Raw genomic sequence first — 112,343 nt, forward strand, 5'->3', positions numbered from 1 at the left:
TCGACCGATCTCGATTATAATTTACCTCGTAATTATATCACTCACTCCAATTATAAAAGTATGTCTAGAGTGCCTGATTGATCATAAATAATGGCGTAGAATCTTATTCGATTAAGTCATATGAAACTGTTATACGATGGAAAAAATTGTCAATATAAATCATGTTCACACACACACACACACACACACACAAAAACATTAATCGCATGAATAAATGGTAGAGAAAAAAAAACACGCAGATAAGGTTCAACATGAAAAGCTAAAAGGAACGTGGGATGACAGCCAATAAAATTATCGCCGGTTTCTTAACGAGCGTTAATGGCATATGATTTCTTAATTACTTTGATGGCGGTTACGGGTGTACCGGCAAGTAAAATACGCTCGACGGAATGCATAAGAACGTAATCTTGCATTTGCACATTCAAATGCTGAATATTTACTAGGTGCGCAACTAAGTTTCCGGGTTTTTTGGATCAGTGAAGAATGGAAAATTTCAAGAGAAATACAAAAAATCGTTTATTCAAAGTATCGTCCCTCGCTAGCTACACATTTTTGCCATCTCTCTGGCAATACATGAATACCGCGACGATAAAACGACGCGTCTTTGGACCGAAACCATTCATCCAACCAATTTCGCACTTCTTCGAAATTGGTCAAGTGTTGCCCAGCCAAGCCATGCGCCATCGACCGGAGCAAGTGATAATCGGAAGGGGCCAGGTCTGGCGAATACGGCGGGGGCGGTAGCAGATCCCATATCAGCGTTTTGATGGTGTCCTGGACGATGAAAGTGCGATGGCACAGAGCGTTGTCGTGCTGCAATACCACTCGTTCGTGTCTCGTGTCCCATTCTGGCCGTTTTTCGAGCAATGCATGGTCCAAATTGATCAGTTGTTGTCGGTAGCGATGCCCATTGACAGTTTCGCAGCCGGTTTCAGCAGCTCATAGTACACGATTCCTTTCTGGTCCCACCAAACGCAGAGCATCGTCTTCTTTCCGAAGCGATTTGGCCGTGCCGTCGATGTTGATGCTTCGCCAGGTGAAAGCCACGATTTTTTGCGTTTGGGATTCTCGAAATATAACCACTTCTCATCGCCAGTAACAATTCGATGCAGGAAACTCTTTCTTTCATGCCGCGAAAGCAAAATTTCGGAAGTGGCTCTTCGATTTTCCATCTGTCTCTCAGTCAACTCACGCGGCACCCATTTTCCTTCCTTTTGAATTGTTCCCATGGCATGTAAACGTTTGGAAATACCTTGGCGAGTCGTGTTTAATGCCTCCGCAAGTTGATCTTGTGTTTGCGTATCATCTTCATCCAAAAACGCTCGCAGATCGGCGTCCTCAATTGTTTTTGGTCTTCCGGAGCGCTCCTTGTCCTCAGTGTCGAAATCGCCACTTCTGGAGCGTTTAAACCAATCTTCACAGGTAGTTTTCGATGGTGCATGTTCGCCGTAGGCCTCCTCAAGCAAACGACGTGTTTCAGCTGCACTTTTTTTCAAGTTAAAGCCGAAAGGCAAAGCTTCCCGCAAATGCTGTTTATTTGGCACAAAACTCGACATCTTCGTTGTTAGAAAATATACTTTTGCGTTGCGATATGTGTTGCTGTTACAACTGGTTATTGTTAACAGATGTCCAAGCTATAAAAAAAAACACAACTTCAGAGACATGTATGTCGACTACATGTGTGTCGTTAGCGTCATCCATGTGTGAAACCCGGAAACTTAGTTGCGCACCTAGTATAACAACAATGCAGCCTTTTTATTTAACTTCTCCGCTCGACGTACCAAGTACCAACACATGAGGCGACATTTTAACCAAGTCTGCCTTCCCCCTCGATTTTGAGCGAACGAGATGTGTCTCGATATCGCGGCACTGGTACTTCATCATTCCGACAGCACGTAAATATTAACAAATTTACGTCCATACGGAGCCGTGCGAGTTCCGTTGCTGTGCACGCGCACGCGTGCGCGCCACGTGCGCGTGCCCTGCAACCCTTATGAGACAACTGATACGTTGGGCGGAGTTCTGCGCCCGGTTCCTTTCGACCTTTGTGATTCTGCACCGTGCAAGTCTACCACCTGGAACTACAGAAGTTCCGCGGGCCTCTCGTTACTCGAGCCGTTGAGTAACGTTTGTCTTCGAGGGAAAAAGTTTATAACCCGGAGAAATATGACATTTCATATTTTCCTGACGAGAGAGAAAGAGAAAGAGACGGCGGCACTTTGTGATGAGAATTTATTACTCGTCCATCCATTATTTATTATTTATTACTTGTTCATTATACATTCAGATTGTTAATTATAATTATCGAGATAGATCCGTGTATATGCGGCCGTGAAACTATTTTCTCATCGCCCGACACACACAATTGCATTTTTCGTTTAATTCTCAAGCAGCCTGTTCGTACAATTCTCGGATGTAAATGTGTGCGAACAAAGTTTATAAAAGCGTCTTTCAATCTAACCCGCGTAATTCAGGATATTCCGTTTCAAGATAGCACACTCGAACAAGCAACTCCACTTCGTCAACAATGATTCTCAACGCGCACGCGGAATGTCGACGGTGGTGGAAGGAGAGGACGAAATAATAGAATTAGATCGACCAGACTAGGAGACCTCCTCGACGCTCGTCTCGCTATAATACGAGCTAAGTTCCGTCACGAAGACCTTAATATCCGCCACTTCCGCCGCCTCCCACTCGTTCGTTTGTTTATTCAATATCGTCGGCCGTCTTACGGCCGTCGAGCCCCGTCTCTCTTCCTGACCTTTACGAGAGGTAATATAATTCTCTTCTACGGCGCTACGCGTGTGCGCTAATTGATTTATGAAGTAACCGATGCAGTTTGCATGCGAGAGTGGCGCGGAAAACGCCGAAAAGGTGGAAAGGTTGCGTGGCGTCGCAGGACGGGAGGATACCTCAAAGTTTGCGCTTCCTGTGCGGATCGCGATTTGTGCAAAATTTCGCAGCTGGCCAAATTCAGACGTCCTCGCGGTTTTAGGGTATTTGTCCGGCAATCGGCGTGTCTTCCGCCGGGAGACTCGCGACGGGATTTTAATCTCGGTCACGATCGTTAATTGCTATCGTAATTAACAAGCGACTGCTTTCAGCTGTCCTCAGTACGGGTAAAAGAAAATGTCGCGCACACGAAAACTCGTATGTCATCGACGTAACACGAGTCACCTCGAGTCACGAGAGTCGTATTGTCTGGCGACGGACGATTCGCTCGGAGTAGCGCGAGCAAGAAATTCGATGTGGGTTAAATGCTAATTGCTCCAAGTCGGACAACTCCAGTCGAGCGGCGAATCCCTCGGGTGGCACGATCTGCGGCCACGATAAAGCGAACTACACGAAGTCCGCGCGTTCTTATCCACACTTACATTGGGAAGGTTAGGAGGAGCGTGTGTACATGGCGGCGCTATGGATTTCTCGGGCGCTTTCGGCTTTCGTGTGGTGATTGCGTGTTGCCGCTTGCGTTGATCGTTCGCCTGGGAAAGGATTTTCTACAATGCTGAAAATAAAAGTCATCGATATTACGAAGTTAGCGCGACCGTCCGATCGATAGCTCGCAATAGCAGCAAATCACTCGTGTTTCATGGAAATCGGAAATTGACGTCGCTCAAGAAGAAGAAGAAGAAGAAGAAAAAGGCGGAAAGGTCTCACGTCCAAACGTGTTATTATTGTCATGAATATTTATCGTGTTATTAACATATACGCGATGTATGTGGACAAAAATGATAACGTCTGATAAGACAAAAAAGGGCATAAATTTTGTATCTCTTATGATAATATTGTGATCTGCGTCCTGTTGCTTGAATTTGCACGCAACGTTTTTTCTCTCTCTCTCTCTCTCTCTCTCTTTTTTTTCTTCCGGTAGCAATTGCGCATAGGGTCAGCGTATATAATATTATCTAACATGACGTACCGCGCGAAGTAACACATCTCAGCATGCATAACAAACTGCCAGCCGTGGATATACAATGATACAGTTATAAATATCGAGAGCCTCTCGCCTACTTGTGATAATAACAACTTAAATCTATGAAAATAATCGGTCGATAATTTATCTATTTATCATCGATACAAAAATAGATCGGAATGCTCGTATCTGAGAGAAAATGAAGCTCGCGCGTGCAATAAAGGATAAATATACCCGTGCGTCAATACCTGTGCTAAATCTGAACGTCATTAATAGCTCTCGCATAATGGGATAATATGCCGCACTAGGAGTGTTCAATGACGAGACTCGTTGGACCAGATCTGCCAGTTTTATCGAAATCTGCCGCGTGTCGACGATTAGAAAGTGCCCTGGATCGATCATACAGCTTCTGTATCTACTCTCCCGAGTATAAACAAATGACGTCGCGATCCAGCCGAGCGGCAGCGAATTCAGCGATTCCTGCGGTGCGCTTAATTATTACATCTCAATTCGATACGTACGAATATATGTGAGTTTATCTTGTGTTTCTTGCCGAGAATCCACATATTTGGGTGAGTGCAAAAGTTCGTGCGGAGTTTCAATAGATGGAGTTATAAGCGTCGTAAAGTGTTGTCATTAATACTTCCATCTACATATTATATAACATTGGAGAGGTGACGTCTTCAGCTGTTATTAAAAAAAAAATCATTTGTTTTCATACAAACTGCTTCGAGAAATATCACTTTAAAAATGAGTATCGATAAGGTGCATTTACGGCATGTTATGCTTTATGAGTTTCGGAAGGGAATAAACGTTGCCGCAGCCGTAAAAAACATTCAGGATGTTTATCAGGATGAAGCACCAGCTAAACGAACTGTGGAAAAATGGTTTGCTAAATTTCGGCGCGGAGAATTTAACCTTGAAGACGAGCCACGCTCTGGTCGACCTTCTGACATTGATGACGATGTTTTGCGTACTTTAGTGCTCAATAATCCGCGAATTTCAACAGAAGAAGTTGCTACAGCACTAAACGTTGACCGATCAACCGCTTTGCATGGTGACGCAATGCCAAAGGCCAGTTTGCACCCGATGAAGGTGATGCTCTCTGTTTGGTGGGATTGCAAGGGCATAATCTATTTCGAGCTTCTCCCCGCTGGCGAAACGATTGATTCGGACAAGTACTGTCGCCAATTAACCAATCTGAATCGAGAAATAAAAGAGAAACGTCCGATTTTGTCAAATCGCAAGGGAGTCGTCTTTCATCACGACAACGCCACACGTTTCGAAAAAGACGCTGCGCAAACTGAAGAGCTTGAAATGAGATGTCTTAACGCATCCACCGTATTCTCCTGATATCGCACCATCTGACTATCACTTGTTCCGGTCATTGCAAAATTATTTAAATGGAAAAAACTTTGACTCTTTGGAGGTCTTAAAAAACGGCGTCTCTTCGTTCTTCGAATCTAAACCGCGCAGTTTTTATGATCGAGGCATCCGTATGCTGCCAGAACGTTGGGAAAAGATTATAGAAAACGATGGAGAATATATCATTGATTGAATAAAGATTTTTGTTTGCCTAATCACTGTGTGACTTTTGCTCACAAACTCCGCACGAACTTTTGCACTCACCCAATACATTTACATTTTCTCTGTCGGCACATATCAAGCACGGACAAATTGAAGCAAGAAATCGATCCTCGCGACTGCGATGAGTCGAATCAGACGTCGATGACGCCTCGTCTTCTTCTGGGTAGCCGAAAGCAAATAAACATCCACTCGACGTAATCTTTTCGAAAACTCGCCGGGTCGAGTGCAGGCGCCAGCGAGAACTCGAGGGAGCTTTATCGAGCATTGTGTCCATTATACGTTTTTGTCTGCTCATCCTCTCTCTTTCACCACGAGGCTTCCCGAGGAGTCCCGCGAGACTCCTCTCGCATTGTCATACCGAGCTGGCCTCCATCTCTTTCTCTCCCCTTCTTTCTTTTCTTTATATATAAGTATAAGTTTACGTTTGGAAACCACGTTTGGAGCCCACTGGCCCACAAGGCCCCACGGGTATTCATCCGGGGCGTACCTTTTTCTGCCGCACAGTCTCGCACAGACGAACAGATCTAGTCGCGCGTGACGAGTGACGGATCTCGAAACGGGAAGACTGGAAAATTGTCTCGGAGAAGCGAAGCCGTCTTTATTTAACATTTCTTGACTCCTGCATGAGCTTAAGATAGTTTCATTAAACTGAGCTTCACTCGCTATAACGTCTCGCTTTTGCTCAAATATCATTTTTCTTTTCTGTCGAGAAGGAGGGAGAAAGATGTTGGAAGAGAAATATACAGAAAACATTAGGAGAAAGAAAAGAAGTGCTTTTTTTCTTTTTTTTTCTTTTCTAATTAGAAAAGATCTCATGACAAAATCGCATGACACACGCGGTTGTTTCCGCTTCGAAGCGAGATGTTTTCTCCAAGACGTCAAGTAGAGGCCCATGAGATGATGCAGGATACAACCTGTGCCTTCGCTTTGAGCAAGATAGGAGTACAGTTATCCATAAAAGTAGAGCATGCGTACGCTGGCTTTAGAGCGGCAGGTGGCTGTCGCTGAACAAAGAGAGAAGGAGCAGAAAGACCGTCGGTACACCGTCATTCGTCGGGACAGCGCGCGAGAGAGCACCCGTTCACTGAGAAACAACTGAATAATTGAGATCAACGTGTCCGTAGATTACATAAAAATGCGGCGATTCAAGGAAGATATACACGATGAATTCACTCACGTTATAATCAGCGATCGCTCCTTCTCGCGCGGTCGCAAGAAGCGCGCTTCGATCCGACTGTCACTTTTTGTTTCTCTTTTTCCCTTCTGTTTTCCTTTTCCGATCCAACGATCCGCTCCGGAATGGAATTATTCACGGTCGCAAGAAGATTCTTCGGAAGTGGACGAAGGATGTCGGGGACAGGGGCGTGCATACAAGCGATATATATACCACAAGGCGATATTTTAAATTGAATTAATTAGTTATTATTTATATTTTATACAATAGTAATCATAATTAAGGTATTTTAGTTCTCGTAATATTCTATATCCGTACAAGGGTACTGGGTAAAATCGTTAAATCGGGGTCTGCCGTGTATACATCCTATATGTATATAGACGATTTTCTAGGCCTCTCTCTTGTGTTTTATCTGTCTCTCGTCCTCGTATCTCTCTTTACATTCTTATCACAATATCGTATTTTACACAGATTCACTTACACGCTAGAGGGCCCCAGTGCAATATGTACAGGCGTTCGGGGATCGATCTCTTTAGCTTACTCGACGAATTCGATCGATCTCCGGTGACTTGCACCGAGACTAGTAACACTAGTAAATTCTACGGACACTTTTTACGCTTTTTGCCGTTTCTCGTTCTCTCTCTCTCTCTCTCTCTCTCTCTCTCTCTCTCTCTCTCTCTCTCTCTCTCTCTCTCTCTCTCTTTCTCTCTCTCTCTCTCGCTCACGCACAAACACAACGTACACAGACACACACACGCACACACATGCACACGCACGCGCGCACACACACACACACACACACACACACACACACACACACACACACACACACACACACACACACACACACACACACACACACATACACACACACATGTACACGCACATACACGCTCTTCCTTTCGGTTGCGTTAAGTTCACATTCGTCCTCGCGCGCGGTGTTGTCATAGTCTGCGTATTCGATGAAAGCGTGGTAAAGGTGGGACGCGCCGCGTCGCACGTTGCTTTGCACATTTGTATCTCATCAATGCTGTCGGACCGACGTGTCGCAGAAGTTAATGCCATTTATCTATCTGTTGGAAACTGCAAGCAACATCGAACCCTCTCATCGAGAAACATACAAATTTGCCTCTCGACGATATTTCGTTTCTTTTCTTGTTCTCTGTAGCATGAGCAATTACTGTAGCGTCGTCAAACATAATTAATGAAAATTAACAGCTGAGTTTCCGGCGCAAAGAGCTCTCTCTCTCTCTCTCTCTCTCTCTCTCTCTTTCCTCCGTGTGTGTGCGACGGCAACTTGACTGGGGGGACTCATTGACAGTCTCGATAATAACAATCGAAGACGCGCGCCGCGCCACGTCGACCATGCTCAATTGTTTTACGCTGTTTTTCGCATCCTCGGCTTTACACGAAATTTAGGAACTGAGGGGTGTTTCGTCTTAAATTATACACGCACACGCCTTCTTATTGCACCGAATCAAAACGCAAGAACCCTTCCGAGAAGGCCGTCCCGTGCCTCCTAGTTCTCCACACAGCGCGGTTTGCGGTTAAATCTAACGGCACTTATTATTATACACGGGGGAACACGAGTCGCCGTCGCCGTCATCGTCGACGCGTCCCTCGCGTGCGCGTCCCGACGATGATGACAACGACGACGACACGGAGCGTCACGACGTAGGAATTCTCAGCGTCGCAGCGACATCGATCCCCGGAACGTAGCGCCTACCTTCCAGCTCGGCTTCCTTTTTCCGCCGCGAGGCTCTACGCGAACTCTCACGTGACGTAATGATCGCGTACTCGAGCGCTCAACGGCAAGCGCGGCCGACACGCGCGAGCGGAAGGGCAGTTTCTTTTTTTTTAGCTAAAGCTAGTTTTGTACTGTCCTCTTTGTGTGTGCACCACGGGGTGTGATCAGCCCGTCAGCAGCCTGATTCGCCGCGCGAGTTCCCGCGCCGCGGACTCTGCGCGCGCGCTGCTGAATTCTTCGTCTTCGGCGATTCCTGCGGAATCAGGGAGGAAAGCGGCGGAATCGCGGGTGCATTGCGTGAGATCTCGCATACTATCTCGATCGTTTCTCGACTTCACCGATTCACTCGAGAGAGGCTATCCGGAAAGCCGTACGTCTCCGATATCGCGGATATCCTCCTTGTTTCGTTTGAGATTTGTTTCGCGGCCGCGGTAGAAACTTCAAAGCAAAGTCGTAGCGTCGCGAGTCCTTGCGCGATTGGAGGATTCTCCAGCAATAATTGCGTATGTTCCAGAAACGTTCCAGAGAGGTACTCCGAAACGGGAAAATCATTCAGATCGGGATGTGCGCGAGAACACGAGGCCTGCCGGCTTCGGCGTACGTGTGCCGAACGGTAACGTCAATCAGAGCGGAGGAAAAGGCGGAATCAGGAAGGAAAGGGAGCCTGCGGGACTACGCGTTCTCATGAGACGACGACCATTGTTGCACCGACGAGACAGTGGATCTGGGTCAGCGGTGGGGCCCGCCGACCCTCCCAGTTTCCCGCGGTCGCAAGCCGCAGCCGCTGTTTTTTGCGGTTTGGCGTCGTCTCTTGGAAAGCTAGATATTGCGCGACGCAAGATGGCAAGGGTGACCCAATATGGCCGACGAAGAATAGCAAAAGAAGAAACAGCGTAAAACAGTCCACCGCGCTTCGTTCAGCCGCGACTTGACCAGCTTGTAGCGTGACGTTGGATTGCAGCAGCGGCGGGGAAAAAAGATAACCGCTATTTAGAAAAGATCACGAATTCTGTTGCCATTCAGCAGGAGGTTGCCTTTCCGCAGCAGCGGCACACAAATGGGCTTCTATTAAATTTATTTTATTAATTTATCGGGATTTCTTTGTCTATAGAGTTTGTACGTTATATATATATATATAATAATATATATAATATATATAATATATATATATATATATATATATTAGCGACAAGCTATATCCCTCGCAAAATTTCTATTTAACAAAATTACGCTTTTGGTATTTCGAGCGCGAAGGTCTATAAATAAATAAATATTTTTGAAACTATTTTCTTGACACAAAAATTTTCGACTCGTTATAAGATAAAATATACATCGAAAGTGATGGCAATTAAAGAGGGGCTGCGTATTGCAATACGTGGACAAGCGATCGGTGTCGAAATCCAAGCGTGTCTTCTCTTTGTGTTCCCGAAGTTCTTAATGAACTCAGGCCTCGGCAGCGTCCCGCGCGTCGCCCCGGTCGAGATAATGATTTTTTTCTTCAGCGGAGTTCGTCCCTCGAGCTGTCGTTCCTCCGTTCATCTCTCGCGTGCTCCTCTCCTCTTCGGAGGAGGCCCCCGGCCGGTTGCCTCATCCGGGAAGGAGGGACCGGTGATTACAGCGAGCCACCGTGATTGCCGAGATCGTTTGACTCACGAAAATGTCATTAGGATTTCATTACTTCCAACCGCCTTGAGGAACGACTGCTCAACGAGTTTATGCAACGTTGTTTCCCCCCTTCCCCTCCCCCGTCTTCAGCCCGCCCGTCTGCCGTTCCGCGCAACTTCGCCGATCCTGTCGTCCCTCTCTGTCTATCACGCGAGATCCAGCCCGCGCACGAAGTAGGTCGGCTGCACTCGCGGCTGTTGGGTAACTGTCACAAAGAATCGACCGGCCTGACGTCATCAGCAATTGACATTTGCGAGGAGATGGAAATTGGTTTTTAGAGATGCACGATCGTGCCGAACTGGCCTGCTTCAGAAAGGTGACGAAAATATCGCTCGATCGAGCCGCACTGGAAAGGATCCCGACCTGGTCTCATTGTTCGCCCAGGGTTTGTTAAGTTTGTTCGGGGGGCAGCATTTACGGGGCGCACAGACGGTACCGGATGTAGGCCAATGGTCTCAAACTTGATCCGCGCTCCCTTCGCGTTATTTTCAGGTTGCGACTTTCTACATTCCTCCGACGGTCGGGGATTTTTGCCGGCACGCCGCGTCGCACGCCGGCGCTCTCGTCGATTCTCGCCGACTCGTTGCAAGCTTGGGAGAAGAAGTAGTTTTGGGAGTTGTGCGAGTTGTTGTTCAAACATTTCGTCTCGTCCAGATGTAGGACAGAAAATAATTTTTTATTTGTCACACTAGTAAATACTTTATTCGTCAACACCGATGTAGAACCGAGAGAGAATCCGTGGTTCGATTTGAGATCAACCGGGCGAGGAAGTTAACATGGAACTATTCCGAAAGACTTTCTCGAGCGGGAGAATTTTGCGTTTGCTGTGAAACTCCCGCGGCTCAAACTCAATGTCTGCAAGTGATACGAGTTGGTTGGACGCTCAAAGGGGATGCGCCCTCGGCACAAATCCATGCGCTTGTGCTCTTTCCTGCCTGCGGCCGAATTAGCTGCCGGGAAAACCAAGAGACGTCGATGTTCGCCGATTAACCGTCGATCAAGCAGAAACAATTGGTCTCGTGTCTCATGATTGCGGAAGATCGTTATCGCTTTTTTTGGTCGTGTGACAACGAGCCAATTTGAGCGGGGATTTGTGAGAGTCCGATAGGAGTACACGAGTCAACTCGCGGTCAGTTGGACGTGGCCGTTGGACGAAAACTCGCGTTCTCAAGTTGGAGTCGTATATAAATAGTTCCATGATAGCTCCCCAGGAATCCTTTGTCATCGGATCTGATCGATCCGTTCTAAAGATAGTTGCGAACTGAAGGTGACAGCGACAATGTAGATCAGAAGTCTCAAACTTGATACTCGAAGACTTTAGAGAGCGCAGCTCCCGAATAATACCAAAATTGGCCAGATCACAAACGCTGAAACGTGGAACCCCGAAGTGAACATTGCGGCTGATCGCGGGATGTTATTTCTTTTTGTTCTCTCTTCTTACAACGGTGAATCCCTCCGCGGTGGGTTTGAGGCTTCTGATGTACAGACACGACCGATTAACACCTAATAATGACGATCGGATTACTTTTGGTAACACGTAATTGCGATGGCAACGTCACACACGATTCGGTATTTTCCTCTGGAAAATAATTATATTGCGTAATGTGTTACGTTTGATTAACAATTAACCCGGGCGAGCAGCCCCGGTACACAATTCCACGCTTGACGAACGGCGGACAACAACATTTTCACAATGAAAATAATTACTCGGAGGCAATCTTTGCTTATAATTAACCGTTGTAATCAAATTAGACCCGATGCACGCGATCGCGACAGTCGACACGAACGCGCATGGACGAGCCGTTTTATTCCCTCGCGAAAGAAGATTCCTCACGATTCTTACCTCTGCGACAACGATTACTTGCCAAACACGAAAAGCGTTACAGTCGTGACATACGTCACTCAATCATACGCGTAGCTTTACAGATACCCTCCAATTCGTACAAATCGAACTTCAAGATCACCAACGTACGACCAGATCGTCGTCATCGTCATCGTCATCATCATCATCATCATCATCATCATCATCATCATCGTCGTCGTCGTCGTCGTCGTCGTCGTCGTCGTCGTCGTCGTCGTAAGAATGCGCGTCGCGAACAATCACAGGTCGGCTTTCGGCAATTTTACGTCGTGACCGCGATTTACCTGACATCACTATCGTTTCTCTCTTTTTACAACACGTATTACTTCACCATGCGGCATGACGGCGTTGTCACATTCTCTTCTTCCAACCGACGTCGATTCGCAGGACGGAAGTAGGAAACACGGCCGGGCTCGAACACGTCCCGCGGCACAACGAAGCGACGCGCACCAAACCATGCATGTTATGTCACTTGTCGGTGAGAGAACAGTCACTCGACGAGAGAGCGTATCGTTTATGTGACTCCTACTTCTTTTTTTTCGGCGGCGCTCCCGTCGACGTCCAGTCAACGTTGGCTGCGTTGCACTCGAGCGTCGGTCCTCCTCGTCAGCTTTGAGCTTAGCTTCATCGGCAACGCCGATGTCGTTGCCGATCCAGGATCGGCACTCGTGGCGCTGCATCTCGTCGTTAGTATTATTATCATTAATATTTCGCTAAGAGACGCGTGTTACGACGTCGCACTGTTCGTACTAATTCTCACTTCGACGGACGGCCCGCACGGAAACCGGCACGCGGGTTTCTCGTTAGACGATTACAAACAATATTAACATTGAATTTTTCCTCGCGAGAGGCGCTACACGTATTCACACTTTGGGGTAGGAGCGCTGGTATGTCCACGCGGTGCCACGAAGAGGTGCTTCACTTGAACTCAGTTCGATGGACATCTTCGTTAAACTGCTGGCCATACCCTGCAAAATGCACACAAACGTCCGGTTCAGTTCGGCGAGCGTCGTCGACGACGAGACCGCGGGATTTGGCGGGACTCTGTTCTTTCCTTTTTCGGTGGATTGCGCGAATCAATCGTACGCCGTCGAAAACGGCGAATTTACTCGCCCGCGCGTTCTGCGTGGGTATATTTTACGCGCTTGCGTCACGTCGTTCATATATTCTTACGTCGATTCTCGCGGTTATTACATTGTTAAAGAGATACGCGGCAACTTTGAAGCCGTCCGCTTCCCCCCCCCCCCTCCAACCCGGAATCACAGAGCGATGAGAGTATTGCGGCGAAGCGAGTGAGATGAATTTGTCGCGTCATGTTGCTTCTCGCACGGAATACACGAGGAACACGTCTCAAAGGCTCACGTGACTGGTAGTACCAGTTTACGCCGAGGCGCGCCGATTGACGCGCGGCTCACTTTGGCTTGAAATTGAAAATGTCTGCGATTATAAGCACGGGAATATTCGATTTTCCCCCGATCAACGCTCTGTCCAAGTTACGACTCGCGCTGAAGACCACGCTCGACCACGTGAACGTGAGAAAAAAAAAATAAACAAAAAGAAAACAAACGCCGCTCTGTGCATGTGTGTAAACGACTCGAAGAAGCCGCCCTCGTCGAGGAATCCGCTCTCTACCGCGCGCAACTCGCACCCGAGACACACTTTACATAAAAGGGTTTTTACAAGAAGAAGAAAAACAAAAATTTGCCTTCAACTCATAAGTTCCGCGACGCGATCTATCTCTCCGCGTCCCCCTCGCTCCCTCCAGCTGCCGAAGCCGGTCCGCTCAGAGTCAACACTTACGTGAGTAGTCCGGGATTAGGGTCCGCCTGGTACCAGGAATACTGCGGCATGTAACCCGCGTGATGCGGCGGCGGTGGCGGTGGTGGTGGATGATGTCCAGGCGTATGCGGATGATGATGGGTGTGGGGTGGCGCGTGAGGATGCGGATGGTGCTTCATCTCGCCCGGCCAGGAGGGTGCCGGTGGGCTTTCGTTGTGCTGAGGCGACATCTCACTTCCGGGGCTCGAGCTGCCAGGGGTGTGACCGCCGCCCCCGCCGCCCATGCCGCCGAGATAACCCGTCGTTGGGCTGCCCGACACGGAACTTCCGCCCCCTGAAACACAACGCGAACCGAGAACCGTTTCAGAGTGCTCCGGATCTCGGCGAGTGCGCCGCGCGCTATCGCCGCCGCCGCCGCCGCCGCCGCCGTCGCCGCCGCCGCCGCCGCCGTCGCATTCAGCCGCGCGCGTTACTGCACATGCAGCTGCGTGCGCCTGAATGGGACCGGCGTCGTAAATTGCATTAATCGCGCGGGGGAACTCTCCGCGCGCGCGCGCGCGCGGCATTGTGCGCTAATGCATCTGGTGGCCGCCTCTGGACGGGAAAGAGTTTCCAGGACGATCGCGCGTTCGATTCGACTCGCGGCGTCGACGGCGCGGCGGCGAGGCGGAGCAGTCGTGTTGAGGTCTGCTCGCGAAGAGAACGGAGTGCGCATATCCACTTCCATCTCCGGCTCTACGTCAGGCTTCCGTGATGTACTGCCGTTTGGCAGGGTTCTGATTTTTATCTCTTTGCCGAAACTCGGTATTACCTTGACGCTATTCTCCTTCGAGCGCAGTGCATTCTCCTTTCGTGCATTATGAAGAATACGTTTGCTTTCATTGTCATCCTCGCGGACGTGCGAGTGAGCCGTTAGAGAAACGTCGACGGTGGACGAATGTGAATCAATGTGATTTTAATATTATTGATCTCAATATGACTTTTGTAATTATTATTATTGATTTCAATATTATTCTTATAATTATCGATGTTAATGTTATTGTTAGAAAGTGCGCACGAAGGTATACCGTGAAAACACTCGCCCCGAAGTGTAACGGACTCGCGTGGACGTGATGATAAATTTGGTCGCGCCGCGCCGGATGGCATTCTCAAGCGAGAGAAATTTCTCAAGAAGCTAATTATGTCGGCTGTGTCTTTCACGGCTGTGCCTTTCCGAAGAAATAACTCGCGAGGCAGATTGTAGATTGTAGATTAGCGCTGGCCGCAGGAAGAGTTCGAGAAAGAGAGCAGCATTGAGCGCGCGAGCGGTGCCGTCGTTAGCGACAGCCGACACGGGCGATATCCGCGAGATGGGAAATGCGGCCCGCGAAAATTGCGTCGGATTATTAGTATTGTAATTACGGAGGGAAACGACGCTCCGACGGAGATTGCGACGGTGATGCGGTAAGTGATGGAGCAGCCCCGTCAACCGCGCCATCATCACGCGCGTTCGCCGGTGACATTCAATTAACGTCCGTAGACACTCGCTCGATTAAAAATGCGCGTCCGATCGAGCGCAGGAAAATAGATCGGTCGATCTTGGGAACGATCCGATCGATCGTCCGTAAGCCTCGAACACGCGGCTTGCGGAGGCAAGCCTTAAGTAGTCGGAGGATTGAGAGAAGACTTCCCATCTTAATTATTTCGTAACGTCGCAACGATTTGACTCGTCGGTATGTTGGAGTGACGGACTTACCTCCTTGCATGAGACTTCCGGGTTGTCCTGGCTGAGGGGATGGTCCTCCAGGTAGAGCGGTGCCACCTGCTAGAAGACTGCCGTGCTGCCCGCCGCCGCCACCACCGCCCTGCTGCGCCGCTTTCATCATCTTCTTATATTTACTCCTTCTGTTTTGAAACCAGATCTTCACCTGCAACGAGAAAGCACACGACATTTGAGATGTGTATTCGTGGACATGGACAGTCAAAATAATTGCGTCACGAATACCCGACACGTGCTTGACACAGTTCGGCTTAATCTCGCGAATCGCGAGCCATCGCTTCTCTCATCTTACTGAGATGATGAGAGTGTGGTGAATTTTTCAAAGATATTGGGTGGATAAGGAAGGATAGAGAAGGGCTCTTTGGCAACGAAAACACACTATAAATAAATGTATAAAAGGAGAAGAGGTAGGAACAGAGAGAGAGGGCGAAGGGACAGAACTTGTTATAAAATGTTGAATATTTATTAATGCGTATTAATATTCATTATATTTGTATTTTCATGGGTATTCAAGATTGCTCGCCGTATTATTTTCTTAAGGCCTTCATAATATATGCATTTACGCGACGGTAATTAATTTCTAAACCTGCGCACGACTTCAAAGATTTTAATATTTATATGCCGAAAGATTAATAAATCATAAGAGTGTTATAAAACGTTTTTCTAATTAGCATATTTTTTTTACATAAAGCACCTCGCTCATCATATTTTCAATATTATGATGTTTGATCACACGTGTGGAATCACAAGGTTTCCAGCGCAAATTATATATTACTATATATGTCATGTAACAATCACACACACACACACACACACACACACATACACACGTATACACACATCTATATTTATCGTATTGATTCGTATCCTTTCCTTAAATAATCGAACCGGACTATTTCAAATTATTATGATGTAAAACAAGAGAGAGAGAGAGAGAGAGAGAGAGAGAGAGAGAGAGAGAGAGAGAGCCTTCGCCGAGATACGACAACCGCTTATCGATCCAGTCGCGGATGGAAATATGCTTCGCAACTGCGATGCGCAAGCACGCTTCAATCTAATCTGATGCCTCGCATCATCGCTCCGTACTGTCGGGTTAGACTCGGCGGCAAAGATGAAAAAAAAAGGAAAAGAAAAAAGAACGCACGTCGTTTCGTAATCGCAGTTTTTTTTGCCTCTTCTGCGCGATGCATAGAACCGCAGCGGCGGCGGCGGCGGCGGCGGCAGCTTCGTAGTCCTGCGGCGCGGATACCGGTGCGCGTGCGCGACCGCTAGGATTGCACATGCGGTGTTTTTTGTCTCTCCATGTATCGCACACATGCACCGCATGCACGTGACGCGCTGCTCAATCTTACGTAACCTTGCCTCGCGGAGCTAGGTGTATACGCATATAGGAATTACGCGAGGTATATTCGCGTTTCGCACGGCAGCCCGAACCGAAGCCATATGTTTGTGGACGTGCACGTAGCCGAAGTCGTTTTATGAAACAAATCCCACCCGTGCGTGCGACGCGCCTTTCCATTCGGGTCGGGTCTCTCTCTACCCTTCGATGGAGCAGCCCCGATGCTTTTCTTTTGCTCGGTGACAAGCGTCGAACATTTCGTATCGTTCAATCTCGCCTGCGAATTCATCACACGCGCGATGAAGTTCGTCATCGCTAAGAACGTCGGGGAGCACATTGACAGACGTGTTTCGATAGATCGGTCCGATTTGGAGAGGAAAAAATTTCCTTGGATCGCGGAGAGGTTCGATCCGTTATTTTCAGTATCTCCGCGTATACGCGCTCTCAGCTCCGACATATTCATGATTTTCATGATTCTCCAGTTGCGATGCAAAGAAAGTTTCGGCTGTGCCGGATGACTCGGCCGAAAACAGAGAGAAATACTTTTTATCGATAGGACACGGCGCTTAATGACTTTTTAACGAGCTTACGAATTATAGACAAGCCGGACCTGTACTCGATCAGGCCTGATCGGACATCGCCACGTCGGTCAAGCGCGTTGCGAATGAGACGCGGGATGACGATAGTGAATACCCGCCTTTATTCACCAGGTATGAGGAATATTTTTTCATAATTAAAGATTACCTTGCTTTCACGGTAACTCTCGGGCCCGTCGGACAATACATCCGCGTACAGTGTGAGAATGTAAATTATAACATAAATCATATACCGCTTTGTGTGTGCAACGTACGCGGTTGCCTATTAATTATCGAGTGGACAACAAAGAGATTCTACGCCGCGGAAATCAGCACGGATAAAAAGGAATGATTAAATATTCCCTTTTCTTCATTATTCGCGTTTAATTAATATGATATTTAACCGATCAATCTTTGCGCGTGTGTGTGCATCGGTATAACTGGTCAAACTGCTGAAGGCAGTTTTCCTTAGAAAACTTGAGTGAACGCTGTGTAAGCGCGTTTTTTGAAATTAGGTGAACCTGTTACTTTGCTTTTCACAAACTCGTTTCTATATGATGCTGCGTCGCTTTTTCTCCCTGCGTTTCCGACCATCTCCCTCCCCTCCCCGATCTCCTCCGACATCCCCCCTCTCAGCCGAAGGAATCGGCTTCGTTAATTAAAGTAACTGTCTAGTTGTTTTCTTTTTTTTTTGACTGACGTCTCTCCGGGGCTTGTATGGCAAATGAGAAATAAAAAAAGAAACGTTTAACTGTGATAAGCGACGCGTGCGTGGTATTTGAGACTTCAATCAATATCGACACAGGCTCCGCTTCTCGTCCGTTTTCCTAGAACGCAGAACATTGGCATTGCTGTGTCCAGAGCTGATTAAAAATCCGTGCGGGCTAATCGGTAGGTACAGCACGACGCTTTTGCATTATACATAAGCGCGAGGAAATCAGAAATAAACTACAGTTCCAGTTTTGCCCGAACACGCGTCGTCACGCTCGGCAGTGGCCTCTTCATTAAAAACACGGCACGAGCTACCGAAAGAAATATAACGCAGCCGCGACATTGTTTCACGAATGAACGCTTCTGACTGCAACACAGACGCACACATACGTACGATATACAAGGTGTCCAGAATCTACGAATCTCTGCTCTAAACAAGGTATCTCCGGGATCAGTGCTTCCGAGAAGTGTTTCGGGTGTACCCGCGAGTGTATTATCGAGTATATTCCCTCCGACTGAGACGCTCTGAAATGGACTTTAACAAATTCGCGAGATCCGCGAAGATCAGCTCAGCCGGTCGGAAATAATATCGAAGACTGGACACTCGCGGCGAGCGTCTCAGTCTCCCCCTCCGATACGCTCGAGGAGAATTTCTTTCCACTTGAAGCCCCTCGAGAGAGACAGACAGAGAGAGAGAGAGAGAGAGAGAGAGAGAGAGAGAGAGAGATCTGCCGTTAGGATTCGAGACACCCTGTACGCGAGCGCTACATATCATTCCGAAAAATATGCCGCGGCAAGAGGCATCAGCATGGACTCCCTCCAGGCCTCTGGCCTGCGCGAGCGTGCGTCCAGCGTGCCGGCACAAATAAATCTCTTTCTAATTGCTCGCTGAAAAAGCCGGCCGCGGTTGCGTCGAGTAAGAGATGGCGCCCGACAAAGGCCAGCAGCGCTAAAACCCGGCCTCGACGTGCTTTATTTCGCTCGGCCGGCCGGCCGGTCGGTCGGTCGGCGAACAGGGCGAGAGCGGGCCGCGCTTGCCCCGGCACGACGGTTTGTTTATTGATATTTACAGCCGGCGTTGACAGCGCACGACGCGCATCGACGCGGTAAGGGATGCGCGTCTTCGTCCGCGAGGATAATGCCGAGGGTTGCTCCTTTCCGAGCTGCGCCGACTGCTCTCACGCGAGCGCGGCACGTTTGGCGCAGAGCTTTAATTAATCTCTTTTTTCCAGTCGTGTCGCGCGAACGCGTTCAACACACTCGTGCAAACTCGGTTCTTGTTGTGCTGTTGCTTGCCCATTCGAATCATGGCTGATGGTCGTGTTTTACTCACCGTGCCTGAAAATAACGTGTATATCTGCCTATTCCTCTTCGTCAAGTATTCCGCGACCTCCCGCGACATTTCTTTTTCAAAAGTATACGATATAACGGTGCGCTCCTTTTTCTTCGTCGTTAGAGAAAGATCTCATCGCTGAGGCTCGTTTCGGTTCGGAGATGAATGGGGTTTTAAATTCGGCGAAAGTTAATATTCGATAGATCGAGACAGATGCGAGAGGTCGTTATCGAGTAAATATCGCGACTCTATTGGTGTCGGCGTCACGTGATCACGGGGATAATATCAAGCGCGTAACCTAACCATCACGCAGTCCTTAACGCGAGAGTAAACAGATCGAGTCGTGTCGCGCGCGGTTCTCCGATTTGGCCGAAATGTCGACCGAAATGCGCGTGAGACGCGTTGTATTATCGTCACGTTATGCTGATATTACTTTCGTACGCGCAGCCGCCCCGCTAGGACCATCCTGAGCAGCGGCGACACTGCCAACTTTTCTCTTGTCTCGGACAAGACGTTTTCCAACCTTGCAGGAGGTAAGCATCGTTCTTTAGTCTCATTGTTTCAGCAGAAAAATATACTGTCTCGTGTCTATGTATTCTCGACGCGTTGACGTTTATCGACGTTTATGTAGCTAATGAGAAAACTTGCTTTCTGCGTTTCAGATCGACGAAGCCGCGGCGGCGGATGCGGTGCCTCGGAGCAATTTCGGCCGGGCGGATGCTGCTGCACCGAAGGATTCGGTTCGGGCCGAGCAGAGTCGGCTCGAAGGTACGTTTCTATTGATTTCTCGTACTCTTGCATTGAGCTTACTCGTGCGATCGGTAATTCGGACGTAGTCGTCGGAGAAAAATCGCCGAGTCGTAACGATCGCGAAAAGTTAGGTTAGGTTAGGTTCGAGTGATTTTCCCGCGGAGCCATCGACCAGCGCTCGTATCTAATCGACGATGTTATATTTTTTGTTTGAACAGATGTAGCAGAACGTGGCCGATCCTGAGTTCCCGGTATTTCGGTGAGTCGAGAACAAGGGTTTTAGGTGATGGCTTCTATTAGTCGTTCTTTAAGAAGTCAATGCGATTTACTTACAGCTTGTAGATTTTTGCATACGCATCGAGAGAAAAAGAAATGGTCAATATATTAATAATAAAGAGAAAAAGAAATGGTCAATATATTAATAATATATCAATATATATTAATAATCAATCAGTATTGCTATAAATTACGGTCGTTTTTGACGTCAGAGATATTTTTTGTTGTAACGAAAAAACCGCAGCAGTAATACATGCGCACAAGCTGATTATCGAGGTAACTATAGTAGCGGTTATTAGATGGTTTTCCTGACTATAAGCAGTTTGCTATATAATTATCGTTATAAATACCAACTACTTTCCTCTCAGTGCGGGGTTTTACACATATATTTTGTACTATCCGCTATGCTCGAAACAATTATGCGATCGCTTCGTTAAGTAGTCGTCTTATTTAAATATCGATTAATTTGAATATTTATGTCTAATTCAAGATAGATAGACAGAATATGTAAGGAGATTATTCTTTCAATGCGATCCCCTCATTACTTCGAGCAGTTGCAAACGGCGCATCAGAATTGCGCCACCACACGCGGAATCCGCGATTACTTGCTCGCGGTAAATTTTTTCCGCGGTCGCGTCGCCGTCCTAAATTTTTGCTAAATGTTCCCTGTGTAACAAACTACAATTCGGTCGAAATGAAAATTGGAATTAAAAGTTAGAGTTGAAGAATATTAGAGAGTTCTTGTGAAACTAGTACTTTGTTTACCGGCGGGCTCCCATAAACGTCCGCGAAACGAGATGACTTTTTTTTCTCTCCCAATGTTGTCGAGAAGGTCGTGATGCCCGACTCGCGCGCTTTTTTTCGCCGTGTTTGTTTCGCGCTTCGCCACTCGCGATTGATATTCCCGAAATACTAGAATTTACCACCGCTAGCCGTTCGCTAAATCGTTAAGCGCCGTCAAAATAATCGCGGTCGCGAGTGCAGCGCGGTGAAGCGATATGAGTGAAGAGCGACCGACGTGGGACGACGGCTGAACTGACCGAGGAGGCTGGACGGATGTGAAGCGATGGACCTCATCGGAGTGGACCTGGACGGGGTTGGACGTCGTTGGATATCATCGCGAAGTGGTGAGTGCACAATTTCAACGCTCACGAAGCGTCATATTACGTAGTGCATGTAACGTTTAGATACGCAAATCGCATTGATCGCTGGGGAGAAAAGTCACCTTGCGACAACTGAATATATCCTGACGATGCGACGTCACATAAGAAATATCATATATTCGTGCTCATTCGCGCTCATTTGCGGAATATCTGTTCTTTCGAAATAATAATGTTTCAATCTCCCCGTTATCACACTGCTGCGTAATAGAATCGTTGTCACATTAGGATATATTGCGTTTTATTCATAGGAGTCCCTTATTCCGCTTGATAAGAGAAAGTTTTGAAATGCGCGTGTGAAAACGCGCTGTAGTAGCTTCGCGAAGCGAAATGTGGTCCGAGATAATAATGATTGTTCGCGGTGGGTACGACGACAGGCTCGGTCGTCGGTGATTTATTACTCCTTGCGCGCTACTCATTACTCCGTTATTAACATTCCTCCTATCAAACCTTTCCCACAATTTGCGTACCGTTGCGGAGCGTGCGGCACCGCGTGGAAATTTAAAAATCGTACATTCCGACAAAATCTTGTGCCAGATATAATATTGCCCCAGAAACGTGAAATACCAATTGATTGAATTAATTCAGCTGTTGACACGCCACACATTTGAAGAAGTGACGGTATCTGCCGGAACAATTAACCCAATTCACCGGAATTTATTCACTCGATAATAATTACGATGACTAAAATCCGAGACGGAAGACTGAGTTCGCAAATCGAAGACAATGTGACCCCGTGACGTCGATCGAGATAACTTTATCCACACCTACCGTGCTACGATTTCCGCGCTTCGGCGGCAACAATGAACCCAATGACGCGCATTGCGCGAAACTCGCTGATCGATGCTATCACGCACGATACGAAGAGCTCTCTTCGTATCGTGCGAGGGAACTCTCCCGCGCAGGAGAAGAAAGCACGGCGGCCGCTGAAAATAATGGAAGGAATGAATCAAATTACATTCCGAGTGAGTCATAGAATCGTCGCGTCGGTCGGCCGCGAGGCACCAATCAAAATCGCTTTACTCCAGCAACATCGCGCGAGCGAGCGAGGCGTCGAGCGAAACCCTCTCGCGGCTTCGCGCCGCGCGAGTCGGTAAAAGAAGCACACCGAACGAACGACCGAATGAACGAACGAACGAACGAACGAACGAACGAACGAACGAACGAACGAACGAGCGAGCGAGCGAGCGAACGAACGAACGAACGAACGAACGAACGAACGAGCAAGCCGAGGGATACGAGTGCACCCTGACGCCGACGGGCACCGGCAGGCACGGTGGCAAGCTGTCGTTATCTCTCGAGCGGACTTAGATGCGCGTGTTACGTAGCTCTCTGCGCGTCGAATGGCCGTCGGGCGCGGGGCGCCCGAGCGGGCAAAAATTGCGCCGGAGCAGCCGGTGGTCGCCTCACCTCGCTTCGCCTCGTGAGGGCAAAAAGAGGAAGTAAGGACGCCGTTGCTGCCGCGCCGCGCCGCGCTGATGTTGCCGCGACCAGCAACGGCTTCCGACGTCGCCGCGGGCGAGGAACTCGGTAACAGTCCGCGCGCTGTCGATATCGCTGATGCATACTCAATGAGCGACGGATCGTCACCCAGGGGCGAAGGGAGCGGCCGGGGAAAGGACGCTGGCTGTCGGGCAAGGGACTAGAAGAGAGAGAGAGAGAGAGAGAGAGAGAGAGAGAGGACGAGGTTGGCGCGCGCGAAGTCTCTCGCAATCGAGAAGAGACGGGAGAGAGATTTTTCAACGAAAGCGTGCAGCGCGAATCGAAGGCGACGCTGTTTAATATGCATGAGTGTGGCATCTAGGAATAATCTCTGTATAAATGGAAACGCTCCCACCAATTCGATCCGCGTCGGGACTGCATCCTCGGGATCGCGATGCAGCCCGATGATTTCCAGTCGCTACTCCTGCCGCACGGGGGCCAGGGCGAGGGGAGAAGCGGGCTGCGGAAGGATGAGTCGTTAGAAGCCGCGGCCTTCTTTTTGGATGGCTGAAGCCGCGGATGTGACGTCAGGCCCTCTTCTCTCAGGGGTCATCACTGGGAAATGTCCCAGCGGCCACTTTGAGAATTCGTCTCGGCGTCTCGGTCGCCGCTCGCGAATTTGCCTCGAATTACCGTTACCGCGCGAGTGACATATCGAGCGTGCGTTCGGCAGTCCCGCGCGAAATTGAATGTTATAGCGCGCCGGTGTATCGCGCACGCACAGTATCGAGTTATTCCGCGCGGCGGGTCGACCCCCCGCATCACGCAGCCGCGCGGCTCCCCTCGGCACGTTCTGAATGATCCAATCTGTGCGTACAATAAATAATCACGCGTATCGATGCGGCGCGTACCTGCGGCCCGACGAAAGCCCTGACAAACTAATCCAACGTCGTCGGCGCGCGCCGGCTGGGGATTTTCGCCGGGGCGCGTTCTTCATCGCGGAGGACGACATCGAAGAGCACCGTGCGGTGTAAGTTACCCCCGCAGTCCCTCCCTCCGTGTTTTACATGGCCCGTATAAAAAATAATTCCTTTGGTCGTCGACGCTAGAAAAAAGAGTGCAGCCTACTTGAACTACTAAAACGAACAAGTCTTGATGGACTTATTCGCGTCGAGAACGTCGGAAGATTCTCGCGAATAAACAATTAACCGTCACTTTCGTCCGAAAACGAGTAACTTCGCCCAACTGCCGGCGCGTCGTATCCTGTTGAATCGAAAATCACACGTAGACGCGATCGGCTAATATACGTTGCGTATTTGGAGAAGAACCGCGTCGGGCACATGGCGGTTATCATAAGCGCCTACGTTTCCAACTATCAGCTGGGTGAAGAGAATACCGGGGGGAGGGAGGGGGGGGGGGCAGAGGTCAGGGAGAATATAATAACAGCCGTGTAAATGCGTCACTAGGGCCCCGTTCGTTCGCATAATGCTATAATGCCTCTTTTTTTTCATTTCGCTCGCCCGCTCACTCCCACAATGCAACGTCGGTCCCTCCGCCGTCCTGCGCCCCTCGTCCCCATCCCAGAGCCCCTCGCTGCTTCGGCGGTTCCCACTTCCTGCCTGGCATCGGTGATGCGCAGTGCCACCTTAACAACAACGAAATTCCCCAACGTAGCAACGGTCCTCTTTGCTTTTGTTTCGCGCGTGCGTTCACGGTTGTTCCTTTTATTTTACTGCTAACGTGTGACTGCTAACGTAGCGGGAAAAGGTTACGTCGAGAGACCGCGGTGACGATACAAAAGGAATTGATAGATGTTATCAGGCCGCATTAGCACGATTCGTCGATTCGCGTGTTCAGCTAAAAGTTATGGCTATCCTCAATACTTCAATCCCTCTTCAAGTTCTCGCGCGTACGGCGGATTACATCCTCATAATCCGAAGGGCGATCTTGATCTTCCATCATTCTTCATGCCGCGCGCTCACACGCCATCAGGAGGTGCATTAATCAAGTAACAAGTTGCCGGCTTATATCTTTCAACAAAATGTAATGAAAAAGATAAGCAGCTATCTTGCTACCTGACTTGCCGGCTGCCTCCGCCGCGCCGGCTCTCCACGTCGACACGCGAGTCTTGCTATTTTTCTCGCGCGGTAATACTAGTTCGAAGGATACCGCGCGCGCTCTGTGTGTCGTGCACAATGTTGCCCGGGACCGTTTGTGTGTCGTTTTGCTGGCCGCTCTCGCCGCCGCCGCCACCGCCGGCACAAAGCCGCGCGTGCTGGCTTTGTCCGGTGAAATCTTAATCGGAAGCGCGATCATCACGATATCGTTATTACACGCTCCGCTCCGTTCCGTTCCGTTCCGCGCAACGCGAGGCGAGGCGACGCGACGATCGGCGTGAGGTCGAACGCGGCGGCAGTATCGAGCAGACGGAAAGTGCTTGAAATCGAAACGCAATTTCGTAGTGGGCTCACGTGCCACGCACAACGGTGACACCGTGACGAGCGGAATGCGCGTCGCACACGGAGCGGTACACCGTCACACTGTGTTCCTTTGTAGCGTCGCCATTTGTTATTTTGTACATATTCATAACGGCGTTACATCACACCGGCGCGTACCGATGCATTCTCTCGCCCGATGCTTTTTTCTTCCTCCCCGGCATTTTTTCCTCCTTTCCGTTTCCACGTGCACGGATACCAATCAGCGGTTGTCATCCATCAATGTCCGTCGGCGGTGCGCGCGGATTTATCAGGTCTCCGAGAATACACGCGCGCGCGCGCGCGCGCGGAAACAGCAGCGCCGTCGCGCGTCGAGTCAAGCGCGATCGAGCTGCCGATTTCGAGCCGCGAATTTTCCCGAATCCGTCTTCCTTCCTTCCGCAGGAAAATACCTTGGAGGATATCGCGAATCCGCGCAGGTGTAATCACCGAGCGGGCACGAGCCGATCGGACTGGATTTTCCTGAAGATCGTATCGAGCCAATTAGAGCGTTCCACGTCTCATAATTTTTCCCGAACAAAGAGACGTCAAGCTCGCAAACGGAAATATCGCAGCGGCGGTGATTCTTCAACCGTCTCGGCTAACCTTTCTTCACAAAAGCGCATGTTCCGAGGAGGCGAGCGCTGCCTCCGATTAATTTTCCATAATTAGTAATATTTCGTCTGAACGGAAGTGGCTTGGTGGGTGGGTGCTTCCCCTGCCCTCTCCCCTCTCCCCTCCCCCGCCGTTCTGGCGAGGAAACGTGGGCTTCCTTAGCTTCTTCCTGCGCGGCGCGTATCGTCGATAAATCGTCCTTGTCACTCGCGCGCGGTTTTAGTCGACGCAATTCCGCAGGATGTCCAAGGAGCGTCGGGTTCCTCGCGCGACGCGCCCTGGAAATCTCGATTACGTTCGAGTCGCGCGTCCTTCTGAATCCGCGCGCGAGAATCCGCGGAGAGAGGGGCATTACGCAGGATCAGCGGCGCAACCTGCGGTCCTGCGGCGTTACGTGAGAAATCTTCGGACACCGTTATTGTATATCGCGCCGGCTGTCGTTTGCAAGACACAAAGACCCTATTCATCCGCATGCAATTGCATACGTAGGAACCGATCCCGACTTCCACCATGCCGCGCATCGCTTCGCGCTATCCTCTCCGCCGTTGAATACCACCACCACCTCCTCCTCCTCCTCCTCCCCCTCCTTCACCTTCTCCTCCTCCTGCTGCTTGCTCACTCAACCTCGTTACCGCGTTACATCGCGACGGCGAGGAAGAGCTCGCGGGTGCTGAAAGCAAGACGTGTCTCCCGACAAAACCCCGGAGTCTTTCCATCAGGACGCGCGAACGGACGCTAAAAAGCCGCGCGCGGAAACGCGCGACGTTCGCCTTCGTGCTTGCCCGCCGCGACGCGACGCGAGACCGTCGATCGATCGATCGATCGATCGATCGATCGATCGTAGGAATCACGAGCTGCTCGTGCGAGCGCGAGCGATCGTTTATTCAACGCTCCCACATCGGTAGCGTTTACTTAATGCTTCTATTGTGCCAAGGAGAGATTAATGGCACGGCGGGGAATATTTTTACGACCCGAGCTGTTAGTTTTATGGAGGTTATTAATATTAATCAGCGTCCGTTTGTTTCTCGCGCTAATCGGCGCGCAGCGATTCGTAAGTGGCTCGAGGATCAAAAATCACTCTCGCTCGTGACAGTTGCCAGATTTTCAGCTTCGCCGTGCTCGCTCGGGGTAATTGACGAACGCAGCTGCGTTCGTCTCGTTGTGAGAATCGCGCGACGTGCGTTAGAACATAATCGCACACATACACACACACACACACACATACACAGACGTGTGGAGAGGAGCAGAACCCTTATTATCGAAAATTTGTGAAAGATGTCGTATACGATATTTCATCAATGTATACGATATTTCATCAATGGGTCAATTTAATTGGCTGAAAACCGTGATATCTAGTGACATTCATGAAATATCGTATATGCCATATTTTTCAAGAATACGGACCCAGGAAGGATGAGCGAAAACGAAATTGGCGCACGCAGTGCGCGGAGATTTCAACGGGCGACCTCAAAAGGCACCGCGGCGTAGGATCGAGCCGACGAGCAGCGAGCGCGCAGGAGCGGCGGAGCATTTGGGGAAGCGCGGCGGCTGAGACCGCGGACGGGTGGTCCGCTTCGCAATTTTCACGAAGCTCGCCGCGGAGCTTGACGGACAATTCCCATGTCCGTGTTCTCGCGAGTTTCCAACGCGAGCCGGAATAAGTCCTCGTTTGTAGGTGGGTACCTTCGTCACGGTGAGCGGTTCGCAGCATGATTTACCGGACAATCGTGGTGGACGCGCTCGAGGACGATGAGCGGAGACAGGACAAAAGAGAGAGAAAGAACGAATCGGGAGGAGGGAGCGAAGCGGGAGAGACAGAGAGGCAAAGAGAGAGAGAGAGAGAGAGAGAGAGGGGGGACATGGAGAGGAGAGAGAGGGAGGGAGGGGGGGAGAGAGAGAGAGAGAGAGCGGGTGAGACAGACAGAGGCGAAGGAGAGGAATGGGGAGAGAAAGAGAGGGAGAGAGGGAGAGAAGGGACCTTCTTCTTGGTAGCGGCCGCGAAGGAAGAGAACGAGAGACCATCGTGTACATAGAGACGCGAGAGGGACGAGGAGAGAGAATGTCGTGCTGTGCTCATCGAGGTGTAGATCCTCGTCCCCTGGGTCGTTCCTACAGCGTGGTCAGCGTCCCACTAAGCCACGGTCACGTTTACGTTGTCGCTTCAACCGCGTCTAAACCGTTGTCGTATGTGGAAATGTTAATCTTACTCGATCTTACGCGATCATCGGGATTTGCGCCGTTCTTCCGGCGAGCGACCGGTTTCTCCCCGGCGTCGTGTGTGCGATGAATTGCGCCGATAAAATATTCGCAGACGCACCACCGACTATTGCTCATCTCTCGTGCGCGACTACCGCATTAACGGCTTCATCAAAGTCAAACTATCGCGCGCGTCTTTGTCCGCCGCGATCGGTCGCAGCGCGCCGAGGGATTTCTCCAAATCCGCCGCAAAATCGACGCAAGAATGTCTCTCTCGGTCTCTCGCACAGAGCTCGACGACGAGCTGGCGTTCATCCGACGCGGGATTACGAATATCTCGATTCCTCTTTCTTTCATATTTACATGACAACTGTGCCATTACGCGGAAAGTCCCATTCCGTTCACGTTCGCGCGTTTCAGTAAAACTTGGCACTCGACTTGCTCCTTCCATTAAAGCAACAATGAGACGACTTTCGACGACGGAGCGGGACAATGCGTGTATCTCGATCTATCTCTCTTTCTTTTTCTGCTTCTCTCTCCCTCAGTACTCTCAACTAGAGTAGCTCTTGCGCGAAATACCTACAGTATCCTTGAACACGTAGTCCTCGTCGCGGCGATAAAATCATTGCGCCGCGCCAAGAGTTTCGCTTCGGCGAATGCCTCACGCCTCGGATCGCACCTGGCGCGAGCGTTAGCAGGTTGCCGGAGCGGCTGCGGAGTCGATCGGTATAACGAAACATCGCGGTGGAATTAACATACACCGACCGCTACATACTTCAATCGCGAGAGCGAGATCATAGAACGAGAGACGATAAGCCGCGCGAGCAGAATTTCTCTGCCCGTCAGGGCCGAATTTGGTTCAGCCGCAGCCGGAAATACTTCCTTTCCTTCGGCCAGAACTCGTCTGGGCTCGTTCACCCGCGAGGAAAGATTGTTGATCGAGCGAATGTGACTGGAGGGTGGACGGAGAACGTGTTTTGCTCGAAAGAAAGCAAATTCCCGTTTTTTCTTTTGTTTCTTACGAACCACACTCGCTTCTAAGAGGCAAAAAATCAGCTGCTCTCAGCGGAAACGTGTTTCCTTCTGCGCGCATCCCGATCCCTAAATACCAAATACTTCTAATTCAAAGAGCATTACGAATCGATAGGCCGCAACTGTGCCCCGCCGGGGCGATATCAAGCGGCGGAAACGTCGAGAGCCCCGACACCAAAAGAATCCCGGGATCCCAAGCGCGCGCGCGCGACACTTTCCGTCAACGCAATTTAATAGTGTCACCGTCGCACGCCTCCCTATCTCTGCCCTCCATCTAATCTCCGTAGCGGTCACTACACGCGCATCCACTTCCCCGTCTTTGTCGCTAATGCGATCGCTCGGCTGGCGAGGCGAGAGAGCTTCGTCGCTACCTCCGCGACCGGCCGAAGAGGAAACGCGAGAGCCGACCTGGTCGATATCTCAATCTCACCTCCTTTTTTTTTCGTGCGTGGCTCGAGCGTGCTCGCGCACACCTCGCCGGTCCCCGCGCGTGTACTTTACGGGTTAGGCAGGGTCGTTCGCCAGCGAGCGAGCGAGCTGTACAAGGCACGCGGTGTATGCCGCCGCCGCCGCCCGGCGGCTCGCCGATTTCCGTAAAAGTCTAGAAACGCTCTCTCGCGCGGCCCGGCGCGGCGCGGCGGAGCGCGAAGGCAGCTTCTGGTCGCCTAAAGTGGACTTTAGCGCTTCCACGAAAGCGAGAACGCGGAGAGACGCGCGCGCGCGCGCACGTCTCTCCGCGTGATCTACGGGCGGGTTGTGCGCTTAAGGCGAATCTTTTACATCTTAATCCGTGCACGTGTGTGCATGGACCGAGAGAGAGAGAGAGAGAGAGAGAGAGAGAGAGAGAGAGAGAGAGAGCGCGCAGGAGAGCGACCTACCGCGAGGTTACACGCGCGGACGAACGAACAGGTGTGAGATGCGCCGCGAGGAAACGGTGGAACTAATGTTACCGCGAAACGTTTAACATGTGCATATGCATTCGGACTCATTCATTATCCATTGTGCGCCGGTCGCCTAAGTAGCGCTCCCCTGTAGATTCCCGGCAGATTCAGCGGCAGTGTTCCTGAAGAAATGCGAAAGATACACAGGTGTCCTGCGGAGCGAGCGGTATCGGCGATCTCGCGGATCGCGGCGCGCGCGACAACTGTTGGCGAAATTCTCGGCGGACACTTTCAGCGCGATCCATCGTCCGTGGAGCAACACGACGGAGACGGAAAAGACCGCGACTCGCACGCCGTTGCACGGCGTTGCCAGTCGCGGATATGCGAAGGGGGGAAGGAGCCGGCGGGGGGGGGGGAGGAGAGCCGATCGAGAAACCTAACCGGAATTGGAGACGGCTGCGCGCGAGTCAATAGCGAGAATCACTAATTAACGGACTTCGCACCTCCGTTTGCGCTTCGGGAAAAATTACGCGCGAAATTGTGTCACCGCAAACAGCCGGACGCGCGCGGAATCGCCGCGCCGCGCCGCGCCGGCTCGCGCGAAGCGCCTTTCGAATAATCGCTCATTGAGAGATGAGATGCGCGCGCGTGGAGAATTCCGCGGCGATAAATCCGCGACGCGAGCGGATGCGCGGCGCGCTCAAAGACCGCTGGATCACGCCTGGGGAGAAGAAGAGAAAAAGAGGGGAGAGAGATCCGTCCGTCCGTCCATCCATCCGACCGTCCGTCCGTCGCCGGCTCAGCGTTCTCTCGCAAGCCGGAAAAGCGAGTCGCCATCGAGCGCGGAGATTTATCTACAATCGCGCGGACCGTCGAACTGAACACGACGGCACTTCCGACGCGGCCGCGTATGCAAATGCGCCGGTGCGCAAAAAACAGCTCTCGGCGGCGGCAGCCGAGCGGCGTGTTTACGGCCGGTACATTACGACGAAACGGCCGGGAGAACTCAGTGAGCGAGTGACATCGCGCCGTGCTACCGCGCTGCCGCAGGATGATGAAGTAGATTCCCTCCTGGCGAGGATGTGCATTATATCACGCGTATACGACCGCCGCGGGTGCGCATCGATGCGCCTGCACGCGCGCACCGATGCGGCGCGGCGCGGCGCGGCGCGGCGCGGCGCAGCGCGGCGCAGCGCGGCGCGGTGTGACGCACTTGCGAGATAAAGGCTTATCTCGCCGGCGCACGCTGCGTGGATGCAACGTTTGCGTCAGCGTGGGACCCGCCATCTCGGCCGGGAAATCCCGGCGATCATTAGCATAGGAGCCGCCACGTGGAGGAGGAGCGTTTCCATTCGCGATCGCGGAAGATCACGTTATACTAACCCGGTTTGTTGTCCCTCTCGCCCCGTCGGATGGCCTGTTCAATGGCAGCGATCGGCCGGAAGTCGAGACCGCGGCGTGTGTGCGTGTCGGCTCGGGATTTACATGTTTAAAGCGCCGCTGCCGGAGTGATACACACGCGGAAGGATTTGCGTTCCGTAGAAACCGCTGGAAACGCGCGAAATAAATGAAAGCGACCGGGCGAACGAGTGATTTGAACGGAGTCGAGAGGCAGAGAATTCGGCTGGCGCGCGCGCGCGCAATATCGCGCATTACGGCGTAAAGTTTGCGATTGTGCGACGACGAGGGGGAAAAATCGATTTATTCAGCGTGGCTCTGCGGTTTACGCGGGGAAGGTCTTACGGGTTATAGATGATGAAACGGTACATTGTGTTGGACGCGCGTACACGTACCGCTGCGCTCTCTCGCCAGGTACATCCTCGGTAACGGCTGGAACACTCGCGCGCGCGCGCGCGTTCGACACAGCTTTCAGCGCGGCGTCCTTTCTTATATAAACTCATCTCGTGCGCGTTTTTAGCCTTAACGCTTTGACAGACGTGGTAGCGAGCGGATCGAGACAGGCGGCCGGGAGAAACGCGCGCCGCAACACATCGCAATCGCGCACGCAGTTCCGCGTTCGCATGCTTCCTCTCCCTCCCCTCTCCCTTTCTCTCTCTCTCTCTCTCTTCCTCTCTCAGGGAACTCTTGAATTAAAATGCAAAAAGGGAGAAAATTCCCGACGGCGTGTTCATCGTTTTTCTCCGAGGCTCGCGCGCGGTGCTGGCACGTCGAACCCCAGTGTTTTGCGTTTGATCGACAATTCGCTATTCAGAATTATTCGGTTCTGCTCGTGAGGCGATTTAAAAAAAAAAAATCCGCTCGTGTGGCGTCGAGCATCTCACGGGACAAAACCCGTAACGTTATCCGCTAGCGTGCGCGAATTCCCATCAGCCCGCCGCGCATACGCACACGCACACGTGCGCGTACGCGCGTGCGTGCGCGTGTGTGTGTGTGTGTATGCGCGCGCGTGTACACACACCTGCATATAACCGCGCGAGAAGCAGGACCCGTAAGCCGCAGCCGCATTATCCGGAGTACTCTTCGGCGCATAGCGGGCACATGCAATTTTCGAGCGGGTTCCTGCCAGCTGGATGTTGGAGAAAGAAAGAGGCACCGAGACGAGCAGTAGGAGATGCGCAAGGAAGAAGCGGCGGGGCGACGGAGAGGGGGAGGTGTAATTTTACCCCGGTTGCCGGTAATTTCACGCTTTTACTCGGGCAGGTTAGCAAGGCGCAGTTCGTTCTCGTGGAAAATGTCGTACCCGTTCGCGAGTGCTCTCCTCTCCTCTCCTCTCCGCGCCGTCCTCGCTTTAAAGGCCTGCTAGCTCACGAAAACGCAGACGGTACGGCAGATAGTTACGGGACATGAGTTCCTCGCTCGCGGGATTTTATCGCCCCAGAAATCTTCCGGTGTGTGTACATACGCGTGCGTGCGTGCGTGCTGCGTGCCGTACGTGCGTGCGTGCGTATGTGTGAGAGCGAGCGCGCGGGCGGACGAACTTATCGTCGGTCTAGATTCGCGACTGTTCATTTATTAGCGCGCGTTTGTGATTTATCGTGAACACGAGCTCCCAAGGATTAAGCGGTCCGATCCTTAACGCCCGGTGAGGGATGCGAACGCTAAACGGAGGTTATCGCGGCTGTCGTAATTATGGTAGACTGTGAACTTGCGGAAGCTTGCGTTATGTACCCTCCGCGTTGAAGGCGGTTAACAGCGTGCTTGGCCCGCGCGGTATCAGCTCGCTTTGTTTATATTATAAAACACAAGGCAAGGCGCGCGCGCGCGCGCGCGCTCGGAAGAACGGCGACGAGTTCGCGCTTGATTTTTAGACTCGTCAGCGCGCGCGCGCGCGCGCGCGAAGTCGTCGATGTCGGCTCGATCTGAAAATCCAGGGTATCTCGGTCGACGCAAGAGGCACGTACGTATCCCGGCACTCGCACTCGCTAATATAATTCGCATACTCATTGCGGATTATTACACGAGATCATTATACGAGAATCGCTGTAATCATCTCATTCCGAATTCCGCCCTTTCTCCCCGGTTAAGGATTCCCTCTGCGTATAATAGCAGCGCGAAGATGATTAAAACTGGTTTCGTTATTTATGCATACATAAATTCCGCGCCTCGCGCGCACGAAAGAGGAAGCATACTAAAATCGCGCACGCTGATTTGTATCATTTGCTCATGCGCGACGCATACTATCATCGCCCGGGACGACACGGCGGCTACGTGTCCCTCGAAATCGCTGTTCACGCGTGATCGCCAGAGGATGCTCTCCCGCCTCCTCGGTCCAAGGATAGCGAGGGGAGAGAGAGAGAGAGAGAGAGAGAGAGAGAGAGAGAGAGAGAGAGAGAGAGAGAGAGAGAGAGAGAGAGACGTCGATGCCTGGACGCGGCATCCGACGCGCGACGTTCACGTTCTTGCCGCGCCGCGCTCTCGATGTGATTTGCACACTCGCCGAGTGAAGATATCGGGCTGCTCCATTAAAACAAAGCGTCTCTAATGCACAATACACACGCGGTAGCGCGGGCGGACGTGCCTCTTACGCGCGAGAGGAGGATTCCGCGGAGTCGACGCCTCGGCTGTTCACTCCTCAGAGGGCCGATATGAAGGAGCGATCGTTGATAAGCGCATGGATGCGTCCCGAAGAGTAGGCGTAATAAATTGTTTGCTGATTCTATTGAGCCTACGCGATGGCAACAATGGAAGAAGCGAGACGGGGGGGGGAGAGAGAGAGAGAGAGAGAGAGAGGGGGGGGGAGAGGTTGATCAGAGAATGAATAATCACCGGACGAGAGGCGCCGGGGACGGGCCGTCGCTGTCTTCTTTCGACTAACCTACGGAGTGAATCTGAATTCTCGTTTCCCTCGGCGAATGCTGGGCGTACACGTTTTTTAAGCCCTTCTTCTCGTCTAGTTCACGTGGTGCTTCGCACCACGGCGAGGTTGCGCGATCGAACGGGGATAGCCCCGAGCGGTTTTTGCGAGCTTTCAAATGGAATGCGATGGTGCAACGCGAGCGCATGACGTCCCTCGTCGAGCATGGGTCCGGTGGAAATGGAGAATTGGCGTTTTCGCGAATCGGGATTAGATACAAATCCTGCGGAACACGTGTCGGAGGGTTAATTTGTCCCGCGCGGCACGGCCGCGGCCGGCCGAAGTACTTTCACCGATCGGCACGTCTCAATCTTATTTCGTACAACTTGGCTCTACGCGAATACGTCGATAACGCGCCGCAGTAATGACGGTTACGTGTCCCGTGACTAATTTCCAGCAATCAGCTGCATCAGCGTCCAACGGCGGCGCTGGATAGTCGGAGAAAAACTGCATTTCTTTTTTTATACCGCCGGGAAACAGGATGCGAGGCAGTGTGTTCGGATTTCAACATGTCGAATCTTTTTACTCCGTGTCCGCGTGTCGATTATGTTGATACGGAACGGCCGAGCAGCAGTTTCCTCGATTTATTTTTTGCGTCGCGTCTGTTTCTTACCTCTGCGGTTGATCTTTGACAGCGCGCCGATACTGCGCCGATAATCCGCATACATATTGCTATCGGCGGATATGTCGATAACTCGTATCGCGCCTGTCTTTTTCCAGCTCGCCGATATTTTCTATATTGCAGCTTAGCGATCACCATTCGGCCAACCTGACCTGCTGCTCACCGACTTTCGCGTGTATCGTCAGCGAAATTAACTTATAGCTATAATTAAATTATAGCTTCGCGTATTTTCTCCCCGTCTCTATGCCCCCCTCTCTCTCTCTCTCTCTCTCCTTTTTCTCCGCCACTTGATAGTTTGTTTGCAACGCCCGTTCTATCTCGCTCGCTAAGCGTTATATTTATCTGTTAAGTACGCACGCTACCTGTGCTCTGACACGCATATATCAATCTCGTTACAAGGTAAGGTGTTGGGATCATTAGCTACGTCACATGACTGGTCTCGCGCGAGAACAGCGCGCGCGGATTAATAGTATTCAAGCTAATTCTACTCAAACGGGGAACCCTGGTAGTCGGTCGAGACGAGAAACCGTTTTTTCCCTCCGCGAAGGCCAATTAACCTCCGCGACAGTATTGTGTCTTCCGATGCCCGCGAGTGTGTTCCTGGCCTGCTCGTCGTTAGCCGTCACGTTCTCTGCCCTGTGCCGATGATTCATTAGCGAGTCGTCCTCATCAAAAGAGCCGAAGCGACGTCCGTATTCGGCCGGCTCCAGGTTTCCAGGAGTTATGCACCGGCGAGATGGCGTATCTCCGGCATCCCGCGCGTTCTGCGCCTCTCATGTGGGACCATTGTGTCTCGTGTTTTCGCGGCAAGGTGAGATAGTTGCGCAACTTTCAGAAAGGAAGGAGACGAAGATGATATCGCGAGCATCGCGGCTCCGAGCTCAAGTATGACTAAGGTACCCACGCGTCCCGCTTTTACGCGCCATGCCCCACCGCCCACTGCTAATGCTTCAAATATAGCACTTTTAACTCGCAACTCGCCGGCTTACAGCCGGCTGGATATTCAGATGAGCTCGTCTCTCTCCCGGACGTCGCGTCGTTCTCCTCTCACGGATAGGCTAAATGTATAGAAAAGGGTACACACCTCATCGATTTTCTTCATTTTGAAATATGTTATAAAGGACGAAATTCCGAGTGACTTTTCCTAGTACGATTATACGGGGGTCGCTTATAGTTTCTGAGATATTTGACTTTAAAGTTTTATAATTGTACGTTGAAGTATATTTGAAGTAGAGGTAAATATATAGAAAGGGGTACACCTCACCGGTTATTTTCATTTTGAAATATGTTATAAAGGATGAAATTGACTGAGTGACTTCCTGGTACAACTATATGGGGGGGGGGGTGTTTATAGTTTCCGAGATATTTGATTTTAAAGTTTTGGATTTTTTATTTTTTTTTATTATCCTGGAATTAAATGCCAGATATCATAAACTGACGTTATTTACGTTAGTATAATCCAAACATAGTGTATACATAGAAATATAGGAAACAGTACATATAAGCGGGAGAGGGGCTCCGCCTCTCCCCCGCACTCCCTCCCCAAAAAAATCCTAATCTAACGTAACTTATTGCATCTTTATGTATTGTTGGGCGATGTTGAAGAGATCTCCTTAAAAGCCGCAACACCTAATTACATGCAGATATTATAATAAGTTAAGTTGAGCCGGATGATAGATCTTAAGAGAACTTTTTTCAACAATGTCCAAAGGCGGAGCCCTCTCCCGCTTATATGTACTGTTTCCTACATTTAAAGTGAATGAAAACTGCTTCGAATGTCTACTTCAAATATACTTCAACGTACAATGATAAAACTTTAAAGTCAAATATCTCAGAAACTATATATGCGACCCCCAGATAATTGTACGTATTAGGAAAAGTCACTCAGAATTTCACCCTTTATAACATATTTCAAAATAAAAATAATCGGTGAGAAGTACTCTTTTCTATACATTTATCACGGATAGAACACGCTTTAGGCGCCGGGGAGTCCCCGCGACATATATGTCGCAATGTGGTGCGCAGGTAGAAAAGCTGAAGATTTTCAAGCCGAGTGTAACACTCCGCGCCCGTCCCGTCGTCGAGTCGCACGCAAGCCGATTTTTCGGCGAACGCGATACACCGTCACCTCGATTTATGGATGTCCCATACAAGTGTCGCGCGTAAATCATCGGCGAGCGAACGACGCGGTGGCGTGCGAGGAAAAGTGGGACGCGTCGCGCGCGCGCGGACGTGAGCCTTCGACGACCGGCGAGAGTCGATTTACAATCGGAGTGACATTTCGCTTGTATAAAAGTCCGATTGTTCCGAGATGCCCGGCCGAGACTCGGCTTCGTAGTGTCCGATTTATTTAATAACTCTTCCGCGACCGGGCCGTCATTAGCCGAGCACGGTAGTTTGAATGACTCAACAGGCGATTTATTTTATCCTTATTTGCCCGACTGGAATATTCACCGGCGCGTTCACGTGTCTGAAATGAGCAGAATTGCACATCCACGTTTGCGTAAAGATACCACCTAGGATTCGGTATGCGCCGCTTCGCCGCGGAACAATTAACGACGACGGAACGGGAGGAACGAGTCGTTCTCCCTTCGAGTGTCTTACTTATCTTGAGGAGCTCACATTTTCGATTCTCATTCCTTAGGATTGGCGCATTACCTGCAACAGAAAGGGAAACGCCATTTTTAGTTATCGCGCGCATTGCGTTGCCGGATATTTATAGAGTTCTCGCGTTCTGTCTGTACTATTTTCATGAAAACCATTCAGCACAAACTGCGAGTCTATTTCACTTAATCACACAGAAGCGCAACAAAGCGCAGGCGATGGCAATCGGCCGTGGTTACGGCTTAATCGGAAAATTCATTCGCTTAAAACGCCGCAACGTAACGCGTGAGCACGGTTTAATTAGCAGTTCTTTTCGCGAGGGCGCCAGGGTGCTTATTAGACGCGTTCCTAAAGGCACGATTCTCGCACAGCAGACAATACGCTGACCTTAGGAAACTCGACGTTGTTTTCCCGGCGCCTTTCAGGCGCACGCTTATTAATCTCGATCGGTGAGTCAGCCTCTGAGAGAACTTTCATCGAGGCGTGGGCCTTCCTAGGAGATCCTACCGAGTGCTTTATCCTTTAGCCATGCAATATTTCGCTAGAGAGCTCGCGACGAAGAATCATCGAGGCCTTACATGGCAACGTCATGGCAGCGCGTGTGTCTTCAGCCGCGGTGTTCAGCACCCCGTCGGCGTTACGTAATTCATTATTATGCAACTGCAACGAATTCCAAAAAAGAAAAAAGCCAGCCGTATTTTGTTACCCGGTTATCCTTTAATTGAAGATTCATCGCGTTGACGTACTCTCTAAATCGCCTGCGGTGAGAAGTTTCACTCGGCAAGTAGAGCAACCACTCGAATTTCGTGCTCTCGTGCGGAAATCACTTCTTCCCGAATCGCCTAGTGACTATTTTTTGTTCGAAACCAGAGTGCGAATCCGAGGAGATCGATCGGAGTCCAAATCCAGCCGGCGCGAGCGCCGCGCGAGAAAGCGATTTGCTCGATCGATGGAACATCCGAGGAAGAACCAAATCCGAGTATCTTCGCGCGCGCGCGCGAATCCTTTTTCATCAGACGGTGATTAATCAGAGGATCAATTAGAAGGCAGGCGCGCGGTGACACGAGCGCCGCGTCGCAGACGCGCGCGCGCGGCACGTCGCGGACTCGTCGTCGGCGGGGAACAGCCGTTCACAAGATGGTGGTTGGGAAACGGTTAATAGGACAAATTACGCTAATAAAAGGTAACAACGTCGGCCGTTTTCACGGTAGAATAACAATGCAGGCCTCGCAGGTCCATTTGAATATTTCCCTAATGCCGGCCGGTGAGCCGGCGCGGCGCGACGGACATGCGCGCGCTTTTTCGTACGCATCAATGCCCGCAAGTCCGTTCGTCGTCTGTCGTCGTCCGGAAGGGTAGGTCTCTCCGAAACTGTTTCGAAGCGCAGTTAGCCTGCCGAGGGAGCCGGCCGATCGGCCGGCCGGCGTGTCGGCATTAAATTCGTTCTGCCATCCTGATCAGCCATTCATCTACGCTGCCACCGCTCCTCGAGCGAGTCCGCAGAATTTATCACTCCTCCTTGATGCATTTTTACAGGTAGCCTTGTTTTTACGGCTACCTGTTTCCGCTACATCTCCTCCCTCGCCCCTCGCCCCTCGCCGCTCTGTCGAACGGCGAACAGCGAAGAACAGCTTCGGCGTTTTCCTTTTCCTTTTCGCAAGAAACTACGCGATTAAGATGCGACGGCCGCGACACGCGAACGAGCGAGTGTTGTTCCTCCTGCTTCACGCGCAGCGTTTCATCTTGACCTGAGCAGCCGTGAGCCGGAGAGCGATCGAAGAGCGATCGATCGGCGACACGCGAGGAGGAGACTGTCGAAAGGATTCACCAAATGCGCTGCTGCGTTAAAAGCGCGCTTAATTTCGCCGTGACGCGGGAGTATCGGCTACCGGACGCCCGGGGCGTGGAGCGATGACGCGGTGGGAAAAAGAGGACACGACCAATGGAGCTGTACGCTCGCGTCGGGGACCAGCGGTCGATAGGCTATGGCTTTCATGCTTTTTAACAGTCGACTGCCGGCGGTGGATTGGGCGGCAGAAGTAGCCTGTGAATCGCGAAACGGCTCCGAACTAGGGATGCCGATTTTTTTCTTTCAAACAGGTCGATTTAAAGATCGATTCGAATCACGAAGAAGAGAATCGATCTTTAAAAAATCGGTTTGCATTAAAGAATCGATTACAGGAAAATCGATTTGAATCGGTATGCGTGTAAAGTGAACCACTCGTTGAAGTATACTATCCGTCAGATTTCTGCACTCTAAAGTAGACCTCGTGTAATTCATATAAAGTTTAATATGAATTAACGAAATTAAACAGACGGTACTCTTTTGGTTGTGTTGTGTGTGTGTGTGTGTGTGTGTGTGTGTGTGTGTGTGTGTGTGTGTGTGTGTGTGTGTGTGTGTGTGTGTGTGGCCACAATAAGATAGAAAAAGATCTTTAAATCTTTATGCTAAGGATTTAATTAGTTTGATTAAACATCAATCAAAGGTTTTTAAACGTTATTAAATAAGAAATCACGTTTATTATATGCATATATATATATATATATATATATATGTATACAATGTATACTATTATATGGAGTGGCTGTGATTGGTTCGCGCGTTCCGCTGAAAATTTTCGCCCATGAGACATCGGCCCAAAGGCAACGTAATGTGCATCGTGCAGCCATTAAGCGAGTCCAAATATTATAACTAAAAAGAATTAAAAAAAAAAACTATATTACTAGTAGAAACTGAAAAAATCGTGTTGACGATTTTCAGAATTTACAGATCGATCTTTGCATCGATTCAGTTACAGACAATCGATTTGAAATCGATCTTTTAGGCTCCGATTAATCGATCTTCGATTAAATCGATTTAAAATCGGCATCCCTAGTTCGACCGCATTTTACTCGCCGGCTGTCTCGACGTTCGCGCGACTAAACGCTCTCTGCGATGTGCACGCTCAGTGTTTCGCAATACGGTGCTCTCTCTCTCTCTCTCTCTCTCTCTCTCTCTCTCTCTCTCTCTCTCTCTCTCTCTCTTTCTCTCTGAACCCTTAACGTCATGCCAACGACACTTTCTATGACGATGCACGCGAGCGTGACGCGCTGCCGGCGAACGCGTTACGAATTCCTACCGCGCGGTTCCTAATAGAAATCTTAATAGCGAATTGTGCAACGTAACTCTGCGACTGCTTGAAATCGTGCCGGCGCTAACGCAACGCGACGAAGCGCGAGACGAGACGCGCCGAGTCGGTGGAGATTACCCCTCGGTCGGGCCGAAATGAATTTTGGAATGTCAGTGGAATGATAAAGCACTCCTCGCGCGCGCGCGCGCGGGAGTTAAGCACTTGAGAGCTAAGAACGATCCGACGCGCGAATCTGAATGACAATGCGCCCCTAAATGCGTAATTCTCGTGTGCGTACGGCGAACGCGCGTCTCGCAGATCGTTAATTCCGCGGGGTGGGCGCGGCGGCAACAGCGGATGCGAACGCGAGCGGCTGGTTTCCAGGTTGCGCGTTTCGCGAGTTGCTCGCTCGCGATTAACGTTCTGAAGGCTGCCTGTTATGACGATCAGGTGTTCGCGTTTCCCCTTTCCCGGTAGCAATTATACGCGTGTGTGTGTATATATATATATATATATATATATATATGTATGAATTATCGCTCGTCGGCCTGTACAGATAGTTCGGATAAACACGCGGCTCGCCCGAGGCGCGTTGTCGTTTTTTCGCAGAAATCGCTAATTTACCGGAGAATTTACCGAAGAACAACCGCGCGGCTATACTCGCAGTCGATGGTCCGGCCCAACGACTGGAAACCGAAATTAATTTTCGCACGCGCCGGAAGTATCTCAGTGCGCCCTCTCCCTCCTCGCACGTTTCAAGCGTTTACACAATTACGCGCATGAGTTTCGCAAAGTGCCAGAAACACGCATAGCCAGAGACCACAGGCGAATCTCGCCGCCATCCCGGCGACATCCCGCGCGCGATCTCGCCGACGAAATACCGAAGAAGAAGCTCATTCCGTCGGCGTGAATACGACGCGCGCGCGCAGCGCGAGCGCTCGCTCGCTCGCTCGCTCGCTCGCTCGCGGCTTAAATACGCAATTTCCAAGCTTGCGGTCGTTAATTCCGTACTGCGGATGCGAGAGAGCGCGAGGGAGCGAGGCTCGTTTCAGGCTACTTTTCACGAGCCGCGCCCGCTCGCTCGTCGTCTCCGCGGCTATGCCTCCGCTACTATAACGGCGATCAGGTGTCTTCCACCTCCGGTACTTAGGAGCGACAACGGCCACGGAGCGCCAAGCCGTTGCGGGAACGAGGCAGCCTGAGAGAGAGAGAGAGAGAGAGAGGGGGAGAGAGAGAGAGAGAGAGAGAGAGAGGGAGAGAGAGAGAGAGACCGCGAGAGCAGCGCGCGGAGTGCACCCGCGAAGAGCGCGAGAGAAGCGGGCGGACGAGGGGAACGAGACGCGGGGGAGGGGGGGCAGGAGGGGGGGAGAAGCAAAACCATAAAGTTGCTCCCGTAACTTTGCGGCCCCGGCAACGGGCAGTAAAGGCCGGCCTGGATTTCTATGCTGCGGCTGAAAACGAGCGCGCTTACGCGCCCGCGGAACGTAAAATCGCGGCGCGGTGCGGCGCGGCGCGCATCGCGTCGGCCGTAAAATGCGGCCGCCGCGGTAGCGCGCGGCCTCTCTTCCCGCGATCTCTCTCGCCGGCTGTGTTTCCTTTTGCTTCTCACCTCTCTCGTCTTGTTTCGGCGCGCGGAGCGCCTATTATATCGCCCGCGTCTCCCGCTCCTCCGCGGAGGACCTCGCTCCGCGCGGGAAGAGCCGCGCGCGCGCGCGCGCGCGACGCTTGAGGAAACGCTCGTTAACGGACAGAGAAGCGCGTTTGTGCGGCACACGTGGACCTTGGCGTTATCGCCATGGAGGCCGCTTCTCCCAGATTTACGTGCACTTTCGTTTCCGTTATTATTACGCGGAGTGTAACGCGTCGGATAATGTGCGGTTTACCGGTTGATCGATCGATCAAAAGGTAGCGTGAGAAGGGGAGAGAGAGAGAGAGAGAAAGAAGTAGCCACCACATGTTTCTTAAAATCATCACATGAGTCATTAATTATGTCGAGCTTGACTCGATCGGTATCGGTAATAAACAAAATGTTATGCTTATCAGCGCAGCGATCTGCGCGAGGAGGAGGAGAAGGGGGAGGGGGAGAATGGCTGGTCGCCGAACGATTCCGGTCTTTAATCACCCTTTTCTATTGACGCGTTGCGGCGCGGCGCGGCCGCGGCTGCATAAGTGCGCGTAGCACGAGGCGGAAATTACATGCTTGTCATCGACACCGTGAAACGCTCGGGAAACAATGTCGGGAGCCGTGGTAAATCTGTCTTACGACACTTCTGGAAAGTATCGTAAGCGAGCACATAAGAGCCGGGCGGCACATAGGGGCCTCGCGATCGCACGCGTGACCGTGCGCGCACACGGCGAGTTCTTTCGCTCGATCCTTTCCTTCTGCTTCTCTCCCGCCTTACCTTCTTCTTGTCACTTCGTTAGCCCTCCTGTTTCCTCTGCCGCCGCGCGCCTTCTGCCCGCACGAGGCGCATTTCGCCGAGGCGAGGAGCCCGCTGTCGCGGCGTATCGATTACACGTAAATGGCTGGCTACGGGCAATCGTCGCGCGCGATCCGCGACTCTCTCTCTCTCTCTCTCTCTCTTCCACTCTTCGGTAGTCTAAATCCGCTCGATCTTGAATCGTTGCAACGTCTTCCGCAGGCTGCAGGATCCCCGAAATTACTGGGCCGCCGAATCACACGCTGCCCCCGCTGCAGCGCGAGTCTCACGAGAGCGCGCAGGACACGTCTCGCTCTTTGCCTTTATTTGATTTCCTTCTTTCTTCCTCCCGTCGACACATACGCGCGCGCGCGCGCGCGCGGGTAATCTTGTGACGTGATAAACGGCAAGATAGGAACCGGCCTAGAAAGAGAGGTCCTTCGGGACTCGCGAACCCGTTTCTGCTCGGCCCGGCGTGCGCAGCCTACGATATCAATGGACACAGCGAGCCGGGCTGCGTATGCGGGCCGCACGCGGCCGGCAGATACGATTTTAATCGACAGGGAACGTAACAAGCCGGCCTCATTAGGCCGGCTGCCCTTACGACTTTGATAATTATACGCGCGGCCAACCGGTCGACGCGCGTATATATATATATATATATATATATATATATATATCGCACCAGATCTGCCATAGCGTGGACGATACGGAAGAGAAACATTTTTCCGCGACGCTGAAAGCGACGCCGAGTGCGTGCGAGTGCGCTACGCGTCGTACACGTCGCGCTCGTCAACGTGGGAATTTCGCGGTCGTTAACGCGCGATCGTTAACCAACGGGGATTTTTAATGCAGAAGGGCGCGCAGTTGCACACACAGTGGCACGGCAACTCGCGCGCGCGCGGTTAGTCGGCACGGAGAGTCGTTTAGAGCGGATCTCGGCCATTATACGATCTGCAAACATCGGCAGCTTGTTAATTCCTGATTTATGAACTGCGAGGAGTCCCCGGGGCGATATTCATCGTGCGTTTTAGCCTTTGGCCTGTAACGCGTATTTGCGCATCTCGCAATTATCGCCTTGATGCGCGGAGGCGGAGGGGGGGGGGTGGGGGGAGGGGGGATGGCAGCTTGGTGGGGCTGACGCGACGAATGAACGAGTCGAGCGCGTTTCGGTGTCTTCCGCTTTCGCAGCAGCGAATTCGGCTGGCAAGGACCGGAAATTATCGCCGAGGGCAGAAAATTGTCGGACGGGTGTAACAAGTGGTTGCTTTTACATTACGTGTCTCGTCCGCGATGGCGTCTGGTCCGCGCAGATTCGCGCGGCGATCGATCATTTTTCGCCTCTTTCTCTCTCTCTCTCTCTCTCTCTCTCTCTCTCTCCCTCCCTCTCTGTCTCGTCTCGTCGCAAAGGGAAGATGAGAAAATTTGTAAATATCGTACCACGGGCGATAACATAAATCCCCGACATAATTTCCTCCGCCGGCCGGTAATCCAATCATAAATATTCCACGCGATGAGGCCCAACGAGTTTGTTGAGAGCGAGTGGCAAGAGGAAGAGAAGCAGTTTGTGTGCGAGCGTTGATGCCCGTGTCTCACCGCGGAGGCCAAGACGGCCAGTCGGGGAAAACAGCTCGCAGGATCACAGCGGAATCCTAGCGGGTGATGGTCCAGCGGCTCTGGCCACTTATCCGTGCGCGACAAACTTGCCATGTCGAACTACAATAAATAACGTCACTTCGAAGCCGAGCGCGCGTCGGAGGATTAAACGCGTTTGGCCCACTGCGGGTTCCGCTACGGCGATGACTCGAGAACGGCGTTGCGCTACGCGGCCTCGACATGAAAGTAAGATAGCGATCCGACAACTTTAATTAACTTTGACATTGCCGTGGCTGTAATTACGGGCGTCATTAAAAGCGTCGCCGGCCATTGTAATTGAGTTAAGAAAAGCGATTTGTACGGGGAAAAGTCCCTCGGCTCGCTCCTCGCGGTCCGACTTGCCAAGACTTTTGCTCGCCCGCTCGCGGCCTCCTCCGTATCCTCCGGCAAGTAACGGGTCTTAAAGTTGCTGCATGCAGTCGCCGAAAACGCAGGAGCTGCGTTGCGATCTCCTGCGCGATGATGAACCGCGCGCGTGACGTCATTCTCGCGGCCGCTCCGCACGTGCTTCTACGCGCGCTTCGTCCGCGCTATCCGAATCGGCCCCTCTCCTCCTCCTGTTCCTTTTATCGGGCGCTTTTTATTTATGCGCACTTGCCGCCCATCGCAGATGCACTCTCGCGCGCGGTGCACGCTGCCGAGAATCGTGCGCGTCCACCGGTACACGTAGGAAACGCGCATCCTTCAATGCAACGGCGCATCTTGATTTGCCCGCGCCAGCTCGTCCCCTCGCGCCGCCCTCGGAGCACCTTTAGCGTTACCCCGACAATCTGCCTCCGATCTCGCGGGGTCAAGAGGATTATTTTATGAATATGCATAGAGCGCTACTCATACATATACATGCGCGAGTAATTCATAATGGTCCACTCCCCCTCCCGACGTCCGACGTGTCCGCATTAATATCTAGTTTATTCTCGCGTTTCGCCCGGGCGTCTCCGCGAGGCGGAGGAGTGAAAGAGAGAGAGAGAGAGAGGGGGGGGGGGGAGGCAGAGTTTTAAGTGGCTTGTCGACACTATGACAGAAACACGGTTACCGCGGGACCGATGTTACGTCGTTTTCGGTGTAACGTCGCTTATGAATAGTTATCGCGCGCGGAACGAAGACGGATCAAAAACCGGCCGCGCGGATGTGTGCGGCTATAACGCGACGTCCCCAGTGCATAAGACGTGCGATATAATAGCGCTGTTATTTTATTAGATTGCCGATAGAGCTCAGGTTTCCTAGCACCTTCCTTCGGATTGCATGTTTGCGGCGGGAGATCACGTTCATCGGCCGGTATCGCTCCTCTGTCGTGACGCGGGCGTGAGCGAAGCGAGAGAACACGTCTCGTCAAGGAAGCGTGAGTGCGTTCGTAACGATGCTTTTTGCGAATGATTTTTCGACAACAGCAGCGCAACAACTGCACCGGCAAGATGTACTTCTGTGTGCGCGATCGTTAGCGCGCGCAAACGTAGCTAATTGCGCGCGGGGGAAGAAGCGAATCCTACGAATCCGCGAGCGAGTCTCACCTGGCCGAGCGATTGATTTATTGGACGGAGAGCAATTGTGCGTTTACCTGGGAGAGGTGCAATGCATTCGCGCTGAATCACTCGCGAGCGATGCGAGCTATCTACCGTATCATTTACAGCCGCGGGCTACGTGAGAGACTGACGTAGAAAGTGGAGTAACGCAGCCCGGGCGCATGCACGCGCAATATTCGAAGCGTCGAGAAACGAGCGCTTATAACAAAATGTCGCAATTCGCCCGCGATTTTCGAAAGACGCGCTCAGAGAGAACCAGTTTCGCGTCTGTCAACTTCAAACGCGTCTCTAATCGTCCCCAACATTTCTCCATCTCTCTCTCTCTCTCTCTCTCTCTCTCTCTCTCTCTCTCTCTCTCTCTCTCTCTCTCTCTCTCCCTCTCCCTCTCTCTCTCTCTCTCTACCTCTCTCTCTCTCTCTTCCTGACGTTGACCATGACACGAATGGTGAGATTCAGTCGACTACAGTTCCGAGCCGACGTACGTCCAATTAAATCGAGGCGCGAGTCTCTCGGCTCTTAGGCAATTCGATATTAATTCCGACGGGTAACTACGCCATCGTCCACAAAGTATCCATTTCCCAACGAGGCCCTGCCTTCCTGCAGAGCAAACCTCCTGTAATTTCTCTCCCTCCGCCCCCGCGTCCCTTTCGCTCTCTCCCTTCTCTCTCTCTCTCTCTCTCTCTCTCTCTCTCTCTCTCTCTCTCTCTCTCTCTCTCTCTCTCTCTCTCTCGCGCGCGCGCGCTCAGGCTTGGCGGATCAGTCTCGCTGCGATCACTATCCCGCAATTTCTCGGATGCCAAGTCGGTAATCTCAGTGTTCGGCCGCTCGCGCGCATTCCGCCGGTGCGTTTCGGGCCCGGAAAGATCGGTACGAACGGTAGCGCGCGCTGAACCTCTTCCCTAGCGAGGGGATGTCGGACGTCGTTCTCATTGTCGTCGTCGTCGTCGTCGTCGTCGTTGTCGTTGTCGTTGTTGTTCATTACGAGACGAGAGGGACTCGCGTTTTCCGCATCGCACATACGCGGGCCCCCCTTAAGCGCAAGCCGCGCGCGCGCGGACGAGCGGACGCGTATCAGCGCACCGCGAAAACGAGTTCCATATCCATTCGTCGGGATAAAATAAATAAATAGCGTTGCGGCGCGATGCGAGCCCCCTTCTCTCTTCCGCCCCTCCCCCCCTCTCTCTTTCTCTCTGTCCCTCTCTCTCTCTCTCTCTCTCTCGCTCACTCGCTCGCTCACTCGCTCGCTCGCTCGCTCGCTCGTTCTCTGTAGCTTTCCTCCTGTACGCCGCACGCATACCGGGTGTTCACATCCGTGAAAACAGGCTTCGTAAATATGCACGTTTTATGCATCAATACCGTGGCCGTGCTCCTTCCCCGCCCGTTCCCCTTTTTTGCTCTCGCCTCGTCCTGCTCTCCCACTCTTGTATGCGTCCGCCCGGCGCGATGCGGCGCGGAGCGGACGGACGGACGGAGCGGTGCGGTGCGGTGCGTTGCGGCTTGGTCCGGTACGCTGCGGTACGCTACGGCCAGAGGGTGGAGCTGCGGGGCCATGTATAATTCACGAGACGTGTGTAATTCTTAACGATAATAGAATCAATAGTCGGTAGTTCGACTTGATGCAAATGGCGGCGGGAGGTTTCTTGTCGCGCTTTTGGACTGCCCTTCCGCCGGGACAAACGCGCCGGTGACGCCGATAATATCGATTTTTTGGGCGATTAATCGGTGATTGTCCAAGTGTGATTGTGCTTCACGCGGCGCATCATCGGAGCGCTCTGCTTTGTTTTTCTGAAAGCCAGTCTATTGAGATACGCGATCTTAGATGTTCTCTCGACGATACCTCGGAAGCGAGCTACGCTGCGAAATTGGCAGCGTGTCGTTTTTCACGAATCCACCTGGCATCGATCGTCGGAGTAAGCGTGTTTTCGTAGCAGCGCTTGAAGCGCGTCGTGAAGAAGAGACATATCATCAATCTGAATATTATTGCGATCACACGCGCGTAATCCGACGTAAAAAGCGCGGGATAAAAATAAACGTAACGATGTTGATTTAATGTGCGTTAAGTGTGTTAATTTAACAGACTGAGTCCGTAACTATTCCGCGCCGCGTCGGAATAGCGCTAGCAAGTCGGAGAACAGCCGTACACCCACGAGCAGCGACGTACTTTATATGCACGTCATGCTCCGCTTGCCACGTATTTAGATCGAGCTTATGTTTAAAATAACGTGTTATGCGCTGACGAAATGTACATGCGACACGTGCGCGCGCGCGCGCGTGTGTGTGTGTGTGTATATATACATATACACGTGCGCACAGCGTCGCATCCGTTAGCATTTTCGCTAAACGCGTTAGGACATCGTAAGCGCGTCGCATTTTATGCTATCTGAGCTGCAGTTATTCGGCCATAATTGGTGCCACGTACTTCCCTATTTGATCCGAGCGATCGTTACCCGCAGCACAAACCGGCGTCGTTTCGTGCGTGCAAGCCGCGTGGCCGGACACGCAACTGGCATTTTCACGGGAATTCGCAAGGACGAAAAGTGCGGGCATCAGCCGGCACCGTCGGTGGAAAGCCGACACAACTATAGCCGCGCACATCCGCCGCCACGGGCGTCTCATTCTCTCCTGATTCGCGCGGAATTTTCTGCAATGCCCACCGTGTTTCCATCGGCGAATCGCTAGATTTACCTGGCGACGATAAACTCGACGATAAACTGCGTTCCAGGCGAAAAGGCGGTATTTCATAACCGCCGTAAGAATATCGGGACGAAAGATACGCGGAGAAAGCGAATGCCCTTCTATGGCACACCGTGTATATGTATGAAACTATAAACGTAGCGCAGAGATCCGATAGGAATTTCGCGCAAGTAACGTTTTTCTCGTTGAGCCTTTAAAAGCCGTCTGTCGCAATTTAAATTCCTTCCTTTATTTCGCCGGGAAAACGACGAAGACGAGGGAGATGAAACTTTGGGACGTCAGCTGGATCACTACGAGAGCCGGGCTCGAGAGTGCGAAGTTTCATTCTCTCTCGCAGGGAGGAGGAGAGAGAGAGAGAGAGAGGAAATAATTTTCAGCGCGTCCTTGAGGGAGGGGGCATTTGTCCTCCCACCCGCCGACGGGCCCTTAATGGGTTTTTAGTCGGGGCCGTAAAACGCATTAAAACTCGTACCGATGACGAAGGAGGAGGTCCCTCCTTGCCAAAAATCAGGCTGTGCATCAAGACTCCCCTTGGTAAATTCGCAGCACAGTGGTACTTAACGCACTTGACTCGCCTGACGGAGGAGAATCACGAACTTTCTCGCCGTATTAATTGCTTCTCCGTCGATATATTGCTCCTCCGAAAATGGGATTTTTATATACGACAAAAGCTATTTGCATCTCGTAGAGTACAGTCTGCATGCATCTTCCAGTTGCAGTGCCCAACAGCGATTGAATAAATGCAACTTAATATATTTAATATATTTTGTGCAAAGCGTTTACATCGGGTGAATCGGTGGGTTTGCCTAATGACGATAAAATCGACAAATATATAAATTGGTGTATTTATATATCTATAATATATATATATATATATATTCTTTTTTATATATTATACATACATATATGCAAAAATCTATAAATTGAATAGATAAAATGAAAATCTTACGTAATAAATAAATTCGCCACGGAGTGTTTTCGGAATAAAAGAATATTCTTTGTGATCTTGGCTTCATTCTGTTTTTTCAGCAACGGAGAAATTAATCAACGGCGAATAACAGCGAAAGGACAAGAGGTTTTGACATCGAGCGCCATGTATTGATTCATGTAGTCAATCGAGAAGTCAATAGGTAATTCCCGGTATAATTTCACTGCTCGTAATTTATCGTGTAACCGATAAAATCGCCTCAAAGCTTGCAAACTGCTAATTGCGCAGTGGACGGTGAAAAATATGACGTGCCATGATTATGCTAAATTGATCGAATCGCTGCACTTGAAGATACAAGATTAATTAGCAGTTCAAACGAACTTGGTACTGCTGATGGGATATATGCTCGGAATGTTGATTTCGAGATCGAGATTACCACTTTTCAAAGGCTCAAGAGGCTCAAGAAGTGACAAGTTGCGAGGGGAATCGAACGTAAAGTGACAATAACTTTCGACACAGTCAAAGGGCCTCTTGACACAGCAGCGATTAGACATATTTATATCCAAAGCGCGAAAAATTGCGAGCAGAGCTGTTATATAACGCCGCGGCACAGCCGTGTAAAAACAGCACGAATTGAGAAACACTGGCAGGACCATTGTGGGCGTACCTCGGCAACATCCCATATACCTATAGACATTATATACTGCTATTCGCTTTTCGTGCTTAGGTGCAGTCCTGCGAGCCTCGCCGGTACCAAAAACTGCCGCTGTAAGGCGATACTAATTTTCTATTAGGACGTAAATGTGGCAAAAACCGCTATTATTAGGCAATAAAAATCGGAATACCGTCGTCGTTTTCCCAAAACCGTCACGCCTGTATCACACTTCGTAAACTCGACGAATTCACGATGTACGATGATCCCGTCGTCTCGCTACCTCGCTATACCTCGACACGTTATCGCATGACACTCGCCGAGTGGAATCTCTCCGTACGGTTAGCCGCCGCGAGAAAATTATCTCTCCGTGTAATATCGCTGTAAAATATGTATGTTAAATATGCCTGCGCTTTTTATCATCGATATATATATATATATATATATCCTTGGTCCGTAAACATCCGCGCGTTGCCTCTCCGCGAGAAAGTGACAGATCGGGTTCCGTCGAATCGACGAGCTCCCGGAAGGAGCGGCTTACACGCTGATAACGGGGGATCGCTCCCAGAAGGGGCGCGGGCAAAAAGTTAATCCAGAAAACTGGTACCGGTGTCGGCGTTGCCTATTCCGTAGCGCTGAAGCAGGCTGAAGCAGCTACAAAGTCTCGGCTTGTACTATTGAGTCGTTAACGTGCGGTGTTATTTCAAGCGTTATTGGCAGCTCGCGTAATTAAGCGAGCGTCCGTTAACGGCTCGTTGAGAGCAGCTTGAGACTCTTTGAATTGCCCCTCGATATCCGTTGCCTCTCGCTCCCTCTCTTTTTCTTCGATTGAGACGCGATAACATTTATTTTCCAACGATGTATGAAACGAATCGCGGACCGAGTCGTCCCCGGGTACTCGTTATTAGCTCGTCGCAGTCGAATCGCCTCGCGGCCGATGAAATTATAAGACCAGCCGCTGCTGGAGAAACCTGGTCCGTAACTCGATCCTTCAACTGCGACGGGGCTTACTTGACGGGGCAGGCAACACCGCGACGGACTCTGAAATTCATATTGCGCCATAAAATTCGCGATCTTTTACAATTTTACGAAAATATCTGTTGAGGGAAACAGCAGAGTGGTCGACGCGTGGCCGACGCGAGGCGACACCTCGCTTTCTAATGACACGATTGCCACAGATCGCAGATTGATAAACTTCCCCGTTTTCTTCCCACTTTCCCACGAAAAAAATTTGTACAACTTGATCGGCGTGACATGCACGTCCACGCGAGGAGGAGAGCTAAGCTGCTTTTACTCCTGGCGCGGTAAAAGTTTGTACCCGGCGTGCGCGCGGCGGAAGAAGGAACAACGCGCGAGCCGCAGCGAAGTAGAAAAGGAAGGAAGGCGTGTGCCCGCGGAGAACGTAGGCGGGCCGCCGCAAAGTGTTTCGCCTCTGGAGGACCAGAGAGTGGCTTTCACCGACGAAAGAGGAGCACGGGAGATGCATCGGTCGTTCCCTCATAATTTCCCGCAACGTTATCAGATCGTTCGTTCTCGTCGCTCGCGACGTCGCGGGCGGGCGAATTTCGCGCGAGGCCGAATTTCGCGTGATTTCGCCGAAGTCGGAAGTCGCGCGCCGGCCGCTTCACCCGGCCGTTTGTCTAATTTTTCCGCGCGACGGAAAATACGCGCGGAGACTTTCAGTCGGCGGATCGACTCAACGATCGACTCCAGCTTGACTCGGTGAATCGTCTCGCCGATGACGAGATTATTCCCGATGTATGGCTGGGCGTACCGCGGCGCGGGGGATTATTGTTATTAGAGCGCGGGTAAATAAAAGCGTAACTCCACTCCCGTCGCGTGCCGATCGAAATCGGTCTTTTAAATGGAAACGCGCCGTAGCGGCGGCACGAGCCGTAGCGCGTTAGCCGCGTCAGACGTTACCGCGACGCCGAATCGATACTCTTCCGTCACTACTGCCATGCTTTATTCACAGCGGACTTAACAAAAGATACACCTAGCGGTAAGATAATGCGAGAGTACGCTGATACCCCCTGCACGGCGACCAAAATAGAGCGCATCCGAGCGGAGTCATTCTCGGCTCGGCGAGACTGGATGATCGTGACGGACGCTAGAAACGGAAAAAAAAGGAAAAAGAGGAGAAAAGGAAGAGAAAAAGACACCGCGCGCGGGGACGATAACGAAACCTGTCAGAACCTTCATTTTTTTCCCCCGCATAATTTTCCAGCACGCTCTACCGCGTACCGTAAGCAGCATTCGCGGCGCGGCACTTGAAACTTGAAATTCCTGTTCCAACGTTGTGTGATTTAACGGCATTTAGCCGCGCGCCACTTTTTCGACCCTGTGCCGAGATTCTGCCGCTCCAGCTCTGATTTTTAATTACAACCCGCGTTCTCTCTAACGCGCCGTCGACGTATTTATATTTATCCCGCGCTGTTGTTCCAATTGTCCGCTCTGTCCGGCAACCGGCGATGGGGACACGCGGCGGGGTCTTTCGCAGACGACAATTTTACGCCCTGCACACGTTGACTCGTATCATTACCATTACTGTTGTTATCGCATTTTAACGAGCATTTTGCCGGGAACGTGATTATAATTCGTGCTGATACCGGTTTGGCGGTCCAGTAGAAAAAGCCGCTGGCGCGAATTACATAAAAGTCGGCGATAGCATGGCTCGGAGCGCGAATGTGAGAATGAGGCGGGAGGAGAGCAAGAGAGAAGAAGAAGAAGAAGGAGAGAGAGAGAGAGAGAGAGAGAGAGAGAGAGGAAAGCTGCAGCTGAAACGTGTAAATTGCATCGCGGATCGGCCGATGCTGATCTATCGCGGTTCCGTAGAACGCCGATTAGAGCACGTACGGGCCGATTGAGCGGCACTGATCCAATCGATTCGCCTGTATAAATCAGCAGCATGCCGTGTTGGGTGCTCCGACACACATTAGGCCAGTAGTTTGTTTCCTTCGCGCGCGCGCGCGCGCGCGCGCGCCGACCGCCGCATATTTTCACCGTCTGCCTTTGTTCGTGCCAATGCAGCGCGATTTCACCAAAGTAGATTAGCCCCGTCGTAATTCCTCTGATAACTCAATTGCGCTCACCACGTGGTGTACGTGCGCACGCGCGCGCGCGCGTATAAATCCAGCGTGTATTATATAGCCCGGCGATGGACTCACGGGCTCCCACGCGCGTGATTGTTAAATGAAATATTAACGTTGAACGGCCGTTCGGTATCTAGATGGCGTGTAACTGCAATTGAAATTATATTATATGGAGTAATTAAGCGTTGTTAGTGCTTGTCTCCGCGTCTTCGCTGATAGCAGCGCGCGGTCGTGTTCGATCGAGGTTGATATCGCGGGGATAGAAACCGGCCTGGGGCCGCGGCTGCGAGAATATTGAGTCGCGTAAACGCATTTGACAATTACTGGACACACACCGTAGGTGTGCGCGGTTAATCTCCGTCGGCACGCTTGCCACGGGAATAACAGTCGAAAGAACGCACGTCGGTAATTAAATTATCGATTGCTGATTATACAAGTGGCTAACGGCATACATGTGATCCAACGATTACCGATTGCGTAACAGAAATTAGCCGTGCAAAGTAATGGAATTACGAGATTATGAGTCGTAATTACAACGCCGCAATAAATCGCGTGCGTTTATCGTTTTTGTCCGCGGCGACATTTCAAGCGATATGCAGATTTATCGATAGCGAGGATAAGTCATTATTTGTTTCGTGTCGATTAATCACGTTAATTAAATATCAAGCAAGAAGGAATCGCGCTTCGGCGATATTGATTCATGGTTTTCGACGGCTGACGCGACCACGAGCGCGCGGTGCGTACGTGGAAATTACGCGAGTCCACAATGCGCGAGTTACAATTGCACGCGCGGTCCGTCAAACGGCCGATCGCGGCGAGCGGCTAGTATGATTCATGCCGCGAGATGCAAATCGCGGCCGACCGCAGGATGAACCCGCGGCAGGACGAAAAATGCCCCCCTTTCCCGCTCTTTCCGCGCGCAATGATTACGCGAAACTTACCCTCGCCGCATTTAACGCGCAAAATGCAAAATGCGACGCACTGAGAGAAAAGTATATGATATATTTGGAACTGTAATGATTATAGTAACTAAATTATAGTCCGAAATATCATATTTATAAGTAAGTATCATCATAATATTGGTAATACGATATAGGCATAGTACCAACCATATAATATTTTTACCAAGAATTATATAGTAAGTTAAACTAAAATTATTGTATGGATACAGATATAAAATGGTAGATAAAGTCACTCTTTTATATATAGTCAATATTACTAGAATATTTGCTAAATGATGATAGATGTAACTGTATGAATATTAAATCTCACTAAATTTGCGAGCGAGAAATTACCGTATATGTGGTAAAAGTAACTAAACAATTATTCAGGACAATCATTGACTATATATCTGTGTTCATTCTGCTATATCTTGCAGGTTCCACCAACTATAAAAATATGGTTGACGCCGAAAGTGCTGAACTGTAAAATATAGTAAGATTATAGTCAACTCAGCTATATCTTTTTATCAGTGCGCAGTGCGCCTCCACGATTGCAAATATTGGCCACGCGCGTGGCTTTCGAACGGCGGAGATAACGACGGCCGCGCTCGTCGTCTGAATTTTCGTTGAAAATGCAACAACGGGCTTTAAACAGTCGCCAATTTACCCAAGCCGGCCGATCGATGGCCGGCGCGCAGCGCTCGGCCGATTGAGCGACACTGACCGAGCGGATCCGCGAGACTATAAATCAGAGAACAGTCCATAAGCGCCGGTATCTTTTCCAGAATACAGCCGATTCCTCGCGGCTCGCCGTGTTGCGGCTAGGCTCTCTCGCGGCAGCGCGAGCGCGAGAGGTCGGGCATAAATATTCACGCTCGACAAGCTCAGGTACACATGTGCAAGAGCGCGGCGTCTAGAACAGCCGGTAGAATCCGACCGCGCGAGCCGGAGGATTTCACCTCCTCGTCGCTTATGCGTCTCTATACGCGCGGTTTGCGCGGCTGGATATACACTTTAAGCTCTCACCTGGTCGATACGCCGCAGGCTCTCTGCGCCACCCTTTATCATCCTCTCTTACTCGCCGTGCGAGCCGTCGAATCGTCGCGCTGTCGTCACGATGATTTCTTTCAGCGCGCGATACGCGCGCCGAAATCGCGCCTACCTCGATCGGCCGCGCTCGTCTTTCTCGCAGCGTTTCGACTTTGTTCACGCGCGCCCTCAGAGGCCCTCGGAGAATGATTGCGACTCGCGTCGCATTGTTACGGCGCTCTTTCTTATTCCACCTGGTTTACATTTTGCCTCGCAAAAAGCTCGCTCGCGACCTTCTCGAGTACTCGCTTGTGTATCAAGCGGAAAAGAGAGAGAGAGAGAGAGAGAGAGAGAGAGAGAGAGAGAGGGACAGGCGACGTGGACGATGAAAGAGAGGAAAAAAGGAAACGGGAGAGTGAAGAAGCCATTGGCCGGGAGGAAACGTCGATCGATTAATCGTCGCGATAGCCAACGGTTTAATTAGCCGCCTGTGCGCGATTTATGTCAGGCTGTCGCGGATAGATAGGAAAAATCCGTTTTATCGCGATCAACAGATCGTCTAGTCGAACGGACGTCGGCATCGCTTCGCGAAAGGCATTCAGGAAGCTAATTCTGTTTGGTCAGTAGCGAGTCGAGCGATGCGAGTTGCGAGATCGGCAACGTAGCCACCGCGTGGGCCGACTCCGAATTTTACGCCGGGTGTATTTGAGGAAAAAATTTCAGCAATCGCGCGTTATTCGCGTTCTCATGTCGCTCGGCATTGTGTATCGCTTTCGTACGAAGTACCGAGCGCGCCACATCGCGTCAATTATCGCAAAACCGCCGCGGTTGGCACTATCGGAATTATTATACTTAATTTAATCGACTCCTATCATTACGTTTGTATACGTGTGTACGTCGATTAGATGGCGATCGGAGTCCGCGGGATATCAGCGCAAAACGGGCTCGTAATCACTGCAACCGTTTTTGCCGGGATTTCTTTCGTAACAATTATAGATGGCGTGGTGGTGTGCTTGATAGCCCGCTCGCGGAGGAGCAGATATCCTGCTGTGGGCAGGCAACGCAGTGCATTGCCGCTATTTTTTCGACCTTACCATCGAAACACCGATATTATGCACATTCGGCAAATGGCGAAGTCAACGCTCATGAAAATGCACGAGAGCGAAGTACAATAATGTCTCGGTGTTATCCCCGGTTTCTTTTTTCTTTTTTTTCTACACTGCATTGATCGCGTACGTATGCGCATCAATTACAGGTTGCTCGACGATTTACGCGAAATATTCGCGCACTATCCAACATATTCATCACAGTCTCCGATGAAACATGCAATAATCTCACCGTGCTGCGCGCGATAATTGCTCACTCTGAGAATTTTCCGCGCGCGTTTCATGTCGCGTTTCAATTCCGCCAAATTGATAAAAAAGTTAAAAAAGGAGGAGGGCACCTCAGCGGGAATGTCGCTCGTTCGTTTACGATTAAGTCAGGATTAACAGGTGAGGCTCGACCGGCGCGGTTGCGCAATGAACAACGCGTCTTATCGCGCCAGGAGGGATGCACCGCGTCGGTGATCATCACGTCACCTTTATTATGTGCATTTTTCCGCGTGTACGCGCGATGCGTTACTCATTAGTGACATTACTGTTACGGTTTGTCCGCATAATGCGCGTCGCTCTCACTTTCTTGCGTCACTGCGCTTGAATCCTAAGCCGCGGTTAGATATTGGTAGATGTTATCTGGCTCCGCGCCGTTCCGACTGGCCGTTAACGGCGCGACGCGCGATATTTCGTCGCGGGGGGATTCCCCCGGCAGAAAAATCCGTCGCTCTCCGCGCCGAGTGCGATGCCATCCCGATAAGTCCACCCAAAAAAAAGTATTCCATTTGTGAAGTGATTTTTTCCTGATAATCTCGTATTCTAAGCGAAACCTTTTACGGTAAAAGAATTTCTTTCTCGATAAAGCGATTAAAGTGAATCACTTAAAATTTACTAGATATTATTCCAACTGTTTTCCTCTTATCTCAAGAGGATTTCTTCTTATATCAATTAATTTTTCTCTTATATGAAAATAAATATGTTGATCTGAATGTCGGCTTCTTTAGTTCAGTCATGCTTTACCTTCAGACATGAACGAAGAAATATGCTCAGAAGTCAGAATATTTGGAACGCTTTTTTTTAAACAGATATACGCGTTGCTGTAACATATAACGAAGATAATTTATCCATATTTGGTCAAATACAGTTTGCAATCTATTGCAAGTTGAATATTATATTCTTTCTTTTAACTATGTTTCATACAATTGGTTGAACATCTTTGCAGCTATAAAGTCCATAACAAAACTGATTGGAAATTTATTCGTTATGACGATCTTATGTCATTCGTGCCTACTTATTGTAAGACTGGAGCCAGAAATGCATCTATATATACATATATATTACTTTGCGTAATACATTATAATAATTTTTCCCAATTAACTAGTATAACCAGTAAGAATAAAGTACAGTAAGAATAAATAATAATCCTCTTAAAAAAGGACTAAATAATCTGTGTATAAGAGGAAATTTATGATCAAAGTCAATAAGATTTGCATTATACATATAACATATAATCCTTCTAACTTGAAGAATAATGTGTTTATAATATTTTCCTCTTAATCTCAGAGGAAAATCCTCTTGAGGCCACATATAAGAATAAAATCCTCTAAAATTTAGATGACTCCGCTCGTTTTGAAATTACCTTTTTTCTAGACGTCGGACGTCGCATATTTATCTGATCGGTGTAGGTTTCCCGACGCAGGAGCCGCAGCGCGCGGGAAAGCGCGTCCTTATCAGACCTCGGACGTTACGAACGCTGCGCGATGAAGCGTCTCTCGCGGTTAACGCCGCCTTGTTGGCTCGTGCACGCACATCTCCGGCGTTCACACACGACAATGACGGTGCGGTAAACGGGGCGACGGCTTATTCGCCTAGTTGATATCAGATGCTGAGCGATCTAGGGACTATGAGGCGCGAGGAAGTCGAGCCGAGGAGAGACGGCGCGCGCAGAAAAGGGCTTTGACACTGAAAATCGCTTTGAGGCGATTAGGACTCGCGGCGCGAGTTAAGCGCCGTCTTAGCGCTTAAACCGCACAAACTCGAAACGTCGACGAGATAAATGATAATCCGCCTGCCGATGCATCGAGCGGCAGCGGCAGCGGTGGCGGTGGCGGCGGCGGCGGCGGCGGCGGCGGCGGCGGCTCAGGAAGTGACGCGCAAATGCACCGTTGCGGTGCACCGCGTGCATTCGCGTGGAAGCTGAATATCGTTATGCATAGAACGCGGCGCGATCCTCTCGGTAGCTGGCTGCGGAATCCCGCCGGCGCTTTTTGTCGCGTTTTCTTTCGCGCGCGACGATTGACATTTATCATCCCGGCGAATTTTTCTCTCTCCTATCAATGCGCGCGCGGCGCAGGGCCGCGCGCGAGGAAAAAGTCATTAGCGCCGTTAAAACTACGGCCCCTTCCGGCGCCAGCTGTATAGTACTTTCTGTGTTGCTCCGCCAGACAAATAGCAGCAACATCGCAAGGTTATTAGCACCGGTAGCTCTGTGCGGTAGCGCTTACCACAAAAGTAACTCCGAGATTAGAATTGGCTGATTGCGCGGTCGCGGCGATTACAGATACCAATCGCTTGGTGTGATAATGACACGAGGAGAAAAGGAATAATATTATAAGACGACGAGAGAAAAGAGTAGAACACTTTATTGCGGACCACGGGGGAGGCGAGGAACGGAGTGATCGGTGCGCCGTCGCATCGTCGGTCGTATCGATCTCCACCGAGGCGGTCACGCGTGCGAGCGATCAACCGGACGGGATCCAATCGCGTTTTATGCCGCGCGATTAGAATCCGCGCGACGTATTTGCGACGAAAGCGCGTCGCGTCGCCGCGATCGATCGGTCCTTTTTTTTCGAAACGCACATTCCACACGGCCAATTGATCAAAGGACTTCCGGTCCTTCCTATCCGACGAGTCGATAGAGCCGGATGCGGCTCGCCGTTCGCGACCTTACGCAACCGCGCGCGTATTTGCTGCACGTGTTACACGCACACGATCGCACGCCTCCGCCCGCGTATCGTCTATTCGGATCGAGGGACGAGCCGGCCATAGAAAGACGAGGAAACCACGGAGGACGGAACGGAATAGACTACGCGCTGCCGCCGCGCCGCGCCGCGCAGCGGCGGGGACTCGGGGGCTTACGTAATTTCTTCTTCTCAGAGTCGGGCACGGCTGAGCGCGTATACGTGCGTATGTGCGTGCAGGATGCGCGCACGCACACGCGCGCGAGCGCCGAAGGCGCGTGACACTCTCTTGCGTATCCATTATTTCGCAGAAATCTGACAACCGCTTCGTTAATGCGCGCGCGACCTTACACCGCGCGCGCGCACGCGGTTGCGTCATTTTCGGCCGAAAGATCAATTCTCTGCTCCAGCTGTTTGAAGTGCCGCCGTTATCTCGGTCCGGTGGAGGTCCGGAGGAGCGTGTCGCTTTGGATATCTCTTGACCCTCCGAAGCTCCGAGACGTCTCCGAAACATGTGTGTGTGTGTGTGTGTTATTTATTATTTTGCTCGTTCTGAAAAACGTGTTGGGTAATCAAAATCCGATACCGATGGCGAGACATTCGGGGAATTATTCTGAATAGCGATCGTCGTTAAATGATTATCTTTTAGATTAAAATTTCGATTAAAATGTTTTTCGATTAAAATTTTCACTAGAATGTTCTTTTTCTCGTAAAAATCCAGATCTTTTATTCTGTATATATATATATATATATATATATATATAATACTTCGAGAACCGTCTGTCTAGAAACTAATCGACCGAGGGGCAGGGGGGAGCAGCTTGAGGCGCAACTCGGAGACTTTAAACTATTAGTCGTACCGGCGTGACAACACGGTAATCAGTCGTTAAGCTTGCAATTCATATCACGCATGACTAGTACTCCGCGCGATTCTTGAAAGAGCACGTACTGGTTCTCCTAGCTTTCTACCATTCGATGAATCCGATGAACGTAGCAGGATTCCAGTCATTCCGGAATTTATACCGCATACAATGCCGGCTCATTATTCCGCGTTTTTCAGGCCTCGCTTGGGAGTTATTCTCGCAAGAAGCAGAAGCCGGCTTCCACAAATCTCACTTGCAATTATTCCGGAGTGCAAGAGCACGAGCGCAAAAAATGCGCTCACTATCCCGGCCGTGTTTTGATTGACGTTGGCGAACATCTGAGACATCCTGGTTTTTCTTTTTTCCTTCTCCCCCCTGTACATCCGTCCTGTCACTTCGGAGTTACTCATAGAGCACGCGTCTGAATTCCGCCTGGTGTGGCAAATCGGCATAGGAAAATCATCCCGCAAATTCCTCTGTCCCAATCGATTGACCCTCCCGAGAGAGAGAGAGAGAGACGAGTCGGCGCGTAATGGCGGGTGTATAAATAATACAACGCGAAGCAACGAGGTCTTCCTACGAAAGTAAAACAGGAGCGCGAGAACGATCGGTAGCCGAGACGGAGATGTAACACGTTCTCCCAGAACCACCTGTAGCTGCTGCCGCTGCTCTTTCCACGTATTCCGCTCATGTGCCGCCGCTCCGTGACACGCAATGTCGTTAATAACAACGCGCGTCCGCTCGCACGTTATTGAGTCTGATAAACCTCGCTCTTGAACCGGCTATCAATATGTCGAATAAAATGCGGCCTAACTACACCGGCTCGCGCGGACCGCTTCAAGTCCGGCATGCGCCGGCTTCGCGTTCGAGCTCAGCTCGAGCGCGGCTCGCTCGAGCTGTGCCGGCGTATTGCTTCATTCCTTAAGATCAATTATGTCCGACCGTCGTGCGCTAATAAAAGAAGAAAGTAGATCATCTGATTCCGATATGCCGATACGTTTGAGGATGCGGGCACGTTCAAATTGACTTTACTGGTGTCGATAGGATATCGCGGCATCCGTACGTCTGGTGGATGATGCTAGATAATACCTGCATCCTGTTCCCCGCACAAGAATAAGGATATAATAAAATTGTTGTATATATTGGGTGAGTGCAAAAGTTCCGACGGGTCTCTCCAAGGTGTCGTCGTCGTGACCGATTCGGCTTTATCGCTGCACTCGCAAATATAATGCGGATGCACAATGTACCGTTGGGCGATGGGGAACAATAGAGATTCTTCGGAGTGGAATGAATCAAGTAGTGTTGTTTCTCTCGATCCAATTACTCGGTCGATTTTGCCGTCACGAGGTCCACCGATGCTTCTGCTCTTGCCGCATTTCGACATTCCGCGTTGAGTCGATGACGTGCTTCGTGCGTGGATCAATCCGAGGCACGTAAGCAGCATTTTAGCCTCTTCCTGATTATCATTATCTAATGGAAATGCGGTTGGCACTCTCGAAGAGTAGATCGCTAGATGATGAATTGCGAAGAGTTACGACGAGCCGCGCAATCAGGCCCGAGCAACGCGAACGGCGACGCCGCGCGTAATCACACCGCTGTCCCATAATCGCGCGTTCGTAAGGAGTCGCGTAGCAATAGCTGAAATAATTTCTCAAGTTTCCTAACAAAGAATTTACGGCGGCACGAGGCAGGTAGAGGGAGGAACGAAGGCCGGAGGAAGACAGGCGTGACTTCGCATATCCTCCGAGCGGCCGAGGGTCGTGGAGGCTGCAAGGAGGAAAATCCATGGAAGACGTAGGTGGCGGCACTGTGATTACGCGAAAAACCTTCTACCTGCGGAGCTAAGATGGACTGACACGCTCGAAGGAGTCTCTGACGCGTCGCATCCGCAACTGCTCTTACGCAACGTTCCGCGCGGCACGTTTCTCGCTCCGCATTATTGTTACTTTCGTGCCTGTCGTCTGTTCCATGTGTCGTCGTCGTCGTCGTCGTCGTCGCCGTCGTCGTCGTCGTCGTCGCCGTCGTCGTCGTCGTCGACGTTGTCGACGTCGTCGTGGTTGTCATTGTCATCCACTTGTCGTACCTAGAATTCGCGATTACTCAGCAGTCGTGCGGTTTCGGAAAATGTCGCGATACACGGACGTTATGCTTCAATACCGGATAACGACACCCAGTTATTATTGTTTGTCGTGTTCCCCTTTGGGCTTGCCAAGAGCCTCTCGCGCGAGGTCGACCTTGAGAAAGACGCGGCCTACAACGCACACGGCGAGGGGGAGGGCAGCGGTCGCTAAAAAGGTCTCGCTGCAGCCGCTAATTATTTCGGTCCGCGCGTAAATAAATATCGAAGGGCGATGGGGAGGTAAGAGCGTGCTGCGCAAGAACGTAACGATGCGTTATTTTTTTTGCGAGCGGCATCCATCCGCGCGCGTGTGCTCTTCAACGTCGATCGAAATTACTTTGGCAGGCTCGGGCGCGTAATCGCGAATACGGTTGAGAGCCGGCAAGACGCGAGATACGCGAGTCAAAGAAGGAAGAAGAGAAGCTGCCGGCTCGCCTTATACGAGGCGCGAATCTCGCGGCATGAAATCGCCGCGACGAGAGAAAACCTACGGGGCTTTATAATGGGTCGGGGCCGGGTGGGTTCTCAGGACGAGCCACGGGGAGAAAGAGAGAAAGAGAGAACAGGTGCGTGACGTCAGGTGGGCAGTACTTCAGGGCCGCGCGAATGAGGCCCCTCGCTACTTTTCACTGAAACAGATCGCCGGTCAAACGGCGCCGCCGCGCCGCAACCTCGTCCACCGTGCACTGCGTTTCTTACGACCGCACTTTTGACTTCGACATCGGCAGCGAGACGTCGTGAAAATCGTTACCAAGCGAAATTCACGTGGGACACTTTTTGGACGGGCGGTGGAAACGACGCGGAATTATACCTCCTCATATTCGCGACTCCGCCGGGGAGTCGCATATAAACGCATATAAGAGTATCGTTCTTGGTTATCAAAGTATCATGGAGGAATAGTCTATTATTCTAAAAGCGACATTGTCGACAGAGTAACAATCGAAGCACCTCCTTCCTTCATCTGAAGATATGAAAATCCCTTTAGAGAGAGAAAGAATTTATCGACGTCATTTTCAGAGCGCTGCTCAGGCAGCAGCGGTCAGGTGAGGAGATCAGTGTGGTATAGAATTTTGCAAAGTAACGCATTAACGTTACCGTGAAATGCGCTTAATTTCGATCTGCCTTGGCTGCACTGTGTGACACTACCTTAAGGGGTAGTACAGACAGCTCGAGGACGCAGAGCGAGGAACGCTCGTATCGAAGTATCGCGCGGAGGGATAAGCGGATACGCGGAGTATATCGGCTGATGGGAGGGGAGGGGGGGGAGGAGGCGAAGCTGCGCTTGTAAATTATGTATGAGAGTGTACTCACGGGGGATTACATAATGGCTTGTTTACGGTCGAATGTAAACAGCGATCAATGGAACGGCCGCGATCGCCCATCGGCTCTCGCCACAGGATCCGTTCGCGACTTATATTCCGGATGGCCGTGAATTATCGCCGGGCAAAATCGAGCTCGGTTCGATGGGAAACGACGCATCGCGCGGATCTCGGCTGATGGCTTTATTAATTATTTATATCGATCGGCCTCTCTTCCGAGCGCGAGCCGACACTTGGCCGTTCGACCGCGATCCTTTCCCGTCGATTCCGCCGCCGCCGCCGCCGCCGCCGTCGTCGTTTCCTGCCGGTAAATGCGGTGCAATACGCTTGGAAACCGCTACCGACGGTTAAATCTCATAATACATCGTTGAGACTCCGCGATGGGAATGTTTTTGGCAAAACGCGTGAACACTTTCCGAGATCGTTCGACCAGGGTCCGTGTTTGGTTCTAATCGTGTCGCTTGAGTCGTTATATGTTGCTCGCAGAGTTGCTCGCCCGAGCAAGCCTTTGTTTCGGTGTCATTAGTATCGCCAATCTCAAGTTGATGACGGAAGATGAGCTCCGCAGATAAGGAATTCTCTCTGATAGTCGTAACACACTTTCCGACGCTACACACCTCGGACACACGAACGCGGCGAACGCGGCGGCACGCTAGGATTGCAAATTACATGAATTAATAGCGCCGGTTTCTGCGGCGCTGCCTACTCAGAGTTAATGACTACTTAACACAAAGAAGCGTGCGCGCGTAATCATTAACGAGGGCTAATGACGCGTTATTTTGTCGCAACATTCCGAAAAAGGACGCACGCGCACCGATGACAATAGGTCAAGCCGGAAGTTGATTAACCCTTGCCTTCCCTTTCCACAGTAATATCCGTATCATTCGATTCGAGTGTACTCGCTCCCAATTCGACTCTGTAGAAATCTTCATACTCCCGTATAAGAACGGTTTTAACGCCTCTAAATAAAAGTGTCTCTAAATTTAAGTTGACGCGCGCGCGCGCGCGAGTGTAATTAAGGGAAAAGAAATATAAATATGTATGAGGATGAAAAGCGGTCGTTTTTCGGCGTGAAACGTCGAGAAAATCGCAGCCACGAGCTCGAGGCGAGCAGCGAGTGAGTCTCTCGAATTCATTCGCCGTGCTCTCTGCCGCGACTCACCGCTTCGTTCGCAGGTCGATTAATCATTTTCGCCTGTTACACGGAAGTCGCGGCACGTGCATCGACGTAGAACACAGTGTATCGATCCCGCGCGAGCGGCGCTGGATAATCGGCTTTGAATATTTTTTCCCGCGAGGTGGATCGCCGCCGCGCGTCGAGGAGAACGCCGGCCTCGCGCGCGCGCGCGATTCCGTCGCGCGGCGCGGCGATTAAAAATGCGCACTATCGCGCTTCACGGTGTGCGAAGAGAAAGGGAGTCGCCTGGTAAAAGCGGCCAATTCCGCGAGGTAGCCGCTCGGACTAACGAACTGTCGAAGAATCGCTCAGGATAATTTCTCGCCTGGCACGGCCGGTGCAACCGGCTACCGCGGCCGATTAATCATCACAGCACATTTACACGGAGGTCGCGCGCTTGTTTGTGCAAATATTTCCGCGGTCGTAAGCGCGCCCTCGCGAAAGTGGACCGCTTTCGAAATTTGAGACACGCGCGCGCGCCTCGCGCGAAATCTAATTACGGTTACTCGAGTAATCGCACGGTGCCATCGGCGGCGGATTATCCAATTGGCCCGGTCTCTTACCTTTATCCTCTCGTGCGTATCTGCCTCATCTCGTCGTTCTATTTATAATCCGATCGTTCCGAGCAACATCGACGCGCCGCTCCCGCGAGAACATCCTCATGAAAAACAAACTTGAGCAAAGCGCTCTCTCTCTCTCTCTCTCTCTCTCTCTCTCTCTCTCTCTCTCTGTTCGGAAAGCCCGTTGATAAAGCCCGGTACGTTGATTACACTTCGCTCAGTCTTTCAATCAGTATTAATTAGATGCGTCTCTCTCTCTCTCTCTCTCTCTCTCTCTAACGCATCGCATACTTTCATCGTTCAATAGTGACCACCGCACGGCGGAATTAATCAGCAGTGCCTTTAAATATCGGTCATTTATTCGCGACGGTCATTGCGCGCGCGCGTGTGCGTTGCGATAAATTAAAATGAAATAGTTGCGATGCAATTACGGTTCATCGGCCCGACGGGTCTGTTTACACGCGCCTGCGCGCTCACGCGGATGAGAAAAAGGAGAAACGCGCGAGGAACGATCGTCCGTCCGTTCGTCCGTCCGTTCGTTCGTTCGTTCGTTCGTTCGTTCGTTCGTTCGTTCGTTCGTTCGTTCGTTCGTTCGTTCGTTCGTTCGTTCGTTCGTTCGTTCGTTCGATCTCACCGATTTCCAAGTAATAAAATTAGAGCGCGATAGCCGGGCTCTTCCTGCCCCCGACCGGACTCTTCGTCACGTCCGCGCAACAATTTCTCAGCTGGATCGCCCGTGTGTATCTCTTTTCTTCTCCCTTTGGCCGCCGGTACCATGGCATATCCGCGGTACCGGGGCCCGTCTTTCTTTCTCTCGGCTGTTGCGATGCAAAAATGTAATTAAAGGCGTGCGCGAGCGCGAGCGCACATAATGAAAGTGGATGGCGACCGGCGGCGCGGCCGCTGCGAGTGAATGACGCCCGAAGGCCACGGCGGTGCAACGCGCGTGTGTGCAGTCGTGCGCGCGCGCGCGAGCGAGCGAGCGAGCGCGTTGCATGTGCGCTCGCTCACACGAAGTTAAGCGAGCGAGCGAGCGCGCTTCTACGAGGGTTTTCTTCTCACGGAAAGATGATGTGTCGTGATGCTATTGTGGCGTTTCGTAATTACGAGCCGCTCGATGAAGCGCGCACGCACGGGGGTCGCGGTAATATTTTCAATATTTAAGAAGCGCGCGCGGGCTTCTATATTAATTATATTTTGAGCAATCAGCATGACGCGCCGGTAGAGATATTTTATGTAGAAACAGCTACGCGCGCATGTAAAATCATTGGAACAGCGCCCGAAGCGGGGAATCTGCATAATGCGCCGCACAATGAGCGTCGCTCGGACAAAACGCGTTTCCTTTTTCTCTTCCCATGGAAAGACGGGACGACGGCGATTCGCCATGGAGGCCAAGGGAAAAGAAGCGCGCGCGCGTGCGCGCGATGTATCTCGGCGAGTTCGCGCGATTGTACATTCGAAAGATTCCGGGAAAACTAATGACGGAGGCCGCGCGCGTGCCGAAAGGAAAGGGAACTCGGATGCACAGCGATGCACGAAATTCCCTGCTACGACGAGAAACGCGGTTACGCCTCGTTGAGAATCGAGATGGTATCTCCACTTTCCGCGCTGAGTCGCGATGGGTCATTTCCTTCTCGTCGATATCCGACACTCGCGCGGCGCGCGGTCGCTGCGAGAGAGAGAGAGAGAGAGAGAGAGAGAGAGAGAGAGGAGAGAGAGAGAGAGAGAGAGAGAGAGAAGTTCCTGCCGATCAACATCGTGACGCTGTAACGTTGCGACTTGCGCGCATTTAATCGACACAGGATGCACACGACGTGCAATTAATACTTTATAATAAAGCCGTCGGCATCTCGCGCAACTCGATAACCAGTCATCATGACGCGGACTAATTATTGAGAGATTTTAGCAAAATAACATTAGGCTCGTAGAGTGAGAGTTGTAATTAATCCGGAGGCCGCAGAAGCAATTCTCTCGCTGCGGTCGGAAAAGCAATTCTGAGCAGTCGACATCGCTGGGTCCGATTTGAGCCGAAGGAAAAGAAAGCACTCTCTCTCTCTCTCTCTCTCTCTCCCTCTCTCTTTTTTTTTCTCTCTCTCTCTCTCTCTCTGTCCAGCGGCTGAAAAACCTCGTGCCTTCGGGAATCGCATTAAGCGGATTGTGATGCAGCGGCGGGACACCTGCCGGTCGCGGAGTGAAAAGATCGACGCGTCATCAGCGCGAGTGGGCAGCGAAGAGACTCGCGTTAGACTCGCCTCGTTTTCGGAGGTCGGAGAGAGAGGAGAGTGTTGAGCAGCACTAATTGACCTCGGGGGCCCGACTGACCCGGCGCGCGTCCGAGCTGACAGACCGGACTAGCCGACGATTAAACTTCCCGTTAATATTGCCCGCCCGTTCTCAATCTTACTCTCTCTCTCTCTCTCTCTCTCTCTCTCTCTCTCTCTCTCTCTCTCTCTCTCTCTCTCTCTCTGTCTCTCTCTCTCTCTTCCTCTGTTTCCTTCTCCTCTTTGGCTCTATCATTCTCATGTCTAGCTCCATACCACCACTCGGCCGTGCCCACTCTTCCTCGTGCTGCTCTCTGACTCTCTTCTTTTCGTCTCGGAGCGCGCGCTCTCTCGCCTCTTGGATTCACCTACACTTCGAGAGTTTGGTATCCCATGAATATTTATGCGATCTATAATCTAATACCGTGCGCACTCGACACAGGGGCGGAAGGAAGATGTCCATCCATCTGCGTCGTCAAGTTTCGCCTCTTCGACTTTCACGTAAACTATTGTCGCGGAGAATCACAGAGTGGAGAGTGCCGTGCAAAATAATATAATTTCCGTATATCGCGCGAGAGGGGGGAGGGGGCGGGGAGGGAGGAGGAAGGGTGATGCTCCCGAGGAGCGATTGCCCAAAGCGTAGAGACTCATTCGAAAAACATGCACAGCACCGTGGGCAAAAGTCACACAAGTCCGCAATTTCTTTCGCAGTGCACGACTCGACTCGCTGAGCGCGCAGGAAGATTCTCACGAGAGAGAGGGAGGCTCGCGAAATCGATTCGTGCGCGAGTCGAGGAGAATCGCGAGCGCTTCCCTAAAAAGAAAGTTCGTCTCTTCCGGTCCCATTTATCCCTCCCAGCCAGTCCGTCTCGCGTGGAGGGTCCCGCGCTGCCGTTTTGGGTCGCGACTTCACGGTTCAGTCGGCCGGGCGCAGTCTTCGAGCGACTCTTGACCGACTCGACAGGAAGTCGAGCCAGGTCCCTCGAATGGCTGCGAGGCGTGTGACTATGCGTCCGCGCGCTCGCGGAGACGGGGGTGATTTAGTGATGAAAAATTTTCACCTCGCTTCCGGATCTGCTTGTCAGGTCGGCCGAGGACGAGAGAGCGAGCGAGCGAGCGAGCGAGCGCGAGGGGCCCTGTCATTATTTCCCACAGCCGCCGTATGTTTCTACGGTTCCGCTAGGCTAACCTCGGCGAAGAGGGGTCGCTCGGGAATCACCGAAAAAAGGAAGGAAGGATTCCTCGAGGGGCCCCGTGTACAACCTGTCGCGTCTGCTTTGACAAAACAGCGAAATTGCTTGAGGAGAGCTGACGGCGCGGCGGCGGCGGAGGGCGGCGGCAACGGCTGCTGCGAAAGCAGCAACGACAGCGGCTGCTGCTGCGGTTGCGGCTGCGGCCGCAGAAGCGACGATCACACCGCTACGCTCAGGAACTGCGCTATTCTTCTTTACCGACTCGAAAACGAAGTCGATGGTACACGTGGACGACGTGGGCCGTGCGCGTTCGTTTCGTGCAAAGCCTGCTAGGAAAGACTGACGACCGCGCGCGCGCGCGCGAGAGGGACTTCTGTCTCTTCGCGTTGTTGAACCCTCTCGAGTAGAGGAAGGTTGGGCCGCATAGACGCGCATACGTACATACGCTCAAGGAGAGTCGATGCGAAGTATGCAGGTGAGGGCAGATATGAAAGTGAAGTGAGGTTATCGAGCTGCACGTAGGCTGGCACGCCAGCGGCATCCTGCCTTTGTGAGCGTTCTTCTTCTTCTCTCTCTCTCTCTCTCTCTCTCTCTCTCTCTCTCTCTCTCTCTCTCTCTCTCTCTCTCCCCCCCCTCTCCCTCTCTCCGTGCATCGTTATCTCTGCGTCTTTTTTCCGCTCCTGGCGCTGCCCCTCGTGTTACTGGCGATCTCATCGCAAGCACGTGAGCGATAATCGCGCGGATCGAATAAGAATCGCGAACATGTGCAAAGTATTTATTGGATGAAGATATTGCGCGTGAGTAATGGTCGCGCGGGATACGGTATTTTAAGTGACGCAATGTGTCAAGCTCCGTCTTTCGGAGAGAAAATGTTCCCTTATCTAATCTCGTCTGTTTTTCCTCGGAAGGAAGGAGCGGGCGAGAGATTCTCGCTATGTCGGCATGAGAGATCGCATCTGCATGTGAAAATGGCGAACCTGTTTTTGCTGTGTTTCTCTCGCAAAAGTCAAGTACACATACATAGATCCGGCAGATTTACGTCATTCGTACGTATACATCATCAACCGCAGGGGATCGGCATGCGGTATCTAAGTCTGGTATGGCCGGTGTATCGACCTAGTGTGGCACGGGTTAATAATAATAAGAATCTAGGACCTCGTTTCGCTGTTGCATGCCGCGCCAGTGCGCAAGGGTTGCAATGAAAGAAAGTTCTAATCGTCAACCGCGCGGCGGATATCGATCCTCTCGTCATCGTTGGCGAAAGTTTGTGGCTCGAACCGTCAGCTAACCTCACAGATACGGTCTATATCCGCGCATTCCGAGATTCGGCGGGACTCTCGACAGAGGGAGAATTTGCACTCTACAGATTGTGCTGCGCTTTCTCCACTGCTGCAGTCCGCACAGTCGTGACCGTCCGCTCCGAAAGCGACGAATGTTTTACCCCTCGACGATGCCTCGCTCCCTCGCTCATTGCGAATTCAAATGCGCGCGACACGCGGAGTAAACCTTAACGCGCTTAAAGATTACAAAGTTGACACTCGCACGAACTTTTTTTATTCCCGCGACCTCGGCCGCGGACTCTTAGGGGTCTGAGAAGAATTCCACATCCGGACTTCCGAGGAAGAGTAAGAAAGTTCTGCTCGCGGTGTTACGCCGCGCGCAACGACTGATATAGATTCGCGGAGGAACGTTGGAAAAGTTGTAGCTTCAGCCGGGAAAGCTGCGTTCACTCAAGCTATGGCTGCGGCAGGAAGGTGCAGGTGGCCGGTATAAAATTCACGTACGGGGTGCAATATAAATTACAGATATTTTTATCATCCCCCTCCCTTCCGCCCGGATATCTCTTCTGGAATAAAGAGCGTTCAAGCTCCGCAGTACAAGGTAAGGTAAATTACGTCGGTCAAAGACATGTACTGTCTGACGTCATACGCCACGTGACATCACATTGCCCGAGCGCGCGACGATATAAACGAAAGGGTTTCCAGCGTTTCCAGCGTTTCGTCCAGTCATTCCAGCCATTCCTCCGTGCCTCTGTGCCGCCGCGCGAGAGAGTTGCAAATTACAAAAGAGCCGGGCGATCTATGCGCGTCAATTATGCGCGAAGCAATTGGAGGAGGACGACGCGGCGTGGCCTTTTTGCTGATAATAACGATGATCAGAAGAGAGCGCGGAAAGAAAACGGACCACCGAGCGAGATGTTACACGTCGATCGAGTGGTATCGCCAATTTTTTCCCCCGGTCTGTCCAGTGTCCCGCGAAAGCGCCCGACGCCGTTGAATTATGCCAAATTAAACGTTCTCCTCGGCGAGATGTTTTTGCACGCGACCATTACCAGCCCCGTGTCGTAACGGCCAATCTTAACGATCCGTGAAACCGACGCCGCTTTGCCTCGACTCGATATCCAATGCGAACCGCTGTCCCGCGATTTTTCCCGCGATCTAGGCCGAACACCACCTCGTTCCTCTGACGCTTTATAACCGCCGCGCGCGCGCGCGAGTCGCCCCGAAAGCATGATTGGCGCAAAAAATGATGAGTGCTGCAAGAAGAACGAGAGCGGCACTTTGTGCGAGGCGCTTCGTCAGGAAATACATTTCGGATATTGCGGTAGGTGCGCGCAATCGCAGGAACGATCAAAAGGGAAAACTCTCGAGGGCGATAATATCGCGTCGTCGATTGAGCGTAATATTTGGACCGCCGCGTCTCTCCCCGGAGAGGCAAATTAGGACTACGCGTTCCACCGTCGTCCTATTTGCGCGTATCTCCTGGAAGGTAACACGATAGTACCTGCCGCGGGCCGATTTATAAAGAGGATCGATCGACAAAGGGCATCTGATAGGCTCCGCAGGATCTCGCGCTGAATGGATCGCGGTTGGTTCGTGGTGCGGTTTACGCGCGCTCCCAAACGCGAACGGTATGATACCGGGGTGTAAGGCTGTAGACCTTTAAGCCCGGCTCACAGTATTGCCCATCCGATGCCTCCATTACGACTCCGCTCGCGCGGAGAGGAGAAAACGAGAGCTAGCGAGAGAAATCGAAACCCTTGTATCAGCAGTTGCTCTCTGGAGACTTGTCTTCAAGGACGACGTATCGGACCTTCAAAGCGCGGATTCGCATCCTGAGACGTGGCGGTCACATTTTGATTAGAGACCGCGGAGGAGAACGTAATTCAGCGGCGGGCGAAAAATCCGCGCGCTAAAGAGCGCGGAATGCTCGGCACTTTGCAAGTAGACAAGAGTCCAGAAGAGCCGAGGGACGCGCACGTCGCACGTCGGAAAGACGACGGCCAGACTTTCGGCGTTGCCGTTTAACGGCTCGGTGAGAGAATTAACGGGTATTTCGACTCCGTGTGAGGCCGGCTTAACGTGGGGCCCCGATCCTAAGGTTTTGGAGGAAGAGTACAAAACGCAAAGGGCTCCGAGCAAAGACGAGACGGTGGGCGGGGCGCCTCTCGGGCTCCAAGGCGATCCACTCCGACCTCCACTTTCTTCTTACTTAGAGATATAGTAGGCGCGCATCAACGTGTTACATCTTTCATGAAACAGCAAATGAGAGTTAGAGATTACACGAAAAAAAGGGAGGAAAAGAGCGAAAAAGGAAACGCACGCCGAAGCGGTGCGCGCGCGCGCGCGCGCGTGTGTGTATGTGTGTGTGTGTATGTGTGTGTGTGTGTGTGGGTGTGTGTGTGTGTTGGGGGCCTCGGGGACCGTGCGTGCTTGGTGGGCACATACTCAACTCGCGGCAGCTGGTTTGATAGCATCGGCAAACTCTGTGCGTGGCTGATTTTGACGTGGCATTAAAATCCTCTCTTTCAGCCGCGTCTAGGTTATAATCACGCTGCAACCATGTACGATGAAGTGACACGCGGTATTCCTCTCGCGCGTCCGCAGTCGTAACCGGAGACGCCAGGATATCGGCCGCCGCGGGGCAATCATGCGCGAACAATGATTGGCGGCTACACTATCTGACGAAGACATATCTTAACGTGCGTTATCGTCTCGATCGGCGATCCGCTCGTATCGATAAAACCGCTTATCTTTCGCTAGCCGCCGCCGATAGAACCGAGGTTGTTTGCTCATTTTGGCCGAAAGTGTCCGATAGCGCGACACGAAGCTGCAGCCGAATCTAGCCGCGAACTAGAAGATGTATACGAGTTTGATAAGTCGCTCGGCGAGCGATACCGAGCACTTGCTCCCTTCGCTCTCTCTCTCTCTCTCTCTCTCTCTCTCTCTCTCTCTCTCTCTCGTCTCTCCGTCTGACGGAGCTTCAACGCATCGCGGCGAATTATTGAACGCGCCGGCACAAGTCCGCGCGCCCGCGCGCGGTGGAATCGGGGATGCGCAACAAACGTGAGCGATAACAGGGTGGCTCGCACGAGCACGTGCAAAGCGGTGAATTCCGCCGAGGGAGTCCTTGAAGACAGCAGCCGCGCGGATCTGGAAGGCAATAGGTAGAAGAAGACGTCGACGATCGATCGGCAATGCCGATTGAGACGTCCCTGAGTGGGAGAGGAAGAGACAGAGAGAGAGAGAGAGAGAGAGAGAGAGAGAGGGGGGGGGAGAGAGAGAGAGAGAGAGAGAGAGAGAGAGAGAGAGAGAGAGAGAGAGAGAGAGAGAGAGAGTACCCGTCGGCACCCCCGTTCTTTTTCTTCTTTCGCAGCTTTGTGTGCAGAAACGGATTGACGTACGATGTGTCAGCGGTGACAACTGGCACATGCGCAGCCCGAATACGAAATGAACCGGCCGTCCATTCGGCTTTTATAGCAACCTAACTCTAACCCTTCGTCCTCACCTGACCCGGTCTCGCCGAAGGCGACGAAATCCCCAGGACTTCCACGAATGAAGGATCGCCGCTACAGCGAGTCAACAACTTGTCTCGTATGCTAAAGAATAGTCTTATCATCGCGCTGGGAATCCCACGCGCGGTGACGAGCAATTTGCCGATGGGGGCTACGCCGGAATATTCACTTTCGGACGGTCCTTGACCAGGCGCGAAGATTTGGCCGAAATGTAACGCGACCTCTCTCTCTCTCTCTCGTTGTCCCGATGACTGAATGAGCGATGCGTTTGCAGCCGCGCAGTCGATCACTGAGGAAAAACTGCGTGCTGAGTTATAGCGGCTGCAAATTGAAACTTGGAACTGTGCGTTTGGAACGAGATGTTGCACCAGTTAGTGAAAGCAACGACTACCAGCGGCGCGCGCGCGCGCTGGAAACAGCAGATCAATTATTTCGACATCGATGTATTAAGGCCGGTAAATGCTCCCTTATATCGTTTGATTTTGCTTAAAGATATACCCAGAACAAAAATCACCAAGCTGCTGGAAATTCCTGAAAATCCTCATTCAGGCGCACCGAGTACGGTTGAGCGAATCTCGCGCGCGGCAAGCACGTCCATTTATGTATTCTTATTGCATCTTTGGTTCTCCGGAGAATGCGAAAAATGTGGAAAGGGAGCGCGAGAGAGAGAGAGAGAGAGAGAGAGAGAGAGGTCGATGAAACGCTCTCTCTGTTCTCACAATCGAACCGCGGGCTCTACCTGGGGACCGCCGTGTGTCCCTGAGAGTTCTTTTCCCGAGTACTTGACTTTCTTCTTCGTTATGTGATTTTCGTCGTTTTGCTTGGTTTTGTGCAATCTGTGTCGTGGATTTTTCTCATCTGGCTTGTCGTCATACTTTTCGGGAGGTCGAGGTCAGTTTGTGGTTGACCACACAAGATGGAAGAGTTCCATTTTGCAATCATCTTCGACTCTGATATGTCGTTTAGTGAGAAAGGGAGAGCGTCGGTGATGCACAAATGATCGACGCGGCTGATCGATCAAGGCCGCGCCTCGCCTCGCCTCGCGGAAATTCTCACGATTAAATTCAACGTCACGCAGTAAAATTGCGTAATCATGCTCTGCTATTCGTAGCGGAGAGATCGTATCTGATACCGTTACAAAAAAGTAGCCTATATGCATCCACGCTGTTTACACTACGGATAAACTCTCCTGCAGGCTTGCTTCGTTGGGTCGCATCGACCCAAAACTTGAAGCAACCAGTGCGATATAAGGTATTATAGATCTGAAGGGTACATGAAATATTGGCGTCAATATCCGAGTGTCTGAGTGTTTGGGTAATACCCAAATACCCATATACGTATTTTGGGTATTCCCCGTGCATCCATCATAACACATTATTTTGCTCTTTAAGTACCGTCATCAATACAGATGATACTTTAAGGAACCAAGAGACTCTCTTTGGATCAACTGATGGATATCTTTGGTTTTCGAGCAACTTTCGCCCCTTGGTATTCGTTAATTTGGGATTAATACCTGGGTATGTAGGTACCACCGGAGTGATATGAGTACCGACTAGATACCTTGGTGTCCGAGTACAGAAACTACTCGGTTTATGCCAACGAGACACAACAGAGCACAACAGAGCTGCCAACAGAAATGTTGAGTACAACAGTCATGAAAATATCCACTAGACGGACGAAAGCTAGGTGAACATCTCGAAGGTCCATACCTCACCACGAAGGCTGGACAAGGTTGTAAAACGATGCCCGGGCCCGGAGCAATGCCGCAACTATGCTGTACGTAGGACCCCGAAGCGCGGCAATGGAGGGAAAGAAGACGTTGAAGAGAAGGCGAAAGGAGATCGAGAGAAATAGAAAGAAAGAGATAGATAGAGAGAGAGAGAGAGAGAGAGAGGGAGAGAGAGAGGGGGGAGGGGAGAGAGAGGCAGAAGGAGGAAAAGAGAGGGATAGAAAGAGAGAAGGATCGTCGACGGGTACGAAGGGAGCCGCCATGAAACAAACGAATACCGAAAGGGCCGGCCGTGGCTGTCGCGGTGTGCGAGCCAGAGTGGAGGGAAGAAGGTAGGAAGGCGACGGTAAGAAACCCGAGAGAGCAAAAGTGCGGGGACGCCGCCACATCAAACGGCCCGCGCATGCGTCCTTCCTCTCGTCTTCCTCCTCCCTGCGAGGTACCCACTGCCGGCGATGTAGACTAGGGCTGAGAGCACACCGCGACGAAGGAACAAGAGAAGGAGATGGAGGGCACCCGGGACGACTACTCTGGATTCCTATAATTGTTCATTTTTGCAAATTCCTCAGTTTTTGCCCGACACCGCGAAGTTCGGTAACCTCCCGGGCGGGAACCTTCATGTCTCTTAGGGCGCTTCGGACGTGCCGCTATCTGCACATGAATACTGTTGCATACGGTGGACGCTTCAGCCCTGCGCGAACCCTCCTCACAGTTAGCTTCGTCTCTTCTTTGTGTGGAAGTTGAGTATCGCAGGATTTGGAAGAATTTGGAAGATTAGCCGATTAGTTTGTACGTCCTACATTCTTGGAAACTGGGTATTCCAATTCGCTCTACGGTCAAATTCCGGTCATTAGTCGGGTACTCGGGTGCTGCAAGAATAATGGCAGGTTGATAAGCCAAGGCTAATATCTGAAAGACTTGGTCACTCGAGTAACACTGAGTATTCTAGAGCCTGGATATTGACATCAGCACTATGTGTTCCGCTATGTGCTCCGGTAAGTATAGAATGAACACGTCAATAAATCAATATCCTTGAGACCCGGCGTACATCACATGGCTGAGTCGTACAATAAGAAAATTACACACAATGTGTACAGCCGCATTTCCTTTGCCAAAATGCGGCTGAGACCACAGCATGTAAGGTCTGTTAAAGTAAAAGCAGCGCCATTTACGCACACTGGAATGCATTCGGCGCGGGCTGATGTTTTGACGTGAGAAGGCAAATCCGAGTGTTTCAACGGATATCAGTAGAAGGGAACAACATACACATACACACATACACACACACACACACACACATACACACACACACACGTCGCTGAGAAGAAAGCACGCGTGCGCGCACTGTTCCCATGTCCCGCGGATCGCGAACGGGGCGGTTTCTCGGAGTGTTTCGTGCGAAACGCATAATTCGATCGTTACGCCGTCGTTAGGACTTCCCTGTAAGTGTTCCCACCGATCCTGACACGAAGCTTCTTGCGCCTGCTGTCCTCCTCCGACTCTCGTACCTCCGCGGACCATCGCGTTTCCACGAAGCTGTGGAAGCAAGCGCGAGGTGATACTCGAGCCGGACGCTCGCGTGCGAAGCGCGAGAGAGTTTCGAACTGGGACGCCTCGTTATCCGCTCGCGGGACCCGACGAGTTCTCGCGAGAGAGAGAGAGAGAGAGAGAGAGAGACTCTCCTCTCCCTCGGTCCCTCAGTCTGTTTGGATTCGCGGAATCCGCATCGCGAGCATAAAGTAGCCCGAACGTGGCGGGTCTCGTGGCACGTAGGTCGCGATGGTTCTCTTCGCGGGGAAAGAGAGAAATCCCGGTAAATTATAGTTTTCGTATCACGAGAGCGACTCTTTTTCTCTCTCTCTCTCTCTCTCTATCTGCCGGCTCTCCGCACGCTTGGTGTTTCCGCGAACGAACGAACGAGCGAGCGAGCGAGTGGTCGCACAATCGTCTTGGTGGGTCCCATCAGACACGCTTGTCGCAGTATTTAAGACGCAGCTTAAGCAAACAGAAAGCTCTACGACATTGTTGCGGCGAAGCGCGCGGTCGAAAGGTTGTAATTATTGCAAAGCCGATTTATTGCGTCGTGACGGTACCGCGTGGCGTTTCTTCCCCTCTGAGCGCGCTCGCGATGTGAGGCTACTATAGAGAGGAGATATGGGATAATAAACTAGTCACACTGGGCTGTACGGAGTCTAAAGTGGAATGTAATTACCATAGTTGTTTACTCATCGGAAAGTTTGACTAAAATGTCGACGCCAACCTTTCAGCGCATACGTTGCGGACGCGCCAAGACGTCCAAGACCTGTTTTTCAAGCTCTCAGACGGGCGCAAAGTCCCTTCGCGATTAAGAGACTTATATCACTTGTAACGCTGCGGGCAATAAATCAGTCGGATATTTAGAAAGATACAGCGCGTGACACGTATCGGAATGGAGTTCTAATAGGGTAGTAAAGTCGCCCCTCCCCCGGTCCCCCCTCCCCCGTAACGGCGGCGGACGCCGGCTTGCGGGCTCGCAAATAAAAATCCACGAGTCGAGGCAAAAATTAAAGATCGTCACGACAAGGTACTGTCGGATGAGACGGCCGCGTGTCTTCCCCCCCGTTGCCCACCCCATCTTCTCCATGGCCATGCACGACTGGTACAAGAGGGTTCGGATTTACCGGCGAAATGTTGGATTTATTAGATCGAGATACGCGTGGGCGTGCCTCGCCGCTTCCACCCCTCCCTCCCCCCGTCTCTACCTTCTCCTCCACCGTTCCTCCGACGTCGACCTTACCGTTAGGTTACGTACGCGCGCGCGTAGGGACCCTTTCATCGAATCACCTAAACCTAAACCTAAACCTAAACCTAAGCCTAAACCTAAACTTAACCTGAACGAGAGAGGAACCGACACGGCGCGCGCACGCACACGCGCAGAGAATCGTGGAGGATAGCAGACGCAGACGCGAGTCCTGATGGAACTCTTCTCGCGCTCCTCGTTGTTCTAGGAATCGAGGGACGCGGGTATCGCGAATTCGATCGTCGGCGCCGAACGATGATTTACGGGCCAACGGGAGAGGGGAGGGGTGCGAGGAGCTGGAGGAGAAGGGAGAAGGAGGAGGAGGAGGGAGGAGGAGGAGCAGGAAGAGGAGGAGGAAGAGACGAAGGAGGAGGAGGAGGAGAAGAAGGAGGAAAAAGGAGGAAAGGCTAGAAGGGAAATCGAGATTCGCGGCGGTTGCCGTTCAAACGCCGCGTTCCGCCGACGCGAAGATTCATGGGAATTGTCGTTGCTCGTCACTCGCGGGAGCGCAGCTTTCCGACGCGCGCGGACGATCGCGAGAGGAAGAAAAAGAGATCCCTCTCTTTCTCTCTCCTTTCGAGAGTACCGATAGATCGCGTGACGCGATCACTCGCGAGAGAAACACCCGCGGAGCAGCGAGGCGGGGAAGCGCATGCGCGCGCGCGCGCGCGCGCGCCGATGGGACTGCCTCGAGTTCTGTCTCCTCGGTTTCGTCGTGTGGGAACCGCGGGGTGGTTTTTACAGCCGGCCAAGATTCGTGATTTATAGCCGAGGAAGAAACAGGAGCAACGGGAAAGGAGGAAAGAGGCGAACGGCGAAGAGGAAGGCGGTTTGAGGATTCCGCGCGCACTTTTCGAAGCCTCATACCGGGGGAGCGTTTGATGTCCCGCTAGAGCCGCCGATACCGACTAGTTGGTCGAGCCACTAAGTGACGTGCGTGTTTTGGAGCGGAAGCCACGGCACTTCCGCCTAGCAGCCGTAGCCTGGCGTGTGTACACCCCGCTGCGGAAAACTGGGCCAGCTTGGAGTCGTCAAACGAAATGGCACGCCGCGAGACGCGCGGCGCGGCGCGCGGACGAAGGCTCCGAAATCGCCTCCTGGCAAGTGCGAACGTCGGCGCGACTCGCTGGGTTATTTACAGCTTCTTGGCATGGAGAGGCGAGCGCGGCGCCGCGGCGCGGCGGAGCCCGGGCGCTGCCAGCGAGGAGGAAGTAACGATGATTTATATCCGCTGCTACCAGTCCTGCTCCCAACCCGCGATAATACCAATCATTATCATCGCTTAATAACAGGCATTACTGCCAACATTGAAATAATGCGTGCATGTGTGTGCGCTCGTGCGCGCATGTCGGCGTGTGTGTGTGTGTGCCTGTGTGTGTGTGCGTGTGTGTGTGTGTGTGCCTGTGTGTGTGTGTGTGTGTGTGTGTGTGTGTCTGTGTGTGTGTGTGTGTGTGTGTGTGCGCCCGCGCGTACTTCAAGCTGCTTCGGCTCGCCCGGCTGACCCGCTCTTACCGCCCCGCGGAGGGTGTTGCCCCCTCCCTTACTTCTTCTTCACCACCCACTCCCTCTCCTCTCTTTCCCTCTCTCTCTCTCTCTCTCTCTCTCTCTCTCTTTGTCTTTCTCACTCTCTCTCTCTCTCTCTCTCTCTCTCTCTCTCACTCTCTCTGATCTCTCTCTTTCTCTCCTTCTTTTCTCTCTCTACGGATCCGTCGGTGCGCGGTATTCAACGACGTTGCCGGCATCATCCACGATGCGGACCGTGGCGGCGTCAGCGTGGTGAAGTCAGGTGCGAACCAGTGCCGAACGAAGCGCAGCGTGCGCCGCCGGTGATCTTCCTGAAAGATCTCGACGGGGGAAAGCACGAGCGGGGGCGGGGTGGCGAGGCACACAGAGTTCTCTACGCCGCGAAGGGATTCCTCGCACAGGGGAGGAAGGAAGGCCGCGCTCCCGCCGCTTGAAACCCCTCGAGCCTGTTTTGCGCGAATTCTTCTATGCTCAGCCGTGGTTCTCTTCTCGAGGAACTCACCGGGCGCGATTCTCCTCAAGGACGCTTCTTCTTCGCGCTGAGAAATTTCTGATATCCCCTCGAAAATGTTCGCTCGTGAGATAAAAAGGAACAGCTGCTTGCCATTTTAGTATATTTAGCGATGCTTGACATGTTATAGATTACGATGTTTTAAGGACTGTGCAAGTATCTGAGGATCTCGACGGGATCTCTCTCCGTGCGCCATATTGGAAAATGTTCCTTCGATTTCGTCGTAAATTGAACTCCTCCCGTCCCCCATTTATCAAAGCCGTTTTCGTTGACTAAAAGCGTTTGCGATTCTGCGTTAAGAATAGCACGGATAATTCCAGGAGAAAAAGAAAGGCGCTCCATCGCTCAAGACGATCTCACCGTCACCCTAAAGAGAAGATGATTTGTTCTCTTCAGCGTTTACACACGCTCCGCTAATATCTCTATTTATTAAACTTGCGCTCTATATTTTTACTACCCACTGTCACGCATTTCACGCATGACGCCTCGACTATCGCGCTTAAATGCGTGCGGTGTTAGGTGCCATAATTCCAAAGGAGTGCGTGTCATTAAGAGGCACAACGATCCGTTACACGTATCCTTACGCGGCTTCGTGGAAGCGAGGCAGGCCGGCGAGTAACGGGTAGCAAGAAAGAGCACGGATCCTCAGGAGACGCAGATCGTGTCGAAGAAATCACGATCTGTGAGAATCCTTCGACTTCGCTTCTTTTTTCCTTTTCCGCGCGGACGTTTCGCTCGCGCATCGAATGCACGTGTAACGGAATCGCGACTCCGCGCGTTGTTCCTGCAAACGTCGAACTCGCTAATTATTGGCATTTGAAGCGCCGTGGGAGGTAACGCGATGCACGCCATCGTCCCACGAGCGTGGATACAAGCATGAGCCAGTGCGTGAAAATAATTATTGGTCTCCGTTTGCACGGTAGAGAAACGTCACGAGGAGGCAGAGCCGAGATGAGACGTCGCTGCGTAAAAAGGGACGAGTTTCCGGTACTTCGCTCGGTTTCTTTTCCTTTCTCCGCGGCGAATAATATCCTGCCGCCATCCTGGGACTTTTCACTAGTCAGGCCAACGAGAGATCGTCTGTGTTTTATAGAAAAGAAAGAAAAAAGAAAAAGAAAAAAGTAAACCGAGGCGCGTGATTTAGACGCGAACGGGCGATAACAGCAGGTTCTGCTTCCGCGCGACTTTCGACCGCGCTTAAAAATCCATAAGGATCTTCTCGTCGGCGAGGGATGCTCGCGTAACCACGGCGACATCGTGTTTTTGTTGCGATTTCTAAATATCAATTTCGCGACGTTTCGCACTGAGCAGCGAACTGGAAGCGTGCAGACGTGTAGCCCCCCCTCCCCTCCCCGCCTCCCAGCATCGGGCAATCGCGATGGTCGCGCGTCGACAGGTCGACACAACTTCCCGTTAAATGACCCGAGGTCGTAACTCGCCTTTCCATTGTCCCCGACGGATCAGAAAAATAATCAATAAGCGCTGTCGCGTCGTCTGTCGCAGAAAGACGAAAGTGGTGGCGGGAAATGACAAAAGTTGAAGCACACAGAACTTGCTGCCGGGCGACATGGCTATAGCTTAATAGATTTCACTGCTCGTAATCGAAGGATAATTTCTTTGCGACGCACATGTTATCGTCTATATAATCGCGATTCGATACGGCTTTGGTGGATTCGTGCTGTTCACGCCGCGTTTGACGCTGTTAATTATATCGCGCAAGAAATCGCTCTGATATCGCGCGCGCGCGGCCGCGCGCTGCGCTTGCGTCAGATGTGAATGACACGTGCGAAATACCGGGGGATTTCGTACAAACTTTGAAAAACTGGCAGTACCGGATCCGATATCGATCTAAAGAATGCCCGATAGATACGTACTCTTGATAACCAATCGTACGATACAACGAACGAACGACGGGGGCAAAAAAAGATCGTCGTACGGTAGTCGACGCCGATCGCGGCCATAGTCCTGCGGCAAAATGCTACTTAACTTCCCTACCGGAGGGAAGTTTCTCGGCGCGCCACCGCAAGAAATTGACGCGTGCGCTTTCCGAGAAGCCGCCGAGTCAATCCAACGTCTCGGCGAACAGCTTCTCTTTGTCGTCGTGTGAGCTGGAATTTGACATTTCGCTCGCAGATTAGTCTCTCGAGCGGTGCCGTGCGACGTAACGCGCCTGAGGATCCTCAGTCCTGAATTCGTGAATTGCTGCGCGCGTCGTCAACTTGTTTGAAAATAATTCAGATACGCGCGTGTTATCTTTCAATTCGTCACAAAGCAGTGACTGCGTCATTGCCGAACGCGCCGAAATAAGATTTCAAAGCGCACCCATAAAATGTAATACACGGAAACTTGCCGTTGCAAGCGCGCGCGGCTGGCCTGTTCGTCAGCAACGCGAGTCGCTGCGCGTCGCTCACGCGCTGCGCAATGCTTTTCGGCGGGCAAATTCACGGAGGAATCATGACGCAGATGTTTACGCGCCGCGGGAATCGTCGGAATAACAAATAGCTCGCGCCGCTTGTCGAGGCTTGCGTGCGCCGTAAAACTTTCCTATTTGTAGCCGGTGGCCGGCGATCGGTAGATACAAGCCGATAGCGACATGTCGCTCAAACTTGTATTAGTTTTATTGTACATGTCGATAATGGCGAGGGTGGGCGGCTGGCTGATGGGTCCGCGTGCGTGCACGAACGTGCGGCCGAAGCTGATCGCGCGCGATGGACACATCCCTATCTTGACACGCACAAACCGGCCGATGAGATAATATCGCGATAAGCAGGATCAATGCTGGCTAGTTGGCTAGAAATACGAAGAGATCGAGAGGGTGGGCGAGAGAGGTGTAGCGAGAGAGGGGGAGAGAGAGAGAGACGGGAGAAATAGATTTATTGCTCTGGGCCAAGGCCTGTCGGGGGAATAAGTGTGACTAAACGGAGGAATATGCGTAAAAAGTGCGGCTGAATGTACAGAGGATGTTGCAGAACCAGCGCACTTTCTCTGGAGCACGCTGGAGGCCAGCTCGGCCGGCGAGTGGTAACTTTTCGATATCAGGAAATATGTCGATAATTGTCCTCACTTTGACTGTGAAGAGTGACTGAAAAGTGCACTGGAAAGTGCTGGCAAGTACGTTCCATCCGTCGTATTAATTTGTCACCGTTCGGAGACACACGTATTCCCCGCGATATACGTGTATTCCAGCTTTCCATTTTTCCAGGGGCGTAAGGCGCGCAGACGTAGAGTGTTTTAATCAACTTGAGCGAGAAGGGAGAAAGGGCGAGAGGGAGGGACACACAGAGCGAGACTGCGGGTAGGTTTTCGCGGCTGGGAACTTCACGACACGTCGAACACGCAGCCGGGGGGAACTTGGTAAATCTCGATTAAAAAGTTTACACGGCGATGTGAAGCACGTTATTTTTTCGAGTTCCGAAAAGCCATTAAATAACGAAGTTGTTCCACAGCGTTATCGATTCCTGCCGGCGAGCCTGAGCTCCCCGGTGACTCCGATGATTTTGCATTTCAGCGCGCGAGCTGTTGACACTTACTTTATTAGAGCGTTTAATTAATTAGGGAGCCAATTAGCTTACAGCCACGTAGGAGTCGCGGCCCCTGCGGAATCGCGATCTCTGTGCGTCTTGAAAAAAGAAAAAAATGACGCTTGCTCAAACATATCGATAGCTTCAAACATATCTTGCCTCAGCGATGTTGCTCCAGCGCTGAAGCTTAACTCTGCGTTCGATGATTTATACGGTCAGGCCGACGGAGTCATCAATTATCCGGCTCATTGTTTCTCGAGGAGAAATTGATTCCGCTATCTGCCACATCTGCTCTAATAACGGCACGGAAAATCGCTGGGGTGATCTGATCGCTGATAAACATAATAAATTTCTAACAACCGCGTCCGCGTCTCTCTATCCCGTGTTTCTCGCAACCTGCGCATTTCGCGGTCACTCGAAGCCTTCCGCATTTCATCGTTACTTGCGGATACGACAAAAGACCCAACGATGGCCCGCTGATGGCAAATCGAGATTTTATGGAGTAGAGCTAATTTTATGGCGCAACAGTGGCGTCAATGTCGGGATTCCCCGCGTGCTCGAATATTCCGTGAGACAGTGTCGATAACACTTTGGAGAAACAGCAGACGCCGAAAATCAGCTGATGCGAGAGAGCAGGTGCTACGAAGATCAACGGCTGATGATAAATGAACGTTGCCGGGCGCTTTCGGCGCTGGGAAGTTTGGCAAAATACGAAAGAAACTCAACGTGTGTTGGGGTGTGTTGGGGAGACCGGCATCGGCGCTCTCTCCCATGCGGAGTAAATCGCCCGCACGTTTCGTACACGCTGCATTTATTCAATAAATAACACTTTCATAAATTCAACGATTTATTGCAGGGCCGGCGGTGACCCTCGTGATCCGATACACCATACGCCCGTGATTAATTATCCGATTCATTGTTCTCCCCGGCGAGAAACTATGCCCACTATCTAACATATCTGGTCTGATAACGGAACGAAAGGCTTACGGGCCTCGTCGGCATACATATATGTGTGCATGTTTGTGTCTGTGTGTGTGTATGTGTGTGTGTGTGTGTGTGTGTTTGTGTGTACAGTAACCACACTGATAGGCAGATAAATGGACGCTGATAAATGTGCGGGAAAGGTGGACGAGGGAAAGGTGGAGATACACATACCGAACGGAGACACACAGTTATCGGCGGATCGACGTCTACTATGAAGACGAGGACGACGGAACGTTTCGCAAGTCGGCGTTGCGGCAGTAGCCGGAAAAAGGGAGAAAAACCGTATAATGATTTTAGTTGGAGCAGAGAGAGAGAGAGAGAGAGAGAGAGAGGGAGACGGAGGACTGGTCAGAGACTGGATAGCGTCTGGGGAACGTGATCTGGGCTAATCCGCTTCTCTCTCGCGCTCTCTTGAGACTGATCCGATCGGCATAAAGGCTTTCGGAATCCAACGCCGCGTCTTATCTCGCGTGGTCTCGCGTGATTTTCGCTGCAGTGTGTTTTGCAACTTTTTGCGTGATAAATTGGGATCTCACGAGGCGATCTGTGACATGGCGCGATGTGTGCGTTTAATCTGCAGGACTGCAGGATTGCAGGATCGAGAGCACAAGTTTCTCTGTTTCTTTTCTTTTTTTACGATTGAAAGCCTAGGATAAGTGCTACTTTGTTTCCTCGAAAAGATCCGATTGAAACACGTTTGAAACGTATGTACCAGATTAAAATTGTAGTTGACGACGAATTGATAGATATCTCGGAGTGCAAAGTCATGTTGCAGTTAAAAATTGGACGAATATCAGTATCTGATGCTGATATATTTTCACTCCTTTTATTTATGGACTAAGCGATATGAATTGCCTGAAAACTGCAAGATGTCGATGTCGAAAGAGAAAAATCCAAATCAGGCTGGCTGGACTTTCTGAAAATCCAAGGTCCAGTTTTCGCCGCGTCGATTTAACAATGCTTCTTTCCCTTTTGTCAGTTCTTACGCGAACATTCCAACATGGAGACAACGATGAACGGTAGCGAGCGATGTACACCACTCGCGTTAGTGGGCGCATTCATGCATGAATAATAGTTAGTCGCGCGTTCATCTATTTGCATGAGCAGCGTTTTCGATGATGTCGTGTGCGGCACTTTTCCGCGAAGCTATATCGCGTGCTATCCGGTGCTACGTGACGGTGGTTTAGATCTCCTAGGACCTTGAGCGCGTTTCGCGCCAGCTTTCTGACGCGTAATTTCTTTTCGTTTGGAAATCCAAGTCGGAAACTGAGACGACAATTTCATCACGGAGTTGAGAACGTTACAAAGTCAGTTTGTAGTCAGTTCATATTCGTATCCCGTGTAGTTTAGTTTGACGAAACGTTCAGTACTTCTGAGCTGCGGAACGTTCGCGAGGGTTGTCGCTAGCTCAAGACCTTACCATTCATTACCCAGCAAGCCTAACGAGTTTCTGCCACTGAACGAGTGAAGAATCAGCGTTGTAGCAGGGCTGTCACAGCCCTTGATAAATTATCCATTTAACCTTGGTCTCACAGAGAACGCAAAGTATCGACTCTGTAGGCACGTTGAAGAAGACAATGCGCACAATGTCTAATATTGCTGCGAGCCTCTCTTTTGCCAGAGATTTAAAGCCCAGGGTCGTTGGTTTATCTAACTTGAGAATCTGTAGGCTCAACGTGTAGGTGACTTGGTCAGGCAATCTCCAATCAGCCAGCAAAGAGAGGCACCAAGAGAAACAGGCGTATAATTCTACGCATCATTAGAGTCCCCGGTGGACCAACTAGCTTTCACCACTACTAGTTGTTGCGGCAGTAAACTCCTGCACCAGAACTTTCATATGAGATAAGTCGAATTCGCTATTAGACCATCGCTGAGAACCAGTCGAGTATAGGGTATGAGGTGAATCGAACCCAGCCTAGCCTAACCTGACCTACAGTCCAATCCAACAGGGCTAACTTGGGCCCGCGTCCAATTGGAATACGCAAACCAATTGGTGCGTACGCGAATAGTCCAAGTACATCGTCCCTCTTTCAATTCGTTTCTGTACAAGTCCCGTAAGTTTCCACGGGGACTCCCCGAGCCGTCTCGGCTGCCCGTGAAGTTGCAAAAGCTACGAGGATGCTAACTCCGCATCTCCCGCGCTACACGAGATCCCAGCCGGATTTCGAATTCACGTCGCGTCCTCGCGCGCTTCCCTCCCGCGACTTTCGAATCTCGCTTCGACGTGTTCGCATTCCCGGGGCCAATGAGGAGAGATCGGGCACGTTAACCGCGGCGAGGAGGAAGAAAAAGGAAGCACCACGCCCAAGGTACGTGGCAGGAACGCAGACGGGCGTGTTGGTGCCCACGTCCCTACGTATACATCCGCGCGATCGAGAGCGTGTATCCATGTACTTCGCGTGTGCAAGTACTCTCTGCTCACCAACCCCCTCTCCCTCCCCCCCTCCCGCCGCTCCTCCCCCGACTCTCCATCCGTCGCTCGGTTCCCCCTCTGGCCACCGCGAACTCTCTTCGCGTACCTCGTGTACACCGGCGGCACGAACGCTACCACGTCCTCAAATTGAAGTCCCGGAGAAAAAGAGATGCGTGGCCTCACCTCGATCCTCACCACCACTGGCACTCCCCTCCCCACCCCGCCCCTCCCCGCGCCGCTCTTTCGCTCTCTTGCTCATCTGAGGCTGAAGGAAACGAGGAAGAGAAGAAGGAGAATGGAGAGAGAGAGAGAGAGAGAGAGACTCTCGGTGGGGAAATGCGAGGGGAGATCGCCGGGGGGACGACTTGGTTGTCGTGACGTGGGGAAGGGAGGGGACGAGGAAAGAAGAGAAGATGGAAGAGTCTGAAGGCTAAGGCGCCATGTTGGTGGCGATGACAAGAAAGCCAACGCGACGGTAGCAGGGCCAAGAGTGCAGAGGCAGAGGCGCTTGCTCGAACGCCTTGATTGGGCGATTACTGATTATGCACGGTGCCCCCTGAAGAGCTGCACCGATCGCGCGGTGAACATTCTTCGTTACGTAGCCGCAGAGAGAGAGAGAGAGAGAGAGAGAGAGAGAGAGAGAGAGAGAGAGAGAGAGAGAGAGAGAGAGAGAGTTCCTGCAGCAGATATAAGTCATTCCCTTCATTCTGAGAAATCTTGAGACGTTTTATCGGATATGAAATCAAACGGAGATTCAGCAGTTTTTTTTTGTTTTTTCTTTCGTTAGAACTCTCGAGAGATGTGCAAATTTTGGGATCGTTATTGAGCGACCATCCCAACGATCGCGGATGGAGATCGATATGTGGCAGACTTTGATCTCCATCGGCTCACGTCCGTTACTCTATTCGACGCGGCGAGCAACGTGAGATATACCGATAACGCGCGTAGCAGAAGATACGCAGCGGATAATTTGCCGGGGGATCATGATTTTAATTTCCGACTACCGAGTAGCTGCCGCTGACCTCGAACAGAGATGTTTAGTAAACAACCTGATGGCGGTTGCTCATCAGGTTGCGTTGTGCTCGATTCATTCGCTCACGGAGGGAGAGCAACTCCTGCGGTGCTCCGACTAATGAAATTATCCGGTCCGGGACCCCCTGCAACGACATCAACTAGCTACGACAGCCAGTTATCCCGTGATTATGCGATACGCAGTTACGCGCTGCACCATACGCGCTACGATTGTGCACTTCTTCCCCGAAGGGTGGGAGACGCACAAAGAGCAACCGCGAAAATTGCTTCATCTCGTGTCGTATCGGACAACGAGACGCGTAATTTCGCACGAAAAAGCTTGCAATTTCGCCGGCGACCGTAATTCGACGGAAGTAGCGGACATCACACTCAAGTCATCAGAGGCTTCGTTGTTTACTAACAAGTCGTCGTTGAAGACACGAGGTGGACTCGTGCGAGCACATTTCCAATGGCTTCAGTGCCGCGAGTTCGCCTCGGATTACTCTCGCTTTTTGGATCGTCGATAAATTATCGCGTCCCCGCGGCGACCTGCAGCGGATCAAGGAGGGACAAGGAGACCCCGGACCCAATTACTCGCTGACCGTGTGTGGCTCAAGCTTCCTAATAAATCGTTAATTGGAAACCACGCGACGGATAATTGGCGGAAAGTTTTTCGCCGGCGCGCGTACAAAGCTCCGCCCGTGTGAAAAGCCCGCGCGAAACTCGCGCGATCGCCGGCAGAAAATTTATGGCTACCTCGTTAGCTCCGCGCAAACTTGTCTCTCGCTCTCTCTCCCTCTCGCGGTACACTGGACACTGACGGCAACCCTATCCCCGCTGTCCAGGGCGTGGCGGATCGGTGATTTAGTAAAGTCATTTGTGCCGATAATGCTGACAGATGCCGTCCATCGGGGATCCTGTTACGTTGGAGCGAACACGCAACTAGATCCGTGCATCGAGAAAACGCGCCGCCGATATGCCGTTTCGAGGCAATTTTGGAACCCGTCGAGAGAGAGAGAGAGAGAGAGTGAGAGAGAGTGAGAGAGAGAGAGAGAGAGAGAGAGAGAGAGAGAGAGAGAGAGAGAGAGATTCGTCGTAATTAGCACGACAATTTAGCGCATAACGATGAGCGCAACTCCTGTACGACCGAGTTTTTACGCGACGTATTATCTTCCACCCGTGCAATTGTTTCTTTTCTTTATGAGGTTCGAAAGGTGCCTTCCGACCGTATTTCCTGATAACGCATATCGGACAGCGGAGAACCTGTTCCACCCGCGGGAATTTACTTCGTGAACATTTTATCGTCCGACAGATATACGTGCACCGCCACACCGTTCTGCGCGGGTGATTAGGCTGCGAGCTTGAAATTCAAATCCAGGAGTTGAATTCCTGCCGCAAAAACACGAGGAACAAATTGTCCCATCATGAGACCCGCCACGTGTTTAAATATATCGCGATAATTTCCACGATAAATTTCCGAACAGGCGCACCATTGCATTTGGTCGGATCAAACTGCAAACCGAGCGAAGCGAGGCCACTCAGAGTCAAGTGGGAAATAATTCAAACGATAATTCCCTCTCGATATTTATCGTCGATGCGCCTCGAACGCCGAAACTGTAAACGACAATCTTCGGAATATTTACGGTAGAAGTGCTTACGTGCGCGCTGACGCACAACCACTTCACATTTAGCCGTTTCTGCGCCTAACCGTTTATCATAGTTTGTTTACGTCATTATCCCGACGTATACGAGTGTTATCGTCGCGCGACTTTGTCATGGGAAGCTTACGTTCTAGTTCGTCGGCTCGATGTCGATTACAACTGACCTGTGTTTGCGTGAGTCCGAGACTAGCCGCGAGCTCTGCTCTCTCCGGTAGCGCGAGGTATTGCGTTCTCTGGAACCGCCTGTTGAGCTGCTGCAATTGCAGGCTGCTGTAAATCGTCCTCGGTTTCCTCATTTTCTTGCCCTTGCCGTTCCTGAGGGAACCGCCGCCGCCGCCGCCGAGCTCGTCGACGAGGCTTCCGCTTTTATCACCCAATGGCGAGAGGTCTGCGAACATGCACCACCCTAACATCAACTTTCAGAATCCTCGTCACTGCTCGCGTACGAACTAAAAATAAATCAAACTAAAACCTAGCTCGCGTATACACGCTTCTCACTGGTCATCGCGATCGCCTCGACGCGAGCGAGGAGGCTTATGGTTGTTGTTGTTGTTGTGCTCTCGGTGACATTAATGAACTTGCCGTTAATAAAGCAGATCTTACCCGAGATAGCGCGACACCAGATAGCGCGGGAGAAATGATAAGAAATTACCGTGCAAACTAAAGGACAAGGTGATGTTTCTTCTCAAAGAGAATCGACAGTCGCAATCATAAAGTGTTGCGTCGTTATCATGTTAGTTTTTCATATTTTTCACGGTCATTACTTACGGTTATTCTCCGCAGTTCTCATTTTCATGATAAAGCATCGCACTTTTTACGGCTAATTATGACCTACGAGTTTCAGACTGGACGAGCCTCAAGCAAGAATCCGTGCGAAAAGGAGAAGAGGATGCTGAATGAGGCACGCGAGAGAGAGGGAGAGAGAGGGGGAGAGAGAGAGAGAGAGAGAGAGAGAGAGAGAGAGAGAGAGAGAGTCTCACAGAGTCTCGAAAAAACTAACGGAACTAATACGCGCCTTTTTTTTCTCGGAGAACAGAGCTAGAGGAGCTGTAACATAAATAATTTGGAATATTTTATTCGACAAGGTGCGCACAATTATCTGATAAAGTAAATGCATTATTCAATGCGTGTACAGTGTATTACGATAATCAGCACAATGCAGAGAGAGAGAGAGAGAGAGAGAGGGGGAGAGAGAGAGAGAGAGAGAGAGAGGGGGGAGAGAGAGAGAGAGAGAGAGAGAGAGAGAGAGAGAGAGAGAGAGAGAGATGCGTGGCCCTCGTTGCGTCGGGAGAAAGCACCTACGGCGATGGCGCGCGTTAATTGCGCGGTAATTAATTACGGAACCATATATCAATCTTAAAGCGATGCAATGAAGCAGCGTGGCTCGATGGAGAGGCGCCCATCGCGCCAGCGTCCGCGCCGGCGTCGCCTATCTCTCGCGCGGAATCTGTTTCATTATTTTTATATTGCGATTACGACACGCATTGCGTGTTTTCATCGGGGAGACGGACGCGCGTGCGACTCGTCCTCCCCGAAAGAGGGAGGAAGAAAGAGAGCAGATCGGGGGAAGAAGAGGAGAGCCACGCGCGCTTTTAACGTAAAACATCGACATCGGCGCGATTTTCCGGCGAGCGATTTTTCATCGCTCGGCCGCGAGGCAGCAGGCAGATGTGCGATCAATGTTGGCGAGCAAACAGAGATATCGACGCCGAGGCTGCGCAAATTAGCGACGCGACGTGGCGCGCCAACTCGAAGCGGGAGCCTTCTGTCTCGCCCCCTTCTCCACAACAATTAGCTGGACTATTAATTAGCGTAATTTACGGCGAGCCGCCGGGCGAGCTCGCGCGCGTGATTCTTCGTGATTTGTACACGAGCGTGTGTCATCTCGGCGGCGAGCGAAGGAGCATTGACGCTCGTCTCGATGGAGGATCAACGGGAGAGACTGTGATCGCGCGCGCGCGCGTAAAAGAGACAACAACGACCCGCCATGAACCATCTGTTCAGTGTTACATCGCGTCACGGCGATGCGATTGTATGTTTGCGCTCGTGTAATCCCGAGACGATGCGTCCCGAACGCGCATGATCTCGAAAAGTCGCCACGAGAGACCTCAATCGCGACCTGACTCCGGCGTGTCTCAAAGCGACACAATGTTGGCTCGTCGTAGTCGCTCTTCGTTTCTCCTCACCGATAAACTCGAGACGCATCGCGCGATGCTTTGCGCACGCAAGACTTGCGTGCTCGTGGTATAAGAAAAACAGAAAAACATTCACATTGCAGAGAATATAAAAGTAAGTCGTGAGATCAAGAGATCCGGAAGACCTGCCGGATTACCTTCGATAGCGCACGATGTATCTCACGGCTCCTCCACGGTCTCGAAAAGCCTTCATCGACGCGGTGGTCGCGCGGTGGTGCATCGCGGTGCGCAACATGGCGGGCAATAAATTTGATAGAGCCGCGTTAGCGGCGATGAACGGAGCTGCCGTTTGTTAATTGCGGCCGGTTAAGGCTCGACGCGATGTCGAGAGAGCGGAAGCCGCACACGCGCGGGCGCGTGGAAAGACCGAGGTACTGCTTTATGGGCGCACTTTTCTCTCTCCGCAGGAGCTCACTCGCTGCTCGAGGGGTAGGACAGGGGCTCGGGTGGTAGGATAGGGTTATGGTTGTTAACACCGAGGCGTGTATGCAAAGTGCACACGCCGCGGCAGAAACTGCCGCAAAGTGCTACTTTGCGCGGCGGTGCACGCGCGCACACCTCGGCAGCGCCGCCTCGCCTCGCATCGCTGAAGGTTCGCTCGGAGTCGCGTAATCAAACCGAACCGAGCCGCATGATAATAAGCCTAGCGAGCGATTAATGCGACGTTGATAATCACACGGTTGGCGCGCGGCTCTCAATCCAAAGAACTCAAAATTACAAGGTGTCCGTCCGGGCCCTAGGCTGGACTCTCGGCACAACCTGTCTAACATTGTCGCCGTCTAACGACATCTTGCATTTCAACATCGCTACCACACTGCGCGCGCGCGCGCGCGCGCCCGGTGCCGATGATGCAAAAGTTCCCTGAATGCCTTCTCTCTCTCTCTCTCTCTCTCTCTCTCTCTCTCTCTCTCTCTCTCTCTCTCTCTCTCTCTCTCTCCGTGTTCCGGTGTTTGCGTACAAACGAAAATGTTCTTGTCCCCGAGCGTAGGCTGCGACCGGCTGTATTTCTAAACCGACCAATCCCAGACTTCGGACTCGCGGTGGTCTGATCCGTAATTCCCGGATAACATCTGTCTTGTGGAGTCTACGTTCCGTTTTATGGAAGCCGGACTTCTGTTTCTCCTCCGGTCGGAAGCGTTTTTACCGACCCGCCCAGAGACATACGAAATTGACCGTTTATTCGCATCGTTCCTATTCCGAGTAAATATCCTTTAGGTCTGATTGAGACGTCTCTCTCGATATTCATGTAGGCTCGTCTCGACCCTCTGCCGATCATTGAAAGCCCAACACCTGTCGCCGCTCAGGCGACAGGACTCCGGAGATCAGCGGTGATCACATCACATCTGTTCGCGTATCCGCGGAGAAAACAGGACTCCCGCGCAAATCTGACCCGGTCCCTGGCCGAGCCGTCCCAAAGCGGCAACAGGACTTGAAGAACCGGGCCGCCGTGCTTCCCGTTGCGCGTTGATGTACCACCTAATCCTTGTGAAAACAAGCGTTTAATACCTAATCCATCACTCAGACCCGGCCTACGCATTGTCTCCCGACCGTTTCGGATTAATTCGGCCGGTGGTGGTCGGGCGTCAGGTCAAGTGACTGATGCGAGACACATCGCAGGGCCCCGGCCGATACTGGAGGGGATCCTTGCTAATTGGATCCCGGCTTCGGTCACGTCCGAGGAAAGAAGGACAACGGGTGCGACGCGGATGCGCGCGCGCGCGCGCGCGCGGAGACAGGCCGGCTAATGGCCAGTTCATTTGTCGCAACGACAAGATTGGCCGAGGGTGCGCGAAGACGGCTAAGAGCGTACGCTCCGTGGACACGCTCCGCGGGTCTCAGGACAACCCCTTCTTACCGAGCTCTCGCTGCTCGTCGCGCTCACGCTCTCGTATAATCTCGGACAGCTTCATTAGCGCTGGTCGAACCGCGCTCTAAGAGCGTTTAATGCCAACGCCACGGGTAACCGCGATCGCCGGCGTTCTCAGACGCGACTCCGCGTGTCGGCGGGCTAAACTCCCAGGGAAACGTTCTCGTAATTGCGCCGACGCCGACGTTACGATCGCGGATTTATTGCGCGTTGATTGCGAACGGGCGCAACCGAAGTGGCCCCGCAGCTCGCCGGCGAGGAACGTCGGCTGGCGAAAGTCAAACGACGTGTTGACATTTTGGACGACGACGACGACGACGACGACGACGACGACGGGTTGGGTGACACCGATTGTTCGACGACGATGCCGTCGCCGCACGATGGCGGCCTTGCGCGCGCGCGCTCTTAACATTGCGGCTCGATCGTGTGAGCGTCGTCGAGGCGTCATGTGAAAGATCGATCTGGCGTCGTCAGGCTGCGAAAAGCGCGGGACTTGTCAATTACTTCGGTGGATTCAGTCTCCGGCCGTCGTTCGTTTGGAAAACACGGCGATACTCCATCGCTCGGTTGCAACGATATATTTTTCTTTATCTGTGTCTTCATTATCGCGTCTTTTTTTATGGACGTTGCCTGACGTCCGCCTTGATTGACGACCGACGAGATCGCCGCCGTTGCCGCTGCCTTCGGCCTCCCGCCGGCTTCCTCCTCGCGTTACAATCGGACGAACGTCCCTTCACCGCGGTTCCTTCTTCATCCGAATTTCACACAATCACCCGGCAAATTGCGATTTTATATAGGGACGCGCCGTCGCGGCGCGGGCGCGAATCGACCGCGCGTGAATGCGCGCTTGTTACAGCGCGCAATTAGCGCGTCACTGTTATTTTAATCGGTTAATCGAAATCATTCCGGACTAATCGAGTTAACTCGGCGCGGAGTCGCGCGTCCAGGCGGCTACAAACGACAGAATTGCTGTCATCCACCGAGCGGAATGCACAAACAGTGGCGTGTCCGTCGGCAATTAGGCGGGAGGGGGAGGGGGCCCCCAATTGCGATCACATATTTATCACTCGATTAATTGAATTAACGCGGGACGAGGAGCCAACACTCCGACTCGCGCGCGTACGTTGTCTTCGCTCGCGAGGGAAGCGAGCGCCGCGTCTCGTCCTCGGCGGCGGAATCTCGCGAGGAAACTTCCCCGCGTGGAAATACCGGAATGACGCCCTTCTCGACCCCCAAGTTTTCCGCGACGCGACGTGGCGCGGCGTGCCCACGCCGCCGTGCGATTTATGAAAAGCGAGTTGCCGCGCATGAGTCGCATGCCGGGGGGGAAAATGACCGTGAATTTAGCGGCAAAACGCATCCGCGTTTCCGAGCGCGCGTCGCAACCCCCCGTGAGAATTCAACCCTCTGACGAGCGATCGCTCGGCGATGGTCATCCGCTCGCTCGCTCGCCGCGCCTGGATTCTTCCCGTCGGTGGAAGTTTTTCCGCGGCGAACCCTTTCTCTCTCTCTCTCTCTCTCTCTCTCTCTCTCGACTCCTCCCTCCCCTCGCCTCCTTCCTCTCTGCCCTTCTCCGACCGTCGAGTGCTCACCGGGTAATTTTCGAAAGAGGCGCCGTGAAAATTGCCTACGCGCCTGATGCGAGGGTCGCCGCGGTAGATTACGCAGAAATGCCGGACTTTCAGAGCGGCTGTCGCGATGTCGTCGGGGTGGGGGATGGGGGTGGACATGCCGCGGTCGTTACGAATTCATGGAACGCAGATGGAGGGTAGGTGAACTGTCGCCGGTGCCGGTTGTCGGTTGCGCTCCTGCGAGAAACGTTTGCCTAAGCACGTCGACGGAGTTGTTCCTCCTCGTTGCTCCGCACTTGGCGCGCGGCGCATGTCCGCCGCGATGAATTATTCGCCGAATGTTGCCACGGCCGCGGGATATTTCCAGCCGGTATCCGGGCTATATTTGAAAATGCAATCGACCAAAGGAGCCGGGGCGAATGTCACCGCGTGGAGGCCGCCGCCGCGCGCGCTGCATGCGCGCGCGCGCGGCGACGGCGGACCTCCTCCTCCGGCGAAATAAGTTATCTCGATCACGCGATTTCGCGATACGATATCCCGTGGATATAGGCGCAACCGTGTTTAGACTACCGCTGGGACCGCGTCGGGCGCACTCTCGTGGCCAGGTGAAACATGCGCTTCGACGGGACGCCGACGCGATTTATAGTGTCATCGGTGGGCTAAGGAGATTGCGCGGGGCGAGAGTAGTGTGTGTTTGTGTTTATCGCGCGCGACACTCCTCCGACACTGCTGTGTCCTTCCCTCGTCAAGTGGACGTCGAGAGTGGCCGTGTCTCGAATTAGGCATTCGGCTTCATTTGTCGAAATTCCCGCGGCGAAGTATTCAGTAGGCAGCAGCCGCGCCGTAAGATCGACGGTCACATTTCGAGGCGCCTCGAGCGATCCTGCGAGCCGCGACGAAGCAGGAGCGTCCGATAATGATCGCAATTAGCTGACTGGCGATTTCGCGGGTGAGAATAAAATCGTGATTACGTCGTGCCGATTCCGGGAAGAATGAGAGAAGAAAAAACACGACGGAGGAAGCGACGTAATCGGAGGAAATTTTGGAGCTGTCCGTCGCTGCGACTACTTGCCTACCGTTGGCCTTCGAATTGTTTCACCCGGCGCGTTCACAGGGAATTTTCCTCCTTCGAATTCTGGCATTCCTTCGTTTCCTAGATATTATTTCTCAGTATCGTGCCGTCGGAACACGCCGCTCTACCTGCTGCTCTAAATTCCTTCTCGTTTGCCTGTCTTCTATTGTCGAAAAATTCCGAGAGGAAAAGAAAGGAAAAGACAAAAGCGAGAGATGGCGCCGCAAAAACTTTCCCGAGTTTCCCAACATAAAATGATTCGGGGTTGTAAACTTGATAGAAAGCGTCGCATTCAGGAAGCAACGAAGCAAACGAACGACTGGACTGACTCGAAGCAGACCGCCGCGAGTCGGTGCGTCTACGACGCGACGCCGAGCAAATCGCGGCAGCGAGGCGCCTTGCTTCTTTCTTCATGGAACGACGAATGAAGAGAGATATGACACAAGTTGGCCGCCCCTGCACGGCCGAGGATACTCGCTAAGCGGCAATAAAGTCCCTATGGTCGTACGATAAAGTCGTAACAATAAAACGCTGTAAAATATACGGACGACCCGGAGCGGAAATGCCTGTCGCCGTCTTATTTGTGTGCCACGTCAAAGTGACCGTATCGTTCTTGACAAATGTTACACGTCGCTGGCACAATATTTGCTTTTTCAACACAAAGTCGACCAAGTGTCGACCCACCGATGGGGGCTAATGGCGCGTGCGCGCGCGACTCCCCCGAAAAGAGGGAGCTTATTTATCTAAATCTAAAAGACAAGGCTCAAGGCGAGAGTGTTGGAACTTGACGTTTACGGAAGAAGCGAGCTCAAGCCTCCGATCTTCTTCCGACGATGTTGAAACTTTCGATTCACCGGCTCGGCTTGCCGTTGCCGGCTTGACTTGATCGCCCTGAGACTCAGCCAGTGCGAGGAAGATGCACTTATTCGCGTGAGAACTCGAATCGCGGTTGACGGAATCGGCAAAAGGGATTCTCATAGTGCCGCAGCAATTGCACGTCGCGCGACACCGATCACGCGGTAATCTCGCCTTGAGCCCTGCGGGCGGATTGACCGCGGCGCGGCGTCTCCGTTCCGTGTGCGGGCACTTGGCACAGTCGCGGGCCACATTCGCGCGAACTGCACTCCTCGCAGGAGTGCGATGGACTCGTCCGCTGCGGAGGGGACGCGAGATCGGTTTCGGCCGATCGGTCGGTTCTCCGCGACTTCACGATCGACACGGTGCACTGGAGCCGACGACTGGAGCAGGCTGGGGCAACGAGCGACGGCCCCGGGCACGGCCGCAGGGAACGGAGAGCACCGGAGAGGCTTAAAACTAATCTACGTGTCTAAGAGTAGGAATAAAAAAGGCTGCGAATACATACAGTTGGGGTACTCACCGTCCTTGGGCGGCGAGGGGCATTGGGGGGCGTACGATCCCAGGTGATATCCGTAGGCGTTGTGCTGGTGCATGGGCGCGAACGGATATCCGGCCAACGCGGACCTGGGACTGGGGAAACCCGCGTCCGCGTGCTGCTGATTCCCGCTGCCAGGCCCGGAACCCTGGTGCGCCAGCGAGCCGACTTGATGCGAGAACTGATGCGCGCCGGGCACGTTGTGCCCGCCCGGGTAGCCGCCGCGTAGGCTCGCGGGATTGTAGAGGTTGTTGTGCTGGAGCTCGATGAAGGCGGACTTGCCGCTTTGGGAGACCGGTGTGCTGGACGTGGTGCTGTCGCCACCGTTTCCGCCGGGTGGCCCGGGCGTCACCGAGCCGAGGCCCGCGTGATGAAGATGCTGCTCCATATCGGAGCCGGCGCCGCCGGTACCGGCGGCACCGCCGCCGCCGCCGCCTCCGCCACCGCCGCCGCCGGCCGGTCCACCGCCGCCCGACATGCTGTTCGGGGTCGGGGTACTCGACGGACAGGGGTCGCCCGCCCCGAATGGGCTCCCCAGATCCGTGAAGTTGAGCGTCGTCGTGCTGCCCGGACGCTCCACTTTAGACGCGACGTCGATGCCGCCGCCACAGCCCAAAGTCCTAGCCGCCAAACTCGCCGACGACGTCGTCGCCGCCGCGCGCGCTCCGTATGGGGCCCGAATCTTGGGGCCTAGCCACGAGCACACCGCGCGTGCCTCGTGCAGCTATGTCGACGGAACTACGTCAGGGTGGTGGACGGAGCGGCGAGTCGTCATTAGGTCGCGAGAAACAACCGTCGCCGTCGGTTGTCCCGGCTCACGGGTTGTGCCGATGCTCGCGCGCTGATAGTCCGCACTGCGGAGGGACACACGAGGTGCAGCACCGGTTTGTTCATTCACACCGGATCGTTCCCGTAAGGTCGCGCACTGCCGCCTTCTCTGTCGCCCTTTTCACCCAGGCTCACTACGTAATGGTAACGGGGGGGGGGATCTATTTCACTTTTCTTCTCCTCTCATTACCTCGACGACGTGGTCTCTGTCGCACGTATCCGTATCAATCGCTCGGCCGCTTCTTTAGACTTCCCAGTTCGAGGCACCACTTGTCACACGTCCACTACACACGCGTAGTCCTCACCGTGGAACGGGCGCGGAAACACTGGGTGCCGACCCAATAAGTCCGCAATCGGTGCTACTGTCCGGTCACCGCCGTGCGTCACCTCGTCGTAGCTCGGCCACCAAACGGAGACGCGTTGCGACGGCATAACCGAATCGTCGACATTATCGGTCCTCCTTACTCGCGCAGTTGCAACGTTGCACCTGTCACGGAACGTCACTCTGTCACTGCAACATGAGTTGCTGCCACTCCACGATGGACGGTCACCAGACACACTGCCGCGCGTCGATAGTCCGCGAACTGATCCGCGTGGCGGACGGCTGCGCGACACCGCGGCGACACCGAAATCCTCGGTTTCTTCCACTCGGCCAATAGCGCTAATTTGTTACTGCCCTCGGTAACCCGACACTCGCGTTCGTCGCCGACGATTTAATTGCCACACCGTGCCACACGCGCGTCGCGTACGTCGCTCTCGACGTCGGCGGCGACGACGGTGTGCTTTTTACACGCGTCGCGCCACGATTACTTGGCCGATGAGAGCGTATTGTGCACGTTCGATGTATACGCAAACGTACCGGCTGGGCGAAGTAGGTAGGGAAGAAGAAGAAGGCGACGGCCAGAGCGTAGAAGAAGAGAGAAAAGCACACACGCGCGCGCCTGGTTCCAGTAACTGCATGCACACCGCGCGGCGCGGACCGGTATAATGATACATAATGAAGCCGGAGCCTCTCCCCGGAGCCCGATTCATCGTTTCTGAAAGTCGCCGCGGTGGCGCCACTCAAGGCCACGCCTGTGGCGGGCGCCGCGCGCTCTCGCGATTGGCGCGTCGCGCACACCCCTACCATTCGCTCGTGACGTCAGCGGCGCTGGTTGGCTTCGCGGAGGCCATTATGGTATCTACGTAGGCGTTACTGCAAGACGATCCTGCCTACGTCCACCCGGACGCCCTCGGGGCGACTAGAACGCAAAGGTGTTCGCGCTATACCTGCCTGGAGAATCCTTCTCGTTCGTCGCGCGTGCTGGTTTCGGTAGATATCGTCGCGGTGGAATACGCGGGGAAGGCCAGAGATATCGCGCTCAGCGAGCTACCGGGGCACCATGGAGTTGCGTCTGTTATTCCTTTGGTTGTTAGATTCGTTCATTGAGTCGCACTATCAGGCTCACTGTGATCTGGACCAGGAGGTGAGAGGACCACGAGTGACATTCCGATTGCTGAGTACTTGACTGAGTACCGAGACCCAATTGTTGAGAGTTCATTTGAGTTTCGACATGTTGTTATTTGTATCCGTGAACAATCTTATCAAGTTGTTAGTCGTCTCGGATACAGAGAATTTGCTGAATCTCGATAGCGATATCTTTATTTCAGAAAAAATGTTTATCGCGCCTCATCCTCCATATCTCCAACGGTACAAAGCGATTCGGATTTATTAGGCAGTCATACCTGGTTTCCTGTATTGTTATTTACGGATTGATTTGGGTATTTTGAGAAATCGAGTTGTGTCTATACGAGTGCTGTCATTATAAACCGGATTGTTGAGTACCTTTCAGTTGCTCAAATTCGCTGGCATTATCCTTAAGTATTACCTGAGACAGATATCTTGCAAAAATTCGAAAGACCCAAGGGCAATAGCCCGGTATATACCCGGATAAACAAATATTGACATCATTAATATGGACATTGAGTCTCTAATTTTTATCGTACTTCTATGCTATTACTAAATCAATTGTTTGTTCATTAGTGCCATCAATGTAAACCGAATATATAGTTGTTATATTCATATATCCGTTTGACACTTAATTCGATAGATTCTATCAGGAGTCTTGGATACCGCCCAAATTAGTATTCGCACAGTCCTGGAAAACTGACAGCATCGGGTATTTAGTTTTTCGAACCTGTATCACAACTTTATTAATTTTCTTGCGATTGGGTGCAAAGCATGATCGACATATACATTCCTGAGTAGAAGGCAGCGAGAGTTATCATTGTCAATATTTGGGCTACTCGGGACTTACGGCACTTATCGGGACGTAACAGGTGTTCATTTTTCATCGATGTCAGATCGCAATTATTGAGATTGAGCCATGTAGATTCCTATGCTACGCGGCTCGTGTGAACATCGCGACACGTTCGCAGCAAAAGATGTGTCCTTGGCTCCGCCCATTAACCCACCGCGAAGGGAGTGGACCGCCGGCAGACAGAGGTGGAGCTGAACGGACCGATATTTTTTCCTTCTCCTTTCCGCTGCCATATACGATGCACATCGACGCTGGCGATAGTGCGAACTGCTTATCGCTGACTGGTTCGACGAGGGAACTCTCGCTGATTAAATCCTGATGATTCACTATACGATTAGCAGCGGATGCAACAAGTTCGCGTCTCGGTGCAACTCGGCCATTCGGATGCTCTCGCGACCGTCGCGTCGTATCCACCTGCAAATTTACATCGAAATATGGATCATTAGCGCAACGGGCGTATCGTTGTAATTTATTTCATTTTTTTAAATGTGTGCGCGTTACACACGAAGGGCGTGTAAACGTAGAAAGGACTGCAACGGTCGTTGTGCGTCGCTTGTCTCGCGCCTTATTAACACGATGAACTTTCTATCGGCACAATTTGGCGCTGTATGAATATATACGCGGCGGAAGCGTGGAATAACTTCACCGTGAAGTGTAGTTCGTAAAGCGAGGTACGCCTTTTCGCCGATAATATCTACGAATGCACCGTGGTAGCAGGGTCAACGGGTGAAGATAAATCGGATCTTGTTCATGAATAGTGCCGACCGCGCGTACTTACGCACTCATTGATTATCGACTCCATACAACCCAGCACATTTAACGTAATTAAATTTTTAAAGATAATTGACTTCACGATCTAGCATCTTCGCGCTTCGCCTTTTTAATATGCGCAATTAAAATATGAATTATTTTTGGTTACATGTCGCTCGACCGATCCCCTTCCTGCTCACGAGTGACTGAATGGTAAATGTAACATTTTCAGTGAGAACCGATGTGTGAAATTTAAGCGGAGATCCCTCGTCCTGAGTATCCTCCTTTCGAAGTTTAATTGCGCTTGCGATTTTATTTCTTAAAGTTTGCTGATATAACAAATCTAATCTCTTGGTCGGACTCGATGGCGTTTGAAAACACAAGGCAACACGTTGGAAACCGGAACTCGTTGGGCGTTTCATCGCCGTAGCACAGTGACCTAGAGACATTTCTTTCTGGATTATAATTACCCTTGATCAGTCAGTGAGCACAATTACTGCTTCGAGCGTGGTTATCGTCTACAATGATATTACTCGCTAGATAATGCCTCGTCTATTAACATTACGTCACGTTTCACCGGCATACCGACTCGGTGCTTCAATTACACGAACACTCATTCCCGATACTCTGAAGAACGCAACATTAATTGCACAATTTTACCGGCCATAAATAACCGCCTGCCGCGAGCACATCGATGATACCGTGCGTATTTTCCGACACTCCGACAGGCGTGCGTACGTTATTGTTGCACACCGACGATACCGATAACTAAATTTCTTAAAGAATCATGGTTGCGTCATGGAGACGATGCCCGTTCCTCGCAACGGGGGACCGAGCGAGCAGCGATATCGATAACAGCGCCGCTGTGATTGCGACGTGCAAAAACGCCCAAGTCGCGGGCGAGAGTAAAACACGAGGAGACGTGTCATGGGACGTCTCGAATTTCCTTACGTGCCCTGGACGAAATCACTTCCCTCTTCGTAATACCAGTGTACCGATGCGCCCGCGGGAACGGCACTAGGCCAAAAGAGCGTGGCACGCTCTTACGGCGCGAAATTACATTGGGGGGCTAATTGCACGGCGGCGGTAGCGCAAACACGTGTCATCAGTCCGCTGCCACCGCCGCCACCACCACTACCACCACTACCACCATCACCACCACCACCACCACCACCACCACCATCACCACCACCACCACTACCATCACCACCACCACCACCACCACTACCACCGCCACCACCACCACCATCACCTCCACCACCATCACCTCCACCACCACCACCACCACCATCACCACCACCACCATCACCACCACCACCACCACCACCATCACCACCACCACCACCACCACCACCACCATCAGCAACAGCAGCAGCAACAGCACCACCGCCACCACTACCACCATGGCCACCACCACTAGTGCCATCGGCTACGCCATCACCATGCGATGCCCATGGTGGGTAGCTGCGCGGCCGGTTGTGTACGGTGAATTACGTAATTGAGGTAAATGGCGGCTATCCAGAGAGTGCGGGGAACTGTGCTAAATAAAATGCCATTCAATTAGGCGACGAGAGGACCGCGTCGGTGGTACCCAATGTTGTTCCCTCTCTGCCTCGCCGAAGACTTCCTAAAGCCAATGGCCCGTCTCCGCTCGAAGCAGCGCGCTTTAAAAATATGCCTGGTCGCCTTTGATAAGATGATTAACTCTAATCGACGAGTCTCAGGCTCTTTCACTTAGACAGAGCGTTTCGTAATTCATGATACAGTTAGGAAACAAGCGACTTCTCATCGCACGGTCAAGTCGGGACGACTTATTTTTTTCACTCGCGGCCCTGTTTCGCGGTGTAAGTTCCTGTCCAGCTTAGATCTGTTTGTCCGAGTGTCTTTGTTACAGTGTCGTTAAAAATTTGACGCAAGAAAAAGAAACAAATTGTTTCCTGCTTAGAAAAAAAAAGAAATTGATGGGAAGAAGACGTTAAAGAGGTGTACGTCACGCGCATGCGGCATCGGGCGGCATTGAGCGTGGAATAATAAATGAGAGAGATATTCCGCGCGCGATGTTGCGAATTCGTGATTTCATGCGACGTGGCGTCAAAATGAAAGAATGTCTGTCGCATGATGCCGAGGTACTCTCGTAATTCGAGTAGTTTCATTCGCAGGAAAGAAGGGATAATGCCGACGCGACGTGAAAACGCATGGACAAATTGCGGCGCAAAGTGGCATTTTGATTTCTCGCCGTCTGTCGTTTCTCTGTCAAATCGTAAGGACGTAAAAATACGCGCAGATTATAGCGCTAAGTGGCACTTTTATCACTCGCTGTAATTGCGCTTGCATCTCGCGAGAGAACTTTCTCCCGCTCGCTCGTAGTTTCGCAGATTCCGTGACCGCCGATCGCTGCACCGCTTACCGCACTTCGATGCATTTTTCTTCCCATCCTGTACGTCTGGTAATGACGGTTTGAATACTTGTTACGCTCAAGTACGGAGCGCCCTGATCGCAAGAAGTAAAACATCCAGAGGCAGAGAAATCCTTCGATATATCCTTCGATTCTTATTTTTGTCATGCGCATCTCAGGATGATCATCTCGCACAAGAGAGATTATTCATATTAAAACCTATGAAAGAGATTGTAACGTGAGAAGAGAAAAGTTTTCTGCATATACCATGTGAGCTCGTACACACACACACACACAACCATTGATGTGCGACTTGGTTTACCGAAGATAAATCACACAGTTCGTTGTCAATTTTATTTTATTAAGTGCAACCTTTATTATTCTCAGCGGAGATATTAATCCTTCGGTTGTCACGCGGAATTGTACTGTTTTTATTAATGATTGAGAAGCGAATTTGCAAATATGAATTTGGCTGTTATTATGCGGTTATTTATGGCAATTAGGATCATTGTAATTGTTATTATCATTGAAATTTATTATATTCTTCGAAAATTACTCATACAAACACACACACACACACATACACAGTATATGTCACTCAAGCATTCTCGCACACATAGCTAAGAAGACGTTATCAATCACGCTGCACACGCATTCTGCGAGCGTTCTTACTTGCCCCGTCCATTACCGGGCGTTATACAATTTAATCTCTTTATGTGCGATTGAATCGCGCATTGCGCTTTGCTCGCATGCATCATGCATTTTCCATCGTACGCGTCTAACAACGAAGCGTAATATCCGCGCGGTTGGCGCTTGAGGTTGCGCCCATATCTACGCCGGCTGCGCGGGAAGCGCTGCGGCGCATATAAGAGTAAAAAAGAAAAACAGAAAAAAGAGAGGGAAAAGGAGGAGGAGGAAGAGGAGAGGACGAGAGAGAAAGACGCGGGGAGCGCGAGTAGCAGGTCTTGTGGAGAGTTTCTCGATGCCCGGAGCAGTGACAAGCTCGGATCATAATTTTCGTACTTTACTGCTCGGCAGTAAAAGCCGAAGCGAGTATAGGTGGGCGTCGCCCGCAAACATTGTGTTTGACCGTGTGCTCTACACGGCATTGCCGGCCGTTCTAACGTCCGAAAACGTCTTCTATTTTTAGCACGGGCCACGAGATCCACCCACCGCGCCCACCGCTTCGTCGGGAACACTTTAAAGGTAGTCGACGAATCGTGTCTATTAATCCGATATCGCCGAGGCGCCATCGCGCGCGCGCGCGCGCGCGTCTTCGAGCTCATCCGATGCTCTCTCTCTCTCTCTTTTTCTCTCCTGCCGTGCATGTGCATATCCGCTCATGCGGGCTCGAAGTTATAGATCGATCGTACGGGATCGCAGCGACACGCTCGTCGCTCGGGATTCCAGCGGCAGTGAATTTAATGACACGCTGGCCGGTGAGAATGTAGAGCGCTTCCCGCGATACGAGCGTCTCGTTTCTTCCTTCGAATAAAGTGTATCAACGTTCGAAGGAATACGGAGACATTGCGCCGAGACGATCGCCCCGACGAGGCGGGTGCTGGCTGGCTGGCTGCGCGTAATATCAACGCAACATTCGAATTTGCTATCATGCTTTTATGAACTTTGGCTCGCAGCACGTGAAAAAGTCCAAACATAATAAGTTTTATTATAATAAAATGTCGCATCGCGTTACATTATTATCATGGATACGTATATGTAATAATTATAATTTCGGTACGACGGTGTTGATACGAGAGTGGATTTTTAATTGAAGTTTTAACACATTCAGCGCATCACGAGACGGATCGCCTAAGGTTTCGAATTGTTGCTAAAAACCGGCCGCCGCGTCTTAAGAAAAGCGAATCACGCAGCAGCGTGGTTCGGAGCACCGGGGAGGCTGGAGAGACGGCGGAATCGTGAATCTCACGGTGAGTCGTTCGATCGGTACTCAGAAGAGTCAAAAGCCTTCAAGGAGTCGGCGACTTACGAAGCGAACGAGGACGTGGCGTCGTTCGAACAAAGAGACTTTCACGAGTGCCCCTGAGGACGAAGAAAAAGACACCGGGAGGAGATGGACGCGCGAGGGGGAGAACGAAGAGCCGCGAGACGAAAAACGAGAGGGCGAGGATGCGGCTCCTCCGCCAGCAGATGAATGAGGCTAGTAGCGACATGCTACGAAAGATGCTCTGGAGAAGTCGAATTGCCCGCCATTGAAATAGCAGGATTGATTATCATGTAACGAGCCGATTCGAAATTGGATGCTATGTAATGACGAGAGGACTACGGATGTGTACTCACGAAAGGTGACGCCCGAGACACCTTGACGAGCGCGATAATATGTACATCAATTATCTCGATCGATTCCCAAGTAAAAGACGATTGATCCACTTGATAGAAACGTCAAACGAAAAATCTGGCCGTCGAATTTTTGTTACTCCGGCCAAGGATTCCGTTCCCGAGCGGAATCGGTGAGGAGAAAAATACCGAGTTACCGCAGGCTAACGCTCTAACAGTCCGCCGACGATAACCGATGCTCCAATTTCCCAAAAGCGCCAGGTGCCTAATTTCCGTCGACGTCACGGCACGTCCTCGAATTCAGTCAGAAGAGTAAGTATTAGACCCACCGAAGTGTCGCCCTACTGGTCCCTTCCGTACGATCGCCCCCTGCAATTAAGTACGACCGTTTTCCTACTTCGCTCGTCCGCCATCCCCGTATATCCCTTCGTCTTTTCCCCGACGCAGACGAGGAGGGAAAACTGACTTTCAAGGTGCTTGCCCTTGCGTGAATGAACGATCGAAACAAAAGAATGCAACGACCACGTTAAAAGTTGTCCCTCGCGGCAAAGGGATGCGCGGGGATGCAACCAGAAGGGTGTGGCTAGTCCTACCGGGAGTCCGATTCGATGAAAGACCGTTAACGCCGGCGGATGTCCCGTCTCCTCGGCTTCGATCGAATCTCGACATCCCTACGCATTCATCCCTCCATTCACCGCTTCATCTTGGCTGGCTGTGTGTAACGATAGTATACACGCAGTTTGTACTGCGCGCACTTGTGCAGCGGCTATTTCTTAAGGTATCATCGTTTTCCCAGTAAGTAACGTCATGGGTTTCAAATTCAAGGTTTGGTTGGAAGCATTGACACCCACGTGTCGGAGAATCCTTGACGAAACGTCATCGAGCGTAGTAAGAACGTGTTAATTACCGCGCTGCAATTACCAACGTTTACCCCGAGAGACAATTTGCGACGGCAAGTAGCTAATTTTTTTCTCTTTGCATAAGTGCGAAACGGTTAAGGGGAAAGTGTGTATGTTTTTAATCGCACGTTATGGATTCTTCACGCAACGGCAGTCATGAAAAAAAAAGGTAATACTGTCAACCGGAGGTATAATCGTTCGCGGGGAGTGCGCCGCGAGTAAAAAGGGTGAAGCTTTGAAACGGAGAAGACGGCAATTTGCACGCGTGAAAAATATAGCAGAAGGGTCATCAGTACTAGCAGCAAAAAACGCAGCAGTCGCGTGTAATCCCGTGGCGCGATCGTACGACATTCTCAGGTGCGTCTTCCTCGTATTTGCGATAGCGGCGAAAGAAAATTTTCCTTTCCACGAAGCGACACCTGCTTCGGGAAAATAACTTTTCCACATTCTGTTGCGGGAAGCATATGGAGAAACAAATACACCTCATTTGAAAAAGAAAGAAAAGTCATATGGCATAGAATAATTTTACTTGCGAACGTAACATGCATAAAATATCTTTTCACGTTAGTCATAGTGGTAAATATTTAGAAGTACACAGTCAGCTCCGATTTTAATGAGACTAGGCTCATTCGACGCGCAACTTTTTCCTGTGGCAAGATCGTCGCTCAGTTCCGCGAAGCGAGATATGAAGCGTTAAAGCAGATCATAATTCAGGTTAGGAAAGCTGTTATATCGACGAACTTTGGCGACATAAACATGCCTCGTAACTAACATAAACTTCCCGATGAATATGCAAAAGGTTTTAGTCCGTGCTCACTGTTCGTTAAAAAGTTATTAACAAATGAAGTTAATGATAAGAGTTTGCACCGAGCATGTATACACACACACACACACCACACACACACACACACACACACACCGAAGGAGGCATGCGGGGGGACCTTCGGCTCCCCACCCGCACCTCCCCTCGAGGGTTAACGGGTGAAACTCGCTTCATATGGAAAGTCACATGTGAGTTTGCGACTTATTGCGACTTTCCACACGAAGCGAGTTTCACCCGTTGATCCTCGAGGGGGAGTGCGAGAGGGGGGGGCCGAATGCCAAATATTTACCATTACAACATAAGCGATAAATACAGGCGAATATAATGACATTTTATAGATGCGTGTCGATCGAAAGCTTTAAGGTACAGATTTATTTTGACAAGTTCCTCGTCACCGTTACTCGACATTACCTTTGATTTAATACGTACAAAGCGCGTGTTTTTATCGCGCCGATCAATTTAAGGAAAAGCAATTTAAAGTCGTGGAGGAGCTGTGAAGTCATGAAAAATGTTTGTTGACTCGCTGCGCTGTTACGAAAATAGCTGATATCACTATCAACAGTAGGGGAGTAGGTTTTCCATTCTCTTTCTTATGTCTAATCGAATCTTACGATTACCCGCAATTTCTGCGACTTTCCACAAAGGCCTCGCTCGCACGCACGCCATTGCGAATGTATGCGACGAACACCTGGAGTTCTCAAACGATCATGATGGACTGTTGATAAAAGGAACTTAAAGTTCGCACGAAGGGCACATGGGTGGAATTGAGCGAGAACCTTCTCGCAAAAGGGGTGGATTGCGATCATCGCCGAGGTGTATGGATGATGAGAGAGGAAGAAAAAGCTTTGAAACGAAGGAGGCAGTCGAGATATCGTCGTCGAGAGACACGAAGCATAAAATGAGGAGTAAAAATTGAAGTCGCACGAAAAAATATCGCAAAAAGAGAGAAGCTAAAAAATGTTGAAGGAACGATACTAACAAAAGTAAAAAATATAACAGTTTGAAAATAACAAAAATAATACCGCAATTCCTTCATGGTCTTACTCGTGAAGCTGCACGCGACGGCTACTTGCTCGGCTGCCGATTGATATAAAAAAATTTCACTTCTCTCAGCTCTCACGGGTTTAAGGACATTTCGCAAATTGCACAAACGCCACCTAAAACGGAGAAGGAGAGAGAGAGAGAGAGGGGGGGGAGGTTGAGAGGGCGAGAGAGGCGATCATAATTCAACAACAACAGCAAGAACCGAGGGAGGAAGAAAACAGCCGGGTGCGTGAAAGAGTTGGCCGAGGAGGTAAAGAAAAAGAGAGCGCAGGCACGGTAAAAAGAAGGCTAGGTGAGCGAGGAGAGCGCGAAGGAGAACGCAGGGGAGTAGCGAGAGAGAACGTCAGCTGGCCGCGTTCTCGCGTGACGACGCTCCGAACCGCCGCGCCGCGACCGGCTCGGTTTCCCTCGTGGCGGCGGGAAGACCCGCCTCATATCTCTGTCCCTCATTACTATTCTATATGTCGTAGTAGACGACGAGGGCCGTCGTCGTGCATCGGGCCCGGTGTATAGACAACAAGAGAGCGAGCAGTGTGCGTGCGTGCCTGCGCCGTGTCGTGCCGTGCATGCACGAGCGCACGCGCACACCCGAGTCTTAGCGAGTCCTCTTTTTTTTTTTCTTTTCTGTTTTGTATTTTTTCCCTACCTTTCTGTCCCTTTCTCTTCCTCTCTTTCTCTCGCTACCTGTCCATCTCTCTCCCTCCCGCCCTCCCGCTCCCTCTCCCTCCCTCTCTCTCTCTCCTCTCTCTCTCTCTCTCTCTCTCTCTCTTTCTTCGTCACACTCGCTCTCATTCCTTCTTATCCTCTCCCGTTCTCTCTCTTTGTTTTTATTCGCGCCCCTACTCCACCAGAATGTCGGGGTGCGTGTCTGCGAGGAGCAGCTCTAGCCACGCTAGCCCGCAGCGCTCGATGTCAACTCGTTGCCACGCATCTGCCTAGTCGGCTGTCACGCCATCGGCCAATACGAGAGAAACGAGAATCAGATCGATCTTACGTGAGCAAGCGATGCGCGATGAGATGGGACGACTCTCGCAGAACGATCATGGCCGTCGTCGACGAATTTGCGAGGACATCATCAGTACTCATCATCTCGATTGGGTCATCATACGAGGGAAATCGAGAGAATTCAAGTATTATTCATGACGTTTATTCTAATTGGTGTTACAATAATTTTTTTCTTTCATAATTTGTGGTGCATTATTTATTATTCTGAAATCAAGTCAACGTACGTAAAGTGGTAGTTGCGTACAATTCTGATTACACGTGGCTTACTTAAACGTATTTTTTTTACGGCATTGTCGAAATTTGGACTCTGCTGGGTAAGAAATTCGTTCGAACGAGCGGATGTTATATATAATGTAGCATGTATAATCATTCTTTATTTACATTTGCCCGATGAGCGTGCGCAGCGAGAATCACGATTGCTTACATTTACATTGCAAATACCGAACGTTTCGATGCAAACAATTATCGTAAGAACGCTTGGCTTTCTTTTTCTATAAGAAGACTATCAACTTGTTGCTATGCATACGTTTCGCCGACGGCCATCATGCAATTCTTGTGCGTCTACCGGAAAATGTACTCTCATTTACATTAGTCGTACAAACAAGAAAACCGATAAGATATAATAGTAACGCTCGATGCAAGAGAATGAGTGACCCTCGTGAGAAATATTTCGAGTTGCATGACGGGTAAATAGTCGTGCGCGACGAAATCACGAGGATATCGGAGGAATACCGAATACGAAGATTAAGAATTAAAGGAGCGCGCACGAGAAAGAGAGAAAGGGGAGAAAGTTGCGTATTTTCTCGCTGACGAGAAACGTATAAAATACTTGCGTTATTACTTCACTGGTCACAATGTCGGGTGGTTAGGTGGATCTTATCCGGTCGGACATGGCACGGATTCTTTTCTATTAAAATTAGATATGGTCTTTCCCGAAGAAGGAAAGAGCGTGAGGCTTCATCGAGGTGGATCGTAGGGTTAAAAAGGCCCGGTCGAGGGTTAATACCGTCGTCTCTAACCAGGATCGACACGGCACTCATCCCCCTCGGAACGTAATTGGCCCCTTTGCTTTCTAGTCTGGTGCCAGAAGGGATTTCTAGGAGTCAGTGGGCGAATCCTGTTTCGGCGGCGTTTATATTCGACGGAGAACCCTGGGGGCTGGTGTTTATTGCTGATCTAATAAAAGTCCCTCGCCTCTCGCTGTAAACGTGACTGTACGTCGTTATATGGCGCCCGGTCGAGGGTTAATGCCGCGTCGTTATAGTTGGCGCAATAAATTAGTACAGTCTCCCGCGGTGTCGGTTATATTATCGTCGCGTATTGTTTCAGGAAGTCGGAATAAAAATGCCTCCATCTCGGGACTTCTCGTTTGCATACACGCCGAAATGCCTTACGCGACAAATATATCACGTATATGCGTCAATTTGACCGATAAATTTATGAATCATAAAGAGTGAATAATCTCCCTCGGAAAAATATAAATCACTCTCGGGATGTTGAAGTGGGCGTGATTTTATACGAAGATTTTATACGAAGATGTCGCGATATTGATTATAGAAATGAATCGTAATTAGACAAGTCTGAATTAATAGGCCGT

The 112,343-nt window shown here is 51.6% G+C and overlaps 1 protein-coding gene across 4 annotated transcripts; it reads right to left on the reverse strand.

Moving 5' to 3' along the window:
• Nucleotides 1-9,612: 9,612 nt before the first annotated feature.
• Nucleotides 9,613-100,207, reverse strand: Dll (homeotic protein distal-less). 4 transcript variants are annotated; one of them, XM_011148873.3, is made up of 5 exons: nt 98,390-100,207; nt 90,471-90,694; nt 15,462-15,633; nt 13,748-14,060; nt 9,613-12,915 (listed from the first exon to the last, which is right to left on the reverse strand). In XM_011148873.3, the coding sequence occupies exons 1-5, from the start codon at nt 98,880-98,882 to the stop codon at nt 12,897-12,899; spliced, it is 1,221 nt and encodes a 406-aa protein (XP_011147175.2). In that variant the 5' UTR covers nt 98,883-100,207; the 3' UTR covers nt 9,613-12,896. The 4 variants fall into 4 exon arrangements, with proteins under 4 accessions (XP_011147175.2, XP_019699029.2, XP_011147174.2 ...); XM_019843470.2 differs by having other exon boundaries at nt 90,471-90,712; XM_011148872.3 differs by having other exon boundaries at nt 98,375-100,207.
• Between the last annotated feature and the right edge of the window lie 12,136 nt (nt 100,208-112,343).

The sequence above is a fragment of the Harpegnathos saltator genome, unplaced genomic scaffold (genome assembly GCF_003227715.2).
Source record: "Harpegnathos saltator strain DR-91 unplaced genomic scaffold, Hsal_v8.6 scaffold708, whole genome shotgun sequence".
Taxonomy (NCBI): domain Eukaryota; kingdom Metazoa; phylum Arthropoda; class Insecta; order Hymenoptera; family Formicidae; genus Harpegnathos; species Harpegnathos saltator.

Bases quoted from the DNA above. Each gene is read 5' to 3' on its own strand.
- Dll (XM_019843470.2), bottom strand. From the start codon at position 98,882: ATGTCGGGCGGCGGTGGACCGGCCGGCGGCGGCGGTGGCGGAGGCGGC. The intron at 90,713-98,389 runs GTGAGTACCCCA...AGTTGATGTTAG, and splicing joins CCCCTCGCCGCCCAAGGACG to GGTGGTGCATGTTCGCAGAC. The intron at 15,634-90,470 runs GTCAGTTGTAAT...TTCTCGTTGCAG, and splicing joins TCGGACTCACGCAAACACAG to GTGAAGATCTGGTTTCAAAA.